General features: G+C 33.6%; 2 pseudogenes; one reads left to right on the forward strand and one right to left on the reverse strand.

The window, feature by feature from the left end:
• The first annotated feature begins 41548 nt into the window (after window positions 1-41548).
• On the forward strand, window positions 41549-99236 carry LOC129315616 (rhomboid-like protein 11, chloroplastic; annotated as a pseudogene).
• Window positions 86697-89793, reverse strand: LOC129316956 (28S ribosomal RNA; annotated as a pseudogene).
• Window positions 99237-144179: the final 44943 nt, after the last annotated feature.

Raw genomic sequence — 144179 nt, forward strand, 5'->3', positions numbered from 1 at the left:
TAGCACATAAAGTGTAGGAAAATGCACTGAATTGACATTAATTTTAATAAGTTATGATTTCTTATTCAACTTTTGCAATTCACAAAATAAAAGTTATTATTTCTTAAATAAACGTTGTGATTGAGGCTTGTTATTTTTAATTAGGTTAAAATGATATTTTTACTTTAGAATTTATTAACATAAAAGTTCTAAGGGATTTCAGTAAAATTATGACCTTGAAATGACCTAAAGTGCCAAAAAATAAAAGCATAGAGACTTAAAATACTGAAAAAAATGTAGGAACCTATAACAAAATGCTAGAAAATTGCAAGGACCTAAAGTTATGTTTCTCAAAAATATATCATTGAATACAAACACACATCCTAACAAAAAATACACTTACCCCTATCCAAACTCAAAATTCATGTTAAAAAACCCAAACTCAACACTCAAAATCATTCTTTTCAAGTTTTTCTATCATGTTCAGTTTTAATAAAATTATCGATTCCACATCCTTTGTATTTATCTCTCCAGATAAATTTGTATGCATTTTGACTTAAAAGAATTTTAAAAATTCTAAAGGCTTTTATAATTATCCTTCGCACGTTTACTATTTATGGGACGATCTTCTATACTTCGATCATGATAAATGTACTTTTCAAATAAGGATAACAATAAATGTTGTGGTATTTATATATAAGTATATACCCTATGTTATAATTTTATAAAACTCATAATTCTTCACTCACTTAGTTATTTTAGTATATTCTTGCATTGCTCTTAGACCCCAATCTTTTAATTTTCATTCCAAGGAAATTCATATCCTCCACATTCCTTTTCAGTGCACAAGTCATAATAACCCACTAACACATTTTACCAATTTTAAAAATTTGGCTAAAATAAAACAACATCTGTGTTCGTAATTAATCCATTACTAATTTAATTAATTAATGATGGATTTCAATTTGTCACAAAATATCTATCACTAATGTCTATAACTAGTGATGGATTGGGGATCCTTCGTTAAATGTTCGTCACTAATTTTAATTTTTTTAATAGTAAATGGATGTGAAAAACAAAAGATTCGTATGGTATGTCTTTATAAGATCTTTTGCCCTGATTGCCTTATTCACCATGTCACACAAACTATCAATAATAGCATATGGATGCTACATAGAGTGCCATGTGGATTGTGGATGCTTTCGTTCAAATAAAATGACAATGATCGGGAGAGGATTCTTTCCTCTTCCTTTACATCTTCTTCCATTCTTTTCCCATTTTCAGTATTACATTAAAATTTAGATGGTTCAGATTTGACCTCATATAAAATTATTATTAAAATGTTAAATTATAAAAAAATATCAATAATAAATTTCAAAATGCTAAAATTTAATATAAACAATTAAAAAATACGGTAAAAACAAAATAAAATGAAATACTATATAGGAGATCAAATTTGGACCATCCATTAATCTTGATCTAAGTGCAGGAAATTAGTTGAGTTAGCAATAAAAAATAGATACCCAATCCTAAAAATAAACTTGTTATTTAACTTAATAAGAGGAAAAACTATATTTAGCAAATTCAATTGTAAATCAGGATTTTTTCAAATAAAATTAGAAGAAGAAAGTAAAAAATATACTACTTTTTGTACATCTAAAGGATTATATGAATGGAATGTATTACCAATGGGATTTCATAATAGCCCTAATATATTTCAAGAATATGTGACAAAATTATTATATTTTATTTTCCAAAAAAAATTTGTAGACTTAATTATTATTACATCAATCCTATAGATTTGAAGCAAAGGTCTTCAATCATATGCACGACGAATGTTATCTAGTCCTCCGACGCCCCTTCGGGGGCAATGGATGGAGAACCTTCTAAAAAATGCTTGAGTTTTTAAAATAAATCTCATTTTATTTTGATAAGTTACATATAAAAAAATATGAGGAAAACATAACTTTAGGTTTTTGCACTTTATTCGAGTTTTGCTATAGATAGGTCCTTACAGTTTTTTTGATATTCTAAGTTCCTACACTTTCACTTTATGATGTTTTAAATCTCTTCATGAGTGGTGTTATAAGGACATAAAACACTAAAAAATAAGTGTAGAAACCTAGAACACTAAAAAAAGTATAAGAACCTATATCAAAATTTAAATAAAATACAGGGACCCAAAATTATGTTTTTCTTAAAATATATAGGGTATGTAAATTTTACAACTTTGCATTTTTGGGTGTCAGACCTAAACCCAAAAATTAATTAATTATAAGTACAAATTTCTGAACATTTGAGGTGCCTGCAAGTTTATTTCTATATGTTTATGTGGTGACAATGTATATGTGGTGTTGATTTTGTATTTTGGCCATATTGGGCAAAATTGGTATTAAGTGGCCAAATTTTGTGTTTAGTATATTTTTATGTGTTTGATTGGTCACTCAAGTGTATTTTGATTCATTGGACTTGGTTCAACCCTCACAATAGGTTAATGGCATAAGTCATGAGTTTTGGGTACTTGGATGGTTGAAAATTTCTTTAAAAAACTGACTTTTACATCTGAGTGTTTAAAATTTTAGCACTGAATTAAGAGGTGTAAACACAATCATCTCAAATGACATTTTAAAATAATTGAAACCCAATGCAAAATTCCTTACCAACACACAAAGGTGAGATAAACCCTTTGGGAAACAATCTTAAAATATTGTTTTTTTTCGAATAACTCTCAATCTAAGGTGAATCAATAAAAACTAATTTGACCATTCATCTTAACCCATTAAAAGAATGAATCTAGTCTAACCCATGTTTGGCCAAAAAGTGCATTTTATTATTAAAATACCCCTAATGCATGTGATTGAACACTTAGGCAAATTTGCACTTAGAATGTGATATGAATCTATATGGAGAAAATGGTCCTAATAAGATAATAAATATGTCTAAATAATATATTCTATCAATTCCCCCACACTTAGCTTTTGCACTCTAGGAAAAATAAAATGAAAATGAATTCCACAACACTCTTAAAGAAGTGAAAACAAAAATAAAAACAAATGTTTAAAATTGCTAAATCAAGAATCAATAAATCTTTACCTATCCACTTATCAAATCAATTGCAATAGAGAGAGAATTTTGTACTTTACAAAGCATGCCTTTACCAAAAGTTCACTTCAATGAGCAACCTCACCAAGGATAAAGTGTTTGAACTCTTAACTCTCAAGTGTTTAGGGTTCATATATTTCACTCAAGCTTACTTAGCAATTAACCTACGATATACTTGTAACTTTTCTACATCTTCACCACTAGATAGCACATGCATTATGAATCAAGAGGTATTTATTTAGGTTGTAATGTGGCTTAAGAAAGGATAAACTAGAAATGCATGTGAAGAAGCAAGGGATAGGCATAAAAGTGATGCCTTATATGAAATTGACCTCTTAATGTACAAGGCATATAGTAGTTCAAATAGGTGAAAAATCATTAAATTATGTCATAAGCACTTAAGGAAACAAAGGGTGTTACATAGCTAAGCAACCTTTATTCATTTTTTTTTCATTCTTTCTATTCTTTTCTTTTTCTTCTTTCTTTTTCTTTTCTCATTTTTTTTCAATATTTTTCTTTCTTGTAACTTTATTTCTTTCTTTCTTTTTCTCAACATATTTTTTCTTTTTCTTTTGCTTTCTTTTGTTTTCCTTTTTCTTTTCTTTTGATATTGCTTTAACTTTTCTTGTTGTGATCCTTGTTCCTTAACAATGAATAGGATGACAAATAATAGAAATGTACCTTTTTAAATCTAAAACATGCCAAGTATCTTGAGAAATAAAAGAGTAACATGCATTTTTTGAAGATAAGGGTATAAGCAACACTAAAAAGAAATAATCAAAAGGCTCAAAGGGGTATACAAAAGATAAAGTGTATCAAGGGTTGGCCTCTATCATTTCTAAATAGCAAGTGCAAGATGTAGCCTTGAATAAGAAAAGAAATAAATTCTAGAGAGTGAATTGACTAAAGCAAACAATGCACAGTCTTAAGGCTCCTTCCATTAAAGGTTATTTGTTACAAACATCCATTTATTAAAGGTAAAGGTTTGAGTTCACTTCTCAACTATTCAATCTCTAAAGTAATTTTCAAATCAAGTTTCAAAGATTCAACTAAATGACTCTATCATTAAAGCAACTTCAAACAAAAACCAAGCAGAAACAAAATAATATTTTCTCAAAAATTTTTAAAAATCAAAACTAAAGAAAACCAAAATGTTTTTATCTCTTTCCCCACACTTAAATCATTGATGTTCTCAATGTATACCTAGGCTAATGATATGACAATATAATATCAAAATGAATGGATGAAACAAGTGCAAGTGAAAATTTTATGCAGATTCCCTAAAAAGAAGTATATAGCAGAAATGATAGAAGCCATGACTTCCACCAAGACTTTGATGAAGGCTATAACAAGGTAAGGGAATGCAATTTTTATGAAATGAAAAAACTAAAAGATCAAAATTCTACCTTTTCCCAATGATTTGACCTCCCCTACACTTGAATTTTACTCAATCATCAAATGAATCAAATAAAGCAAAGTAAAAGCTAAGGTTAGAGAGGTACAACCTAATTTAAATCTCATCAAGCTCTTGTAGTGGAAGTTTTCATCTTTGATGAGTAGCTTTAATCTTTTTACTAAGCATCTTAGGTGAAGGCTCGGGATTAATTGGTAATGACTCTAATATATAAGGAGTAGAATCTTTGATAACTCCATTTTATTGATCTTCTCCATGTAAGTGCACGACCTCCTTTCTTGTAAGATTCAATATTTGATGCCTGTGATTTCTTTTGGCTACTTTAACTTGTGGACCTATAAAATCAATAACAGAGCCTTCCTCAAGCAAATTTTGGCTAAAAGAAATGCAATCTTTAAGAAAGTCAACTAAGGAGTTATCAATTTCATCATCATCAAGAAGTATATGTGAGGATATATCATTCTTGCCTTGCAAAAAGAGATCAATCTCCAAACAACTTTGACATTAATAGTCATTCAAACAAGTGAAAATAGATAGGGAAGTAAGAGAGTAAGGATCAATACTAGACAAGACAAGATTATCACTAAATTCTTTAAGCATGGAACGAAAATCATGCAATTTATCATTTGGTTTTTCTTTAATTTCAATTTCCTCATACTTAATAACCGCCAAACTCACCTTTTCTTATGACTTGTTCTTAATTTCTTCAATGTTAGTTAAAGCCTTAACTACTTCTTCAATATCCAACTTGTCATCTTCATGAGTGTGTTCGGTCAAAATACAATGTAAGCCTATAAGATAATCAAAGTAACCTTCCTCAAGATTAAAATGGTCTAGAAGAGGACATTCATTAGAAATTTCAAGTGGACTAAGATTAAGTTCATAAACATCAACAAATTCATATGAGGCAATGTCATGCATATCAAATAGAAATGAATCAATTTCCAAAGCATTATAAACTCTTATGGTTCAATCAAAGCATTATTTATTGATTCAATAATATTCAAATCATCATTAGGCTTTGCAAACACATTATTAGCATCTTTCTCTTCTTGATTGGGCTTAAATTTCTCATTCTTTTCTTCTACAATTGCCATAGTTTCCCCTTGTTGAACAAGTATATAATTTTCTTCTTTTAGCTTGGGAAAGTAGTTAAAGAAGAGAGAGTAGGTGTCTCAGCCAACATGCCTTGTTCATCTGCAAAAGAAAGCAAACAACCCTTCTCAAGAACATCTTGGTTGGGAGAAACATGTGTATGTGTAGTATCAATATCTTTAGCCCCAAAAGAATTAAAAGTAAATATCAGTGATTACTTTAGTTTCACACTCATCAAAAAATTCTTATATCTTAAGGTAAATAATTTTTTTCCTAAAAGAATCAAGCCAAAGGCTCAAAGTGGCATGAAATGTGGCCTCAAATAAGAAATAACTTCTAGAAGGAATCATCACTAAGAAAACTAATAACACACAAGTGTGCTTGGCTCCTTCCAACAAAAGATAATGTGTTACTCCTATCCATTAATTCAAATTGAAAGAATGCTCAATTCACACCTAGTCAATCCTTAAAGCTACAACATCTCAAGTATAAATGGCTCAAAAAGGTAATATGTTACTCTTACATTTTGACAAATGATGGCTTAGTGAGGTTACATGTATGGTTTTTGCCTCAATTTAGCATAATTAATTAGCATTTTTAAGTATAAATGGCTCAAAAGTTAACCTAAATAATATGTGTGTGTGTGTGTGTATATATTTTGACCAACATATAATAGGTATATCAAAACACATCATCTAGACATACCATTATCGTCCTACCTATAGGAGATCTTTATAAGCACTCTCGTACAAATAGGATAGTAGGCCGTAACCCTCCCTTATATCTTCCAGATATAGGAGAAGATTATAGAACTACAATATCACAAATCACTATAGTAATCAAAAGATTTATTTGAAAATTTTTGGCTAAAGAATTTATTGTAAAATTATCAAAAACCACATTGCATTTGAGTAACACAGCATAAGCAATTCACATGTATTCACATCTATCATTACATGCCATAAAAACCATAAAATCAAGTTGAATTATGGGCCAGTGCTATGGTGCATAGTACTGTGTCGTGGCATGTGGCATAAAGCCACACGCCCAACTTTCTAAGCCATGCTTTGTGGCATGTGACACCATGCACCGTGGCATGCTTGTCCCATTTTGCTGTCATTTTGACAGCGAAATGATAAACTTTCGGCATGTGCCATTTTCACATACGACGTCCAATCAGAGTGGTTCAAATGCCCACATGAAGCTTATTTCATAAGTTAGATAATGAGATAGATTTGGACATGATCTAATGATCCAATAAAAATTTGGACACTCGGGTACAAAATGTCACTTTTTCTAAAAAAATTTGGACCTAATACATCTGATTGACCACAACATATCACATATACACACATATATTGAAATTTAACCCCTTACTGGCCAATTTTTACATTTTTAACTTTTCACAATTTGCCATTTACTTGGCATAACTTGGTGCACTTGGTCCTTTTCTTTGCACATTCACATATATTCACATTCATAACATAAGTAATACTTAAGTTACTCATTTCATCATAATTTCACACTTGGGCTTAAGATTCACTACCATGTGTAACAAATCATCACATATACACCTAAATCTTTAACCCTTAATTCATTTCATCACATATACATACAATTAGGCTAAGATTCCATAAAATTACTACTCAAAACATGCATGCAACCCTGTGGCAACTCATATACACAAAATTTACACTAGTTCAGTTCATTACACAAGGTTCGAGTTCACACAGCTTAAATAACTCAAGCTAACCCAAACTCTCTTCTCTTGCCCTGGTCTCTACTCTATCTTGTAACAATGTAACTACGGGGGTGAGATAAAAATCTCAGTAACAAAATAACTCATTCCTATTGACTATCACATGCAATTATGTAAAAGTAAAGCATAATATACCACTTTATATAATATATCACATATTCCATTTCAAATAATACTCACATCAAACAATTCATCACTTTTACACTTGTTTCACCACTTTTTTCCACCTATATCATATACAGAAACATATTGCATCACATAGCATCCCATAGCATAATCACTATCACATAGACATTAAGGAGTCTAATATCTCCAACACCACACCTTATTAGGCACTAAGGAGATCTTCTCCAATACCGCATCTTAAAAGACACTAAGGAGGTATAATTCTCCAACATCATACCCTATCGAGCACTAAGGAGAATATGCTATATAGTCTCATTACCACCTCTCTACTCAGGTGAACTCCTACCCTTATGATCATGCTTTCCAAACCACATAGGTTCCTCATTAGCAAAAACACATATTTACTACTTATAGCTATATTCATCCGTAAACTCTTTTTCATTTATCCATTCTAAGTCCATTACTACTTGATTACTACTTTACATTACCTTAACTAGTCTTATTTCACTCAAATTGGATTCTTACCCCTTTCTTTCTCTAACCTAGGGCCAAATTGAGCCTACGATTCAAAGCTCTATTGTTCAGCTTTAAACTAGTTGCAAAGCTCTAATTTAACTTTTGAGAACCTTTTTATTACTATTGGGCAAGAATCAAACCCCTAAAACTTTATCAATTCAATTTTTCTATAACTTATTTTCAGAGAAATTTGTGTAGAATGGAAGGTAAGAGTTATATGTAGCTTACCTGTTAAGTTATCAATCAGAAGCACCTTTCAATGACCTGAAATGGCTTACCCTAGCTCTTCAGCCCTTCTTCTCTTCTCCCTTAATGTGTTTTCAATTTCTCTGCTTTAAAATTTTTGAAATTTTACGACTTAAGAAGCCATTTTCTAGTTCATCTGTCATGGCACATGCACAAGCCACAACGCATGGCACAATAAAATTTATTCTCACCACATGCACATGTTTTGACCCGCAATGCTATCCTCTCACCCATATTTGCTCATACCACATTCCAATTCATCAAGTAATCATCCAAATCTCTAATCCCATACTAATTACCACTTTACCCTCGGTCAATAACTAATCATGAGATTGAGAAAATTAGGATGTTACATAGGCTATTTGAGTTCTTTAGAAGTGCTCTTGTAGGTCTAACTCTCTCCCTCCAGATCGTGTCTTACTTCCTTTCCTTTGCCACTATTTCTCTATTGTTGAAGTTTCAGTGTTGATAGAAACTTCTTTGCCGTCTATTGTGTTGCTTGAGATTTCTAATTTGGCAGAGGCAATGGTCGAAAAGCAGACGTAGTGGATTGACACAACACGAAGAGTGAGAGATTGTATAGCTTACCATAGATTGAAGCATGGATTGAATTGGATATTTAAAGCCATCGTGCATAGAGCCTAGTCAAAGAATAAAGGCAGTGGCCTCTTTACGTTGTCATGCTCACAGTTTGTGAGAATGTGAAGGAGGGTGGATCAAAGTTAGGGCTGCAATTTTTTATTTTAAGGGGTATTATAGTATTTTCATAATTTATGTTTAATTGTAAAATATAATAAGGATAAGTATTTCCTACAAGTATTACCTCATATCAAACATAATTTTAAAACCTCATTCCCACTATCATTCCTAATCCTAGTCCTAGTCTCAATCCCAGTCCTAATCCTCTAAATTGAGACCTACATACCAAACAGGGCCTTAATATCCAGTCACCATCCATGTCCTTTCACCATGTTACCCCTGAATCTAATTTTCCAAACCTATTGACCATTTTCCCTTTCCTTATATGGCTAATTTTTAGCCCTACAGGTTGTTATTTACTCTTGCTTGCAAAGTTTAGTTTTTTGGCTATCTCATAATTCAATTCGTAGCATGGCTACTTATTTCAAAAATTTTATAAAAATAAAATTCAAGCATAGGAGAGTAAATGCATACCATATTTGGAGAATCAAAAAATTTGGAAGATTTTGCTGCTTGAGATGTATTTTCAAGAGAGGAAGAACTATTGGAGTCTTAATTTTATAATGCACTGGCTATTGGTTGCTCACCTCTGCCATTTTCTCCAAATACAATGTTATCAACATCAAATGATTATTTCAAAATTTGATTTTGAAAAAATGAGATGTCTTTCAAAACTATCAAGATGAAAAGAATGATTTTTTTATACTCGAGTAAAATAAGAAAGATCAATTATAAAAATACAATCACAAACCAAATATGAACTTTCTTGAATCTTCCTTCTTCCCATCACTAGTACAAAAAGCATTTACGGGGTGGCAACATGAACGACTTGCAATGGAGACAGCGACTAGAATGACTTGTGATGGAGACAATTATAGGTAATGACTTGTGATGGAGATGAAGAAGTTGAGGGGAGAGATTGGAAGGGCATTTTTGTCTAAAAAATATCAATCCTAAGATTAATTTTGGTAGGACTGAGGAAGACCATAAGGGGTAGAGGGCTTCAATATTCCAACCTAAGTAAGATTGAGCAATCTTAATTATTGGGGAATGCTTCATACTAAACATGCTGAAGGTGGGATTACTCTGGCTCAATCCTAATCCTTGCCCACCAATACTGCGTACCAAACAAGGCCTAAGAATGTAACCCTAAGTAGCTTTTATAGTCTTGTATTCTTGCTACCTTAACAGCATGTTCAAAGCTGTTACAAGCTTGGAAAACCCATCACCTCTGCCACAGTCTGGACACAAGTAGAACCCAAAATAATGTGTGTCCAAGATATCTTCCTACAATTATGACCCACACAAGGACTTGTCTTAAAGAATGATCCAACTCATTTTAGTAAGTTAAACTACAAGAAACCTTGTGAATTTTGTAGGGGAAGCATGAGTTAACTATATTGGTGATGACATCAAAAGTCATAGCAACAATCACCATTAAAACTTGTCCATTTAACCATTTTTTAGTACTCCAAAATGATAGTAAAAAGACCTTTAGCGTTAATAGCTATCTAATTTTCCTTAAGTAAAAAAGTGCTAAGACCTAGTAAAGGTAGAATCAAATAGTAACCTATAAGATTGCTAAATAATTCCAAAGGAGTAATAGCATAATCTTGACAAAAACTAAAAACTTTAGCCATTCCTAAATAAGATGTGAGAAGGAAAGTGTTATGCAAACTTGATGCATTATGCTTCAAGGAATCGTCAACGACCTTTATCAAATTCAACAAAGAGGCAACAAATAAAAAGTCTCAAAGAATTGTGAAATCTAGATTAGTAGCTTCCATAATTATCCATTTATTTTCCTCACTTAGCTCTATAAGCACTCGTTCTTAATTTGCATGGAGCATACTTTTAGCAAAATATTTGTGACCCATCCAAATCTCTCCTTTGACATCTACTAACTCTTGCAAGTGCCTCTTAAAGTCATTCTTGCTCTAATAAATAGCTAGGGATGAGGGAGTAGGACCATAATAACACTATATGCGTACCCATAGATATTTAGTAAATCTCAATTTATCTTTTTCCAAGAAATATGTTAATGGTTTTCATTTTCTTTTCTTCCCTCTCTTCCTCTGTGGTAATGAAATTATAGGAACTTAAAGGCCACTAATTGAGGAATGAAGGATTCAAGCCTTTGGCATCTATTGAAAGGATTGATCTCCATATTTATGGAGTAGAATCCATTCTCCACTTTCAAACTAGGATTAAAGGACAATTTCCAACATTTCAATACCTTAAAGAATTGAACTTGAAAGAATGTGCAAGATTGTCTCTCTTCATCTCTATCAAAGTCTTCTAGTGTTAGCTAAGGTAACCATATCTGATTGTGAGGAATTGGAGGCAATTTTTCAAACAATAAAGAGACTAAAAAGGATCTCTCCTTAACTAAAGCGTATTTGCTAAAATTGGAAAGTTTGAAAATTTATAACTGCAACAAGCTAAAAATCATGTTGTCTTTCATGATGAATAATGCTTCTTTCTCAATACTTTCACAACTAAGCACTCCTAGTATATTCAAGTCTTTACAATTGGAGAAAATTTTTAGGTGTTTTAATATTGAAGATCATGACATTGATAGAGAAATGGAAGTTGTGTTCCCAAACTTGAAAAATGTAGCACTTTTATGGCTTCTAAGACTTGTTAATGTCTGCCAAGGGTTTAAGTTGCGAAGGAGGGAATTTTGCAAATTTGAGGTTTCTATGAATTCTCATCCAATGTGTTAAGATATTGGTTAAGTTGATCTCTTTTTCTTTTGCTTATCTTTCTAAGAAACTTAAAGTACTTTCATGGCTCCTTTAACCTCTCTATTATGTGTGTGTATATATATACAAGGACAACTTATAAGGAAGTATGTGTTGTAATGCAGCTAATTAAATAACAATGAAGCTCTGAATCTTCCACTCCCTATTCTAAATATTAGAGAAGTTGATATTCAAAGTCTTAAAATTTGACGTGCTTGGACTTGCGTGAATGTGCCAAGATTTGCCCTGGGTAAGTCTGGACGTGCCAGGACTTGCTTATGGCTAGTTTAGACATGCTAGGACTTGCCTGGGCTTGTCTGGATGTTCTGCACCTCCTTGCCCAAATCTTGGCAACACTTATCCAAGCTTGCATGAGGTTGTCATCACTTGCCATGGGCTAGCCCACACTTGGCTTAAGGCCAGAAATAATTGCCCACCACCTTTCGCTAAGGTTGTCAACTCCTGCAACAGGCTTTACCTGAGGCTACCAATACTTGCCACAATCTTTATTAGGGTTGCAAACACTTGCCCCCACCATGCCAACACATGAATGCCATGTGCTTTGCCCAGACCTTCCAACTCTTGTTTATACCTCACTAACACTAGCCACGGGCTTGCCTGAGGCTACCAACACTTGCCATAACCTTTACTAGGGTTGCTAACACTTGCCCCTACCATGCCAACACATGCACGCCATGTGCTTTGCTCGGACCTTCCAACTCTTACCAGTACCTTGCTAATACTGGCCATGAGGTTACCCAAGGCTACCAATGCTTGCCACAACCTTTACTAGGGTTGCCAACACTTGGCCCCACTATGCCAACACATGCACGCCACATGCTGTGCTCAGACCTTCCAACTCTTGCTCATACCTTGCCAACACTGGCTACAGGCTTGCTTGGGGCCATCAACAATTATGACAACCTTGCTAACACAAGTCGTGGGCTTTACCCAGACCTTGCCAACACTTGCTAAGACTATACTAATATTTGCCATACATGCTTGCACGGGGTTTTGCCCAAGCTTGCTCGATCCTCCATTATATTTAAACACGCATCGCGCAATGTGCTAAAGTACTTAAGCGATGAGCGCTAAGCAAGCATGTGTGGTTCTTGAGGGTCCATAAAAAATAGGATGGGACCCCCCGGGGCTGGATGTTCCCTTTAAGGAGCAATATAGGCTTTTTCCACTTTGGCATGAACAAACATACTTTTTATTCAAATGAAAACACTCTATTTGGGGACCTAGAGACCTCCAATTCATGTGATTTTTTACAGGCTTCTTACGCATGATATAAGATGAAATCTGTAAAGTTTCATAATTTTTGGACACCCATAGAATTTTCTAAGATTTTTTGATTGCTCCAAAGAGTGTGGCCTCCATGGGCCACCACGAGCGATGGCTCTAATGGCTAGACCCCCCAACATGTCAAGGGGGATAAGTTAAATTAATAAAACTAAAAAATAACAAATATAATGAGCATATTTCATTTTGGTATGAGTATGACTTTTTTTACATTGCCAGGACTTGCCTGTGGCAGGTCTGGATGTGTCAGTACTTGCCTTGAGTAGGTCTGGACGTGCCAGGACTTACCCCAAATGTGCTAGGACTTGCCCGTGGCCAATCCAGATGTTCCAAGACTTACCCGTGACCAGTTCAAACGTGTGAGGACTTGCCCTGGGTAAGTCTAAACATGCCAGGACTAGCCCATGGCCAGTTTAAATGTGTTAGGACTTATTCGGGACATGCCAGGACTATCCTTGAGCTTGTCCAAACTTACTCGTGACAAGTCCAGACCTTGGTAACACTTGACACATCCTTTGCCCGAGGTTGCCAACCCTTGCCCCAATCGTGCCAGATGTAACATCCCAAAAATTTTAAGAGACGAATTTATTTTAAAAAAATAAAATAAAATATCTATAATTAAATTAAAATTTAGAATAATCTGATAGAGGTCCAGAGTTTGAATTTTTCTCAGCAAAAGTTTGGTTTTATTTGATTTTTAACTATGAGAAAAATTACCAAAGTTGACCCGGGCTTTTGCGCTATTATAAAAAATGTTGGGCCTTTTCTTGTAATTTTTTCCAAAGTCTTATATCAGCATTTTAAAGGGAAAAAAGATGCAGTAACGAAATGGAACAAAGAAAAAGGAAAGAAATAAATGTGAGAGAGGAAGAAGAGAAGAGAAAGAAAGGGAGTTAGGCTTGGATCTAGGAGGCTTTGCGACCGTTGCGAGCTCGGCTACACGATAGTTAAACTCCCTACTTCAATCCTCCTCTCTTCCTCTTGATTTTCTTCAATTTTTGGAAGAGGGAATTTCTGGATTTTGATCCCAAAATTTACACATAATCAGGCTTGATTTCACCACAACTCAGTTCAATACATGCATGAAACTCTATGACAACTCATATATACTTATATGTACAATAGTCCAGACTCTCTTTCCTTAGCTTGATCACTTCTAGATCCCGTAAACATGTAACCACGGGGTGAGATAAAAATCTTAGTAACAGAATAAATTACTCCTATTGACTATCACAGGCAACAATATGAAAGTAAACATAGTATACCATTAAAATCTCATAAAGTAGTATTTACATCACATATTACATTTCATTTTTAACTTTTCATCAATCCCAAATGATTTTGTGATATCTCAAGATATTTTATCATATCACATAAAACATTAGCATGATCTCTACCAACCAAACCTACAAATCACCTCGACATGAAACCATAGGCTCATCTCAGACCAATGTACACTCTTATTAGTCTTGAGCTCACTTGTAATGATCAAATCACCTGGCCAAAGATGTTCTAACGCACAATATGGACTATGGATTCCCCCAATACACACAATGGGGCGCCATTAACTCCAACACCGTATCCCGAAGATACTAAGGAGTCTCTCATCTCTAACACCGTATCCTAACAGGGTTCTGAGGAAACCTTGCCATATGGTCTTTATCATCTCCTATACTAGGGTGAACTCCCACCCTTGTGATCATACTTTCTCGAACTATTTAACTTTCCCATTTACCATATCACATTTTCTTGCACATTATATACAAATAATACTTTTCATTACAAAACACACATTTCAATGCTCATTTCAACTAAAAGTCTTTTCACACATAACAATCACTCAATGCTATAAAACAAGCTTAATTCGAAACCATTTCATGCATTACATAGCATACTAACATATAGTTACAATAAAGAGTCAAACAAAGGAAGTTATCCGGTTACCTCAACCCTTCTGTCACTAGAAAGGTTACCTGTGGATTTTCACTATCGCACAAGCTTATCTTAAGCTTTCATTCTCTCCTCATGCATCTAATATGCCATTCTGAACACATTTGGCACATTCTAGTTAATTGGTCCATTTTGAGCAAAACCTCATTTTTAATGCTTAGGGCTATATTCATCCGCAAACTATTTTCCATTTATCCATTTTAAGTCCATGACCACCTAATTACTACTTTGCACCATCTCAATCGATCTTATTTCACTTAGATCAGATTTTTGCCCTGACTTTCTCTCTTTAAAGGCTAAAATTGAGCCTTTGGGTTCAAAGCTCTATCGTTCAGCTCTAAATCAGTTACAAAGCTCTAATTTAACTTCCAAGAACATTTTTATTACTATTAGACAAGAATCAAACCCCTTAAATTCCACCGATTCAATTTCCCTATAACTTATTTTCAAAGAAATTTTTATAGAATGGAAGGTAAGAGTTATACATAGCTTACTTGACAAGTTACCGATCTGAATCACCTTCCACCACTCCAAAATGACTTAACCTAGCTCTTCAACCCTTCTCCTCTCTCTATCTCATGTGTTTCTCAAATTTTCCCTTCTAAAAAATTTGAAATTTCACAACTTATGAAGGCAAATTCTAGTCTATGCGCCGTGGTGCATGTAGCGTAAGCCACGATGCATGGCACAGTGAGACTTTTTTTCACCATGCGCACTTACTTCAACCCGAAACGCACTTCTAGCACTCATATCTGTTCATACAACACACAAAATAGCCAAAATACCAATTAGCCATCCAAATCTCTAATCTTATTTTAATTTTCACTTCACCCTTGATTAACCTCTAAACTTAAGATTAAGAACTTTAGGATGTTACAATCAAACCACTCAAATTCCACTAATTCAATTTCCCTATAACTCATTTTCAAAGAAATTTGTGTATAATAGAAGGTAAGAGTTAAACATAGCTTACCTAGCAAGTTACTGATCTGAATCACCTTCCATTACTCCAAAATAGTTTGACTTAGCTCCTTAGCCCTTCTCCTCTCTATATCTCGTGTGTTTCTCAATTTTCTCCTCTTAAATTTTTTAAAATTTCACGACTTATGAAGTGATTTTCTAGTCCATGTATTGTGGCGCATGCAGCACAAGCTACAGCCCGTGGCATAGTGAGATTTATTCTCATTGCACATACTTTTCTTCGACCTAAAACGCACTCCTATCACCATATCTATTCATACAACACACAAACAAGTCAAAATACTAATTAATCATCTAAATCTCTAATCCTATACTATCTTCCACTTCACCCTCAATTAACCTTTAAACTTAGGATTAAGAAATTCAGGATGTTACAGTTCTCCCATTCTTTTAAGAATTTTGCCCTCAAAATTCATAAAAGGCATAAATATATACCTAAGGAAACAGGTAAGGGTATTTCTGCCTCATTCTATCCTCAGTCTCCCAAGTAACATCACCAGGAGCCATGCCTCGCCAGAAAACTTTAACTAATCATATAGTCTTGTTCCTCAGTTGCTTCTCTTTCACATCTATGATTCACTCTGGCTTAGCCTTATAGGTTAAACTCTCCTAGATTTCAATCTCCTTCGGTTCTATCACATGTAAAGGATCAGGTTGATATTTCTTAAGCTATGACACGTGAAATACCTCATGCACACCTGATAACTTTGGTGGCAAAGCAATCTTGTAGGCAACTAGTCCAATTCTCTCTAAAATCTCAAAATGACCAATGAATCTAGGAGTCAATTTCTTGGCTCTTATTGATCTCATAATTCCTGTCATTAATGTAACCTTCAAAAACACATGGTCTCCTACCAGGAACTCTAGCGGCCTTCTATGCCTATCCACGTAACTCTTCTGCCTACTCTGAGCGGTTAACAGCTTTTGCCTGACCAACTCAATCTTTTGAGTTATCTGATCCACAATATCTTGTCCTAACATACTCCTTTTACTCAACTCTATCCAGCAAAGAGGCGATATGCATTTTCTTCCATACAATGCCTTATACGATGCCATTTGTATAATGGAGTGGTAATTGTTGTTGTAAGCAAATTCAGCCAAAGGGAGATGGCTATCCTAGTTAACTTTCAACTCTAATACACAGGCTCTCAACATATCCTTTAAGGTCTGTATGGTTCGTTCTGTCTGCCTATCTGTTTGTGGATGATATGCCGTACTGAATCTCAACTCAATACCCATGGCACCTTGTAAAGCTCTATAAAACTCGAAAGTAAATCTTGGATCTCTATCAAAAATTATATTCTTCAGCACACCATGTAACCTTACTACTTCTCGAATATAAATCTTTGCTAACTTTTTTAGAGAATCATTAATTCGAATTGCTAAGAAATGAGCCAATTTAGTAAGTTTATCGACTATAACCTAAATGGCATCATGTCTAGATTGAATTCTTGGTAACCCAGTTATAAAATCTATAAAAATGCTCTCCCATTTCCACTTAGGAATATCTAATAGTTGCAACATTCCTATTAGTTTTTAGTGCTCTATCTTAACCTTTTGACAAGTCAAACACTGAGTCACGAACTCTATTACATCTTTCTTCGTACCAGGCCACCACTAATACCACTTTACATCATGGTACATCTTTATAGCTCCCGGATGGATTGTGTACTTGCTATAGTGAACCTCATTCAAGATAACCTTTCTCAAATCCACATCGTCAGGCACACAAATCCTATCTGGTAAACTACAAAACCATCATCATTGAATCCAAAATCAAAAGCTTGATCTACTTTAATCTCTTCTCCAACCCTCAAGAAACTCTCATCTTCTAGTTGTGTCATTCTCAATTCTTTCTAGAAATCATTTCTAATCTTAATGGAATAGGCACCAATCAATGCCTTCAACGGCATATCTTGTTACGAATTAACAAACGACTTTATTAATCTGTATTCCTTGACCATAAGACTTGCCACATGCAAAGTCTTCCAGCTCAAAGCATCAGCAACCACATTAGCTTTACCTAAATGGTATTTCAATTCAAAGTTATAATCCTTAAGAAGCTCTATCCACCTTCTTTGCCTCATATTTAGTTCGTTTTGATCTACCGAGTATTTCAAACTCTTATGGTCACTAAACACAGTGAACACTACATCATACAAGTAATAGCGCCAAATCTTTAAAGCAAACACCACCGTTGCAAGCTTTAAATCATGTGCAGAAGTGTATACCTTATAAGGTAACCTTGGGTTAGGGATAATCAATACAGGTGCCATGGTTAATTTCTCTTTTAGCTTTTGAAATGCCACTTCACACCAGTCGTCCTATATATAAGGCTGATCTTTTTGAGTTAGTTTAGTTAAAGAAGAAGCTATCTGGGAAAATCCTTGGATAAATCATCGATAATACCCAGCTAATCCCAGAAAACTACGTATCTCTATGTCTGAACTTGGACGTTCCCATTTTAACACTACTTTAATCTTATGCAGATCTACTGAAATTCCATCTACATATACCACGTGTCCTAAAAATCTCACTTCTCTCAACCAAAACTCACACTTATTGAGCTTAGCATATGACTTCCTATCTTTCAGAATCTGCAGTACTATTCTTAAATGCCTCGCATGTTGCTCCTCATTCTCAGAATATATCAGGATGTCATCTATAAAGACCACCACAAACTAATCCAAGTATAACCTAAAGATTTAGTTCATATAATCGATGAACACTACTGGCACATTGGTCAAACCAAATGGCATAACTAAAAATTCATAATGACCATACCTAGTTTTAAAAGCCGTCTTGGGTACATCTACTGCACTAACTCTCAACTGATGATACCCTGATCTTAAGTCAATCTTAGAAAAGACTAAGGCACTAGCCAATTGATTTAAAAGATCATCTATCCTCAGTAGAGGATACTTGTTCTTCACAGTCACTTTGTTCAGTTGTCGGTAATCGATGCACAATCGTAAACTACTATCCTTCTTTCTCACAAACAATACCGGTGATCCCCAAGGTAATACACTTGGTCTGATGAATCCCTTCTCTAACAATTCTTCAATATGCTTCTTTAGCTCAGCTAACTCAGACGGTGGCATTCTATAAGGGACCTTTGGTATTGGTTCAGTTCTAGGAACCAAATCAATTGAGAACTCAACTTCCCTTTCAGGAGGTAATCCAGTCATTTCTTCTCAAAATACCTTTGGGAACTCACTTACTACCCCAATCTTCTCGATCCCACCATCGTACACCATACTAGCTATAAAAAATACAATATAGGTATCACAACCTTGCTAGATTAACTTCTCAACACTTACTACTGATAAAAACTTAGGTTGCTCCAAGGATTCCACAGCTGCACATACCACTAGTTGTGAAACCACCCTTTTGGCACAATCAAGCATAGCATTATTTACTGCTAGCTAATCCATGCCAAGTATCACATCTATTCCTCTTATAAGAATATAAATTAGATCAATCTTGAAAACTCTATCCTCAAATTGAATCTCCACATTCTGACAAGCTTGACTTGTAACACTAGATGATCCAGAAGGTGTTGTCACTTTAATGAGCACAAGCAATTCTTGTAAAGACAATTTCAATCTATCCACATATTCCTTAGACATAAAAGAATAGGTGGCACCTAAATCAAACAATGCCTCTACTTTATAACCATTAGCAAAAATCATACCTTTGATCAAGTTCGAAGATACTCTGGCCTGTTCTTATGTAACCTCGAATACTTGACTAGGAACCATTGATCTTTATTATGTCCCCTCAACTCTACCTTCTAAGCATTGCCTTACTATATCACCCGACTTACCACACTTATAGCAAGCCCAACATCTTCCCAAATGAGATTTATCACATATGTTACACTGGGGCATCCTTCCAGTACTTAGAGACAAATCTAGAATACTCGACACTTGCCTCAAAGACTGTGGAGGCCTAGTTCTCACACCTCTACCCCTTTGCATTGACCCTCTATGTACAGGTCAAGACTGCAATCCTTAATTGAAACCTCTTCTTCAAGAAGAACTAGAACTGCTCGTACTGAACCCAAGCTTCTTTGAGATTACACTAGCCGGACCTAAATGAGATAAAAACCTTCCCATACTATCTTGCCACTTTTCAGTGTTTGCCTCTCTACCATGCCTAGCTACTACCCTCATCTTATGGCACATCTCCTTATATGTCATCACATCAAGTAGTGCCATCTGTTGTCGGTACTCAGATCTCATCTTTTCAAGCAATCTTTCAGCTTTCCACTTCGAGTCATTACTATGTTGAGGATATGTAGAGTAAGCTGATAAGTCATTAAATCTTCTTATAAATTCTTCCTCATCCAAGTTTCCTTGCTTGAAAGCATGAAATTCCTCTTCCTTCTTAGTTCTGAATGAGACTGAAAAGTGTTGATCAAAGAATATTCTCTTGAACTCATCCCAACTCAAATGAATACCACCAATTGGTCTCATAGATTCCCATCGTCTCTTGGCAGCACTAACCAACTGCACTGTAGCCAAGATAACTTTCTGCTTTAGAGTATAGATCACTACCTTAAATATGGTTTCCATTCATTCTATCAATGATTATGCTTCATCTTCCCTCATACTTCTGTCAAATGTCGATGGATTGAACCAAACAAACATCTTCCAAGCACGATCAGTAGATGGATCAGTGCCAAGAATCTCTGGTCTACTACTTGAATTCCGAGACAGTCTAGGTCTACTATGTGCTTCCTGTACTGGGATATTTTAAGCTTCAACTCTCTCTTCTTGCTCTCTACCCCTTAGGATTGTGTCATGATCCCTAATAGTTTGTCTTATGTCAACAACCATATCCCTGAGCTCTTCCAGTAGCTCATCATGTCTATCCCTTTGTAGCTGAACTGATTGAACTTTTAGCTCCCGTTCCTCTTTTGTAACTTGTCTAGATACTGCGGTTCTCACATGAGTTCCTCTCATACTGTACTATTTTCTCCTTTTCTAAGGCTGAAAATATGAAACACAAAGGATATTAATGAAAGAGTTGTGTAATGAACAGGATAAATTACCATATTTCTAAATGAATGCATTAATAACAATCAGGTCTCAAAACTTGAGAATCTGATGCCAAATATGTAACCTCCTCTAATATATCTACTTAATATAAGAGAAGAGTATAGTGTTACCACTGCCTCACATCAAACACAATAATTAAATTTCATTTCAAAAGCTTCGGTCGAAGACTTATTTTGTAAAGTCAATCAATTCATAATAAAATCAGAGAGAAACATAGTGAAAATGAATCAAACACTCCTCAAATACATAGTGGACATAACCCATCAGCATTTTGATCCCAATTGCATGCATTTCAATACAAAAATAAAATTAAAATTTTGTCAGTGTACCGCTGCGTGCAGTCTGTGCATCGTGGCATATGGCATAGAGCCACATGCTTGCCCTTTTTATGTTGTGTGCCATGGCATGTGTCACTATGCACCGTGGCATGCCTGTTTGGATTTTTGCTATCATTTTGACAGTAAAAATGATGAACTTCCAGCGTGCACCATTTTCACATACGATATTCGATCGGAATGATTCAAGCGCCTACAAGAAGCTTAGCTCATATACTAACTAATGAGATAGGTTTGGACACAATCTAATGGTCTAATCAAAATTTGAACACTTGAGTGCAAAAAGTTACTTTTTTTGAAAATTTTGCGCACCGAAGCGCTCAAATCAATCCCTTTCTCTCATTAGACTACAATAGGCCTTGAACCAAGTCCAAAAGGATCTAATACACCTGATTGACCTCAATTATTCACAATCATACTCATATATCAAAATTTAAGCCCTCTACAGCCAGTTTTCACAAATTACTAATTTCACATACTATGCCATTTCTTAGCATAACTTAGCCCACTTGGCTATTTCTTAACATATTCATATACATTTATATTCATAATACAATCTTAGCCCCTAAATTTATCATTTCATCATAATTTTTCCTTTGGATTAAGATTCACCAATACAAACAACCATTTTAACACAAAGATAGTCAAATCATGGCCCCTTTGTCTCCTTCCATCATATATACATATAATTAGGCTAGATTTCACAAAATTCTCCATTCAATATATGCATGCAACCCTATGGCTACTCATATACCCTTATATATATAATTTTTTAGTTCAGTTCATTACACAACCTCAGACTACAGGGCTTCACGACTTAAGCTAGTTCAGACTCTTATCCCTTGCCCTGATTACTTCCCAATCCTATAAACATATAACCATGAGGGTAAGATAAAAATCTCAGTAACAGAATAACTTACTCCTATTGACTATCACATGTAATAATATGAAAGTACATATAGTATATCATTAAAACCTTATAAAGTAGCATTTATATCACATATCTCATTTCATTCTCAGCTTTTCATCATATCATATAATATACTAGCATGATCTCTACCAACTGAACCTCCAAAACACCCCGACACAAAACCATAGGCTCCTCTTAGACTGATGTACACTCTCATTAGTCTTGAGCTTACCAATATAAGTAGAATCACCCAGCTAAAGATGTTCTAACACACAATACAGACTATGGTTTCCCTTAATATCCACAATGGGGCGTCATTGACTCCAACACTGCATCACAAAGATACTAAGGAGTCTCTCATCTCTAACACCACACCTCAGTAGGCACTAAGGATATCTTTTCTTACACCGCACCTTAAAAAGTACTAAGGAAAATTGTTTCCAACACCGCACTGTAATGGGCACTAAGGAAACCTTGCCATATGGTCTTTATCATCTTCTACACTCAGGTGAACTCCCACCCCTGTGATCATGCCTTTTTGAACCATTTAAGGTTCCCATTTATCATTAAACACTTTCTTACACATAACATATACATATAATACTTTTCACTACAAAACACACATTTCCATGCTTATTTCAATCAAAAGTCATTTCACACACAACAATCACTCAATGCTATAAAACATGCTTAGTTGAAAATTGTTTCATGTACTACATAGCATACTAACATACAGTTATAACAAACAGTCAAACAAATGAAGTTATTCAACCTTCTATCACTAGAACGGTTACCCATGGATTTCAACTATCATGCAAGCTTATGTCAAGCTTCCTTTCTCTACTTACACATTCAATATGCCAATTTAAACACATTTCGCACATTTTAGTCATTTAGTCCATTTTGACTAAAAACTTATTTTTACTACTCAAGGCTATATTCATCCGTAAACTCTTTTCCATTTATCCATTCTAAGTCCATGACTACCCAATTACTACTTTACATCACCTCAACCAGTCTTATTTCACTCAAATCAGATTTTTACCCTAACTCTCTCTATCTAAAGGCTAAAATTGAGCCTACGGGTTTAAAGCTCTACTGTTCAGCTCTAAACTAGTCACAAAGCTCTAATTTAACTTTCAAGAACCTTTTTATTACTATTAGGAAAGAATCAAACCCTTCAAATTCCATTGATTCAATTTCCTTATAACTCATTTTTAGAGAATTTTGTGTAGAATGGAAGGTAAGAGTTATATGTAGCTTATTGACAAGTTACCAATTTGAATAACCTTCCACCGCTCTAAAATAGCTTGACTTAGCTCTTCAGCCCTTCTCCTCTCTCTATCTCATGTGTTTCTCAATTTTTCTCCTCTAAATTTTCTAAAATTTCACGACTTATGAAGTGATTTTCTGGTCCATGTGCCGTAGTGCATGCAGCACAAGCCGCAGCGCGTGGCATAGTGAGATTTATTCTCCCCATGTGCACTTGCTTCGACCCGAAACGGACTCTTATCATCCATATTTGTTCATATAACACACAAACAAGTCAAAATACTAATTAATCATCTAAATCTCTAATCCCATACTATCTTCCACTTCACCCTCGATTAACCTCTAAACTTAGAATGAAGAAATTCAAGATATTACACTGAACTTGTTATACAAAACCTCAAAAGAGGTAACATCAAACGTAACCAACTGCTAACTGAACTCAAGCCTTATCTTATCAAGAAATTGCTCAGCCTTCTAATACTCCTCGTCAAGATGGTTCAAGTAGGTGGAGAATTTTGATAACTTGTTGAATTTAAATTGAAAAAAAGCTCTCTATGGACTCAAGCAAGCACCCAAAGTCTTGTGAGACAAGTTAAGAAGCGATGCTATTTAGTTATATTTTCTAACACCCGTGCTACCTTGTTTCTTAAGGAAAAGCTCCTTATTTCCTCAAAAATGATAAAAATCTTCATCATTTATGAAGAATCGTAACATCAGAACTATTAAAGAAATACTTGTATTAATTATCATTATAAATCACTTGTTTTAGCACACTTTTAAGGTCATTTATTTGATACACATAATGGATAAAAATAGAAAAGCTAATAGATTGGAAAAACAAGTGATTTTTTTATGCTGAAAGTCTTTTATGCCTCTAAATAAAAATTTTCAAAAAGAAGAGGCAGTTATTACTAAGTAATTATGACAAATATATAATAGACAGTACATATGCATACTAAAGAGTACCTTATAAATAATATAATTATCATTCATGCATGGTAGGAGATAGAAGATAACTAGTAGAGCATGTGAGAAGAGTTCACCTACACTTATAACCAACTCATCTTGAAAAGTGGTCACCTATACTTATATTTAATAACAATTATTTTAAATTTCTATCTATACACATGCACTTTCAATTACATCATCAGATATCTCATGGTTAAATTCCAAAAAAAAACAAAAAAAAATAAAAGAAGGTAAAATCAAAGATCAAAATTAATGTAAGAAAAAAGGATCAAAAGGAAGTTAAGAATAGAAAATTGTGAAAGGAATAGAGAAATGCAAAGCCATTGTAGCCCTTGGCACATGAATTAAGATAGAAAAGCATTTAATTATTGGCATTTGTTGATTTGTCAATTCTCTCTTGAATATTTCAAAGCTCAACAAAAAAAGTTTTAAAAGTCTAATAAAAATTAATATTTAAGGGATATTGATGTTAAGAGATACCAAGCTTTATGTGTAATTGAATATAAGTGAAAGATGGCATCCCCGAATATGGGTGGCAAAATCCTCTACTTAATGAGTAGTGATATCTATTAGGTGAAGAACAGTTGCTTCCACTCCAGGTTAATAGTTACTTGTTGCCTAGAACACAATTTGATTTAACCAAATACCTCTAGAATAATAGCGCGATGCCAATGTATAGTGCAATTCTTAACCCAATGTAATCTCTTCCTAGGTGTTGCACCCTCTCCTATCACCTATAAATCAATGTTCCCCAATAAAGAAGTAAAAATTAAAGCAATTTGCTTCTCATATATAGCAAGACATGCATGTGTTAGAAAACCTATTTTAGAGGCTACTTCAATTACTAGTGGAGTCAATGTAAACACTTTCATGTCTAATTCAAAAGAAACTAGCGTATGTTTATCAAGATCACTATGATAGTTAGCATGCTTCCTCCCCAACCAATAAATAATTCCACCAATAGAGATAGGTTTATCTTGAATAGTTACCACCCTAAGCACTGTAATGTGTATTTGCTTCTTGGAATTTATAGTTAGAAGGTTACGATATTGTAATCATTATCAATCGAATTGAATTTAAATCCTAGTTTGCCAGTAACTCGTCTGGGTACTTGTCTAGGTACCTCTGTGGCCTTTCTTGTGGCAAGATTCCATAATGAAAAGGTAGCAAGAATTTTTACATGACCATAATAACCATGTCTAAATCCTTGGTCAATACCATAATAACCATGTCTAAGTCCTTGGTTGACACAGAGTAGGCCGTTGTTGCAACCAACAATATTACCGTCCATAAATAATTCTACCAAACCCTATGGCTAAACTCTACAAAGTTTCATCTCATCATTAAGCATGAGCAAGAACCTTAAAGTGTAACTATAGTTCCATTGTAGAAGAAGCAAAGGTTGAGAGAGTTTCAAGTGTTGTTCTATGAATTTGTATTGATGAGACTTTTCTAATGCTTGCACACATTGAAATTGGAGTAGTAATTTTACCAAATGTCATTTGAGAATGTGTATCATGACTTCATCAAGAAGATGTGAGACACCCCATGAGTCCATTGAAGAAGGGGAAGGAAATTCCAAATTTCTTAAGGCTCCTTTCTTTATAACCGTAGCCCTTTAAATGTAATAAACAACACTACTCAAATGTCTTCTACTTGCAAGTGCACAATAATTCTTATAATATAGGCTCACATTGTTTTGCAACTGAGACACATGAAGCTGAATCTTAAAGACTGATATTGAAACCTAGGGAAACATGACAGTAAGGAAGACTAGAATTTAAGAACTAGACGCAACATATCTGAATGTTAGTGAGATGCCATGCTAAGGAGAAGTAGACATCAAGAATGCCTTTGATTGCATATAAGCATATTAAGTATATAAGATTAAATACACAAGTCTTACCTATGGTAGAATAAGTAACAGCATTAAGAAGATGTAAATTTGAATTAAATAAATAACTATGACAGTAAATGAAAATATAAATAAATGATATGAATAAAATATAGAGATAATATAAACAAGAAGAAAGGGGTGGAGGATGAGAATAGTGAGATGCTATATATATAGGAAAAGATTTACATCTCAAAGGTCTTAATAATTGATTGTGAAATAATATATCATAAAGAAGACATCAATTCTAAGTGGAAGATGAAACTTAAGAATCTCATGAGTTGTAACCTTTGAGTAATGTAGATAATATGGGGAAATGAACATTCATATAATTATGACACAAGGAGATGGACATCCATACATAATATTTATGTCTTCTTTATTGCTTCAGCCAATATGATATATTTCATTCCTATATAGTACCAAAACTGTTGGTATGGCTTGGATGCTGAGTAAAAGACATATTTCTTCCTAGTGGCATCAATACAAAATGCCACCTATGCAAAAACCCAATTAAGGCATAAGTTGTATTTATATGATACAATAAACACAATCTAAAATTAAAATTCTCTAAGAATTTTAATTTTACCTCAATTAGTTCCCATATCAACTCTCTCGTTGGTTCACCTACATCACACCAATCATTAATTAATAGGCCAAGTTGTAATCGAGTCACCATACTAATGTAACAGCTGAATTTATGCTTATTCTCCTTTATTGGTTGACCCTCCAACCAACCTCCTCCTAGACATTGTCTCCATCATTATCAAACTTTTCTTGATTGTTTTAGTCATTTGAGCTTGGTTTTTCTTCATGGTGGGAACAATAGAAGAACCCTTAGTGTCAAGACTGTTAGTAAGAGAAGATGTTTTGGAAGGATTGTTTAAAAGGTTTGTGTCCTCAATGGTAGTAGGGATAGTGGTAATGGGAGCAGTATCAACTAGAATAGTGGTAGTGCGAGTGACTTTATGTCTCTTTAGTGCCATCAAGAAAGTTGGTAGTCAAATGGATTGTAAAAGGTATAAGCAAAATCCAAAACCTAAATCCTAAACTCATTTTTAATATAATTTTTAATCCAAACCTAAATCCTATGTAAGAGAAAAACAAGATAATCATTAGGAGAAAAACATAAGACAATGAATGAGATATAAGTGATTGATTGGATGAAAAGTTGAAGAACAAGTGAAAAAGTGAGAGAAAATGTTTAAATATGGGAAAATAAGTGAGAGATCTAAATTGAAAGTGACTTTCATGAAATTGGCTAAGAGAAAATGAGAGAAAAGCAATGGAACCTTAAATTGCAAGTGGAGAGAAAATGTTTGAATTAAGAGGTTCCCTCCTTCAGCACTGAATTAAGAGGTATAAACACAATCATCATTAAATGACATTTTAAAATAATTGAAACCCAATGCAAGATTCCTTACCAACACACAGAGGTGAGATAAACCCTTAAAATGTTGCCTTTTCCTAATAACTCAATCCAAGGTGAATTAATAAAAACTAATTTAACCGTTCATCTTAACCCATTAATAGAATAAATCTAGCCTAACCCTAATTTGGCCAAAAAGTGCATTTTATTATTAAAATACCCTTAATGCATGTGATTGAACACTTAGGAAAAATTTTCACTTAGAATGTGATATGAATATATATGGAGAAAATGGTCCTAATAAGCTAATAAATATGTGTAAATAATATATCATATTAATTTCTCCACACTTAGCTTTTGCACTCTAGGAAAAATAAAATGAAAATGAATTCCACAACACTCTTAAAGAAGAGAAAACAAAAGCAAAAACAAATGTTTAAAATTGGTAAATCAAGAGTCAATAAATATTTACCTATCCACTTATCACATCAATTGCAATAGAGAGAGAATTTTATATTTTACAAAGCATGCCTTTGCCAAAAGTTCACTTCAATGAGCAACCTCACCAAGGATAAAGCATTTGAATTTTTAACTCCCAAGTGTTTAGAGTTTATATATTTCACTCAAGCTCACTTAGAAACTACCCCCACCATATACTTATGACTTTTCTACATCTCCACTGCTAGAAAGCACTTGGATTATGAATCAAGAAGTATTCATTTGGGTTGTAATGTGGCTTAAGAAAGGATAAAGTAGAAATGCATGTGAAAAAGCAAGGGATAGGCATAAAAGTGATGCCTTATATGAAATTTACCTTTTAATGTACAAGGCATATAGTAGTTCAAATAGTGAAAAATCATTAAATTAAGTTATAAGCACTTAAGGAAACAAAGGGTGTTACATAACTAAGCAACCTTTATTCATTTTTTTTTCATTCTTTCTATTCTTTTCTTCTTCTTCTTTCTTTTTCTTTTCTCTTTTTTTTTCATTTTTTTCTTTCTTTCAACTTTATTTATTTCTTTCTTTTTCTCAACATATTTTTTCTTTTCTTTGGCTTTCTGTTGTTTTCCTTTTTCTTTTCTTTTGAGATTGATCTAACTTTTCTTATTGTAACCCTTGTTCCTTAACAATGAATAGGATGACAAATAATAGAAATGCACCTTTTTAAATCTAAAACATGCCAAGTATCTTGAGAAATAAAAGAGTAACATGCATTTTTTGAAGATAAGGGTATAAGCAACACTAAAAAGAAATAATCAAAAGGCTCAAAGGGGTATGCTTGCAAAAGATAAAGTGTATTAAGGGTTGGCCTTTATCATAACTTAATGATAAAATCATCTTTTTACTCTAGGCATAATTTTTTTTACATAGTCCTCTCTATAACCTTCCACTCTACTGACACCTTCATTTCATTTTCATCTTTATCAATTTAATATCTTTTAAAATGGTTAAGATATATGGACGGATTGAATTAGACATGATAGTAGCATCTTATAGTTAAATCAGAGTGAGAGGTCATGAGGGGGAGTGGGTGTGGTTAGTAGGTGTGTCAGATGCCAACGTAGAGAAAAAGAAAGGGAACTACTAGTCCAAAGACATTGCCACTTGCAATCCTCTCACTGTTGTTTTCTTCTTTCCTTTACTTAAAATTAGAGACGTGCTAGTCCAAAGACACTGCCACTTGGAGTCCTCTCACTTTTGTTTTTCTTCTTTCCTTTACGTAAAATCAGAGATCATGGCATTTTCTATCTGGACCACTTTTTTGTCTACCTATTCTATTTGCTAGCTCCCCCTATAACCCAAACACATGCTTTATCACAAAAAAAATTCTCAACCTAAGCTCTTTTTAAATTTATGAGTTTTTTTTAAACTTTTATATTAACTAACAATTATAGTTACTCACTCTGTTTAAAAATAAGAACAATAATAGAAAAATCTATTTAAATTATGTAAATAATAGATTAGTCTCACCAAATGGTATAATTTCTTTGGAGTTTTAAGGGATGTTTTTATCATTAAAAAATCTTAAGAAATGACACTTTTGCCCTCTACTCATATTAAAAAAATTCACAACTTTTCATTACAATTTTTGTTCATATATTAACAAATTTTGTTTATAAGTTTCACAAGTCTTGATCTGCAAGTCCTAACACAGATCAGGTGTTAAAAATTTGCAACATTTTCATTTACAACTTTTGTTCCTATATTAACAATTTTTATTTCTAAATTTGCAATAATTCAATAGTCATTAGAGCCCAGAATAAGGGCCGGGCTTGGAGGCCCTATTTAAATAAGGGTTCGGGCTTTAAAAATAAATTAAAGTAATCTTCCAGGTAGTCTCATCAACAATGTCTGGCCCCAAAACAATTCTCTCCTCAATTTTGTCCAATAAAAGGGCGATCTACATTCCTTCTATATAATGCCTTCGTAAGGTTCCATCTGGATGCTAGAGTGGAAACTATTATTGTAGGCAAATTCAACTAACGATAAAAGACTATCCCAATTACCTTTAAGCTCAATGGCATAGGCCCTTAACATATCTTCAAGATTCTGAATAATTTGCCCTATCTGCCTATCAGTTTAAGGGTGGTAAGCGGTGCTAAACTCAAACAAGTAACCATGGCTTCCTATAATAACCTCCAAGAGTTCAATGTGAACCTTGGATCATGGTCAGATGTAATATTAGTTGGCACTCCATGCAATCTTGCCACTTTCCTTATATAGATTTTAGTTAATTTCTCAAGAGGATAGGTGATATTGTTAGCTAAAAAGTAGGCCAATTTGGTTAGTCGATCCATGATTATCCATGTAGTGTCATGACCAAAAGGCATTCTAGGTAATCTTATAATGAAGTCTTTAGAAATACTGTCCAATTTTCACTTTAAGATATCAAGAGACTGTAGCATTTTGGTAGGTTTCTGGTGCTCAATTTTGATTTTCTAGCAAGTCAAACAATAAGCCTCATGCTTAGCTACATCCCTCTTCATTCCTAGCCACCACTAACCACATCTCAAGTTATTGTACATCTTAGTTGCTCTTGGGTGAATGGTGTATCTACTTTGATGGGCCTCCTCAAGTAGGATATTTTTCAATCAAGTATCATTAGGCACACACACTCTATCCTTATATCTCACAATATCATCATCAATTACATCAAAATCTTCAACCTTTCTAGTCCCAATCTCTACTTTGCTCTTACTCAAATGATCATCTTTTTCCTAAGAAACTCTAATTTCATCCTAAAAATATTCTTAAACTTAGTAATTTGCAAAGCAGCCAAGAGATTATTAACTACTACTGCATTTGTTGCATGCAAACTACTCCATAATTCATGTTCCTTTAACATCATATGAGTAGTACTCAATTTGTTTCTTTAACTCAGCCAACTTCGATGGGGACATCCTTTAAGGTTCCTTAGAAATAGGCCTTGTATTGAATATGAGCTCAATCAAGAACTTAACCTCCCATTTTAATTACAAATTAGTTACTTCAATATGAAAGACATCAGGGAATTCTCTAACCACTGGAATTTGATCCATATCTTCTTCAATCTCTGCCTTGGTGGAGAAGAAAACCACAAAAGCTTGACAGTGCTTTTTTATACATTGTTCTACTTAAGCTATAGATAACAACATAAGACCCTAGGACTCTACAGGAGTAGAAATTTTCACATCAAAAAGGTAAAGTACATACAGGTAATTTACATCTTTTCATACATTCATTATGTAATAATCTAAGATTTTTAAGTAAAATTAAAATATATAATATCAATTTTTAAGTGTATTTTTATTAGTTTTTGAGTAAATATAACAAGAGGGCATATTGGTTTAATGATGATTGTGTTGACAATTCATCTATAGGTTCTTGATTTGAATCCTGTGCATGCAAGAGAGAAATTTACTTTTTTTTACTTTAGTTTTTACTGAAATGACCATTTTTCCCTAAAAAAATAGAGATAAGTCTGATTCTAAAACACATAGCTTCCACTTTCAATTAACATTTTTCATTTGAGAAAGCTCTAGAACTTAGGGAAAGAGAGAGAACGCTCCATTAATCGCCATTTTCTACTTGTCCCTTCTATTTTGAGCGGGTCGTCGGTATGGGTCTTGACTTTACCATGAGTCCACTGCCTTTGAGGTCTACATCACAACCTCCTATGTTTCATGATGGTTCTTTGTCCTCTCACTCCATATTGTAGAGTTGACTAGGTGTATTGCCTTCTTCATCCCATCTCTGTGCTACCATTATGGGTGTGAGGATCCTCTTCCTTCTCTTGTTTGTGCATCTAGCATCTCCCTCTTGTGCCTTCTCTATTATTTTAGTTCCTGTCTCCTCCTTATTGATGTAGCAGCGTTGAAGCCCTTCCCCTGGTCAATTCTACAACTCTTCCTCCTCCCTTTTTTTGTACAACTACTGCCATAAATGGTCTAGGGCAAGATGCTTCATTTCTTTGTTTCCCTATTGCTGGATATGTGTATTGTGAGTTGAGATTGTGAATTTTCCTTTCTTTTCTTTAATGCTATTTACAACTCTATTGAGATTAATAAACATACAAGTACTCTCTTATAAATCCTGAATGAAACATAGTTGAATTTGATGATGTCTTTAAAGCAAAAACTTCTTCAATAGTTTCCTTTGAAGCTTAGTTAGTACTCCATAAATTAGAAGCTTAAAAGAAAATTATTAAAAAGTTAGATATTGATAAGTTAATCGATGTTTGGACTTTTGATAGTAATAGTCTTCCTATTATTATATAATAATGAATAGGAAAAAGTTAAAGTCTTTTTGTAGTTAATAACACTTAAGTTCCTATATTAATTAGAAAATGATGATAAACGTGCCTGCCCCTATTTTTTTTTTTAATGAAAGACTAACCAACCTTGATTGTTTTCTTCAATCTAAATTAATGGCTCAATTTCCCATTTTGGCCTCATATGCTCTGCAATTTTCATGATGTCCTTGCTCTAATGTTCCTTAAACACTTGAAGTAACCTAAACAAGAGGAAGAAATGTCATGATGTTGCATTTGTCAACAAATGACAGGTATTAAGTTCAGCAATACTATGTAGAAAATAAAAATAGCATATGTTAGTTCTTCGAGAATTCTAATTTTATTTTCTGTATCTCCAATTGCTTCTAGCTTGTTTGTACTTAAAATTTATTTATTTATTGTTAGTCCATTGATCATAAAAACCTTTATTCAATAATTTGGAAATGATGAATACAAGGTGTTTGACATCCGGTCTAAAAGAAAGTCCTATCCTAATAGAGTGAGTGGATGTGGTCGAAATAATAATAGAAATATTGGGATATAAATTAAGGTGAAATGGGGAAACTTGAATTTAAGTTGATTTTGATTATATTAAAATTGGAGGGAAATTTATTTAACTTATAAATAGTCTATTAAAATTTTATTATATATTTTATAGGATGCTTGAAGGAAGAGAAACTTATAGGAGTGGTAAAGAGTAAGCTTTTAAAATTGGGAATACTTCAGGTAAGTGGATAACATCTTAATCAAGTGAAAAGGATATTTGATATTTGATAACTTCAGCTTTTAAAATGGTTAAGATTTTATTTATGGCTTTATGGAATTTCTTAATTTTAAAGTTTATGAAGTATTATATTTGAAGTTGTTGTCTCTTTAATTTTTATAATCATTGTCATTTATTCATTTTATCCTTTTAAACTTCATAAATATGGGGATGTTATTCACTGAAAATTATTATTTTAGTCTCAAATACATTAGTTGATGTTGTACCTTCTGTTGACCATTAATGGTTTGTAGTATATATTCTATTTAAGTGAAGAACTGTAAATCAAGCTTCTTTTAATGTAAGATTAAACCTATGCATTATATTTTGTAAATTCTTATATCAAATGCTCCACATAAGTTGTAGTCAAGATCTTTGTCCTTATTATTTATATTTTTTTATCTGTTGATAGGGATAAAGTACCTTGCTATTGCTATCATTTTGCAAAATGGTTATAGGCTTGCTTTTGGTGGGCTTTATTGAGAAGGGAGGTTTTACCGAAATTTTATAAAAAGTCTAGGAATCTTTTTTTCTTATATAAAAATGTTGCAATATCCAATCTTATTTCAAATAAATTAGAATATTATATTAGAGATTCCTTGATTAAGGCTTAAGAGATGTATGTTTGTGCATAAATGTCGATTGCGTTTAATTTTGGGGTATGACACATCAGACATAAAGGACTTGCCTGTGGCTAGTCTGGATGTACTATGACTTGCCCGTGGCAAGTTTGGACATGTCAGACCTTGCCTGGATGTTGGAAACACTTACCCAAGCTTACACAAGGTTGCCATCACTTGTCATGGGCTTGCCCATACTTAGCTTGAGGCCACCAACAATTGCCACAACTTTTTCCCGAAGTTGCCAACTCTTGCCACGGGCTTTGCCCAAGGCTACTAACACTTGCCACAACCTTTACTGAGGTTTTTAATGTAATGTCTACCTTGACATTACCAAAATTTACCACACAATTACAACAAACAATCATAATTAGGGGCAAGGATTGCTCTTAAGCTCACATTATATATATAAGGGTTAAAACTAATAATCTTTTAAAAATAATTGTGAAATATTTGGGATCCCATAAAAACCCTTCAAATGTGTAGTTTGACCTCAAACTTAATGATTTATAAAGGTATGGGAAGCATGGAAAAGTTTTGAGAAGCAAAACATTTCAAAATAAGGCCAAAAATGTCATTTTTGAGTATTTTGGCACATGCGCCATGGCTCGTGCTCCATGCACTGCAGCATGTGGCATAAAAAGGCAAATTTGGCCGCTGTATCATGCCCCTTAGTGCATTGCATGCAAGCCAAGGTACCAGTAGCGCCATATAGACTTAATATTCACTAACTCCACTAGGGTGACCTCTCACCCTCTAATATAGCATATTTCACTACATATCTCCACTTGACCATGCATAAACCACTTTCTAAACTAATATAATGAATATTACCACTTACTTCAAAAACATGACATTTTACAAATTAATACTCCACTCATTTTCTAAAATAGTTAACCTTTACAAAATTCATACATATATACATAACAAATCATATAAGAACAACTTGAGAATAACTTATACAAGGTAATAAATAATGCAAATTATCTAGTTATCTCAACCTCTTTGTTACTAAAAAGGGTTACCCGTGGTACTAAATCTCTTATTGTGTCAAGGCAAGTTTTCTCACACCACAATCTACATCAACAAGTACTATATGTTAATTTTCAATTAACACAAGCACTATTAGCTATCTATAACATCCCAATTCTCCCACTTCTCACTCATATTATCAACAAATAGGCTTGTCAAGATTACAATTTTCTCACACAATGCCTTCAAGCCTCCCTTTAACTCTATCACAACATAACACTTGACATCTCAACTTATCACACCTCAAAACCCTATAATCAAGCTAAGGCTTGATCCAAATTTCACCAGACAACAATTTAACTTCATATTACCACTTATCTAAGTTTAAGAAACTTAAATCAATCCTTTAGAGTCAATAGAAACCTTTAAAACATAGACTTATAGCTTAATCCATTCCGAGCAAATTTTTCCACTTCCAATTCCCATGGAAAATGAGATGAAAAGGTAGAGAAGAAAGGCAGGAAACTTACTCAAGAGTTTGAAGGCCCAATTTATTTTTAAAATCCTCCCAAAATGATGCTTTAGCAGTGCCCAAAGCATTCCCCTTCACGTTCTAGGTCTCCCACCATAAAAATTTCTTTTTTCTAATGATTTTTGAAATTTTAACTTGTTTGCTGTGCCGTGTACTGTAGCACATGCCACTCAAGCCACGGTTCACAATGCAATGAGCAAAATGTCAATTTTTCCCCTCGATGCCACTTGACTTAATCCAACTTCCATCCTAACTCAATTTAGAGCCAAATATGACCCAAAAAGCCAATTAGTAACTTAAAAACATATTTAAATTAATTAATCATCTTTTTAATTAACTTATCCCTTAATTAGTTAATTTTTCCCGATTTGAAGTTTTTGAATGTTATAGCCAACACTTGCCCCAACCATTCTAACACAAGCATGCCACAGGCTTTGCCAACACTTGCTACATGCTTTGCCCAAACCTTCCAACTCTTGCTCGTACCTTGCCAATACAGGCCACGGGCTTGCCCGAGGCAATCAATAGTTGTGAAGACCTTGCTTATGTCTTCCCCAATGTTGCCAGTACAGGCCATGGGTTTTGCCTTAACCTTGCTAATGATTGCCATATGTTTGCTTAGGGTTTTCCAACACTTACTCGAACCATGCCAACATTTGCCACACACTTGCACAGGAATTTGCCCAAGCTTGTTCAGACCTTCATTATATTTAAACGTGCATCGCACTAAAGCGCTATGCACTGAGCACAAGTGTGTAGTTCTTAAGGGTATATAAAAAAATAGGGTAGGACTCCCTCAGGGTTGGGTGCCCCCCAAGGAGCAATATGGGTTTTTTCTACTCTGGTACGAATAAATATACTTTTTGCTCAAACAACAACACTCCATTTGAGGGACCTAAAGACCTCTAATTCACGTAATTTTTTGTAGGATTCTTAGGCATGATATGAGGATAAAATATCCTAAGTTTCATAATTTTTGGACACCCAAGAATTTTCTAAGATTTTTTGATTGTGCCGAAGAGTGTGGCCTCCATGGGCGGTGGCTCCAACGGCTGGACCCCCAAACATACTTGCCACAATGCTGCATCACTTTCCATGAGCATCACCTGAGGTTGCCAACACTTAGCTAGACCATGTCAAAGCTTTTACCAACACTTGCCACAATGCTCATGAAATTTAAAATTTCAATCTTCTGCTACGCCTCCTTGTCTAATAGTAATGACTTCATAACTCCTTATTTACTCCTCAAATAATGCTCTAACAACCTAAGAAGGAAAGAAATTTTGTGAAGTCCAATATTAATTATACCAAGATAAATAAAATTATGCACATTTTATACCAAGATTGTCATTTAAACCCAAGTGTGAGATATGCATACTTTCCAATTATATGTATTAAAAGTATTCACAATTTCATGAAAAAGCATATGAAATTGTAGGAAAATGTACTAAGATGACATAAATTTCTATAGGTTATTAGCCATTCAAAATATTTACAAGCCAAGGCTAAGACTAATTAGCCAGCTTACATTTACAAAACTATATTCTGAGTGTATAGACTGGGAAAATCCTTATCCCAGGGGCTATAGAATCCTAGACTTTACTTTATTCATTGGAGATGACACGCATACAACATTGGAGCATATTGGTAGGTTCACAATTCAATGTAGTGAAATTGCCAATTATGACAACTTTAGTAATCTAAAGCTGAGACTATTCTTGAATTCCTTTACTATGATGAGGATGCTATTGATTTTCTTATAATTATTATACTTGAGTTTTTAACGAGGTTTTTGTTTTGACTTCTTTGAACTTCATTTTGAAGATATTTGGTTTTTTTTTTGGAGGAAATATATTTTATTTCCCTTTGAAAGGTTTATGAGTTAAGAAAATTGTTAGAAGCAAAGTCACCTAAAGAGGGTGGTTGAATTGTGTGATCAAATTGTTAAAATAAACACAAGTAAATAACAAACTAAAAAACTAAGCAACTTAGAAAGATGTCACCTTAAGTTAGAGAGCAAGGGAAGTATAATAAACAACAAAGATTTATACAGGTTCAGCCTCCAAGCTGTGTGAACTACATTTATTTGTCATAATACACCTAACCTTAGAGTTTTACTATTTCACTAAGGTTTTGCAAGCCCTTATGTCCTTAATTGTAGATGGAATTGAGTTTTAATGTTGATTACTTGGTTAAGAGCACTAAATCTGGACTATCTAGACTAAGTATGTAATTTTTTAATTTTTTATTTTTTTAGAAAATTATTTTAATGGGTACATATTGTAAAATAAAGATGATCTCTTAACTGTCAATTTTTCAATGAATTAAGGAATTCTCTCTCTCACTTTTGGTTGCTAATATCACTTAATGTGGTCTATTATTTAGAGTAAAAAAATATAAGTATTAACTATTGAATGAAGATTTTTAGTCTTTAAGAGGGTTAAAAAATATTAAGAGATGAAACTAAGAAAGGTAAGTGTGTGATTATCAATATACACATGGAATTATTAGTAAATGAGTTGTTGAAGATTTTGTTTTAAAGCTTAGACGAAACCTTTTCATGCAGATGTCTTTGTGGAACCTTAAAAACCTAAAAAAGGAGTAAAGCATTAATCAAAACCTTAACAAAGGAATAGGAGGACCAGGAGTTTAGCTTGATTTTATAGTTTAACACTTTAACATAAAGGACTATGAGTGGTCTCAAGTTAGGCTTAACATAAGGACCATGAATCAATCAAACCAAAAGCAGGTCCTTATATTTTAGCATTAATCTAGAAAGTTATAAGTATTGTTTTGATGTTTTGATTTATGGTTTGATTTTTTTTTTCCAACTATAAAGGTTGTATTTTACCAAGTTTCTATTCACTTAGCGATACCAACTAACGATCTAGATTAGTTTAACCCTAAATCTATTTTCTAGTTAATGTCCTACTCAGCACATTTAATCATGTTTCATACATGGCTCGAACGTGGGAATGAGCATGTTTTTCCTTACCCAACATAGCTTTGCCACAAGAGCTGCTACCTATCCCCGTTTCTCTTTCTATTTGTATGGATATGTGTTTGGTTTTTCTATTGGACATTTAATATATTTGTTTAGTTGACTGATTTATTTCTTTCCTCTTCAATAGGATTTCTACAAAAATGGTTACAAGTATAGGGATTTAATCATTATCAATCTTGGAGGAGATGCATTCCAAAGGGTAATGCTTGAAATAGAGCTCAAAACTATTCTAATAGTTGACTCATTAAGAGAAACAGCCACTAAATGGGCATGGTCTATTCCCTTTGATAGTTTTTTTAGTATGTTTAATGAGCTTCAGGAAATGTAATCAGTTGCTACACCAAACCCAATGAAATTCTATAAATATTCACTTTTTCTATAGATACATGTATAGCATCATGAATCATTTGAGCAAGAGCCATATGACTTTTTGTTCATGGTAAACAACAAATACCAAGTGTGCTAGAGACGTTGAGTCTCAATCGATAACAAAAGGGTCTCGAGCTCCCTTACCACAATTCACTCGGATGTAAAAGATACATAAGGCTTTAGTAGAATAAGTGTTTGATTTTTATTAAAATGCGAGAAGTTACTAGTCTAAATTGAAAGTAAAACTAACTGATAAAACTAAAGAAAAAAAGGTGCAAAGATGTGAGTCTTTGATTGAGTGTTGACTGACTTTCTTCTATGTCTTCATCTTCTATTTATAGTGTCAGAGTCATAGTAGCCTCTTCCTTAAGACCTAGAACATTTTTCTGAGGAATTAGGGATCTCGCAAAACTCATGGCATGATCTTTATTCTATATTCTACATTTTTGATAATCAGCTCGTCTCACCGAGATACGTGGGCATGATGTCTGTAGGTTTTGGAATTACTCGAGATCATGTCTTCTTGTGCTAATAGTCCAATGTTTGTAACTGGCAGGATTTCAGCATGTTTATTTTATCGTGGCCTTTATTAAGCTTCAAGGCTGGCCCTTTTGTTCATATTGGGCCTGACTCTTCAGTTACTCAGCCTAACTAGCCCTGTAACCTATATAAGCGATGTTTTATATTTTAGCCCAAGCAATGCCCCCCGTGCCAGTGGCTGATAATGTAACCCACATGGCACATTTGAAAAAATGAAAACATCTCTTCATCTCTAAGCGCCCATTGTTAATATAAACTTATTTCTTTTTCTAGTCACTTCTTTTGCCCTTTCTGCCACTTCTTGTCATTCAAGCATTTGCCTCCCTTGCTCCAATCTTTCCTTTGCTCTCAAATGGCTTCCTCCACTTTCACTGCAACCTCTACTGCTACTTCGTCTTCCTCATCTACCAGAAGTTTGCCTGATTCTCTGCAACTATCCAAAATCTTGTTGCCTCACTTAGCAGATTTGTAACAGTACGTATTGATTGTAAAAACCTTTATTTCCTTTGAATTAGGTCCTCATTTTGATATTTGTTTATTTTTTCATTATAGGAAAATTCTTCATTCCATGATTCTGTTGCATTCTGGTAAGCTTTTTACTTTTCCTATTTAGCCCTTCTATGTTATTAGGGAAAAATAATTAGAAAACATATTTGCACTATAATCAAAGTTGTGAACACTGTATTTTGTCCATATATTTTTTTAATAATAAATAGCCAAAAAAATATAAAAATGCAAAAATGAAATTTAATCCTTTTTAGGATTATATTTTCAAAACAAAAAAATTAATTTAATTAATAGGATTTAATTTTATTTTAGATAATCTTTATGAGTTAGGATTTTATTTCTTTAAAAAATAACCAAAAAATATAAAAATACAAAAAAATGAAACTTAATCCTTTTTTAGGATCATATTTAAAAAATAATAATCTAACAAAAAAAGGGTTAAATCATGAAAAATCTCTCCCAAATTATCTTAACCATTCAAAAAATATTGGGAGTCAAATTTTAAGAGTTAACTTTTCTCTCCTTAAATCTTGTTTTTCATTAAAAAAATAATATATTCTTAATCTAATTTAAAAAAAACAATAAACATTAATTAAAAAATAATAATAAAAGGCTAGTTTCACCATAACCAAAAGAAAAATCTTTTCGATGAGGAGGAGCAGGGAACACCAGAAAAAAAAAACAAAGAAGAAGAACCAAGCATGCACAAATAATATACAAAACTAGAGCAACACACGCACAAAGAGAGTAGGCTTTTTAGCCAAACACGTAAGCAGAAGAGAAGACCAAATGAAAAACCAGTAGAAAAGAAGAAGGAAAAGAGCAGACGCCAGCCGAAGACGCAGAGAGGGCAGAGAGAATGCAGACTCACAAAAAAAAAAAAAAAAGTGTGGCACGAACGAGAGAGGAGGAGATGTGCACGACATTTTGTAGCATTAATGATAAATCGAGCTCTCATGAAAAGCTAGAGGGAGAGAAGAGAAGAGAGGGGGGATGAGAAAATGAAAAGAATAGAGCATGAAGAAGGAGCAGAAAAAAACTAGACGACAGTAGAAAAGGAGAGAGCATGAGACAGAGCAGAAAAAGGGAGAATAAAAGGGCACGAGAAATAGAGGAGAGTAATGGATGAGAAAACGAAAAAAACAAAGCATGAAGAAGGAGAAAAAAAAAACTTGACGATAGTAAAAAAGGAGAGAGCACGAGACAGAGCAGAAAAGGGGAGAACAAAAGGGCACGAGAAACAGAGGAGAGTAATGGACGAGAGGAAAAGGAAAAAAGAGAGAGCTGGGCAGCGTTTGAACGAGGAACGAATCTGAGAGGGAGAGAAAAAAAAATAGAGCACTGAGAAAGAGAGAGAGAACTGAGAAGAGCAAGGAGAAACTAAGAGAGGGAAGCCTGAATAGAGGACGAGAAGGAATGAGACAAGGAGAAACTCGAAGTGACTGGTTTGTTCCAATAAGCTGTAAGAAATTGGAGCATTCAAAAATCTGGTAGGGTTTGATCCTCGATATGTAGATTTAAGGAAACATCTGACGTTATATTAGCTACCCATACTAGATAGCACTCTCCTTTTCGTTCCCTTTCCCGGGCTTTCATTTCTGTAATATTACCAGGGAAAAGAAACAATGGTGCAATTTCAAGTCCAAGTTCTTCATCTTTGCAAATTACACTCTTGCAAATGCACTTGCATGACCTCCTTCTCTCTGTCCCCCACCTTTACACCCTATTTTGGAAGATCCCTCATGTTGCCTAGTAGAATCGTACTTCTGTATCCCTGGGACCAAAGGAAACTAGAGAAACGAGTGAACGGGATATTCTGGATCATATTCCTTAATATTGGAATATTATGATAGATCACTTCTTTTAGTTAAAGAGGAGGAACGGAACTTTGCTTTGTCACTTTCTTACATTCTCACTGGTGTTAGATCAAACCTTGTTTCATGGTTGGTTCTACCGCAAAGTGTAGTTTCAGTTGGAGCTTTTGCTGTAATTTTTGGATTATTTACAATCAGTGTCCTTGTAAAGATTTCATGGGGTTGAAGAAGGATTCTTGAAGTGCTTATATTAGGGCAGTTTGTGATAGAGAAGGTTATGGAAGCGACTCAAGCTTCAACTACATTATTAGGTACTTTTTGTGGAGGCTACTTAATACAAAGTGTCAATCACATTGCATATCTTTCTGGGGCTCTTGTTGGCGTACTTTTGGTACATCAATTAGTTTTCAAGATATCTATATGTTGAGTACAAGAAGAGTAGGATAGATGTGCAATGTTAGGTATAATTTTGTTCCATTCTTCATAAGTCATCTTTTACATGCACAATTAAGTCATAGCTTTGATTTGGCTCTTTCTTATTCAAAATTTTGTAGTTCTTTCAAAAATTTCATATGCTTGTTTATTCATTCAAATGATCATATTATTTTGAGAAAATTAGGAGCTTGCATATGTCTAATATGGGATTATTGTTTATTCACAAATAATTTTAAGACATCAACTGGATTTTAATTTCCATGGGAATTAAATTGGGTGATTAATGATGGTGATGATATATGAATCCTGTTTATTCTATTTGTGAGATGCTATAACCACGACTATCATTATTTCCTTTTGAAAGCCACATTTGAGCATTAGGCCAATTTAAAAAAAAAACCTTAAAGAATACATCCTTAAGATAAAAGAGGGGGTGAAGTGTCAAAATAGTTTCTTTCTCTGTTCCTTTGAATGCTAAATTAACATTATGCACCGATTGCAAATACAAATATTTTGATTATCTATTTGTCATGTGAGATCTTAAGAATCTTTGTAGGCATTTAGTGTGATTTCATACTGTGTAAATCAATAAGATTTCATAGGTATAAATATCCAACTTGTATATATTAAAAATGGGTTCTAATAGCCCATCATTAAAATTAATTCTCTCTTTATAATAAATATTTAAGTCTCATGTGAGATTTCAAGAATCTTTATAAAGACTTAAATTAATCACATTATCATGTAGGATAATAAATCATCGTAGATATCGTGATTCATAATTTATATGGTAAATAAATAGATAAATTTTGTAAATGAAATAATAAATGTTTCTATGATTTTAATTAATTAAATTAATAAATTTGAATTATAATTACATTTTCTAATTAGATCTTTTGGTCATGTGATATTTTTGAAACTCTGTAGACCTTTAGAATAATCGTACTACCGTGTGAGTCAATAAAGCTTTGCAGGTATAACGATTAAGATTTCTATATTTAAAAATATGTGTTGTATAATTACACATTAAAATACATTTAAAGTGAATATTATTTAATCCTTTTATCGTGTGAGACTTTGAATCTCTACAGATATTCAGGATAATCTCGTATCATGTAAATCAATAAGGTTTCGTAGATATGAGAGCAAAATTTATATATATGAGTTCTAAAGGCCCACCATTAAAATCAACTCTCTTTTTATAATCCAAATCAATAATTTATTTAAGTCTCATGTGAGATTTCAAGAATCTTTAAAGAAACTTAAATTAATCACATTATTGTATGGGATAATAAGTCCTCACAGATATAGTGATTCTCAATATCTATAGTAAATAAGTGGTTTTTGTAAATAATCATATAATACACAATTTAAGAAAATTAATTAACCAAATTAATGTATTTAAATTGTAACCACATTTACCGATTATATCTTTTGTTCATGTGAGATTTTTGAATCTTCATAGGCTTCTAATATTATCATATTATCGTATGAGTTAATAAGACTCTGCAGATATAACGAATAAGTTTTTTAAAAGGAAAAATTAATCTTTTAGTCCTCCAACTTTTAAGTCACTTGTAACTCAGTCCCTCAACTATGACTCACTGTGACTCAGTCCCTCAACTATAACTCGTCTCTCAGTCCCTTAATTTTTGAATCGCTTACAAATTAGTCCCTTAACCTTTGTTAATTTTTTTTCATGTTAGCTTATATCTCACATTAATGAATAAGAAGAGGGTATTTTAAAACAATATATGAGCATTTTTTTATCCCTTTTATTTGATAAAAAATTTTAAAAAAATATTAAAAAATAAGGACCGAGTTATAGGTAAATCAAAAGTTGAGGAACTGAGTTGCAAGTGAGTTAAAAGTTGAATGATTAAAAAATTAATTTTTCCTTTTTAATATATATATATATATAAATTATATATATTAAATTAAATTAAATTAAAAATTTATTTAAATAAATTTAATTCTTTTATTGTGTGAGATTTTGAAATCTCTGTAGATATTTAGGATATTCATATTACCATATAAGTTAATAAGACTTTGTAGGCATGATGATTAAAATTCTTTAAACACACACACATGCTTAAAAAATAAATTAAGTTGTTAAACTCTTTTATCATGTGAGATTTTGAAATCTCCGTAGATATTTAGAACGATTGCATTATCGTATGAGTTAATAAAGCTTTGTAGGTGTAGTAGTTAAATTCCCAATCATAAACATAAAAAATAATAATTTTAAACTCTTTTCTTTTTGTATTCCAAAAATTTAAAAATTGAGAAAATAATTGTTACTTTTTGCAATTTAAAACACAAATCAAAATTTCAAAAATTGTTTTATTTGCAAAATGGTGAATTATTTCTAATTAATTTCTCTTCAAAAAAATATTTTCACCAATAACTTTTAATTCCGAACTACGTGGACTTTGACCATCCTTATCCTCGATTAATCCTTCCCAAGAGTTCCTTCAAAATCTTGGTGGCGACTCCTCATTCCAGCTAGTTCCTGCCCCGAAGGCCAAGACCTCCACTCGCGCATCGTCTACATCGCATTTTTTCAGGTGCGACAAAAGTAGTACCCTATAACCCCTTATAAAGTACATTTAATCTTTTAAAACATATAATGCATGATAGCTAGTAATATTTATTCAAAAATCGCTAAACAAAGTAATAAGAAATATAAATTCCCCTGTTACCTTAACGCTTTGGTACCAAAATAGTTTCTATTGTACAAAATAGGACTTGGCTTGTTCCTTAACTTCTTAATAAGTTCCTCCAACAATTCCCTACAACATATGAGTGATCCATATCACTTTTTATGGAAAGTAGCATTAATGAAGACTATAACTCATACCACACAACTTGGGTCAATGAGCCATAATCCATCTCAATGGTTCATATATTAAACCAACCATTCACATAATATCACCTAACCACCAATACCATTTATTAGCCACTACTAGGCCAAATTTCAATTCATATAATTTTTAATCAATTAAAAACCTTCACTTAGTATCACCAACTTTCACCATTAGCCCTTATAATAAAAATCATACTTTAATTTAAATCTTATTGGGCTCAAATAGCAAAATTATAACTAAATCAATAGGTTTAAACTATCAAGGAGAGAAACCCAACCTCTTGGGGTTTGACTTTTGCCCTAAAACTTCATTTTTCATCCAAATGCCTACTCAAAATATTAGGGCATTATATATAAACTCAAAACAATCTCCCAAGGACCTAAGGAAACTAAAGCTTACAAGAATAAAGCCTTTTGGATCAAATTTTAGAAATTTTTTCTTCTAAAAATTAAAGAAAATCAAGAGGGAAGGAAGAGGATTGAAGTAGGAATTTACCTATCATGTAACCGAGCTCGCAATGATCATAAAGTCTCCTAGATCCAAGCCTAACTCCCTCTTTTCCTCCCCTTTTCTTCTTCTCACTCTCTCGTTTTCTCTCTCTTTGTTTCTTTGCTTTCTTTGTTTCAATTTTGCGTGAAATGGGCCTTAAAAAACTGATTCAAAAACTTTGGGGAAAATTACAAGGAGGGGCTTAACATTTCTTAATTATAGCACAAAAGTTTGGGTCAAATTTTTTCATAGTTAAAAATAAAATAAAACTCAACTTTTTTGCTTAGTAAAATTTAAACTTGGGACCTCTATCATACTATTCTTAATTTTAATTTAATTATACATATTTTACTTATATATTTTTTTTATAAATCTGTGTCTTAAAATTTTAAGATGTTAAAAGAAGACTGTGTAGCTACACCTGAGGATTACCCAATCCCTCCTCTACGACAATCAGATAGCCTTAGGGCTAACGTTTTTGTGCCGCCTCTATGACGACATGAGGAAGTTGCTGATGAAGAAGCTCTTTAACAACTTCCATAGGCCAGTCTGGTTCTTAAAGCTGTGGATGATAGCCTACTTACCTCTTCTCTATCAGGAACCCTTCCCTAAAGATTCCCAAGCCAACAACCCCTTCACCTGCCTTCTAGCTAGTCATCCGCTAACTGACTTAAAGAACTTCTTTGAGTTCTTTAGTCAACAAAGTTAGTCCTTACGAAGGACCTTGAAGGATTTTAACATTCTAGACCATCACCTTTCTACTTAGTACAGATCTCTAGTGGACTGAAAGAATAAGCCCACCCCATTAGTAAGGGATGAGGTTTTCCTCTCAGCCACTACGCCCAAGATGTGGTTGCCGTATACTAACTCCTCCTCCAAGTCTTTAAAGGTCTACTTAAAGTTTTATCATCCTCAACTAGTGGCAGGCCAGTTTAGATTGAGTTAGTGCATCCCTCAGGGGCTGTCCCCCAAATTAGCATGGAGATGCTAGACCGAGAGGCTATCAACTAGATAGCCTTCCTACACACCACCCAAAGACAGTGCAAGGTGGAGCTTATAGATAGAGACATTTGCATTCGCTTCAACAAATGGTGGCCCTAGTGCTTTGGGTGCATAATAAAAAGCAATACCAGTAAATATTATCTCTTGTATTCAATTTTCTTCCTCCTTTCCTTCTTTTACCTTATAATGAAGTCTAACCTATTTTTACTTTTTGTAAGTTGTGATTGGACACAATCTGATGTGCTGATGATGTATTTGACGAGAAACATTAACGCCCTTATCGCTTCAGAGACTCAAACAGCCCCCTCGTTGAGGACCGTTGTTTAAGGGATGGATCAAGATGATGCATCCTCCTATGTCTGGGTCCCAAAGAAGCCTAAGGCTAAGAAGACCCACTCCTCAAGCTGCTTAAACAAAGGAGATGGACCAGACAAGAGGAAGTGAGCTCCATCTCCTTCGTCTGACTTTAAGAGGAGGAAGAAGATAATGCCTCCTCTTATCGATCATCCTTCCTTTACTCCTCTTCCAGCTGGACCTACTCCATAAAAGGGAAAGTGTACTCAAGTCCCGATCTGCTACAGAATCATCAACCGTTGCCATAAAGAGCTCCCCCTTCTTTCAGACTATTTGAAAAATGATTGTTCTATAAAGGATGAGTATCTTGCTGCCAAGACCCAGATGACTGCTGCCACTGATTGGGTCCATGAGATTACTCCTTAAGTAGATCATCTTTAAGCATTACAGGCTCAGGTGGTGGACTTAAGATGCCAATTAGTAGCTACTAAAGAGGAGCTGGCATAGGTTGAGGCTGAAGATGGTCTAGTTAAGTCTAAACTGGAGGTTGTGACTAAAGCTCTGGACGATTCACGGGCCGTTTTGGATGAAAAGCTTCATTCCATGCTTGAATTCAAGATGACCCTTAGTCAACATCAGATACTATTTGAAGAGCTAGACTCGACTTTAGTGACATGGGAGACCCTCCAAACCTTTTGTAAATAGAGGATATATGTATTTTATTCTTTATTCTTGAATTTGTGCTGTATGTCCCTTGTAACATAATTCCTGTAGAATAAAAAGAAAAATTATTTTTATTATTGTATGCCCTTTGCATGTCTTGAGGCCATTCTAGGCCCTGAGTCCTTTATTATTTTTTCTTCAAACTATATTATAATGATGACCAATATTTCTTTAAATATTTCTCGTTTATAGCCCATCTGTGTGGAGTTTCGTCAATGCTAGATAACACATACATATTTCCTTTAAGCACTTCACTTATCTTGAACGGTCCTTCCCAGTTAGGTAAAAATTTACCAAGGGTCCAGTCTTTAAAACCAGGTGGTAACACAAGTTTTCACATGAGCTCATCTACTTAAAACTGTTTCCTTTTTATTCTTTTGTTATATTTTTTGGAAACTTCTTTCTTCTGGGCGATCATATAATCTAATGCTTGTAAACTTATTTCATCTAACTAAATTAACTCATTCATCATAACCTCATTGTAGTCCTCAGACAATCTTTCTAAACTGTTTGCAACACGTAAAGAAGGGACTGCTATTTCTATAGGCAAAATGGCTTCGTGCTTACGTCAACACATATGGGCTAGTACCGTGGCTTCTCTCTTTGACGTCCGGTATGCCTATAGTGTTTTGAGCAATTGCACATGCCATTCTTTAGGGTTCTCCTCGATTGTCTTTTTTAGAATTCTAAGGATTATTTTGTTATAAACTTCAACTTGCCCATTTGCCTGATGATAATATGGTGAGGATGTTAATAATTTAATCCCACTTTCCTCGGCAAAGGCTTTGAAGTCACTTCCAATGAACATTGGTCCTTAGTCCGTTGTAATTATTTGAGGAATCCTAAATTGAAACACAATTTACTTATATACAAAGTTAATGACATCGTCCTATTCCACTTTCTTTATAGGAATGGCCTTTACCCACTTTATGAAATAATCTATTGTGTTTATTATATAATGCCTTAATTTAGTACAAGCATAATATAGTGCTAAACATGCTACTTCCATAGCTGAGTGTCTGGTCTCTATGAGAGTTAAACACCTACTTAAATAATTGATTACCTACGCATGTGCCCCATCAACATTTTGGGCTAACATACAACCTATGGATGTGGTGGTGGAAGCTAGATAAAAAAAAAAAGGGGCTTTCTCCCTCAAGGCCACTAAGACCAAAGCCTTTGCTAAGCATTCTTTAATCTTGTCAAATGTCGCCTAATGATGTTTGATCTAGGTGAACTCTTCAGCATCTTTAAGTTTCAGGAGCTCAAAAAAATCTTTCATCTTTCCTGCTAGATTTAGGATGAAACACCTAAGATAATTGACCTGACCCAAGAACCTTTGAAGCTCTTTCTTATTGATTGGCACCTTCGCTTCCATGATAGCCTGTGCTTTATTCTGGTCTACTTCAATCCCCCTTCTATGGACCAGGAATCTAAAGAAATTTCCTACAATTACACTAAAAGCACATTTAAGTAGATTTAATTTAAGGCATACTTCCCTCATTCAAAAGAAACTTGTCCTCAAATGCTCAGTATGATTGTATGCCTTCTTAGATTTAATCATTATATCATCTATGTACACTTTTAAATGTTTTCCTATCATATCATAGAAGATGGCATTCATAACTCACTAATAGGTAGCCTCGACATTTTTTTGACCAAATGGCATGACTACTTATTCAAATGTCCCAATAGAGCCCGGGCACCTAAAAGTAGTTTTGTGAATGTCTTCTTTTGTGATAAATATTTGATTATATTTGGAGAAGTAATCGATAGATAATAATAAAGCATTTTCAGCCCTAGCATCTATCAACCTGTCTGCAATAGGCATTGTATACACATCTTTAGGTATGGCCGCATTTATGTTCTAGAAATTTATACAAACTCATAGATTTTTATTTTTCTTGATTACTAGGACTATATTTGAGAGCCACTAGGCATACATACAATGCCATATAAATTTGGCTTGTAGAAGGCATTTGATCTCCTCCTTTATTTATACTCTACCTTGATTGACATTCTCCTAATAGGCTATTGGTGTAGTCTGTAATTCGGCTTGATAGGAAGTCTGTGTTCAACCAGTTGTCTCCCTAGCCCTAGCATTTCATCATGGTCCCATGTGAAGTAATCCTTGAACTTCTATAGTACTTGCTTGATAGCATTCTTTTATTCTTCATTTAGTAGTGAGCCAATGAAAGTGATCCTTGTCTCCTTTAGGGATTCAATGTTTACTTCTTCTAGTGGATCTTGAACCTCCAGGGCTATGTCTTCAAATTTTAGAGGTGTAGGGTCTAGCTCGTGTAATTGGGTTACCCTTTGGGTTTCATCTTTATATATGACTTCAGCCCTAAAGGTTTTAGGTCTTCTAGTCTCTCTTATATATTGTGCAACCATAGCTTCTAAATGGCCACGGCTGCTATGGTGTTTTGTTTGTCTGACTCAATCATCTACTACTTCTATAATGGGCTAGCATCTCTATGATATTAGAGGCATTATAGCATTCATTGTTGTTTTGCACGAAAGGATTCCTTGTGCCTTTTGAACTGTAAATGAGCCCACATCAGCATCATAATACCTCACATCTATAAAGTCAATAACTGTTGTGAATGGCTTATCTTTAGCTAACTACTTATACCTCTTTCCCTTTCTACATGAGAAGCATATGATATAGTGAGGAAGGTACGCACTCGTTGGCATGGATCCAGTCTTGACCTAAGTGGGCTTGATATTATTCTATAGTGCTAATCATGAAAAAGGTTGTCAAAGAGGATTTAGTCCTAATGTCAACTTGTAATGGTGATACACTAAGGACTTTAGAGGCGATATTGGTGAATCCTACAATAGACACCTTGGTTGGCATTAAGTCTTGCTCTTCTGCCCTATCTTAAGCATCATACGGGCTGGTAATATGTTCACCACTAAGCCGTTGTATACTAGGACCCTAGTCATTTACTTCTCGTCAAAATGTGCCTTAATGTATAAAGGTTCAGGTGTTGGGTTATCTTAACGCTTGGTTTTTCTAGGATAGCCCACTTTGGCTTTTCTTTAATAGCTTGTAAGGTGACCTAGTAGATGGGCTCTTTGACCTTCTCTTTCTACATTGTGTCCTTATTGGTTCATACTTCTCTTCCTCCCTTAGGTTCATTAGGCAATATTGATACGGGCTTGTGTACATCAACCTCGAGGAGTTTTATTCATACTAGTGGTAGACCGGAACTGAGAAGGGAACATTAATGAAACCACATGCTAACCTAGATCCCACAAAGGGTGTTGGTCGATTAAGACAACAGGACGATGGTCATAGAAGTTGAAATCTGCTAAGGACTGTGTAACAACTCACCTGTTGAATCAACTAGCCCCAAAAATGTATAGCGATGAAGCACACAACCTATAACTAGCTATTAGGGCAAGTGCCAAGCCCTGATGAGTAAGAGGGCTCGACAGTCGCTGCAAAACCTTGAGCATGAGCCCGGGCAAAGCAGCCATTGGTGCAGATCTTGGTGGTAGTAGCAAATACTCAAATGAGAAGTTTGAAGGCCAAATAGGGGAAAGGTTCCATGTGAATGGCACTTGCACATGGGTTAGTTGATCTTAAGAGATGGGGGAAGCCTGTCTAATAGTGTGCAACACTCATACTTCGAAAGGGAATCAAGTTAAAATTCTTGAATCAAGACGTAACAGCTGACGATAACGTTAGGGAGTCTGGAGACATTAGCAGGGGCCTTAGGAAGAGTTCTCTTTTCTGTTTAATAGCCTGCCCACCTTGACAATGGCTCAGTTGGAGCTAGGGTCCAACAGCTAGAAAAGCACCACATATTGCATGGTGTCTTGTGGGGCCCCAACGACCCTTGAAAACTCAGAAGACTGAGTACCTCTCATGCCTGATTATACTCATAACTACATCAGGTCTCTAAGGTGAATAGCCTTTGGTCGATGAAACAATGTAGGTAAGGGAAGTCGGCAATAGAATTGTAACCTTGGGAAAAGGATTGGCTCTAAGGGTTGGGCATGGGGGTTCCAACCCCAAACTCATCGATTATTGATAGACTGCTCAAGCTACTCCCACAGTGACAGGGGTTGCCGTATGTCGGTTGGGGGATGAACTGGGAACAGGCCCTATAGGGTCCTTTCCCTAGGTGTCAAATAGTTGACTCAAAACTAGTATGCATAAGGGGAATCAGACAGTTTAATTAAAATAAAGCATTGTGATGGTCCTTGTTGGGGGCACTTCATGAAACTTTCATGCTTGGGTTTGTCCCATCCCAAGCGAGTCCCAAAGATGCATGCTTGGGCATTTTCCTCTGTTTGCTTGATGGCTTTTAGCGTGGTGGGGTTTCTTACTCGTGCTTGATGCATAGTTGGTGCCCTCATTCCCTATTAAGTTTAGATAATCTGCTCACATGTTGGCGAGCAATCAGGTGGTGCGTCCTCCCAATTATGATATGTCACACAGAGCCTACCCATCGTGTTGCTTGATAAGCTTGTGTAGATGCGAATTGCCACATACGGTAGTGTCCAAAGGGTGCATGAAAGGCCTATGTTTTTTATCATAGCAGATGATCTTGTTGCCTCAGCTTTAATGGTTTCCTCAAATGTCTCAGCTTGATGTGTTGCTTATGCCTAGCAATACAGGACTAGCATCTCTAATCCCTTCCATTTGCTCGCTTCGCCCTCTAAGCTTGTGGGGAGTGGGTGGCGGGGGTGTCGGTCTGCTTGAATGTATGGGCATGTGAATGGTGCTTGGATTGTCTATGTTGGCTAGCTCCGTGCTCAAACAAGAATTGGCAAACATGCAATCGCCCTCATGTCTTGTCCTTTCGAAGTATTATGCCTCAGTTTTGATCTAGGGGTTGTTCTTGTGATGCTTAGTGCTATTGTAGAAACTGACGGCTTTGAGAAAGTTCTCCATTTGTTGCCCCCTATAGGGGCCTCAGAGGACTAGATGGCATTCTTTGTGCTCCTTCAAGCTAGCAACGATCGATCGGCCCTCAAGGTCATATGCTATGATCTCAGAGCGGTGCTCTACGTAGACATGGAAGGGATGCCCTTTCTTATCCCAAAAGAAGGTTTAATCTCCTAGAGGACTACTATGTCTACATCATTCCCAGTGGGCCAGTGTACGGGCAATGCATGGCATCATGAAGGCTCACTACTTGGTTGATCCTAGCCACTGGGAAATAGAAGTTGAAGAACCTTACTTTGAAATCATGCTATGACCACTTAACTTTACTCATCAATCTCATTGACTTCTACCAGTCTTTTCCCTCCTTTATAAACAACACTGAAGCCAAAGTCACCTACTCCTCTAAGCATGGCACTACCTCAAAAAATGTTTCTATTCACTCAATCCACTCCTTAGCTTCATATAACATCTTGATTTTTTAATCTTGAGATTAGCTATTAATCAGGGGTAAATTGGTAATTGATAAAGAATTAGAGAATTGGATAGTTGTATGATAATTTAACACTTTTGGATGTTGAATGAATAGGTACAAGCAAAAGAAACATGTCTCAGATCAAAGTATATGCACGCGGTGAGGATTTCTCCTCATTGTGCCATGCATTGCGACTTGTGCTACATGCACCACAACGCATAGACTAGAAAGAGACCTCTTAAGTCGTGATTTGGCTTGAGATTCAGAGAGGAAATAGAGAGAAAACACGAGGAGGAGAGGAGAAGAGATCAAAGTTAGTTAGGGCAAGCTATTGTTGGAGCTTGGGTGAGATTTTTGACTAATGACTTATCAGGTAAGCTTTATACTGCCCTTAACTTCAAATCTACCCTAATTTTTCTTAATATGAGTTATAGAGAAATTGAATCAAGTAAATTTAAGAGGTTTATTTCTTACCCAATAGTAATAAAAAGGTTCTCAAAAGTTAAATTGGACCTTTGTGGTAGGTTTAGAGTTGAATGATAGAACTTTGAACTTATAAGCTCAATTTAGCCTTAATTCAATAGAAAATTGAGGTGGAAATGGTGTAAAGGCAAAATGTGATTTAGAAGTGATTAAAAGTGGTAGTTGAGTGGAAATGGACTTAGAATGGATAAATGGAAAGAAATGAATGGCTAGGTGTAGCCATAATTGATAATTGTGTATTTTTGGTCAATGGGACTAATTGATTAAATTGTGCCAATTGTGTGTAGATTGGCATATCTTATGAGTGAGTTGAGAAAGGAAGCTTGTGATGAGCTTTTATGGTAACTAAAGTGCACGAGTAACCTTTCTATTGACAGAAGGGTTAAGATAACAGAATAATTTTCTCTGTTTGACTATTTATTGTAACCATGTATGAGTATGTTATATAGTGCATGAATGCATTTTAAACTGAGCATGTTTTGTAACATTATTGTTTATTGAATAAAAAGGAATTTTGGTTAAACAACTAAAAAAAATTGTGTAATTTAATATAGAAATGTATATATGTGTATATATGAAATTGGTTGTGATTGGGAACCTAAAATTGGTTTGAGAAGCATGACTATAGGGGTGGGAGTTCACCCATGTGGAGTGTAGTGATAAGACCATATGGCATCATTCTCTTTAGTGCCCGATGGGGTGTGGTGTTGGAGAATTATATTTCTTTAATGCCTTTTGAGGTATGGTGTTAGAGAATCTCCTTAGTGCCTATTGAGGGGCGATGTTGGAGATTTGGAGTCCTTAGTATCAACATGATGTGAAGTTACCCCATTGTGTGTATTAGGGGAAAACCATAGTCCAGAAGTGAGACAGAATACCTTTGGCTGGGTGATTCTACCACTGAAGGTGAGCTCAAGGCCAATAAGAATGTATATTAGTCTAAGGCGAGCCTAGGGTTTAGAATCGGAGTGATTTTGAGGTTTGGTTAGTAGTGATCATGCTGTATGTTGGTAAAGAGGTGAAAAGCAATGAAATATGGTGATTATAAATTAGAAGAGGAGAAATGTTATATTTAAGTGATTTAAAGTTAAATATGTGATATATGTTATGTTCAATGGTATATTATGATATATTTTTATATAGTTATATGTGATAGTCAATAGTAGTGAGCTATTTGTAATATCCTCCTCCTTTTAAACCATGATTAACTCTAAATCTTAATTAATAAAGAAATTGAATTAAGATAATTAACATAATACCAAATTACAAATGGGTGAAAAAGTTAGGATCCCAAGTATTCAAAAAAAAAAAACTAAAACCATGTTCTAAGTCTTTAAAATAGACAAATTAGAGTTCACAAAAATGTAAAAGCATGGGATCATTTCAAACATAAGTGTATTTGCAAGAACATTAGAAAACAAAATAGTTCTGTAAAATTTTGAGGCATCCGACATTCAATTGATGCGAACTAGGTGTCTACAGAAAGCTCTTTCCGAGCTCTAACTAATAGCTTTAGTTTTATAATCAAATTATTACACAATCAAAATTTGGACACTCTATTCAAAGCTTACACTTTTTCAATATTTTTCTCAAAACTAAATGTCAAACTCAATCACCAAAAGCCAAAATCCATTGACACCATTTAGACCACATGCAAAACACTAACACTAACTTGTGCAATGAACCATATCACATTAAACACTTATAGATTACAATTTCACTACTCAACCCCTTAACCTCAAAAGCATACAAGGGGAAGTTTCAGTCACTTTTCATCAAATATTTCATAATCAACACATACTATGCCTAACCCTTACTTGCATTAGTATTTTAGCCCTATCACAGATATCACATATCATAAACTCACTCCCTAAGGCCTAAAATACACTAACAACTCACAAACGCATAATGCAAGTAAGAACCAAAAATGGACTAATCCTAGTTGGCAATTTAAATTGTCAAATACACATAATGACTCAAAAATAAAGAAGCATACTAAATAGGATCATGGTCCTAAGCCTCTAGGTGCTTTCCTCTATCTGATCCTCTTGAGCTATTCCTTGTAATATTGAAGACGGCGAGGTAAACACAACCACTCAGTAACCAAGGTCTAACTAACTTATACTAATGCATGTCAATTAATTTAGCTGCAAGTGGCAAATATAATCAATTTTTCAAATCATGTAAAACATTTAAGAGCATAAATTCACGTTTCCTAGCATAATAGCACCATATTCATGAATAATGCTTTTTAACAACTTCCATACAAAAGAGAGTTCATGACACCATCACATGACATATACTCGAGAAGGATTAAGACTCAATTCATGATAACCATCATTAGGGTCACAATACAGATAACCATGTGCCCTTTTTTACTATATGCATGATCACACCTCCCTTATATCCTCCTTATTCCTTTGATATGAAACCGTGGGCTATACCATAATGGGATAGTGTAACATCCAAGAAAATTTAATCCTAGTTTATTAACCTAATGAGGGTAATTAGTGAGTTAATAAAGTGTATGGCTAAAGGGGCTTAACTTGGCATAATTGTTGTGATTTCAGTCCTAGAAGTGGGGTTCAGATTGATGGTGGGCCACTCGGGCAAGGAAAGAGGAAGAAAAGGTGAAGAATTATCCTCTGTGCCATATACTACGACATGTGATCAGTCCATCGTGGTGTACAAAGATAAATTTGAAAGCAACGGGCTCCTTTGTGCCATATGCCGCAGTGCGTGGCTAAGAATATGATATATCAGATTCGTATCAGTGCAAGAAAAACAAAAAAGAGGAAGGAGAAACTAAAGAGCTCTTTTTTTGCTCTGCTAAGGCACATTGTGGGATCACGTTGAGGCTAGATGGAAGCTCTTAAACACCTAGCCTTAGCCTTATTCTTCATTTCTCTCCCTCATTTATGATGAGTTATAATAGGGTTTAAGTTGGAGGATGGATTTTCGATCCATAAGATTATGGGTCCGATTCCATTGGTTAAAATGAGTATAATGGGAGTTGTTTAATGTATTGAAACACCACATTGATGATTTTAAAAGTGGTTGGTCTATGGGAGCATTTAATATCTAAAAATGGATATAAATATAGTAGTTGGGAGAGGTTTATGTGCATTAATGATCATTTGAGGTGTTATTAGTAATAATGTGCATTAATGGAATCTAATGAGCCCATTAGGTATGAATGGGTAGTGACTATGTGATTGATAAGATAGAGTGTATGGAGTTATGTGTTGATAAATTTTTGAGATTTAGACAATGATGATATTCTTATGACATGGATGTAGTGAAGTTCATTTTTTAAACTATTAAAGCTTGGGAGAAGCTTAGGAAGTTGGTATAATAAGGGGTAAACCTTTGACCTCTCAAAGGTTTGAGGTAACTAGAGAAAACTTAATCTTTATAGTTGAATTTTAATTATGTTTATGAAATGTGAATTATGATTTAAATTAATGATCTATATTGGCAAAGTGTGTGATTTGCAAAATGGTTTTTGAAAAGAAAACCTTGATTTTGTCACCCTTTGTGTTTTATAAAATTGATTGTGATTTGTTATTATAGGTGGAGAATTGTGATGTATTATATGGATTATGTAGAGAAATTGAATATGTTAATATGAGATTAATTTCCATGAATTAATTATTGAAATGTATAATATGTGATAAATGTGCATAGCATGATAATTGGCGTGAGTTCACCTAGGGAGAGGAGTAGATTGATTTAAATCCATATGGTACTAGCAGTGATAGCTGGAATTAAGAACTTGCTATGACACCAACCATTGGAATCGAGAGGTAGCCCTTGTCCCATGGTTGATTTAGGACTGTCCTACTTGTTCTATGAAGCACTCAAACCTAACTAGTCTTTGCCAGTTCATGAGGAGGCAAGATTAAGGGTATGACACCCTATGTTGTTAGTATTGGGCGAAACTAAATTACATAAGTGAGTGAGTTCACTCTGGCTTAGTAGTTCCTCACAAGTGGAAGGCTGGGTTAGTCTGTGGAGGACGTAGCCATGTGATAGCCACTGATTTTATGTTAGAGGTAACAGGAAGATATAAGATTGGCATATTATCATGCATATAAGTCCAGTCACATGGTTGTTAGTTTTCTAGTCTGGCATGTGTTGAGGGTGAATGGTTGTTATTTTTCCAACCCCGTGTTATGTTTGTGAAATATCATGATAAGGTGTGTTGTGGATAGTCCAATCACATAGTTATTAGTTTTGTGATCTGTGGCCGAGTGTTATATGTGATATCTATGTTTTGTTTAATTGCATCTATTTACAATTAATATGCAATTATATGGTTAAGTGAAACTTGGTTATTGAGTGGTTGCACTCACTCCTCAATTCTTAATATTTTCAGGACCTAACTCATTGGATCTGAATTGGGGAAAACACATAAAAGCCCTAGGATTGTGGAGTAATCCTCTATAAGCCTATCTTTTTATTACTTTCATGTGTATTGGTTAATGTAATGGCCAACTTTGACATGTTTTATGCACTACTTGCATGATTTTGTGTATCATTGGTGTATTTTATGCCTTGGGTTGTGATTTTTGGTTGTAAACCCATGGATAAGGCTAAAATACTTGTGCAAGTAGAAAATATATTTTGATAGGTTTGGGATAAAATTGATGATTTTGTACAACATTCCCTCCCCCTTTATGTTTTATGAAATCAAGGTTGAGTGATGATTTTAAAATGTAAGTGTTTATGATTGCGTGTGGTGCATTGCATAAGTCTATAAGAGTCCATTGAGTGTGGTCGGATGGTTGGTGTGAGCTATTGGTACGTATGGTTGAGTTAGGACACCCAATTTGTGAAATTTTGTGAAAAGTGATCAATATGGGTTTTTGTGTTTAACTTTTTATATAAAATGAGTTTGAGTGTGAAACTAGTGCCATTAGCTAGAACTAGGAGAAAGCTCCATGTAGACACCGAAATCACCTCAATCAGATGTCAGACAGAGATTTAGGATGTGTCAGAAGTTTGCTTCTTATGCTGCCAAATGACAGCACTGATGCTATCAAATTCGTGTAATGCACTGCAGCATATGGCACAAAGAAGACAAGCCATGGTGCACATGCCGTAAGCCACAGAGCAAGTGACATTTTCTGCATAAAATTTGTTTTTGAGTTTTAAAACTCATTATTTTAGGTCCTAATTAATTTTTCAGCTTTTACTTTACTTTCAAAACTCTGATATGGACTTATTAAATAATGTTTGAGATTTGAATTGTTGAGATTGGGATTCCTTTAAAAGAATTTGAGAAACTTCCTTTATAAAACTTTACAGTTTGGTAATCTCTTGAGGTTTAAACCTTAGATTGCTATGATTTTGAGTTAAATGTGGTTTAGTAAGGGAGACCTTATAGTTTGGTCTTGTCGTCCTTACAGATAGTCTATAATCCAAGTCTTCCCTTTTCTAAACACTTGAGGGGATTACTTAGCCAAGGCTTACTCAACTCACTTATAGAACACAGTTTCTACCATTTTCTCACACTACAAGGTGTTATTCTCCCTAGATTAGCTTCCTCATTGAACTAGTGGATAGCTAACCAGGTTTGAGTCCTCGTTGAACTAGTAGGACAGTCCCTCATTGAATAGGTGGGACAATGAGTATATAAACAATCCAGGCAAGCCATCAACTTGGATGGGAGCCCTACCACGTAGACTTAATTCTCCACTCTTCTTCCTAGGTGAACTCCAGCCTCTCAAGATCATGCAATGCATGTTCATGCAATAATTCATAATTAACATATTTTATAGAACTCCACATAAACAATTAATCATTGAACTCCTCAACCTCATATTTTCATTAAACTTCACAATTTCACAAATCATTGTACTCCTTACAATACATATAGTCAAAAAACCTCATTGATAAGAAATCATGGTACTCTTTAAACACATTTTTATTGAACCCCAAATCAAATTGAACTCTAAATTATTTATAATCATTGTACCTCACACATTCACAATCATTAAACTCCATAAATTTCAAAATCATCGAATTCCATTAAATTACCACTTCATAGTGGGCTTTTCAAACAAAGCAAATCATATTTGCATTTTAATCAATTTCACACAATTCAATTATCAAATATCAATCAATAAACTGATTAACACATAGAAGCATAAAATAGAATTCCCCCAATTACCTTAAACATTTTGTAACATCCCAAAAATTTTAAGACTCAAATTTATTTTAAAAAATAAAATATATATAATTAAATTAAAATTAAGAATAATTTGATAGAGGTCCAGAGTTTGAATTCTACCCAGCAAAAGTTTAGTTTTATTTTATTTTTAAGTATGGAAAAATTACCAAAGTTGACTCGAGCTTTTGTGCTATAATAAAAAATGTTAGCCCTTTCTTGTAATTTTTTTCAAATTTTTTAAATCAGTTTTTAAAAGGGAAAACTGAACGCAGAAACAAAAATAGAACAAAGAACAAAGAAAGAAACGAACAAGAAACGAAGAGAAGAGGAGATGGTGGAGAAAGGGGAAAGAGAAAGAAGCTAGAGCTCGGATTTGGGAGGCTTTGCGGTTGTTGCAAGCTCGGTTACACTATAGGTAAACTCCTTACTTCAATCCTCTTCCTTCCCTCTTGGTTTTCATCAATTTTTAGAAGAGGAAATTTCTGAAATTTGATCTAAAAGGCTTTATTCTTGTAAGCTTTAGTTTCCTTGGGTCCTTGAGAGGTTGTTTTGAGTTTCTACATGATGTCCTAATGTTTTGAGTGGGCATTTAGGTGAAAAACAAAGTTTTAGGGCAAAAGTCAAACCCCAAGAGGTTGGGTCTTTTTCCTCAATAGTTTAAACCTATTGATTTAGTTATAATTTTGCTATTTGAGCCCAATAAGATTTAAATTAAGGTTTAGTTTTCATTATAAGGGCTAATGGTGAAAGTTGGTGACATTAAGTGAAGGTTTTTAATTGATTAAAAATTATATGAATTGGAAATTGGCCTAGTGGTAGCTAATAAATGGTTTTGGTGGTTAAGTGGTATTATGTGAATGGTTGATTTAATATATGGACTATTGGGATGGATTATGGCTTATTGACCCAAGTTGTGTGGTGTGAGTTATAGTCTTCATTAATTCTATTTTCCATGAAAAGTGATATGGATCACTTATATGTTGTAGGGAATTGTTAATGAAACTTATTGAGAAGTTTAGGAACAAGCCAAGTCCTATTTTGTATAAGAGGAACCCTTTTGGTACTAAAGGGTTTAGGTAACAGGGGAATTTATATTTCTTATTGCTTTGTTGAGCTATTTTTGAATAAATATTACTAGCTATCATGCATTACACATTTTAAATGATTAAATGCAAGTAATTGTGTTTTATAAAGACTTATGGGGAATTACTTGGATAATAGTGCATATATATTTTCTATTCATTTAATAATATTGTTTTTATAGAAATGAGGTTGTTTACATGTATTGAAATTATAGAGAATGGAAGTTACACTTAAGGAAGTGTAATTGGGTTAGGTACCTTAGAGAGGTTAAGGAACCGCTTAAGGGAGGAGTGATATTTGTTATACTACCTTAGAGTGTTGAAGTGGTCAATACTTGAGAAAAGTAAAAAAGAGTGAAAGGCATGATCTTGGTGGGAGTTCACCAATGGGGAGATGTGAACTTGTGATATTCTATGGCACACTGCTAGTACTCAGTGTTGCCTTTCGTATTGTGAGCTCAGTGCACTAAGGTAGTTAGTGGATTGAGTGTTCGACACCTCTCAGTAGGGGAGGGAATCTAACATATGAAGTGTGAGGTTGAGTGCCTATACCAAGGTAGCCCTCACATGAAGAGTAAGTTGGGCTGGCTCTGGAAAAGAGTTAGCTTCAGTCAGGATTCATGTTGAAGGAGCATAGGCGGTTAGGTGGATTTGATCATGCCTTAGATTATGTTTGTGCCTGTGGAGGTACAAGTGGGTATAATGTTTACCTGTGAGCTAAAGAGTGCCAGGGGGTATTCTATTGGTCAAGAAAGGCCATACTGGCCTATGTTAGGCATTCATACATCTAAAATGGCTAAATTATATACTATGTTGAATTTATTATTCATTTATTCGATTATGGCTTACTTGGTAATAATTAATATAGTTTTGTTTGTTACTGAGACTATGGTTGTCTCACCCCTTTCTTTTCAATATTTCTAGATCCAGGTGAAGGAACCAATGGTGGATGGGAAAAGGAGCAAAGTTAGGGGTTGTTTATAAATTGTAAAGAACTGCAACCCCTTTCTTTTCAACAAATCCATTATAATGTATTTAGGATTAGGGTGCTAGTAGGATATGATTATGTATATATGTGTGTGAATAGGTATAGATTATATGTGTAACATCCTGATTTTTATATAATAAAGAAATTGTGGAATTTAGGTTTTGAGGAAAAAAATAATAATAATAGGAATTTATATTATTTGAGGTTATTTAGAAATAATATTATGGTTAGGTATTTAATTATGAATTTAAAAATTTAAATTTAAAACCACATAAGCAATATTTAGTTAAGATATAATACATAAATAATTTTTTTTTGTGTGTGTTAAAAAAAAAGAGAAGGTAGAAGGAACAAAAAAAAGGGGGTGGAAGGTTGTTGTTTCTAAGTCCCACATTGGTTAGATGAGGGAAGATAAGAGGTGCCTTCATGTATAAAAAGCAGGGGGTGTGTGCATTAAGAAGCATGAGAGGTTAAGATGCAATTTAGAGGAAATTGTAACTTATAGCCTAAAGGTTTGAATAATTAAATTCAGACCTATAGTTTTTTTAATATAATTTTGGGACCCACAATCCCATTTTTATATTATTTTTCTCTCTTCCTCTCACATTGCTCGACGTTTTCTCACAAGGGGGGATTATTTTTTTTTCTTCAGGTATGTTCTAACTTTTCAGTTTAGATTAGCATTTAAAAATTTATTTAATTACAAAATTAATTTTATATTTATTTTCTAAATAATATTAGCTTTTTAGTGATATGATTATTTTGTAGGATAGAGTAAATATTTTGATTAGGATTTTTCTATAGGATAGTTAATCTGATGATATGATGGATTAAAAATATAGGTTAAAACTCTTAGGGATATAATAAATATTATAGAATATTTTCTTGAGGTTAAAACTCATGTTTAAGAATTTTTGAGTTAAAATCTAGATCTATATGGTTGAATTTATGTGGAATCTGAGATGTAGGGATGAACCTCTGATTATTAAATATTTATTTAAGTATGAATAGGTATTTTTGAGGTTATAGAAAGGTGATTTGAGGCTTCAGGATAATTCTAAAATTTTTAATTTATTTTTGGATGAATTTTTAGAATATAGAAGGATGAAATTGTGATACTAGAAGTGATTTGAGGATAAAAAAATAGTTTATTAGGGTACGAGAATTTTAGAAAAGAATTTGAAAAGTTAAATGAGGCATGAATCTTAAATTAGTGTTAATATGGATTATAGATCTAAGACTTTCTAATTCTTTAAATTAGAGTTATTTATTTTAATTTAAAATTAATATATAGTATTGTGAAATAATTATGTAGATTATATTGACAAAGATAGTGGTGAAAAAGGAGTTGTGAAGGGGAACTTGTTATTCAAGACACAAGGTAACCATTATTAATGTGTTGTGATGGGTGTGTTTGTGAATGGTTATGTGTTGTTTTTATTGTTTGGAAAAATTATGAATTATTGAAAATAAATACTGTATATACTTGTTTGAAATTATTGCCAAGTGGGTTAAAAAAAATTTATTTTTGTTTATCATGATGAGATATTATTGTTCGGATATATTCCTATTTGGATATTTAAATGGTGCATGACTTGTCAGGGTATTTTAATGTATGGTGTTAATGGGAATTTCTGTTCGGTTAATTATTACCACGTGGTAAGCCCTCATTGGACCCAATGAGTGGCATGTCGCTTGGTCCAACTCACCTTTGGCTAGGTGATTTGGCATCCGAGCATGGCGAAAGGAGGATATAAGGTGCAGTCATGCAAATTAAATACTTGTTCGGTTTGTTTGAAAATATTGTTCAGTTAAATGTTTTATATGCCCACTTATCAATCACATGATTAGTTATATCCGCATGCATCATTACATATTAATTTTTGGTTACTGGAACTTTCAAGTCTTATTCCCCGTGGTTAATATTTTTACAGGAGAGAGTCCGGCCGAGAAAGCACTAGAGGCGTAACTTTGGTGTATGAGACACCATCTTTTACGTTGCCTCTCATTTTGTATTATGCAATGTATCTTGTGCCAACCTAGGACATTTCTTATTTTGACATGTAAACTCTAATCCTTTTTATTAAATACAATTATATGACCAAGGGGATTATGTTTGTCCCTCTTGATTCATGACCTGATTTAAATATCATGCCATGAGGATCCTGTCTGTCCCTCATGGTTTTAATTGCTTTTTTGAGATATTTTAAGACTTGTGGTATATTGTCTTGGATTTATCATGGTAGAAACTTTTCTACCATGATAAGGGTATGATAAGGGTTCAATGAAAAAAAATGATTTGTTGAATTAATAATTTGTGAAAAATCGGTTTGTAAATTTTGAGGGTGTTACAGTATGACTTGTGTATGAATTTTTGTCTGCTTGTAGACTTGTGGCTAGGAAACTTAGTTATGGTGTGTGGTTTTGATGGATTTATTTAGTAGACCAAGTTTCTACTACAAGCAGATATTTATTTTGATATATATATGATTCTATAAGCAAATGCAAAGTGGTTGCATTACAAATGGTGTCTATAGGCAAACATATACCTTGGATAGAGAGAGTGGGTGCGTGGGCCCCATAAAGATCTCTGAACCAAGTGAAAATATTTAGCGTATGTATTCATATTTTTTTTAGAATAGTTTTTTGCCACTCCTGTGTGATTTGTAAATTTTGGGGGCATAGAGTCCATTTTGGAAAATGACACTCGGGTGGTCAAATTTTGATATAAGGGGTTTTTTCATTTTACAATTGAAAGGTGTATGACCATATGCGTACGGACCTTTCTCCGCTCTTAAAGGAACAAGCCAGAAAAAGAAAAACAATATCGATCCAGGTTAGTAGCATAAGGGAAAGAGCATAAGAGTAATGTATTTATGGTGTCAACTAGGAAAGAGGAATCATAAACCTAAAACTGATACCAAATGTAACACTTGCCCCGAGTGTTACCAAAAACACACCACAACCAATAAACTAAGTATGGTTAAGGAGTTGATCCTAAAACCAACTTAGGAAACAAACCCTTTAAATTACTAACCAATTTACATAATAGCAAAACACGCATATAAAACCTCTTAGGAAAGCATAAAGGATTAATATGTAGCACATGGAAGCAAATAAGGCAAATAGGGGCAGTTAATTGATCTCATGACAGCATCAATTTTACTGTCATGACAGCCCTATCGAGAAAACTTCCAGGAGGTTCCGGTTCATTGTCTAGCCTCTGATTGAAGTGATTTCAAATCTCATATGTCACTTTTAATGATTAATAATAATTTTCCAAATTTCACAAAGTTCTAATGGACGGATTAAAATTTAGATACATTAAAGGTTTGGCATATTTGCTGTCATGACAACACATTCAGACCAACTTTCAGAGTGCACCATTTCGTCATCTGACCTTCGATCAGAGGGATTCCAGAGCCACTTATTACTTTTAAAGAGTACTACTAGTGCACCAAATTTCAAAAAGATCTAACTGACAGATTAAAATTTGTGCATGTCCCAACATCAACACTATTGCTATCATGACAGCACCTCCGGACTAAATTTCGGAGTGCACCATTTCTTTGTTTGGTGTCCAATCAATGTGATTCCAAAGCCCACATGAAGCTTATATTTTACTTGTGACCTAAATTTTAGAGAAATCTAATAGTCGGATTGAGATTTAGACACCCGGATGCAAAAGTGCAATTTTTTAGTAAAAAACCATTTTCAAAATTGTCCAAATCTCATCCTAATGATCACAAACCTGTGAGAACACTTTGGACACATCAAATAGGACTAAAAACACCTTATAGAACATTTAGGATATAGAAAAAACCCATTATACCAAATTTTGACCACCCAGGTGCCACTTCCCAAAATGGACCATAAACCTCCAAAATGCACAAATCATATAAGAGTGGTCAAAAATCAATCCAAATACCATGTATTTATATAAATACATATGCTAAACATTTTCACTTGGCTCAGAGCTCCCTATGGGGCCCACGCACCCACTCTCTCTATCCAAGATGTATGTTTGCCCTTAGCATACAATTCATAATGTAACCACTTTGCAATTGCGTGTAGAATCACACATATTCATATATATACACCAAAATAAGTATTTGCTTGTAGTGAAAACTTGGTCCATCAAATGAATCCATCAAAACCACATACCATAACCAAGTTTCCTAAACACAAGTCTACAAGCAGAAAAAATTCATGGACAAGCACACAATCCACATATATGCACATATATGTATAGTCACATCCTACTGGCACCCTAACCTAAATACATTACAATATACTTGTTCAAAAGAAAGGGGTTGCAGATCTTTACAATTCATAAGCAAACCCTTAGCTCGGTTCTTTTTCCCATCCACTACTAGATCCTTTGCTTGGACCTATAAATATTGTAAAGAAAAAGGTGAGACAACTACAATCTCAGTAACAGAGAAATCAATATTCCTTATTACAATGAAAGCCATAGTCAAGTAAATAAATAATAGATTCAAAATAACATATAATTAACTAATTAAAATGCTTGAATGCATGAGATAGGCTATTATGACCTTTCCTAAACAACAAAATGCTCCTTGGTACTCTTTAGCTTTTAGGTGAACCTTACACTTACTGTACCTCCATAGGCACAAAATATAAACTAAGGCATGATCTGATCCATCGAATTGTCTGTGCCCCTTCGATGCAAATCCTGAGCAATTAAAGCTAACTCCCTCCCAAAGCTAGCCTGACTTACTCTCCATGTGAGGGCTACCTTGGTCTAGGAACTCAACCTCACACTTCATATGCCAGATTCCCTCCCTAACTGACAGGTGTCAAACACTCAATCCACTAACCACTTTAGTGTACTGAGCCCACAATATGAAAGGCAACACTGAGTACTAACAGTGAGCCATAGACTATCATAAGACCACATCTCCCCATTGGTGAACTCTCGCCGAGATCATGCCTCCTACCCTTTTCTACCTTTCCCGAATATTAACCACTTCAACACTCAAGGTAGTATAATATTCATAATTCATCTCTTAAGCAATTCCTTAGCCTATCTAAGGTACCAAACCTAATTGCACTTCTTAACTACAACTCCTCTTTTTTATGACCACAATACATGCTAATAACCTTATTTTCATAAATAACATCATTATTAAATATATAGTAAATATAGATGCATTAATATCAAAGTAATATCCCATAAATTTTCATTCAATTATGTAAAACATGTAATGCATACTAGATAATATTATCTACTCAAAAATAGCTAAACAAAGCAATAAGAAATCTAAATTCCCTTGTTACCTAAACCCTTTGGTACCAAAAGTGTTTCCCTTGTACAAAATAAGACTTAGCTTGTTCTTTAACTTCTCAATAAGTTCCACCAACTATTCCCTGCAACACATAAGTGATCCACATCACTTTTCATGGCTAATAGCATTAAAAAAAAACTATAACTCATTCCATACAACTTGGGTCAATGAGCCATAATCCATCCCAATGGTCCATGTATTTAAAATTAAATTAATTGAAACTTAAAAATGAAAAAATAGTTTTTTAAGACTAATATAATAGATTTATGGATGAAGAATAATAAAAATCTTAGGGGTATACATTTGTTGTGTAGGACTTAATGATCCTATTAGAATAGTGGAAACACACTTTTCTATTTTAAATATATGTACATATATGGGTGAATATGTATTGTGTATTGATCAATATGTTCTAATATTTTCTAGATGATGCAATAGTCAAATTATATGTATTTATGGGAAAATGTGTGGCAGGGCTTGAAATGAAAGGACAGAGGTAAGGGAAAAATTAGTACATTTTCATTTGTACAAGTTATGGGAAAATGAATGTGTACCATGATAAAATGAAAAGAAAAGAAAATATAGGAATAACTCTTTATATTAAATTTGATAGGTTACTTAATCTATATGGGCAGTTTTTAGAAATAGAAATTAGCAGATAGAGTGTGATGAAAGAAGAATATCGAAAATATCTAAAATAATCATTAAAAATTTAAACATTAAATACTAAAAAATGTCAAAGATGAGTATAGAAAAAATAAAGTCATGAAAATTTTAATTTTAGTTATATATCATTATCCTTTTCTAAAATTTTAATATCCATAATTGTAAATAATATTTTTAAAGTTTTGTATGTGTCATTATTTTTAATAAAATAAAAAAAAACATGTGTGATGGTCAGCCACTTGTAAAGCCTCATAGTATGTAAATATGGGTCAACCAACATGATTGAACTGGTAAACTATTAAACAAAATTTTAACCAATTTAATAAATAATTTATTTATAACTGATTTAATTAGGATTCAATTATAGTTTTAACTAGTATTATCCTTTAAAATAATAATTTAATTAATTTAATAATAGATTTCATGTTAGGAAAAATATGAGTTACCATTTTCAAACTTGTAATTGAGGTCTATTTCATGAGCAACAAAAACATGTCCTATTTCCATATCTTCCTCCATTTCCCATGCCTACCTTGAGCAATAGAAATGTATCACTAGCAGGATGAGTCCATGTTGGCTGTAAAGCTCTGAATCAATCCTTAATAGATGAAAAAAGAGAATATGCGATCCCAGGCCGGCACTCACACTTTAGCAAGTGGGTTCTGAGGGGTTTTAAATGGTTTTATTAAATTTTAGGTTCAAATTATGTTGTATTATATTAAACATCACAAGAAATATAATTTAAACAAGGCAAAGTACAAATAGTTGGAAACAACAAAGAGGTTAAAGGTAATGTGACTTTGTATGCTATTAGCCCAACTCACTTTAAAATCTCAAAGGGTCCTATAGACCTTAGAGTTAACTTCTTAGACTTAATAGCTCTTCCAATACCAGTTACTAGAGAGATTTTTAAAAATACATGGTTGCGTACTTCAAACTCGAGCAATCTCCTCCTCTTATCCACATAACTATTGTGCCTACTTTGAGCTGTGAGTAATTTTTGCTTGATTAAAGTAATCTTCCAAGTAGTCTCATTAACAATGTCTAGCCCCAAAACAATTCTCTTCTCAATTCTATCCAATAAAAGGGTGATCTACATTCCTTCCATATAATGCTTCATAATGTTGTATCTGGATGCTAGAGTGGAAACTATTATTGTAGGCAAATTTAGCTAACGACAAGTGACTATCCCAATTACCTTTAAGCTCAATGGCATAGGCCCTCAACATATCTTCAAGAGTCTGAATAATTCACCCTGTTTCCTTATCAATTTAAGGGTGGTAAGTGGCCCTAAACTTAAATGAGTAACCATGGCTTCCTATAATGACCTCCAAAAGTTCAATGTGAACCTTGAATCATAGTCAGATACAATATTAGTTGGCACTCCATGCAATTTCACCACTTCCCTTATATAGATTTTGTTAATTTCTCAAGAGGATAGGTGATATTTATAGCTAAAAAGTAGGCTAATTTGGTAAGTCGATCCATGATTATCCATGTAGTGTCATAACCAAAAGGCATTTTAGGCAATCCTATAATGAAGTCTTTAGAAATACTATCCAATTTCCACTTTAGGATATCAAGAGACTATAGCATTTTGGTGGGTTTTTAGTGCTCAATTTTAACTTTCTAGCAAGTCAAACAATAAGCCACATGCTCAGTTACATCTCTCTTTATTCCTGGCCACCACCAACCACATCTCAAGTTATGGTACATCTTAGTTGCTCCTTGGTGAATGGCGTATCTACTCTAATGGGCCTTAAGTAGGATATTTTTCAATCGAGTATCATTAGGCACACACACTCTACCCTTATATCTGACAATATCATCATCAATTAACATTAACATTTTCCATTCAAGAAAGCTTTAGAACTTAGGGAAAGAGAGAGAATGCTCCATCAATCACCATTTTCCACTCATCCCTTCTATTTTGAGTGGGTCACCGGTGTGGATCTTAACTTTAACATGAGTCCACCACCTTTGAGGTCTACATCGTAGCCTCTTATATTTCATGATGGTTCTTTGTCCTTTCACTCTGTATTGTAGAGTTGACTAGGTAGGTTACCTTCTTCGTCCCATCTCTGTGCTGCCATTATGGGTGTGAGGATCCTCTTCCTTCTCTTATTTGTGCATCTAGCATCTCCCTCTTATGTCTTCTCTATTCTTTTAGTTCCCTTCGCCTCCTTATTTATATAGTAGCATTGATGCCCTTCCCTTGGTCACTTCTACAACTCTTCCTCCTCCCTTCTTTATACTACTACTGCCATAAATGGTTTGGGGTAAGATGCTTCATTTCTTTGTTTCCCTATTGCTAGATATGTGTATTGTGAATTGAGATTGTGGATTTTCCTTTCTTTTCTTTGCTGCTATTTACAACTCTGTTAAGATTAATAGGCATACAAGCACTCACTTACAAATCCCAAATGAAACATAGTTGACTTTGATAATGTCTTTAAAGCAGAAACTTCTTCAAAAATTTCCTTTAAAGTTTAGTTAGTACTCCATAAATTAGAAGCTCAAAAGAAAATTATTAAAAAGTTAGATATTAATAAGTTAATTGATGTTTGGACTTTTGTCAGTGATAGTCTTCCCATTATTATATAATAATGAATAGGAAAAAGTTAAAGTCTTTCTATAGTTAATAACACTTAAGTTCCTATATTAATTAGGAAATGATGATAAACATACTTGCCCCTATTTTTTTAGTGAAAGACTAACTGACCTTGATTGTTTTCTTCAATCTAAATTAATAGATCAATTTCCCATTTTGGTCTTATATGCTCTGCAATTTTCATGATGTCCTTGCTCTAATGTTCCTTCAACACTTCAAGTAACCTAAACAAGAGGAAGAAATGTCGTGATGTTGCATTTGTCAACAAATGATTGGTATTAAGTTTAGCGATACTATGTAGAAAATAAAAATAGCATATGTTAGTTCTTCAAGAATTCTAATTTTATTTTCTATATCTCCAATTGCTTCTAGCTTGTTTGTATATAAAATTTATTTATTTATTGTTAGTCCATTGATCATAAAAACCTTTATTGAATAATTTGGAAATGATGAATACAAGGTCTTTAAGATCAGGTCTAAAAGAAAGTCCTATCCCAATAGAGTGAGTTGATGTGGTCAAAATAATAATAGAAATCTTGGGATATAAATAGAGGTGAATTAGGGAAGCTTGAATTTTAGTTGATTTTGATTATATTAAAATTGGAGGGAAATTTATTTAACTTATAGACAGTCAATTAAAATTTTATTATATATTTTATAGGATACTTGAAGGAAGAGAAACTTATAGGAGTGGTAAAGAGTGAGCTTTTAAAATTAGGAATACTTTTGGTAAGTGAATAACGTTTCAATTAAGTGATAAGGATATTTGATATTATAAATTTAATGGTTAATATTTTATTTATGGCTTTATGTAATTTCTTAATTTCAAAGTTTATGAAGTATTTTATATGAAGTTGTTGTCTCTTTAATTTTTATAATCATTACCATTTATTCATTTTATCCTTTTAAACTTCATAAATGTGGGGATATTATTTACTGAAAATTATTATTTTGGTCTCAAATACATTAATTGATGTTGTACCTTCTGCTGACCATTAAGGGGTTGTAGTATTCTATTGAAGTGAAGAAATGTAGATCAAGCTTCTTTTAATGTAAGCATAAATCTATGCATTATATTTTGTAAATTCTTATATCAGGTGCTCCACATAAGCTATAATCAGGATTTTTGTCATTATTATGTATATTTTTGTTATCTGCTAATAGGGACAAAGTACCTTACTACTGCTATCATTTAGCAAAATGGTTGCAGGCTTGCTTTTGGGGGCTTTATTGAGAGGGGAGGCTTTGCCAAAATTTTTACAAAGAGTCTAGGAATCTTTTTTCTTATATAAAAATGTTGCAATAAATTCCAATCTTATTTCAAATAAATTAGAATATTATATTAGAGCTTCCTTGATTAAGGCTTAAGAGATGTATGTTTGTGCATACATCTCATGCCGATTGTGTTTAATTTTGGGGTGTGATATATTAGACACAAAGGACTTGCCTGTAGCTAGTCTGGACATGCTAGGACTTGCCCGTGGCAAGTTTGGACGTGCCAGACCTTGCCCCTCCTTGATTGGATGTTGGAAACACTTGCCCAAGCTTGCATGAGGTTGCCATCACTTGTCATAGGCTCACCCATACTTGGCCCGAGGCTGCCAACAATTGCCATAACCTTTTCTCGAGGTTGCCAACTCTTGCCATGGGCTTTGCCCGAGGCTACTAACACTCGCCACAACTTTTATTGAGGTTGCCAACACTTGCCCTGACCATTCCAACATAGGCACGCCACAGGCTTTGCTAACACTTGCCATATGCTTTGCCCATACCTTTCAACTCTTGCCCATACCCTGCCAACACGGGCCATGGGCTTGCCCAAGGCTATCAGCAGTTGCAAAGACCTTACCTATATCTTCCTTGACCTTGCCAATATAAGCCACGGGCTTTTCTTGAACCTTGCCAATGCTTGCCATATGCTTACTTAGGGTTTGCCAACACTTGCCCAAACTATGCCAACATTTGCCACACACTTGCACAAGATTTTGCCTAAGCTTACCCACACCTCTATTATATTTAAATGCACATCGCGTAATGTGCTAAAGCACTATGCACTGAGCACGAGCGCATAGTTCTTAAGGGTCTATAAAAAAATAAGGTGGGACCCCCTGAGGTTGGGTGCTCCCCTAAGGAGCAATATGAGCTTTTTCTACTTTGGAGATTTAATATATTTGTTTAGTTGACTGAATTTCTTTCCTTTTCCATAGGATTTCTACAAAAATGGTTGCAAGTATAGGGATTCAATCATTATCAATCTTGGAAGAGATGCAATCCAAAAGGTAATGCTTGAAACAGAGCTCAAAACTATTCTAATAGTTGACTCATTAAGAGAAATAGCCATTAAATAGGGATGGTTTATTCCCTTTGATAGTTTTTTAATATCTTTAACGAGCTTTAGGAAACATTATTAAGCTTAATAAATGATAGAGCACAATGGCGTCTTGCAATCCATGTAGCCGACCCCACCTAGTGGGATAAAGGCTTGTTGTTGTTGTTTAGGAAACATTATTAGTTGCTACACCAAACCCAATGAAATTCTATAAATATAAACTTTTTCTATAGATACATCTATATCATCATGACTCATTTAAGCAAGAGCCACATGACTTTTTGTTAATGGTAAACAACAAATACCAGGCGTGCTAGAGACCTTGAGTCTCAATTGATAACAAAAGGGTCCGAGATCCCTTACCACAATTCACTCGGATGTAAAAGATACATGAAGCTTTAGTAGAACAAATGTTTGATTTTTATTGAAATACGAGAAGTTACAAGTCTAAATTGAAAGTAAAACTAATTGATAAAACTAAAGACTAAAAGGTGTAAAGATGTGAGTCTTTGATTGAGTGTTGATTGACTTTCTTCTATGTCTTCATCTTCTACTTATAGTATCAAAGTAGTGGTAGCCTCTCCCTTAAGACCTAGCACGTTTTGCCAAGGAATTAGGGATCTCATGAAACTTATGGCACGGTCTTTATTTTGTGTTCTCCATTTTTGGTAATCAGCCCATCTCACCGAGATACTTGGGCATGATGTTCGTGGGTTCTGGAATTACTCGAGATTGTGTCTTCTTATGCTAACTATCTAATGTTTGTAACTAATAGGATTTCAGTATATTTATTTTATTATGGACTTTATTGAGCTTCAAGGCTAGCCCCTTTGTTCGTATTGAGCCTGAATCTTCAGTTACTCAGCCCAACTAGCCCTCATGTGTTAGTGGCTAATAATGTAAGCCACATGGCATGTTTGAAAAAACTAAAATGTTGCTTCATCTTTGAGCACCCTTTGTTAATATAAACTTATTTCTTTTTCTGGTCATTTCTTTTGGCCTTTTTACCATTTCTTATCATTCAAGCATTTGCCTCCCTTGCTCCAATCTTTCCTTTGCTCTCAAATGGCTTCCTCCACTTCTGCCACTACCTCTACTGCTGCTCCATCTTCCCCATCTACCAGAAGTTTGTCTGATTCTCCGGCAACTATCTAAAATCCTATTGCCTCACTTAGTGGATTTGTAATGGTATGTATTTGATTGTAAAAACACTTATTTTCCTTGAATTAGGTCCTCATTTTAATATTTCTTTATTTTTCATTATAGGAGAATTCTTCGTTCTATGATTCCGTCACATTTTTGGTAAGCTTTTTACTTTTCCTATTTAGTCTTCTGTTCTATTGGGGGGAATATACTAACTATTCTTTATTTTTCTCCAGTACTTTACCTTGGAGTTTGCAAATGTCCAATAAAAAGCAATGTCAAGTACCTGACCATTTCTCATGACTTGTCTAAAGTAACAACCCCCACTCAACTAAATCCATGGCTGTTAACCTCCGTCTCTAACTTGGTCTTGACCCAAACGGCCTCGCCTTTTCCCGAGTCTTCCTTTTGATAGCTTGGGAACCGACCACAATCTCCGCATGCTTAGGTCAACTGGGTAAGATGCTTAAAGCAGACTTATGCACCCCAGTGGAAGGAGATGGGTCTCTATGACCTTATTCAGCTATCCTTAGCTGATGTTGACATCTCAATCTACCTTCTGACAGCCCTTTTTAGTTTTTAGGCTTTGGGCTGCAATGCCTTCATATTTGAGTTGAGTCCCATGTCTATGAGAGGCATGATTCCTACATTACCCTCTTAACCAAATTGGGGAGCAAGATTAGGATCGCAGTCTCTTATACAAAGATCATGGAGTTGTTCTCCAAGAAGCCAGTCGATGACCTTGTCACCCTTATAGAGCACCTGGTCTTCATCTAGATTCTCCTAAGCTAATGGATCTTAGCCCCAGGGGTTGGGAAGCTCGTGCAGCTGTACTTGATGATTTCTCAGTCCCTCCTCTACGGCAATCAGATAGCCTGGGGATAATGTTTTTATGCTGCATCTATGACGGTATGATGGAGTTGTTGATGAAGAAGCCCTTCAGCAACTTCTATTGGCCTATTTAGTTCTTGAAGCTGTGGATGATAGCCTACTTCCCTCTTTTCTATCTAGAACCCTTCCTTGAAGATTCCCAAGCCAATCACCCTTTTACTTACCTTCTAGCTAGTCATCTGCTGACTAACTCGAAGAACTTCTTTGAGTTCTTCAGTCAACAAAGTTGGTCCTTACAAATGACATTGAAGGCTTTCAACATTCCAGACTGTCACCTTTCTACTTTGTATAGATATTTGGTAGACCAAAAGAAAAAGCTCACTCCATTATTAAGGGATGAGGTTTTCCTCTCAGCCATTACCCCCAAGATATGGTTGCCATACATTAGCTCCTCTTTCAAGTCTCTGAAGGTCTACTTAGAGTCTTATGATCCTCTACTAGTGGCAAGCCAATTTGGATTAAGCCAGTACATCCCTCAAGTGTTATCCCTTAGATTAGCATGGAGATGCTAGATCCAGAGGTTATCAACCAGATAGCCGTCCTATACACCAGCCAAAGACAGTGCAAGGTGTATCTTGTAGATAGAGATACCTACCTTTGCTTTAACAAATGGTGGCCCCGGTGCTTTAGGCACATAATAAAAAGCCATGCCAATAAGTATTATCTCTTGCGTTCAATTTTCTTCCACCTTTCCTTCTTTTACCTTATAACAAAGTCTAACCTTTTTTTACTTTTTGTAGGCCATGATTGGACACAATCTCACATGCTAATGAAGTACTTGAGGAGAAACATTAATGCCCCTGTTGCTTCAGAGACCCAGACGGCCCCTTGCTAAGGATCGTTGTCTAAGGGATGGATCAGGATAATGCATCCTCCTAAGTCTCATCCCAAAGAATCTCGAGGTTAAGAAGACCCACTCCTCAAGCCACCCAAATAAAGAAAATGGACTTGATAAGAAAAAGCGGCTTATATTGTGTGTACTGTAGTTCATGGACTAGAAAGTGACCTCTTAAGTCGTGATTTGGCTTGAGATTCAGAGAGGAAATAGAGAGAAAACACGAGGATGAGAGGAGGAGAGATCAAAGTCAGTTAAGGCAAGCTATTATTGGAGCTTGGGTGAGATTTTCAACTAGTGACTTATCAGGTATGCTTTGTACCGCCCTTAAATTCAAATCTACCCTAATTTTTCTTAATATAAGTTATAGAGAAATTGAATCGAACAAATTTAAGAGGTTTATTTCTTATCCAATAGTAATAAAAAGTTAAATTGGATATTTGTGGTAGGTTTAGAGTTGAATGATAGAACTTTGAACCTGTAGGCTCAATTTAGCCCTAATATAATAGAAAATTAGGGTGGAAATGGTATAAAGGCAAAATGTGATAATTAGAAGTGACTAAAAGTAGTAGTTGAGTAGAAATGGACTTAGAATGGATAAATGGAAAGAAATGAATGGCTAGGTGTAGCCATAATTGATAATTATGTGTTTTTGGTCAATGGGACCAATTGATTAAATTGTACCAATTGTGTGTAGATTAGCATATCTTGTGAGTGAGTTGAGAAAGGAAGCTTATGACGAGCTTTTATGGTAACTAAAGTGCATGGGTAACCTTTTTATTGATAGAAGGGTTGAGGTAATGGAATAAATTCCTCTGTTTGACTATTTATTGTAACTGTGTGTTCATATGCTATGTAGTGCATGAATGTGTTTTAAACTGAGCATGTTTTATAGCATCGTTGTTTATTGCATAAGTGGAATTTTGGTTAAACAAGTAAATAAAATTTTGTAATTTGATATAGAAATGTATATATGTCTATATATGAAATTGGTTGTGATTGGGAACTTATAATTGGTTTGAGAAGCATGACCATAGGGGTAAGAGTTCACCCATATGAAGTACAGTGATAAGACCATATGACATCATTCTCCTTAGTGCCCGACGAGGTATGGTATTGGAGAATTTTATCTTCTTAGTTCCTTTTGAGGTACGGTGTTGGAGAATCTCCTTAGTGCCTATTGTGGGGTGGTGTTGAAGATTTAGAGTCCTTAGTATTAATATGATGCAGAGTTACCCCATCATGTGTTTAAAGGGAAACTATAGTCTAGAAATGAGATAGAACACCTTTGGCTGGGTGATTCAAACCACTAAAGGTGAGCTCAAAGCCAATAAGAAAGTGTATTGCTCTAAGGCGAGCCTATAGTTTCAAATTGAAGTGATTTCGAGGTTTGGTTGGTAGTGATCATGCTGTGTTTGGTAAAAAGAGGTGAAAAGCAATAAAATATGGTGATTATAATTTAAAAGAGGTGAAATGTTATATTTAAGTGATTTAAAGTGAAATACGTGATATATGCTATGTTTAATGGTATATTATGCTATATTTTCATATAATTATATGTGATAGTCAATAGTAGTGAGCTATTGTAATATCCTCCTCCTTCTAAGCCATAATTAACTCTAAATCTCAATTAATAAAGAAATTGAATTAAGATAATTAACATAATACCAAATTACAAATGGATGAAAAAGTTGGGATCCCAAGTATTTAAAAAAATAAAATAAAATAAAACCATGTTCTAAGTCTTTAAAATAGACAAATCAAAGTTCACAAATATACGAAACCATGAGATCATTTCAAACATAAGCGCATTTGCAAGAACATTAGAAAACAAAAAAATTCTACAAAATTTTGAGGTGTGCATCGTGGTTCATCGAACATGCGCCACGACTTGTTCGCCTTTATGCCATGCACTAAGGTGTACTTGCACAATCTGTGATAGTAAATTCTGCTATCAATTTGACAGCTTTTGGGACAACTTTTGATGCGTCCCAATCCTCCGTCTAACATCCAATTGATGCGAACTAGGTGTTTATAGAAAGCTCTTCCCGAGCTCTAACTAATAGCTTTAGTTTCATAATCAAATTATTACACAATTAAAATTTGGGCACTCTTTTTAAAACTTACAATTTTTCAACATTTTTCCCAAAACTAAATGCCCAATTCAATCACCAAAAGCCAAAAGTCATTGACACCATTTAGACACATGCAAAACACCAAAACTAACTCGTTCAATGCACCATATCACATTAAACACTTATAGATCACAATTTTACTACTCAACCCCTTAACCTCAAAAGCATACAAGGGGGAGTTTAAGTAACTTTTCATCCAATATTTCATGATCAACACATATTATGCCTAACCCTTACTTGCATCAGTATTTTGGCCCTATTACAGATATCACATATGATAAACTCAATCTCTATGGCCTAAAATACACTTACAACTCACAAACGCATAATGCAAGTAAGAACCAAAAATGAACTAATCCTAGTTGGCAATTTAAATTATCAAATACTCATAATGACTCAAAAAAAAGAAGCATATTAAATAGGATCACAGTCCTAAGCCTCTAGGTGCTTTCCTCTATCAAATCCTCTTGAGCTATTTCTTGTAATGTTGAAGATGGTACGGTGAGCATAACCACTCAGTAACCAAGGTCCAACTAACTTATACTAATGTATGTCAATCAATTTAGATGCAAGTGGCAAATATAATCAATTTTCCAAATCATGTAAAATATTTAAGAGCATAAATTCACATTTCCCAACATAATAGCACCATATTCATGAAATAATGCTTTTTAACAACTTCTATACAAGAGAGAGTTTGTCACACCATCACATGACATATACTCAAAAAGAATTAAGACTCAATTCATGGTAACCATCATTAGGGTCACAATACAGACTATCATGTGCCCTTTTTCATTATATGCATGATCACACCTTCCTTATATCCTCCTTATTCCTTTGACATGAAACCATGGGCTATATTATAATGGGATAGTCTATAATTCAGGATTTCTCTAGCGTAAACACTTGTGAGGGGATTACCCAGCCAAGGCTTACCCAACTCACTTATGGAACACAATTTTCCCTATTTTCTCATACTATGAAGTGTCATTCTCCCTAGTCTAGCTTCCTTATTGAACTAGTACATAGCTAACTAGGTTTGAGTCCCTTGTTAAACTAGTAGGATAGTCCCTCATTGAATAGGTAGGACAATAAGTATATAAACAATCCAAGCAAGCCATCAACTATGATGGGAGCCCTACCATATGAATTTAATTCTCTACTCCTCTTCTTAGGTGAACTCCTGCCTCTCAAGATCATGCAATGCATATTCATGTAATAATTCATAATTAACATATTTTATAGAACTCCACATAAACAATCAATCATGGAACTCCTATATTTATCAATCATTAAACTCTTTAACCTCATGTTTTCATTAAAATTCACAATTTCACCAAATCATTGAACTCATTACAATACATATACTCAAAAAACCTCATTGATAAGAAATCATGGTACTCTCTAAACACATTTTCATTGAACCTTAAATCAAACAAGTCATTGAACTCCAAATTATTTATAATTATTATACCTCATGCATTCACAATCATTAAACTCCATAAATTTCAAAATCATTATACTCCATTAAATTATCACTTTATAGTGGGTTTTTCAAACAAAGCAAGCCACATTTGCATTTTAATCAATCTCACACAATTCAATTATCAATTCTCAATCAATAAATTGATCAACACATAGAAGCATAAAATAGAATTCCCCTGATTACGTCAAACCTTTGATAGGTCGAGATTTCACCCCTTAAATACTCACTCCTAAAGTTTCTAAGAAGCTTACAAGTATTTACAATGCAAATAATTAATATTCAGATTTGGGCTAATTTTCACTAATACTTCAACACTTCTTAATGCTCAAGATTCATTCTTGACTCATATAAAAATACTCATAGGGTTTCTTAGCTTCCTTTAATCCTCATTAACATTATTAAGCTCTTTAATGATCATTAATGGGACCATATTGTTCCCAACCTACATATTTATGAGGATTTTTGGATATTTAGTGTCCTTCAACCACCAATCATCATATAATCATAAATATTAAGTTTACTTAGCTCAATTTACTCTCATTAACTCTATTTAAGTCAATGGGTTTAAACTCATTGCCTCTGTGAATTGAAATCACCATTATCAACTAAACCCTAAGTTCTACTATCAAGAAAATGGAAGAAGAGAGAAAGATTTAAGTGTAGAAAGCTTGCCTTTGATGTTTAGAAGCTCTAACATACTCCCAATACTTAGATTCTCTAAGCCCTAACATTGCTCTCCTACTACTTTCTCGTTTTCCTTTGTCATTCCTCTATTTTCAGCTTCATTTCGTGAACTTATGATAGCAAAAATGTGATCATGTGCCACGGCGCATGGCACAGAGAGCACTTCTCAAGCGTGTTGCCATACATACATTATAACTGCTTATCCACAAGCCATGGTGCATGGCACAGAATTTCCCCTTTTAGAAATTCTTCCTCTTTCATTCTCAGGTGACTCGATTCTCCTTTGGGAAAAATAAAATTAGGCAAATTTTCACTTAGAATGTGATATGAATATATATGGAGAAAATGGTCCTAATAATTTAATAAATATGTGTAAATAATAAGTCCTATTAATTCCCCCACACTTAGCTTTTGCACTTTGAAAAAAATAAAATTAAAATTAATTCCCCAACACTCTTAAAGAAGTGAAAAGAAAACAAAAACAAATGTTTAAAATTCCTAAACCAAGAGTCAATAAATCTTTACCTATCCACTTATCAAATCAATTGCAATAGAGAGAGAATTTTGTACTTTACAAGGCATGCCTTTACCAAAAGTTCACTTCAATGAGCAACCTCACCAAGGATAAAGTGTTCGAACTCTTAACTCTGAAGTGTTTAGGGTTTATATATTTCACTCAAGCTCACTTAGCAACTACCATACCATATACTTGTAACTTTTCTACATCTCCACCACTAGATATCACTTACATTATGAATCAAGAGGTATTCATTTGGGTTGTAATGTGGCTTAAGAAAGGATAAAATAGAAATACATGTGAAAAAGTAAGGGATAGGCATACAAGTGATGCCTTATATGAAATTTATCTCTTAATGTATAAGGCATATAGTAGTTCAAACAGGTGAAAAATCATTAAATTAAGTCATAAGCACTTAAGGAAACAAAGGGTGTTATATAGCTAAACAACCTTTATTCATTTATTTTTCATTCTTTCTATCCTATTATTTTTCTGCTTTCTTTTTCTTTTCACTTTCTTTTCAAATTTTTCTTTCTTGTAACTTTATTTATTTCTTTCTTTTTCTCAACATATTTTTTTTCTTTTTCTTTTTCTTTCTTTTGTTTTCCTTTTTCTTTTCTTTTGAGGTTGCTCTAACTTTTCTTGTTTTAACCCTTATTCCTTAACAATGACTAGGATGACAAATAATAGAAATGCACCATTTTAAATCTAAAACATGCCAAGTATCTTGAGAGATAAAAGAGTAACATGCATTTTTTGAAGATAGGGGTATGCAAAAGATAAAGTGTATTAAGGGTTGGCATCTATCATTTCTAAATAGAAGTGAAAGATGTAGCCTTTTATAAGAAAAGAAACAAATTCTACAGAGTGAATTGACTAAAGCAAACAATATACACTCTTAAGGCTCCTTCCATCAAGGGTTATTTGTTACTCACATCCATTTGTTAAAGGTAAATGTTTAAGTTCACTTCGCAACTAGTCAATCTCTAACGCAATTTTCAAAGATTCAACTAAATGACTCTATCATTAAAGCAACTTCAAACAAAAACCAAGCAAAAACAGAATAATATTTTTTTCAAAACTTTTTGAAAATCAAAATAAAAGAAAACCAAAATGTTTTTATCTCATCCCCCACACTTAAATCATTCATTGTTCTCAACATATGCCTAGACTAATGATATGACAATATAATATCAAAATGAATGGATGAAATAAGTGCAAGTGAAAAATTTGTGCAAATTCCCTAAAAAGAAGTATATAGCCGAAATGATAGAAGTCATGACTTCCACCAAGACTTTGATGAAGGCTATAATAAGATAAGGGAATGCAATTTTTATGAAATGAACAAACTAAGGGATCAAAATTCTACCTTTTCCCAATGACTTGACCTCCCTCACACTTGAATTTTACTCAATCATCAAATGAATCAAATAAAGCAAAGTAAAAGATAAGGTTTGAGATGTAAAACCTAATTTAAATCTCATCAAGCTCTTGTAGTGGAAGTTTTTATCTTTGATGAGTAGCTTTAATCTTTTTGCTAAGCATCTTGGGTGGAGGCTGGGGATTAATTGGTAATGACTCTAAGATATAAGGAGTAGAATCTTTGATAACTCCATTTTGTTAATCTTCCCCATATAAGTGCACGACCTCCTTACTTGTAAGATTCAATATTTAATGCTTGTGATTTCTTTTGGCTACTTCAACTTGTGGACCTATAAAATCAATAACAAAGCCTTCCTCAAGCAAATGTTGGCTAAAAGAAATGAAATCTTTAAGAAAGTCAACTGAGAAGTTATCAATTTCATTATCATTAAGAAGTACATGTAAGGATATATCATTCTTGCCTTGCAAAAAGAGATCAATCTCCAAACAACTTTGACATTAATAGTCATTCAAACAAGTGAAAATAGATAAGGAAGTAGGAGAGTATAGATCAATACTAGACAAGACAAGATTATTACTAAATTCTTCAAGCATAAAATTAAAATCATGCAATTTATCATTTGGTTTTTCTTTAATTTCAATTTCCTCATACTTAACAACTGCCAAACTCACCTTTTCTTGTGACTTGTCCTTAATTTCTTCAATGTTAGTTAAAGCCTTGGCTACTTCTTCAATATCCAACTTGTCATCTATATAAGTGTGTTCAGTCAAAATACAATGTAAGCCTACAAAATAATCAAAGTAACCTTCCGCAAGATTAAAATGGTCTACAAAAGGACACTCATCAGAAATTTCAAGTGGACTAACATTAAGTTCATCAACATCAACAAATTCATATGAGGCAATGTCATGCATATCAAATAGAAATGAATCAATTTCCAAAGCATTATAAACTCTTATGGTTCAATCAAAGCATTATTCATTAATTCAATAATATTCAAATCATTATTAGGCATTGCAAACACATTATTAGCATCCTTCTCTTCTTGATTAGCCTTAAATTTCTCATCCTTTTCTTCTACAATTGCCACAGTTTCCCCCTGTTGAACAAGTATATAATTTTCTTCTTTTAGGTTGGGAAAGTAGTTAAAGAAGAGAGAATAGGTGTTTCAGCCAACATGCCTTGGTCATCTGCAAAAGAAAGCAAACAACCCTTCTCAAGAACATCTTGCTTGGGAGAAACATGTGTATGTGTACTATCAATATCTTTAGCCTTAAAAGAATTAAAAGTAAATATCAGTGATTACTTTAGTTTCACACTCATCAAAAAATTATTATATCTTAAGGTAAATTATTTTTTTTCCAAAAGAATCAAGCCAAAGGCTCAAAGTTGCATGAAATGTGGCCTCAAATAAGAAATAAGTTCTAGAAGGAATCATCACTAAGAAAACTAATAACACATAAGAGTGCTTGGCTGCTTCCAACAAAGGGTAATGTGTTACTCTATCCATTAATTCAAATTAAAAGAATGCTCAATTCACACCTATTCAATCCTTAAAACTACAACATCTCAAGTATAAATGGCTCAAAAAGGTAATGTGTTACTCCTACATTTTGACAAATCATGGCTTTGTGAGGTTACATGTATGGTTTTTGCCTCAAATTAGCATAATTAATAAGCATATTTAAATATAAATGGCTCAAAATTTAACCTGAATAATGTGTGTGTGTGTGTGTGTGTGTGTGTTAACCAACATATAATAGGCATATCAAAACACATCATCTAAACACACCATTATTGTCCCACCTATAGGAGATCTTTATAAGCACTCTCGTACAAATAGGATCACAGGCTGTAACCCCCCATATCCTATAGATATAGGCGAAGATTACAAAACTACAACATCCCAAATCACTATAGCAATCAAAGGATTTATTTGAAAAGGTTTAGCCAAAGACTTTATTACAAAATCATCAAAAACCACATTGCATTTGAGTAACATAGTAGAAGCAATTCACATGTATTCATGTCCCTCATTACATGCCATAAAAACCATAAACTCAAGTTGAATTATGGGCCTGCGCCATAGTGTGCAGTATGTGCACCACGACATGTGGCATGGAGCCACATGCCCAACTTTCTGTGCCATATGCCACAGCATGTGACACTACACACCATGGCATGCTTGTTTGAAAATCCTGCTATCATTTTGACAGCAAACTGATAAAATTTTAGCGTGTGCCATTTTCACATACCATGTCCGATCAGAGTGATTCAAGTGCCTACATGAAGCTTCTTTTATAACCTAGCTAATGAGACATATTTGGACATGATCTAATGATCTGATCAAAATTTGGACACCCGAGTGCAAAATGTCACTTTTTTAAAAAAATTTGCATCCCCTAGCGCTCAAATCAATCTCTTTCTCTCATTAGACTACATAAGGTCTTAAACCCAGTCCAAAAGGACCTAATACACCTAATTGACCACAACATATCACATATACACACATATATTGAAATTTGACCCCTTAATGGCTAATTTTCACATTTTCTAACTTTTCATAATTTTCCATTTACTTAGCACAACTTGGCCTACTTGGCCCTTTTCTTTACACATTCACATATATTCACATTTATAACACATGTATTACTCAAGTTACTCATTTCATCATAATTTCACACTTGGACTTAAGATTCATTAACATGTACAACAAATCATCATGTATACACCTAAATATTTAGCCCTTGATTCATTTCATCACATATACATACAATTGGGCTAAGATTCGATGAACTTACTACTCAAAACATGCATGCAACCCTATGGTAACTCATATACACAAAATTTACATAGTTTAGTTCATTACACAAGCTTTGTGTTCACACAACTTCAATAACTCAAGCTAGCCCAAACTCTCTTCCCTTGCCCTAGTCTCTACTCTATCTTGTAAAAATGTAACCACCAGGGTAAGATAAAAATCTCAATAACAGAATAACTCACTCCTATTGACTATCACATGCAAATATGTAAAAAAGTAAAGCATAATATACCACTTTATATAATATGTCACATATTCCATTTCAAATAACACTCAAATCAAACAATTCATCACTTTTACACTTGTTTCACCACTTTTCTCCACCTATACCACATACAAAAACATATTACATCACATAGCATCCCATAGCTTAATCACTACCGATCGAACCTCTAAATTACCTCGACATGAAACCACAATCACCTTAGACTAATGTATACTCTTATTAGCCCTGAGCTTACCTTTAATGGTAGAATCACCCTGTCAAAGGTGTCTTATCTCACTTTCAGACTATGGTTTCCCCCAATACACACAATGGGGTGTTATTAACTCCAACACCATGTCACACAGACATTAAGGAGTCTAATATCTCCAATACCACACCTCATCAGTCACTAAGGAGATCTTCTCTAATAACGCACCTTAAAAAGAACTAAGGAGATATAATTCTCTAACACTGCACCCCATTAAGCACTAAGGAGAGTATGCCATATGGTCTTATCATCACCTCTCTACTCGGGTGAACTCTCACCCCTATGATCATACTTTTCAAACCATGTAGGTTCCTTATTACCACTTTACACATTTTCTCATGCACAACATATAAATATATTAACATATCATTTGAAATCACCTATTTTAATGCTTTTATTCAATCAAAAGCTATTTCATGCAACATTTACACAATGCCATAAAACATGCTCAATTGAAAACCATTTCATGCTTTACATAGCATACTCACACACAATTACAACAAACAATCAAACACAAAAAGTTATTCAGTTACCTTAACCCTTCTATCACTAGAAAGGTTGCCAGTGGATTTCATGCATTTGCCACATATGCTTCCTTGGGGTTTTGCCTAAGCTTGCTCGGTCCTCCATTATATTTAAACGCGCAACGTGTAACATGCTAAAATACTTAAGTGCTAAGTGCTAAGCATGCATATGTGATTCTTGAGGGTCTATAAAAAAAAGGTTGGACCCCCTCGAGGCTAGGCATCCCCCTAAGGAGCAATATGGGCTTTTTCCACTTTGGCACAAACAAACATACTTTTTTTCAAACAAGAACACCTCATTTAGGGGAACTAGAGACCTCCAATTCATGTGATTTTTTACAGGCTTCTTACACATGATATGAGGATGAAATCTATAAAGTTTTATAATTTTTAGACACCCATAAAATTTTCTAAGATTTTTTGATTGCTCTAAAGGGTGCGACGTCTACAAGCTATCACAGGCGTTAGCTCCGATGGCCGAACCCCCCAATATGTCAAGAGGGTGAGTTTGAGTTAATAAAACAATCAAATCACAAATGTAATGAGAAAATTTCATTTTGGTATGGGTAGGACTTTTTTTACACTGCCAGCGCTTACCCGTGGCAGGTCTGGACTTGTCAGGACTTATCCTAGGTATGTCCAGACGTGCTAGGACTTGCCTATAGCTTGTATGAATGTGCTAGGACTTGCCCTTAGTAGGTTCGAACAAGCTAGGACTTGCCCGTGGCCAGTCAGGATGTGCCCTGAGCAGGTTTGGACATGCCAGGACTTATCTGTGGCCAATTTGAATGTGCAGGACTTGCCTCAAATGTGCCAAGACTTGCTTGGGGTAGGTCCAAATGTGCCAGGACTCTTCTTAGACGTGCCAGGACTTGCCCGTGGCCAGTTTAGATGTGCCAAGACTTGCTCGGGACATGCTAGGACTATTCTTGAGCTTGTCCAGACTTGCTCACAGTAAGTCTGAACCTTGACAATACTTGCCACATCCTTTGCCCAAGGTTGCCAACCCTTGCCCAAACCATGCTAAAGCTTTGCCAACACTTGCCATAATGCTACATCACTTGCCATAAGTGTTAGTCGAGGTTGCCAACATTGCTCGAACCATGCCAAAGCTCTTACCGATACTTGCCATAACACACCATTACTTTACATAGGCTTTGGCCTGAGGTTGTTGAAACTTGCCCTATCCCTGCTAAAGCTTTACTAATACTTGCCATAATGCTCTATCACATGCCACGGGCTTCGCCTGAGGTTGCGAACAACTTTCACAATCTTCCTTGGGGTTTGTCGGCGTACGTTGTAAATAGGCCATAACCTTTGGCCTATTTCTGGATGCAAAGGGTGGGGGGATAAATCAAAGCGACTTGGGATGAATCTCAGTGGATTGTGGCAGTAAGGCTACTCTACTACTTACAATACCTAGTTGAGTATTTAAGTTATTTGCAAAGGATTTTACATATTGCTGGATGGGAATTTCTTTAAGGCGTCCCTTGTGACTCATTTGCTATAAGGGCACCACTAACGAAACGTGGCTTTAGGGGCTGAGGCCTTTATTACTGATTAGCAAATAGACGACGAGTGCACGCATCACTTCTAGCTTAGATTCTGACTTAGAGGTGTTCAGTTATAATCTAATACACGATAGTTTCGCATTGCTAGCTTTTCAACCAAGCGCGATGACCAATTGTGCAAATCAACAGTTTATCTCATACTAGGTTGAATTACTATTGCAACATTGTTATCAGTAGGGTAAAACTAACCTGTCTCATGATGATCTAAACCCATCTCACGTTCCCTATTAGTGGGTGAACAATCCAACCTTTGTGAATTCTGCTTCACAATGATAGGAAGAGTTAACATCAAAGGATAAAAAAGTAATTCGCTATAAACGCTTAGCTGCTATAAGCCAGTTATCCTTATGGTAGCTTTTTTGACATCTCTAGCTTCAAATTCTAAAGGACTAAAGGATTGATAGGCCATGCTTTCATGGTTCATATTCGTACTAGAAATAAGAATCAAATGAGCTTTTACACTTTTGTTCCACATGAGATTTCTATTCTCATTAAGCTCATCTTAGGACACCTTTGTTATCTTTTAATAGATGTGCCACCCCAGGAAAACTCCCCACCTGATAATGTCTTCATCCCAGATCAGCTTGCTAGGCGAGCCTTGGGTCCAAAAAAAGGGGCATTGCCCTACCTCCAATTCACATAATAAGTAAAATAACGTTAAAAGTAGTAGTATTTCACTTTCTCCATTTCTAGCTCCCACTTATCCTACACTTCTCAAGTCATTTCAAAAGTTGAAGTAAAGTCAAGCTTAATAAGGTCTTCTTTCCATGCTGATTCTGCCAAGCCCATTCCCTTGGCTATGTTTCATTGGATAGTAAATAGGGATAGTAGGAATCTCGTTAATCCATTCATGCACGTTGCTAATTAGATGATGAGGCATTTGGCTACCTTAAGAGAGTCATAGCTACTCCTGTCGTTTACCCATGCGTGGTTGAATTTCTTTACTTTAACATTCAGAGCACTAGGAAGAAATCACATTAAGTTAGCATCCATAGGGGCCATTGCAATGCTTTGTTTTAATCAAACAGTCGAATTCCCCTTATTCGTACCAGTTCTGAGTCGACTATTCGATGCTTAGGGAAGGGACCTTGAAAAGCCTGTTCCTAATCTATCTCCTTGCTGGCACATAGCAACTCGCTCTTGCTGTAGGAGCAACTCGAACAGTCCACCAATAGTCGATGGGTTCAGGGCTAGGACCCCTATTCCTAGCCCTTAGAGCCAATCCTTTTCCTGAGGTTATGGATCCATTTTGCTGACTTTCATTGCCTACATTGTTCCATCAACTAGATGTTGTTCACCTTAAAGACCTAATACGATTATGAGTATGATCAAGCATAGGAGGCACTCGGTCTTCTGTATTTTCAAGGACCGTCAGGGCCACACTAGACACCATGTGTTGTGTGGTGCTCTTCTAGCCGCTGGCCCTAACTTTCCCCTCTTTGGCCTTTAAAGTTCTTATTTAATATTTGCTACTACTACCAACATCTGTATCGATAGCTAATCAGGGCCTGGCACTTACCTCGACAGTCGGGTATAGGTCGAGTACTTTAATGCCATCTATTTTCAAGGCTAGTTCATTCGGCAAGTAAGTTGTTACACACTCCTTAGCGAATTTCAACTTCCATGACTATTGTCATGTTGTCTTAATCGACCAATGCCCTTTGTGGGATATAGGTTAGTGCACAATTAGGCACCGTAACCTAGCTTTCAATTCATCTTGTATCACTAGTTCTGCTTACTAAAACTGGCCTACTTGGAGCTCTCAATTCTATGGTATGGCTCAACAAAGCAGCCACGTCATTCTATTATTTAAAGTTTGAGAATAGGTTGAGGACATTGCACCCTTGATACTCTAATCATCGGCTTTACCTGATAGAACTCACACTTGAGCTCCAGCTATACTGAGGGAAACTTCAGAGGGAACCTACTACTAGATAGTTCGATTAATCTTTTGTCCCTATACCTAAGTCAGATGAAGAATTTGCACATTAGTATCGCTTCAGGCCTCTACCAGAGTTTCCTCTGGCTTCACCCTGCTAAGGCATAATTCACCATCATTCAGGTCCCAACAAGCATGCTCTTACTCAAACCCTTTACAAAAGATCAAGGTCGGTCAGCGATACAACCTGCTAGGGGATCCTGCCAATCAACTTCCTTCCACCTTATGGGTTTAATCACCTATTGACTCACACATATGTTAGACTCCTTGGTCTGTGCTTCAAGACGGGCTAAATGGGGAGCTCACGGGCCTACGCCAGGAGCGCACAGGTGCTGAGGCACATAATGATGGCACGCGCTGCTAGCCATGATCACGGGGATGACATTACCACTGGCATATCAACAATACAAGCTTGGGCCACCACCATAATCAGTATTGGTCCATATCCCAAGTCGATTGGTAGATCAGCTCGCGCTATTCCACATCCGACCGGGATGCATCACTAGCCCCCATCCACTTCCCTCCCAATAAATTTCAAGTACTCTTTAATTTTCTTTTCAAAGTCCTTTTCATCTTTCCTTCATAATACTTGTTCGCTATTGGTCTCTTGCTAGTATTTAGCCTTAGACAGAATTTACCGTTTGATTAGGGTTACATTCCCAAACAACCTGACTCGCTGAATATGCCTCGTGGTGTGATAGGGTTTGAGCACGATAGGGCTCTCACCTTCTCCCGTGTCCCCTTCCAAGGCACTTAGGCTCAGTCTGCCACTAAGGATGCTTCTCAAACTACAGTTCAAATGCTGAGGGCGATCGATTCTCAGAGTGGGCTTTCCCTAGTACGCTCACCATTACTAAAGGAATCCTTATTAGTTTCTTTCCCTCTACTTATTGATATGCTTAAACTCAGTAAGTAGCCTCGCCTGACCCTGGGTCGCATTCAAGGATACTAATTAGACTACTCAACTTAGGGGACAACATACGCACGTGTGGGCTTGATTAACATCTCAACTACCTTTGATCATAGCAGCCATCACTGAGGGGTGTCTTTCATCTTGTCGAGAGGCGAGGCTCTCAGGAGGCCAACTTCCACCTTACACAATTTTAGGAAATGTCGATGTTGCGTGACACCCAAGCAAACCTATTTTAACCACGTTTTATAACTTTAACACAAAATGAGTGTTTAAAACTCTCAATATGTGCCAAAAGCCTTTTCTAGCACTTAGACCATGTTTAATAGACTTAGGACTACCAGTATAACACGTCACAAGCACTAAAACAACAGTATAACAAAAATTTACTCCTCAACCCTATTTTACCAAAAATAGAGGGGGAGGTAAATTGTCATTACTTTATACCTAAAACAATCAAAACATGCTCAAATGTCTATTTCTACACTTGCACTAGTATTTTGGCCCTATTAAAAAATATATATCAACATACACAAAGACTTAAGGCCTAAAATACAAATCTAACATTCCTAACAACAAAATAGTGCAAGTGTGATGGCATGCATCCTAGAATTGGCAAACATATGCTATTATGCAAAAAAAAACTAAGCTAGAGACATATAGAAAGGAATATGCTAATTCCTAGCCTCTTTAGTCTTCTTCCTCTCAACACCAGAGCTAGAGCCTGAAAAGTGTTAAATGAAAGGGGTGAGTCTAGCCACTCAATAATCAAGGTAAAACCTACCTTATGCAGTCATATATCAATCATAAACTAAGTACATGCATAAGAAACCAAGTATATAAAACATGTTCACATATATCATAACTTATCATTTTATTTTATTTTTTTTGTAACTTCTTTATCTCACATGCATTAGGTGCATTGTCACCATATTCTTAGATATATGACATAACCCATTATTCACGTGACTTGCCACAACTTAACACGAGTGACACGTCATATATTTATATAGGAAATAATCAACTAACCTTATATCCTCTTTGTTTCCTTAGACTAAAACCATGAGCTATAACACTAAATAGGGTTCCGTCCATGTGATTGGACTATCTAAGCTCACCAATTGCGAGATGTGACCCAGCCAAAGATCATATGACTCACTCTTGGACCACGATTTCCTCCGTTCTTGAATCTCATATCCTAGACTATTCTCTTTATTGAACCAGTGGAGATAGCTAGGTTTTAGCCCCTAGACAAACTATGAGACAGTCCCTCAATGAACTATGAGACAAGGCTATACCCCTGTGCACCAGAGGGCAACCTGAATACCATATAGATTTTTCTCTACTCCTAATCCTTAAGCAAACTCTTGCCACTGATCATGCCATAGTTAATACTCACTCATTTTCACATTTTTATTTTCGTTTAGTCATTATCACAACAATCACGTTAGGCTCACGACGATGCGCTACCCAAGCATGTATTCTCATCATTTTCTCAACATTATTCTCACTTATCTTAAAATTCATTTCTCATTAACACACATCTATCTCACCCAATCATCACATTCATTTTCTAAAGGCATAAGCATGTTCATAGTTAAAAAAATCCTCTTGACTTCGCATTTTGCATTTTAAGCCAAAATAGCATTATGCACAAATCAAATTTTCATACACTAATTGAAACAAATACATGGTTTCATATTAAAAATCAAACCCATGCATGTAACATTCATAATTCACATTTAACAATCAATTAACATATAACTACCCAAAGTAAGGTTTCCCTAGTTACCTCAAACTTTTAAGAGGTCAAAGGTTTACCCCTCAATCTACTAGTTTCCAAGATTGAATTTTTCAATCTAATAGGTGACCAAGAGCCAAACACAACAACCAATCAAGTTGAATTTCATTAATATTACCATTTCAAGTATTTACACCCTTAGTCCTCTACTTCTAAATTTCCCATTATTCATTGTACATGAGTTAGAGCCTATCCATTGGGTTCATTATCTATCTATAACGTTATATAACATCATTAAATAGCCACATTGTGTAACATCCTAAATTTCTTAATTATAAGTTTAGAGGTTAATTGAAGGTGAAGTGGAAATTAGTATGGGATTAGAGATTCAAATGATTAATTAGTATTTGGAATTGTTTGTGTGTTGTATGAGCAGATATAGGTGATAGGAGTGCATTTTGAGTTGAAGCAAGTACGTGTGGTGAGAATAAATCTCACTGTGCCACGCGCCGCGACTTGTGCTGCAGGCGCTACAGCACATAGACTAGAAAATTACTTCATAAGTCATGAAATTTTAGAAATTTGAGAGGAGTAAAATTGAGAAACACATGAGATAAAGAGAGGAGAAGGGCTGAGGGGTTAAGTCAAGCTATTTTAGAGTAGTGGAAGGTGATTCAGATCAATAACTTATCAGGTAAGCTATATATAACTCTTACCTTTCATTCTACACAAATTTCTCTAAAAATGAGTTATAGGGAAATTGAATCGGTGTAATTTGAGGGATTTGATTCTTGCCCAATAGTAATAAAAATGTTCTCTAAAGTTAAATTAGAGCTTTGCGACTGGTTTAGAGATGAATGATAGAGCTTTGAACCCGTAGGCTCAATTTTAGCCTTTAAAGAGAGAAAACTAGGGCAAAAATCTAATCTGAGTGAAATAAGACCGGTTAAAGTGATGTAAAGTAGTAATTGGGTAGCCATGGATTTAGAATGGATAAATGTAAAAGAGTTTATAGATAAATATAGCCCTAAGTAGTAAAAATGAGTTTTTGGTCAAAATGGATCAAATGACTAAAATGTGTCAAATGTGTTTAGATTGACATATTGGACACGTGTATAGAGAAAGGAAGCTTGAGATAAGCTTGTGTAATAGTGAAAATTCATGGGTAACCTTTCTATTGATAGAAGGGCTGAGGTAACTGGATAGCTTTCTTTACTTGACTATTTATTATAATTGTATGTTAGTATGATATGTGATGCATGAAATAGTTTCGAATTAAGCATGGTTTATAGCATTGAGTAATTATTGTGTGTGAAATGGATTTTGATTCAAATAAGTATGGAAATGTATTTTGTAATGAAAAGTATTATATGTTATGTATAAGAAAGTGTTAAATGATAAAATGGAACCTTAAATGTTTCAAGAAAGCATGATTTGAGAGGTAGGAGTTCACCTGAGTAAAAAGAGATGATAAAGACTATATAGCAAGGTTTTCTTAGTACCCTGTTAGGGTACGGTGTTGGAAACAATTCTCCTTGGTACCTTAAAAGTTGTGATGTTGGAAAAGATCTCCTTGCTGCCTATTAAGGTATAATGTTAGAGATGATAGACTCCTTAGTATCTTTGTGATACGGGTTGTAGTCAATGACACCCCATTGTGTGTATTGGGGGAGACCATAGTCCATATTGTGCATTAGAGCATCTTTGGCTGGGTAATTCTACCACTGCAGGTGAGCTCAAGACTAATGAAATGTACATTAATCTGAGATGAGCTTATGGTTTCGTGTCGAGGTGATTTGGAGGTTTGGTTGGTAGAGATCATCTAGTATTTTATGTGATATGATGAAATATCTTGAGATAACATGGAATCCTTTGGGATTGATGAAAATTTGAAAATGAAATGTAATATGTGATGTAAATAATACTTTATGAGGTTTTAATGGTATACTATGTTTACTTTTATATTGTTGCATGTGATAGTCAATCGGAGTGAGTTATTCTATTACTGAGATTCTTATCTCACCCCTGTGGTTATATGTTTACAAGACCGGGAAGTGATCAAGCCAAAGGAAGAGAGCCTGGACTAGCTTGAGTTGTGAAGCCGCGTACCCTGAGGTTTTATAATGAACTGAACTGAAAGATTGTATATATAAGTGTATATGAGTTGCTATAGGGTTGCACACATGTATTGAATTGAGCTTTTATGAAGTTTATCTCGATTGATTGTATATATGTGTTGTTTGAAACAAAAGGGCTATAACTTGAAGTATTTGTGTGAAATCGTTGTTTGTGTTGGTGAATCTTAAGCAAATGGACAAATTATGATGAAATGAGTAATTTAGAGGCTAAGATTGTATTATGAATATGATTGCATATGTATGAGTTGAGAAATAGCCAAGTGGGCTAAGTTATGCCAAGAAATGACATAGTATGTTAAGTTAGTTAATTGTGGAAATTGACCACAAAAGGGTCAAATTTCAATATCTGAGTATGATTGTAATTAATTATGGTCAATTACGTGTATTAGATCCTTTTGGACTTGGTTCAATGCCTAGTATGGTCTAATGAGGGTAAGGGATCAATTTGAGTGCCTAGGTGAGCAAAATTTTCAGAAAAAGTGACTTTTTGCACTTGTGTGTCTAAATTTTGATTGAATCGTTAGATTGTGTCCAAACCTATCTCATTAGTTAGCATACGAGTTAAGCTTCGTGTGGATGCTTGAATCACTTTAAGCAAAACTCGTATGAGAAATTGGCGCATGTTGGAAGTTCATCATTTTTGTTGTCAAAATGATAGCAAAAATACAAACAAGCGCATTGCGGTGCATGGTGACACATTCCACAGCCCACAACATAGACAGGGCAAGCGTGTGGCTTTGTGCCACAGGCCGCGGTGCACTGACCAAAATTTTAGTTTATTTATATGCTGAATTGCATGGAATTTGAGATAGAAATGCTGGTGGGTTATGTCCACTATGTAATTGAGGAGTGTATGATTTATTTCTGTTGTGTTTTTCTTTGATTGTGCTATGAACTGATCAATTTTATAAAAAAAAGTCTTCAGCCGAAGCTTTTGAAATGAAAATTTATTATGATGAATGATAAGAGATAGTGGTAACACCGTAATCTTCTTTTATATTAAGTGGATATAAGAGGAGGTTACACCTGCCCAAACCTCCATTATATTTAAAAACGCATCATGTAACGCACTAAAGCTCTGTGCATTAGGCACTGGTGTATGGTTCTTAAGGGTCTATAAGAAAATAAGGTAGGACTCCCCTAGGGTTGGGTGCCCCCCCAAGGAGCAACATGGGCTTTTTCTACTCTAGCACGAACTGATATACATTTTACTCAAACGACAACACCCCATTTAAAGGACCTAGAGACCTCCAATTCACACAATTTTCTGTAGGCTTCTTAGGCATCATACGAGGATAAAATATGCTAAGTTTCATAATTTTTGGACACCCGAGAATTTTCTAAGATTTTTGATTATGACAAAGAATACGACCTCCTCGGGCGGCGGCTCCAATGGCCGGACCCCCTAACATATCAAGGGAGATGAGTTTGAATTAATAAAACCAAAAAATTACAAATGTAATGAGTAGATTTCATTTTAGTATGGGTAAGACTTTCTTTTTACATAGTTAGGACTTGCCCTAGGCTGGTCCGAACATGCCAGGACTTGCCTATGCCAAGTATGGACCTTAGTAATATTTACCACAGGTATTGCCTAAGGTTGCCAACTCTTACCCTAACTGTGATAAAGCTTTGCTAACACTTGCCACAATGCTGCATCACTTTTCATGAGCATTGCCTGAGGTTGCCAACACTTGGCCAGACCGTGCCAAAGCTTTTACCAACATTTGCCATAACGCTCGTGGAATTTAAAATTTCAATCTTCCACTGCGCCTCCTTATCCAATAGTAATGACTTCATAACTCCTTCTTTACTCCTCAAATAATGCTCTAACAACCTAAGAAGGCAAGAAATTTTGTGAAGTCCAATATTAATTATACCAAGATAAAAAAAATTATGCACATTTTATACCAAGATTGTCATTTAAACCCAAGTGTGAGATATGCATATTTTCCAATTCTATGTATCAAAAGTATTCACAATTTCATCAAAAAGCATATGAAATTATAGGAAAATATACTAAGATGACATAAATTTCTATAGGTTATCAGCCATTCAAAATATTTACAAGCCAAGGCTAAGACCAATTAGCTAGCCTACATTTGCAAAGCCATATTCTGAGTATATTGATTGAGAAAACCCTCATCCCAAGGGCTATAGAATCCTAGACTTCACATTATTCGTTGAGATGACACATAAATAACATTAAAGCATATTGGCAGGTTCACAATTCAATGTGGTGAAATTGCCAATTATACACATTCTATAACGAGGGATGATTTGTTTTGATACTTCTTTAAGCTTCATTTTAAAGATATTTGGTTTTTTTAGAGGAAATATATTTTATTACCCTTTGAAAGGTTCACGAGTTAAGAGAATTGCTAGAAGCAAAGTAACCTAAAGAGGGTGGTTGAATTGTGTGATCAAATTGTTAAAATAAACACAAGTACATAACAAACTAAAAAACTAAGCAACTTAGAAAGATGTCACCCTAAGTCAGACAGTAAAGGAAGTATAATAAACTATAAAGATTTATATAGGTTTAGCCTCCAAGCTGTGTGAACTACTTCTATTCATCATAATATACCTAACCTTAGAGTTCTACTATTTCATTAAGGTTTTGCAGGCCCTTATGTCCCTCATTACAGATGGAATGAGTTTTAGTGTTGACTACTTGGTGATGAGCACCAAATCTGAACTATCTAGATTAAATATTTAATTTTTTTATTTTTTATTTTTTATTTTTAAAAAATTATTTTAATGGGTACATAATGTAAAATAAAGATGATCTCTTAATTGTCAATTTTTCAATAAATCAAGGAATTCTCTCTCTCACTTTTGGTTGCTAAAATCACTTAATGTGGTCTATTATTTAGAGTAAAAAAAATAAGTGTTAACTACTAAATGAAGATTTATAATCGTTAAGAGGGTTAAAAAATATTAAGAGATGAAACTAAGAAAGGTGAGTGTGTGATTATCGATATATACATGGAATTATCAATAAATGAGTTGTTGAAGATTTTGTTTTAAAGCTTGGATGAAACTTTTCATGTAAAAGTCTTTATAGAACCTTAAAAACCTAAAGAAGGAGTAAAGCATTAATCAAAACCTTAACAAAAGCAATAGGAGGACTAAGAGTTCGGCTTGATTTTGTAGTTTAACACTTTAACATAAAGACTATGAATGGTCTTGAGTTGGCCTTAACATAAGGACCATGAATTAATCAAACTAAAAGCAGGTCCTTATATTTTGGCATTAATATAGAAAGTTATAAGTATTTTGTTAATGTTTTGATTTGTGGTTTGATTTTTTTTTTCCAACTATTTTACCAAGTTTCTATTCACCTAGCGATACCAACTAATGGCCTAGATTAGTTTAACCCTAAATCTATTTTCTAGGTCAATGTCCTACTCAGCACATTTAATCATATTTCTTACATAGCTCAAACGTAGGAACGAGCATGTTTTTCCTTACCCAACATAGGTTTGCTACAAGAGTTGCTACCTATCCTCATTCCTCTTTCTATTTGTCTAAATTTATGTTTGGTTTTTCTATTGGAGATTTAATATGTTTTTTAGTTGACTGATTTATTTCTTTCTGCTTCCATAGGATTTCTGCAAAAATGGTTGCAAGTATAGGGCTCAAAACTATTCTCATAGTTGATTCATTAAGAGAAATAGCCACTAAATGTGTATGGTTTATTCCCTTTCATAGTTTTTTTTTAATTTCTTTAATGAGGTTCAGGAAACATAATTAGTTGCTACACCAAACCTAATGAAATTCTATAAATATTCACTTTTCTATAGATACATCTATAGCATTATGACTCATTTGAGCAAGAGCCACATGAATTGTTGTTTGTGTGAACAACAAATACCAAGCCTGCTAGAGATGCTAAGTCTCAATTGATAACAAAGGGGTCCTGAGCTCCCTTACCATAATTCACTCTGATGTAAAAGATACACAAGGTTTTAGTAGAACAAGTGTTTGATTTTTATTGAAATGCGAGAAGTTACAAGTCTAAATTGAAAGTAAAACTAACTGATAAAATTAAAGACTAAAAGGTGTAAAGATGTGAGTCTTTGATTGAGTGTTGACTGACTTTCTTCTATGTCTTCATCTTCTATTTATAGTGTCAGAGTGGTGGTAGCCTCTCCCTTAAGACCTAACACATTTTGCTGAGGAATTAGGGATCTCATGAAACTCATGGCACGGTCTTTATTCCATATTCTCCATCTTATCGAGATACTTGGGCATGATGTCCGCAGATTCTAGAATTACTTGAGATTGTGTCTTCTTGTGCCAACAATCCAATGTTTGTAACTAGCGGGATTTCGGCATGTTTATTTTATCATGGCCTTTATTGAGCTTCAAGGCTAGCCCCTTTATTCGTATTGGGCCTGAATCTTTAGTTACTCAGTCTAACTAGCCCTATGACCTCTCTGAGCAACATTTCATATTTTAGCCCAAATAATGCCCCTCGCGTGCTAGTGGCTGATAACATAAGCCACATGGCATGTTTGAAAAAACTGAAATGTCGCTTCATCTCTAAGCACCCTTTATTAATATAAACTTGTTTTCCTTTTTGGTTACTTCTCTTGCCCTTTCTACCATTTCTTATCATTCAAGCATTTTCCTCTCTTGCTCCAATCTTTCCTTTGCCCTCAAATAGCTTCCTCCACTTCTGCCATCACCTTTACTATTGCTCTGTCTTCCCCATCTACTAGAAATTTTCTTGATTCTCTAGTAACTATCTAAAATCCTATTACCTCACTTGGTAAATTTGTAATGGTATGTATTTGATTGTAAAAACCCTTATTTCCCTTGAATTAGGTCTTCATTTTGATTTTTTTTATTTTTTCATTATAAGAGAATTCTTCATTCTATGATTTTGTCACATTCTGGTAAGATTTTTACTTTTCCTATTTAGCCCATCTATTCTATTAAGGGGAATATACTAACTATTCTTTATTTTTCTCGAGTACTTTGCGTTAGAGTTTTCAAATCTCTAATAAAAGCAACGTTGAGTACCTAACCATGTCTCCTGACTTATCTGAAGTGACAGCCCCCACTCAACTAAATCCATGGCCGCTAACCTCCATCCACAACTTACTCTTAGCCCGGACAACCTCGCCTTTTCCTAAGTCATCTTGCCAAAAGCTTAGGAACTGGCCCCAGTCTTCGCACACTTAGGTCAACTGGGTTAGATGCTTGAAGCAGACTTATACACTCCAATAGAAGGAGATAGGTTTCTAGGCTATCCTTGGCCGACGTCAACATCCCAGTCGACCTTCTCACAGCCTTTTTATGTTTCTAGGCTTCGGGTTGCAATGCCTTCATATTCAAACTAAGTCCCATGTCCATCATATTATGGGACATCTTTATGTACCTGGGGCTACCTATCACTGGGGAGGAGAACTTCTATGCAATTCCTGAGAGGCATGATTCCTACATCACCCTCTCAGCTGAATTAGAGAGCAAGATTAGGAGCATGGGCTCCTATATAAAGATCATGGAGCTGTTCTCCAAGAAGCCAGTTGATGAGCCCATCACCCTTATGGAGCACTTGTCTTTGTCTGGATTCTACTGAGCTAGTGGATCCTGGACCCAAGGGGTGGGAAGCCCATGTAGTTGTACTTAAGGATTGCCCAGTCCTTCATCTACGATAATCAAATAGTCTTGGGGACAATGCTTTTGTGCCGCCTCTATGATGGCATGAGGGAGTTGCTGATAAGAAGCCCTTTAACAACTTCTATGGGCCCGTCTGGTTCTTGAAGCTATGGATGACAGCCTACTTTCCTCTTCTTCATCGAGAACCCTTCCTTGAAGATTCCCAAGCTAACCACCCCTTCACCTACCTTCTAGCTGGTCATTCACTGACCGACTTAAAGAACTTCTTCAAGTTCTTCAGTCAGTAGAGCTAGTCCTTGTGAAGGACCTTGAAGGCTTTGAACATTTTGGACCGCTGCCTTTCTACTTGGTACAGATATTTGGTGGATCAAAAGAATAAGCCCACCCCATTACCAAGGGATGAGGTTGTCATCTCAGCCACTACTCCCAAGATGTGTTTACCATACACTAGCTCCTCCTCCAAGTCTCTAAAGGTCTATTTAAAGTCTTATCATCCTTAACTGGTGGCAGGCCAATTTGGATTGAACCAGTGCATCCCTCAAGGGCTATCCCATAGATTAGCATAGAGATCCTAGACTGGAGGCTATTAACCAAATAGCCATCCTACACACCACCCAAAGACAATGTAAGGTGGAGCTTATAGATAGAGATGCTTGTCTTCGCTTTAACAAATGGTGGCCCCAGCACTTTAGGCATATAATAAGAAGCTATACCAATAAGTATTATTTCTTGTGTTCAATTTTCTTCCACCTTGCCTTCTTTTACCTTATAATGAAGTCTAACCTATTTTTACTTTTTATAGGCCGTGATTGGACACAATTTGATGTGCTGATGATGTACTTAAAGGGAAACATTGATGCCCCTGTTGCTTCAGAGACCCAGATAGCCCCCTCACTAAGGACCATTATCTAAGGGATGGATTAGGACGATGCATCCTCTTAAGTCTCGATCCTAAAGAAGCTCAGGGTTAAGAAGACCCACTCCTCAAGCTGCCTAAATAAAGGAGATGGACCTAACAAGAGGAAGCAGGCTCTGTCTCCTTTGCCTGACTCTAAGAGGATGAAGAACATAACACCTCCTCCCATCAATCATCCTTCCTCCACTCCTCTTCTAGCTGGACCTATTCCCTAAAAGGGAAAGTATATACACAAGTACCAGTGAATGATGATCTTATTGGCAGAATCTGATGACAATAAGGTGAGTCCCCTTCAACATGAAAGGCTAGAGATCCAGCTCCTGAGCCCCCTAGTAGTCACTTCTACTACCATATCTGAGCACATGCTAGACCTTCAGGTGGTCACCTCCTCCACCTCTACCATTGCTTAAACAACCGTAGACTCCTAAGGGGTTGCCTCTACAGAAATCCTTGAGCTAATCCCTATAGATCCACTTGAGGTTTCTCAGGACATGGCCCAGAGGTGATGGGGCATGTAGAAGATCAAGGGGCTACCATTGAGGTTCAAGGAGCCATGTTTGCCATGACCCCAGATGGCACTGGCGGTCTAGAAGACCTCAAGGCTGCTATTGGCTAGGAGTAAGTTTTCACTGCAAATCAAACTTCTTGCAGTGATGGAAACAACTCTGGAATACCCAAAGAAAATGCATAGAAGGAGTGAAAGAGAAGGGAGAGTTAATAACCAAAACAAGGGTTTAAATCTCAGCTTATAGTTAGATCTCAATCACGCTTTTGAACTGAAATGCTAATCTTTCCTACATGTAAGATGCAATCTTCATTTTTTTTTTGGGTAGAGAAACCTTTCCTCCTTTGCCTTTCATTGTCATCTTGCTCTCCTTGCATGAGGGCTCTATTTTATGGCTAAAGCTCCCTATTCCTCTTGCCGTGTACTTCTCCTTCTTCCTTCCTCTAAGCTTCTATCTCTGTGTGTGTACGTGAAGCTGCTCTCTCTGTTTTTCCCTGTGGTTTCATGTGGTTGACTTTTTTGTGTATGTACTTGCTCTCTACTTTCTGTCTCTCTCTCTCTCTCTTTCTGTATTTTCCTCTATCTCCTTCACTCTCTGTGTTTCTATTTTGCTCGTGCATCTCTACTGTGCAGCTGAAACATTAGCTCTCTATATCTATTCTATGTGTTTATCTTCTTTTCTGCCTTCCTCATTTTCGGCCAAAAAGTACAGTGCTCTTTCTCTGCATTTTTATATGGCTACATTTCTACTCTGTTTTTCTTTTCTTCTGTGTTTCACTTTATGCATGGCTAAACGTTCAGGTCTGCTGTCTGCTACTCTTGGTTTCTTTTCTCTGTGCCTTTCATGTAAGTGTATGTCTTCTGCGCCAAGGAAAATGCCTTTTACAGCTGCTCTTCGTGTCTCTTTATCGTGTGTTTCGTATGCATGCTTTAGTGTCTATTTTTCTTTTTTCTTTCCCTAGTGCTGCATCTGGACAAAGGACCGAATTGTTAGTTAAATGCTAGTTTTTCTAGTGTTTAACCCTTAGTTTGTATCTACTTTTCGCATTTCTCTATTATGTGTTTTGTGTGCATGCTTTGGTCTTTATTTTTTTCTCTTTCCCTAGTACTGCGTCTGGATGAAGGACAAAAATATGGGTTAAATGCTAGATTTTCTAGCATTTAACCCTTAATTCACACACACACACACACACACACATACACATACATACATACATACATATATATATATATGTATGTATGTATTTTTAAAAAGAAACCTAACTCTCTCTTTTTTTAGTTTTTAATTATGTTTATTATAATCATTTATATATACATATAAGGGAGACAATCAAATCTACAAGAATTTAAAAATAGTTAATTTTTAAAAACTTGATTCTCATAATTTTCTCATTGTTGAAATAATTTGAGAGAGATTTTTCAAGATTTAAGCAAGATATATTTTTTTTAAAATTTATTATATTATTATATATTTTTTAAAAAAATGTAATCCTAAAAAGAATCAAGTTTCATTTTTGTATTTTTATATGTTTTTGGTTGAATTTATTATTATTGTTATTAAATTTAAAAAATGCCCGGACAAAATACAGTATTCACAGTTGCCCCTCTTTACTTGTTTCTTATGTAAGTACATGAAAAGATGTGTTTTTGAATTCTTACATAAGTGACAAGCAAAGATAGAACATGTATTTTGATCGACTGTGCAATATCTATGAAATGACCTAATTGCCCCTGACACAACAAGATATGATTAAATGTGAGACTATTAGATAACAAACATGATAAAAATGATTTTTTAGCAATGCGATGCAAAATGGAAATGACCAAATAAAATATAAAAAGACACTGTAAACAATTTACTATGATACAAATAAAATATATGTTGACTAGATGGCCCTCTCCATTTGCTTTCTAAGTGAGGATTTCAAGAGATGATATTCTTATCATAGAAATGAATGAAGAAGGAAACATGTATTTTGTTGCCTACCTAAGTAAGCCTCTTTTTGCAGGGCTATGAATGATAAGTGCCTATCTAAGTAGGGCTTTTAGTAGGTGCTTGTCTTTATAGGGCTTCGAGCAGTAAGGAAGTGCCTATCAAAGTAGGGAGTTTGGTAGGTGCCTGTCTATACAGGGCTTCGAGCAGTAAGGAAGTGCCTACCCAAATAGGACCCCTACCTAAGTAGGGCATTTAGTGAGTGCTTGTCTTTACAGGGCTTCAAGCAGTAAGGAAGTATCTATCCAAGTAGGGTGTTTAATGGGTGCCTGTCTTCATAGGGCTTCGAGCTGTAAGGAAGTGCCTGCCCAAGTAGGGCTTTTGGTAGGTGCTTGTCTTCACAGGGCTTCGAGCGGTAAGGAAATGCCTATCTAAGTAGGGCTTTTGGTGGGTGCCTGTCTTTATAGGGCTTCAAGCGGTAAGGAAGTGCCTATCCAAGTAGGGCTTTTGGTGGGTGCCTGTTTTCACAGGGCTTCGAGCGGTAAGGAAATGCCTATCCAAGTAGGGCTTTTGGTGGGTACCTGTCTTTACAGGGCTTCGAGCAATAAATGTGATATACTATTTGTAATGATAATTTTATTATATATCCTCTTTCTCTTACTTCCTTCTTTCATTCATTTTTTATTAAATTTCCTGTAAATAAATAAATAAATAAAACGACACTAACATATGCCCTCATGCTAGGTAGAAGATATCATTGCTTTATGTAATTGTTTCGTTTAACTAACCCATTCTTAAGATTTAGTGGTAATATATAGGATAGGTGAATAAAGGAATCTAGTGTAATTCAGATGAAGTATATGCCCCAAATTTATCCAACATCCCAAGAGTGACCCCTTTATTGTTGAAACTTGTGGGAATAAAGGAGAGAGTGTTGTAGCACATGTAAAAAGTATAATATAAAGTGTTATGTCTCTAATAAGGCTGATTTTATGAACAAGAAAAAGTGCAATAAGGATTATGTGAATAAAGGATAAGAGATTATATTTCATGAAAAATTAGTTTATCAACTGAATAAACCACTTGGAGTTACAAGAAAGGGGGAAATTTAACAAGAGGAATCTCAACAGAACAAAATGTTGGGATAAAAGAAGCTTCCTCATCGGATCCTTTACAATATTGGCAATGGATTCATATGTCACTATGGATATATGTAGTGTAAGCATTGATTTCATGAAGCATTTGTCCATCTTATCTAGTAAGACAACAGTCTTTCTAACCCATTGATACAATATTTCACTTTGCCATAACTTGTGCTCAAATCTTCTACTCTTTTACCTAGGTTGTCTTTTTAGATTTTAAACCTAGCAGGCATTTTTGCTTGACCTTCTTCTCTCTCTCTTTTTATTATAGATATTTTTTGCCTCAACTTTTGCCTAGGTGCCCTTTTCAAGATTTCAACCTAGTAGGCATCTTCATTTGATCTTTTTTTTTTGTTTTTGCCTTAACTTTTGCCTAGGTTACCTTTTCTAGTTTTCAACCTATTAGGTATTTTAACTTCACGCAAAATATCACTTCACAGCATCTGAGTTTATGGTTTTGACAATTCTTAGCCCTCTATATCTACCAAAATAAGGGCACCTCTTGAAAAGGCTTGCTTTATAACATAAGAGCCTTTGTGTGAAGGAGCCTATTTACCTCGATAATCCTCCTAATTTAAAAGGATTTTTTTAGGACTAGGTCTCTTAGCTTAAATTCTCTTGGATGCAACTTATTATTAAAAGTCTTTGCCATCTTCCTTTAGTATAATTGCCCATGACATATGGCTACTAATCACTTTTCTTCTATCATATTCAATTGTTCAAATTGAGTTTTAATCCATTCATCTTCTTCCAACATAGATTCTATGACCACCCTTAATGAGGGTATCTCTACTTCAATTAGAGTCATAGCCTCCATGCCATACACTAATGAGTAAGGTGTTGCCCTAGTTAACACACACATAGTTGTGCAATACCCATAAAGAGCATATAGAAGAACCTCACGCCAATCCTTATATGTGATTGTCATCTTTCTAATGATCTTCTTAATATTTTTATTAGCTGCTTCAACCGCCCCATTCATTTGAGGTCGATAAGGTGCTGATTTATGGTGTTTAATTTTGAATTGTTCACACAACTTCTGAACTTCAATCCTATTCAAATTAGGCGCATTGTTTGTATCTACAAATAATGTTCATTTTCAGAAATCTAAGAAAGGCCTTTTGGGTGATGCTAGCAAAAGAAGCAACCTCTATCCATTTGTGAAATAATCAATAGCTACAAGGATGAAATGGTGCCCATTTGAGGCCATAGGACCAATAACATCAAGTCCCCATAAAGCCATGAGGTTGTGAAGCAGTTGAGGTGGCGCATGTATTCGATCAATATAAATTTGGTATTTATGGCACTTTTTAACATATTCAATGCAATCTCTTTCTATAGTTAGCCAAAAATAACCATATCTTTGAACTTGTAGGCCATAGTACGGCCATTAGCATGAGTTCCATATATTCCTTCATGAATCTCATTTAAAATTTTTCGTGCGTCCCCTGAGTCAACACATCAAATTAGTGTACCATCAAAATTTCGTTTGTATAGTACATCCCCACTAAGGAAGAAATTCATTTCCATATGTCGAATAGTCTTCTTGTCATTTTCCATTGCTTCCAAAGGGTATTCTCCACTTTTTATGTAACTTTTTATATCATGGAACCATGGCTGTGCTTTCATTTCATTTTCAACATTCAAGCAATATGTGGGATTAACTTTAGCCTCAATTCTAATTGGTTGAACAGGAATTCCACAATCTAACTTAACCATGATAGCTAGTGTCGCTAAAGCATCAGCGAATTGATTCTTATCATAAGGCAAGTGATGGAATCTTACCTTGTCAAATTTATTAATCAACCGGGTGGGATATTTTTGATATGGGATTAACTTGAAATCTTTAGTTTGCCACTCGCCAGTTGCTTGATAAATAACAAGAGTGGAATCTCTAAAAACATTAAGTTCCTTAATGCTTAATGTCACAGCAGCTTGTAAGCCATTTAAACATGCTTCATACTTAGCCATATTATTAGTACAGTCAAAGCCTAATTTGATGGCTAAATGAAATTGTCTGCCTTCTAGGGATACCAGCATTGCTCTTAACCTATTTCCATATATATTCGCTGCCCCATTAAAGTACATCTTCCATTTCTCTTCACCTTGTTCTTCCTCCTCTACAATAAGAACATCCTCACCTAGAATTGAAAATTTACAGGTTGGTACTCCTCCATAAGATTTGCTGCCAAATAATCTACAATGATGCTTCCTTTGATTGACTTATGAGTCATGTATTTCACATCATATTTTTAAAGTATTACCTGCCACTTAGCACTCGACCTGACACATGAGGACTCTAAAAAATATATTTTATTGTATCCATTTGTGAAATCAACCATATGGTATAATACAACATGTATTGCCTTAGCTGTTGAGTAACCCATACTAAACCACAACATGTCTTTTCAATTAGTGAATAGCATGATTCACAATTATTGAACTTTTTGCTCAAATAATAAACTACTTTTTCCTTTTTGCCAGCTTTATCAAGTTGTCCTAGCATCGCACCCACAGATGTAGGTCTTATGGTTAAGTAAAGGATTAAAGGTCAACCAGGTGTCGGAGGTACTAATAGTAGAGGGTTCAATAAGTAGTCCTTTATCTTGTCAAAAGCTTATTGATAATGTTCATCCCACTTGTCAATATGATTGTTCTGTAATAATTTAAAGAGTATTTCATAAGTAGCAGTTAGATTGGCTATCAATCTAGATATATAATTCAAGTGCCATAAGAAGCTGTGAACCTCTTTCTCTATTTGTGGCAACCTTATGTCACGAATTGCTTTGACCTTATCAGGATCTACCTTTATGCCCTTCTTACTAATGATGAAACCTAACAATTTTCCCGATAACACTCCAAATATGCATTTATTAGGGTTTAATCTGAGCTTGTATTTATGCAAGCGTTTAAACAATTTTTGGAGAACTACTATATAACTTTCATCTTCAACAGACTTAGTTAACATGTCATTTATATACACCTCAATCTCTTTATGCATCATATCATGAATAGTGCCACCATAGCTCATTGACAAGTTGCACCTACATTTTTTAATCTAAAGGGCATAACCTTATAACAAAAGGTACCCTAAGGTGTAATGAAAGTAGTTTTATGTTTGTCCTCCACATGCATAAGAATCTGGTTGTATCCTGAATAACCATTCATAAAGGAATATCTATAACTACGTGCCATATTATCCACAAGCATATCGATATGTGATAAGGGAAAGTCATCCTTAAGGCTAGCACGATTTAAGTCCCTATAATTCACACACATTCTAACTCATCCATCTTTTTTTGGCACAATGTTTGCAACCCATCGTGGATATTTAACGACTTCTATGAATTTGGCTTCCCACTATTTCTTTACTTCTTCTCTAATTTTAAGTGACATATCAGGGCTCATTCTTCATAATTTTTGCTTCTTAGGTTTATTATCAGGATGTAAAATTAACCTACGAGCAGTAATCTCTGAATCAATCCCTAGCACATCCAAGTATGACCATGCAAACACATCAAGATACTCTCAAAACAAACTAATCATCTCCTCCTTCTTTGGATTATTAACAATTTTCAACTCCTTTTTATCTTCCTCTGTCCCTAATTTTACAAGTTCAATTGACTCCTCATGTGGCATGATGCCTCGTTCAGAAGATTCTATCATTTTTGCAAATATTAGGGGTGTTTCTTCATCCTCATCAGTTTCATAGTCATATGTATTCATAGTGAAACATGGTTTATTCAAACTATGCTCAGGAACTAATGGGTTAGACGGGAGTTTCGAGAATTCTAATTCCCTGGAAGATTGTCATGCAAGGTGAATGAGTATTTATATGTATAAGCTGTGAATAGGAATATGAGGAAAACATTATGGATGGAGAGAGTAAGAGCGGAGAAAGAAAGAAAGAAAAGAAAGAAGAAAATAAAAAAGGAAAAAGAAAAATAAAAAAATGAGGAGGAAAATAAAGAAAGGCCAAAGGGAGAAGACAAAGAAGAAAACAAAATATTACATTCATTCCTCAAATAAAATGAGGTTCAGGAGTACACAAATTAACTTAAAAAGTGAAACAAAACTTTGATGTATTACTTTAGTGACATGACATCTGCAATCTCCTTAGATTCCTAATTGTCCAACTCTTTTCCTGGAATGTCCGGATATATCCATACTCCCTTTAAGCTCCCTTTGTCTTCTTTACTCATCATAGCTACAAAACTATTTAGAATGATTATCTCTATAGGTGATGGAAACGTTTCACGAATATGTGGGATTTCTCACTTATCTTGATTCTTTCCTTCCTTCAACTTTATTTGCCCTATCATTGATGCTTCTAAGGAAGGCTCATACCCTAGACCTTGATGTTTTAGGTTTTTTGGGAGTATTATTAGCTCTTTCATCCTTATAACTTTGTTCCTAATCCTTTTCCCAACTTAAATCCATGGTTCTTTATGATCTTAGCCATGACTTGATTTACCTCCTTACTTGATTGGTCAATCTCAACAAACTTAAAGTTTTGATATGCACTTTCAAAAGATTGCTCAATATTCTCAATATAAGGTACCGCACTCAGCTTACTAATTATCAGTTCTTCTTCTCCTCTTATGGTAATAAGTTTTTCATCATCAATGTACTTGAGTCTTTGGTGCAGAGTCAAGGGTACAGCTCTAGTATCATGAATCTAAGGCCTACGAAGTAACATGGTATATGCAGCATTGATGTCCATAACTCGAAATTCTACCATGAAAGTACTTGGTCCAATTTGTAATGGAAGGTAGACATTACCTATGACTTCTTATCTTGTCCCATCAAATGCCCTAACTACCATGTCACTACGTTTCATATAAGATGCATCAACAGGTAAAAGTTCCATGGTAGACCAAGGTAAGACATTTAAGGTAGAACCTCTATCAATCAAAACCTTAGCTATTACATAACCAATGCACTTTAAAGTAATGTGGAGTGCCTTTGGGCATTGAGAAGCTGTTAGGAAGATCTCATCTTTAGAGAACGCAATCAATGTAGAGTTTTTCACAGCATGAACCAAATTAACCACTTTCTTAGGAGTTATGTTTGGGCACACATAAGCCTCATTTAGAACCTTTTGTAAAGCTTTTCGATGCACTTCCAAATTCAAAATGAGGGACAATTTAGAAATTCGTGCTGGTGTCTTATTCAATTTCTCTACAACATTATATTCACTTTGTTTCATGATCTTTAAAGATTCATCAGTGCCTTCTTCTTTCTCTTTCATAGTAAATTCTTTAGTGCTTGAGCTTTTTTCCAACTTCTAAACCCTTATTCCCTCGCATATAGGTTCGTTAGCATAAATTCGACCACTTCATGTAATTCTACCAATAGTATTATTAACATTACTAACTTTGTTTAGTATGCCTTGGTCAAAAGAGCCCTCAATTCTTAAGCAATAATTCTAAGGCACAGCATGATTGCTATGATATGAGAATGATGCTAGTACATGGAGGAGAGCCATAGGCTTCTTGTCACTGACATTATGAGATATTTTGCTGATAAGTAAAAGGGATTTTTCAACTAATTCCTTTACTTCATAAATTGGTTTATTTGTCTTAAGGGATAAATTTTCTCCTTGTGTAGCTTGTAACTCCTTATTGATTACAATATAGTTAACCTTCCCATCTAATGCATATATGCTTCTTGTACTTTTCTTGTCAATGACCACAATCCCTGATATTATCATTCTTTGTCCTTGCTCTTTAGAGGGAATACATCTTTCAATGTCATGACCCACAGCCTCTTGGTGATATTCACAAAAATCAAGCATAATTTAAGTAGTTCTTTTATTGCTCCTAAAGCTTTACTAAATGCAGCCCAATTTTCTTAAGAGATCATATAGCTGCTTCATGGTGCAAGGAATGTCTTCTATTGCTTTTGAGAGGCTAATATCATTATCTATCATGGCAACTAGCTTTCCTTTTTCATGCTCAGGTAGAAGATTGATGGTAATATTAGGGTTGTTACTTGCCTTAATTCCAATATGATTGTTATCTAATAGAAGAAGTACATGTCTTCTAAAAGCATCACATTTGTCAATAGAGTGGCCAATAACCCGCATGTGGTATTCACATGTTGTGTTTGGATCATACCAAGTTAAGAAAGGTGGTTGGAGAGGTTTAACAAGTTGAGGCCCCATGAGGTTCTTTGCAACCAAATCTTTATACAACTACGTCCGTGTAACATTAAAGTTTAGTAACGGGCGCTTGTCTCAAGGCAGCCTTACTAGTCTTAATCCACTATGGTGTTGATTACCTATTTGATGATTAAATTGAGCATTTGGAGGAGCATGACAAAATTCTACCATCGGCCGTGTTGAGTCAAATCATGGAAAGTTGTTGGGTTGAGAATACGAAACGTTGTGGACATGATTGAAAGATTATTGGTAGGGTCCTTGCACATAATTGACATCTCCTTCCTTTTTCTTCCCTACTTGTCCTTTCTTGACTTCTAAGGGTTTATTTTCTAATCTTCCTCTTCGTATGCTTGTATCAATTCGTTCACCTATATCAATAAGATCAAAAAAATCTCAAGCCTACATTCCTAACATAATCTTATGATAAGGATCAGCTAGAGCGTTAATAAAATAGGTTCGTAATTCAAACTCAATCAAAGGAGGTTGAATTTTAGAAGCAATTGATCTCCATCTTTGAGCATATTCCTTAAAAGTCTCATTAGTCTCATTAGCGTTAATAAAAGATTATTGGGCCTATGCTTAAGTTAAACCTGTATTGTTTCATAAATACATTAACCAAATCACCTCATTTCTTATATTTAGATGATCACATTTCATAAAGCACCTTAGCGCACTCCCTGTGAGACTTTCTTAGAAGAAATTAATGAGGAACTTTTCTTCCCTCGACTAAACTGACATCTTTGTGCAATAAGTAACCAAATGATATTTAGGGTCACCACTACCATCATACTTGATAAACTCTGGTACTTTAAATTTTTTTGGAGCAGGTACTTCAGGTGGCAAGCAAAGTTCGTCAATCTTAAGAGATCCCCAGGTGATTAGACCTTGTAAAGCTCGAAGTTGAACCTTCATTTCTGACATCTCTTCTTTCCAGATGTCCTTAGAATTGTCTTCCATGCCTTTAAGTAATGTATTATTAAAACTTTTAGTTGCATCTATGACCGGGATGTTATATGTATATACATCTCACTTATTCCACTCTTGGGTAGGTTATTCAGGAAATTTCGCTATAGGATCAATCCTTCCACCGATTGTCATACTATTAACAACCCCTCCTTGTGGCTGTAAAGACTCATTTCCTTAGGTTCCAGCAGGGGGTTGAGTGTTACAAGTGTTAACTATCCCACTTGTATTCATATTTTGTAATAGTTTCATCATTTCCAAGCTTGTATAAGGGTCACTTGGTTTTTCAAAGATAAAATTTCTTCTTCCATTTTTTTCCTCATGCTCAAGGTTGCAAACCTCCATTACCAAAACCTTAACTTGAGCGTGAGTCAAATAAATTCGGGTAGGGCAATGAGTTTAGTTAAATAAATTCTTTATGGAGCAATGTTATCTTCCCAATTAAAAAATAAATAAATAAATTATAGATCATTTAAAAAAATGAAAATTAGTAGATTGTCACATAGAGTTAGCGTACAAAATATTAGGTCACTTGAACGTGAATCACCACTTATTTGAAGAATTATCGTAGTTTTATTATTCCCTTAAGATACCTATTGTATTCATAAGAATATAAGGTTGGCAATCAATTTATAAGAATTATAGTTTCTTTATAAATGATGTCTATTACAAAAGAGAACCTCTTGGTGGAAATACAAATAACCCAAACGTTTTACAAGAACGTTCACATATAATTCCCTTACATCACCATGATTGTGCTAATGCCCTTATTTCCCCTATGATGTCATCACATAGCATAATGAAATTTGATATTTCTGCTGAAGTATTAAAAAGATGGATCATGTGCTTTGCTTGTGTGTAGACATCTAAGAATTTTGGAATAGTTATATTTGCCAATTGAATCCAACTTTTAGCATAATCTCTCCATTTTTCTACCTCTTCTACAAATATATTAGTTTGTTGGTGTATTTGTTCCAATAAATTTTGAATTGTGCCAGATGTATCTCTTTTGACTGTTGCTAATTCATTTATTTTTGCCTCCAATTGTTTAGTAACCATCTCCACCTCTTGTGATATTTTTTTTTTTTTGTTGAATTGCTAAAAAGACTTTTATTCCTTCTGAACCAACACGTATACATATCTACACGCACATAATTCAGACACCAAGCTTAGGGCCTATTTAATTTCTATTTCATTTTTATTTTTTAAAAATGTAATTTTATAATATGGTTTTTAGAATTTTTTTCAAAATAAACTAAAATAAAATTTATTTAGTTATGTTACTTTACAAACAATTTTAAAATTAAAAATAGGCTGACTTAAGAGCTGTAGATGATAATAATTTATAATAGAAATTGATATAAATAATTATATTTATTAACAATGTATTTTGAAAAAAAATATTTTTTGTTTTTAAAAATAAAAAATAAAAATAGTACATGAGAGTGAGATGCAAAAGGAGCTTGGTTTCCTTGAGAAATGATCCATGAGGAGGGAGTTAGGTACAATTCACATGCGTTTCGGTTCCAGAAAAAGTAAAGATGAATAGATCTTTTTTTTTCCTTTCACCAACAATGATAAATAAACTCGACTTTACTTATATTCTAAGTTTGATCAAATATATTGCTATTATTATAAGCACTGGGATGCCATTCATGGCGTACGACAAGCATAAGACTGAAAAGTGACTACAACTCACTGCAATTCAAGAAGAGTTTACAAAAAAAAAATGTTACATGTTCGCTTTGAAAATTTCACTCAAATCTGTATTTATTAATATTTATCTATTTTTATCTAACAACTTGCACATTAATTATTCTTTACTCACTTTATTTATTTTTTTTAAAAAATATATATTAATAAAATATTAAATATAGAGAAAATAAAAAATAAAATATATATTCAAAAAAATTAACAAATTGTTATGGAGTTGGATAAGATGGCTCTGGCTGTGGCTCTAGCTGTGAAACTACCGGAACTTTTTCATCAAGAGAAAATATTGTATTTAAAGCTTGTAGATATCTAGGATCTATTTCTTGACGAGCATTTAGACCAAAAGCTCACCCAAGAATAATTGGCTATATAAAATTAAAAAACAATTATTAATGATAAATATTAAAATAATAAATATTAAATTTACTAAAAATAAGTAAAAACACTTATATTATTTTTATGAGTTTTTAAAAATAAAATTTTGTGCTTCACTCTTGCACGAGTGTACATGTTAGTACTAAATTGGTGATTCAAAGTTGCTATCCAATTGTCCTTTATTTCTGGTGGAAGCTTAGACATTTCTGTGTCCATATTTTGAGTTTTGTAGGTGACCATAAGCCAAATCAGGAATCTTGTTCATCTCACATTCCAATGAACACATGTAGACATATTAAAAACTGCAAGTTAGTAAATGAGAAAATGAAAAAATAAAAATAGTGATTAAAGTATAAATCTATTCTAAATGTTTGAACATCAAAAATATAAAATGGAACATTTAAATTAAAGAAAAGCCTAACTCTACCAAGTAATATATATATATATATATATATATATTATAAACATAAACTTGAAACATAAGAGTTGAGCGTGGGGTCAAGAGAGAGTAATGAGTAAACACACCTAAGAGGAGAGTTGGACGTGGAGCGCTAAGAGAGGAGGAAGACCAGTCGAACAAGAAGAGAGAGTAATGAGTAAACACCTAAGAGGAGAGTTGGATGTGGATCGCTAAGAGAGAAGGAAGACCAATCAACCAAGAAGAGAGAGTAATGAGTCAAGAGAGGAGGAGGACCATTCAAATAAAAAGAGCCAATAAGAAGACAGAGCAATGGGTTAAGAGACGAGGAGGACTAGTTGAATATAAGAAGAGTGAATGAGAAGAGAGAGCAATGGTCAAGAGAGGAGGAGGACTAGTCAATTAAGAGTAGCGAATCAGTCGAATAAGGAGCTACTTAGAAAGGAGTTTAGCAACACAGAGGAAGGTGAGGACTGAGGACAACTTATATAGTACATCTAAGGTCCATCTAAAAAATAAAATAAAAAAGAAGAAAATGGTTGCCTAACAAAGTAAAAAAAAGTGATACTATAAATTTGAGTACTGCAGCTTACTATATTCCTTACCTTTTTTATTATATCATATAAAAAATTAATCAATATAAATTAATAAATCATATGGGTAGTGTAGATCCTACAATAAGCTAAAACTAATAAATTAAGTTATGTAAGACAGGCCGCCCCCCACATATAATTAAACCCATTTTATTTAACTCCAAGTTATGTCACACATGTTTTTTTTTCCAATTCCATTAGAAAGAATGGCACATACATGACTTTAAAAATATTATTTACAATTAATCATATTAAAATTTTAGAAAAGGACAATGGTATATAATTAGAATTAAAATTTTCATGACTTAATTGATTTCTATACTCATCTTTCATTGTACTCCATCTGCTAATTTCTATTTCTAAAAACTGTCTAGATGGATTAAGTAACTTGTCAAATTTAATATAAAAAATTATTTTTTATATTTTTTTCATTTCATTTCATCATGGTACACATTCATTTTCCCATGACCTATATAAATGAAAATGTATTGATTTTTTCCCTACCTTTGTCCTTTCATTTCAAGCCTTGTCACACATTTTCCCATAAAAACATATAATTTTACTATTGTATCATCTAGTAATAGTTAAATCAATTACTAAAATAGTACTTTTTCATATACTATTCTTTGTTATGTATTCAAACCAGGAATGGAAGCAAAAGAATTGTATTTTTTAAGTTACAAATTAGGATGAATATGTACTCATATTATTGGTTTTCCTCTTGCATCATTGCAAAGAAATAGGATTTGAATATTTACCAACTAAACTAATTTTTATTTATGTAATTATGTTGTTTTCTATCTTCTTTTCCATGATGAGAAATTATAAAATAACAAAAAGCAAGAAAAGGCAGAATTGCACTCAACATAATTAGAATGATATATCTGCCATGTAGACTCGACGCCTGCAATGTAGGCTACTATCAATAATAAAACAAGCTTTTATAACAACTATTATATTTTATCATATATAACTTTTAAAAAATTGTATACATTTCTCGGTTTGTATAGTCATGTAAATTAAAACAGTTACCTCCTTGAAAGTGGATTGCAACAAATTTTTCAATGCAAATATTATTCATAATTCAAATAAAAAGATTAATTCTGTCACATCTAAGGATGCGACGTGGATGGCGCGTGTGAGCAGAGGTTCTACCTTTGAAACGTAAACCGATTTAAGGGAGTTGCCACCAAAATTTTAAGGAATAATTTTGGAAAACCTCTAAAATAAAAATGGAAAGGATAGTCTACAAAAATCAAGATGAGTTCAGGGTCACTTATGTGTGAGGAAGGTGTTAGGCACCCCACAACATCCATTTATATGAACGGTTACCTTAAACTCATTGTGTGAAAATCATTTGGCCAATTATCTTAATGCCTATTCAATTGTGTATAAAATGCAAACAAAACAATTATTTAGTTATCAGGGGACTTGATTCAAAATTAACTTTTGAGGCCTACATACCTTTCTTTAGAGATAAAAGTCCATGTAGTTCGGGATAGATATTAGTGTCAATGGTTTCCTTTATGATTTCTATGAAAAGGGAAAGTTAAATGAAAATAGTTTGTCAATTGCAAACAAAACAATTTTTAAAAATATGGGTAGGCGTGTTTGAATTTGCAAAGATAATTTAGCTTCACTTTCTTACTCCTATTTTATGTTTTGAAGATTTACTTTGGAGATTCATTCCACCAATGTAAAAAGGTAATTTTAAAATATTTTTTATTTAATGTGCCTATGGAGACTTATTGTCACTTGTGGACATACTCATGGTAGAAAAGGTGAGGTATAAAGAAATAAATAATTATTTATTATTCAATTTCATATCATGACTTAATTTATTTATCATTAGTTTTATTCCTTGTGAGTATGGTCATTGTTATTGTTAAAAGATAAAAGCATAAATAAATAATAATGATTGTTTATTATATTTAAAAAGACTTATTGTTCAATTGCTATTTAATTTATTTTTATTCATTATTAGCCTAAAAAATGAATTTAAAATAAACCACTTTTTAGATAGTAAATTCTTGAAGATGATTTTAAACCAAATCCTATGGCAATTTATTATTATTCATAGTTTTATTGATCAATATCAAAATATCTATGATGACTTAGTGCCCTCATTAAAAGACAAAATAAATAACTCACCTTCCTGCTATTCATTTAAAAAAAATATTATGATAAATAAAGAATAAAAAATATTCTTGACGCACAAACGCAAGATAAAATCAATATTGATACATGCAGAGATTTAATATCCCTCACAGCCCATTAAATATAGACTTAAGTACTCATGGGGACTGAATGTCCCTTATGGCAAAAAATCTGAAATAAATAAGTAAATGACCATTAAAATATAGTTAAAAGACAAGATAATTAACTTAAAAAAATTATCCTCTCTATAGTGTTCAAGAGAAGGAAAAGATTATGATTTTTGGCGAAATAGTCAAATTATTTTATTCATCCCTGTTTGTTAACTTGTCTAATATTTTTTAAAGAGAAACCTAGCCATGAACTTTAGAAACAACAAAAGGTCAAGATTTGGAATCTTTCCACTAGGTTACACTATTTTTTTTTTTTACACCATGAAGACAATTTGAAAAATTCTTTGACCTTGATCACAAAGAGGATCCCATCACCCCATTTACCAAATAAGAGAGAAACAAAAATAACACAAAAAAAAGCTTTCACGTTTAGTAAACCAATGCAAGAACAGCATATGATCAATCACAACAAGAACATCCTTATAAGGCTAAAACATGTATAAGTCCCATAGCTTTCAAGTTTATAAAATTGAGACCTGGGTTCAAGAAAATCACATTCCCTTGAAACCGAAGAAGAGGGTTTCTAGAATTAATAAGACCATGGCTTTAAGAGTGGTAAACCAAAACATGATTTTAACAAGGCAATATCCATATCATTTCTCTAAATTTCTTCATCAGCAACCAAATGTGCAACGAGAAGCAAGTTCACATATGATTAAATTATAAAAGGGAAAATTTATCGCTAATAGAAAAAGAAGCAACAAACCAACCAAAGTATATGAACCTAAAAATTTCCCATTCCATCAGTTTTTTTGTTCTTTGCTGAGACAAACTTCCAAAATTCAAAATCTTATGAACAAATGGCAACAGGAAAACAGAGGAATCATAGAACGAATGAAGAAAGAAAAAAAACATAATCTTACTATACTTGATGATGTTTTGATGCTCTTTCTTCCCTATCTATGCTTGATTTCTACCTTTCCTTCCCTTAGCCTTCCAATCCTTGTCTCTTCTCTTAAATCGCTCCTCCTTCCTCGATCGTCTGCCCCTTTTTTTTTTCAACCTCCCCCTTTTATATAGCAAACCCATATCATACCTGAATTGCCCAAATCCATGGACTGTGACTTGATTCAGCTGCTCCTTCCTCACACGACACCGAATTTCATCTGCAGAGTCAGTCTTCATCAGTATTGTCTTCGATCTTTCCTCTTCTTGCTTTATTTCTCAGTCTAATCTTGAAAGTAAACACAGGGAAGGGCTAATTGGGGTTTGAAGGTGATGGGAGTGATGTTTGCGTGACTGACTCTACCTTCTAACCTCTGAGGCGCAACTATGGAGAGAGAGGAAGTGAGCCGACGCCTTCTCTGCATGATCGGGGGTGGCTCTATTTTTTTCTCTTGCAAAAATGAGAGCCATGTAGAGATTGGAAGGTTAAATGCTGTCAACCTTTCAGTCTAAATAATAAAAAAATTTCTTTTCTTTTTTTATATTTATTACTTAATTTAAAATAAAATATCTAGAATGAAGTACCTTATGTTAAATCTAGATTTTTTTTATTTTTTAAAGTTTAAAAGGAAAATCCCTTTTTTTAAATTTTTTTTGATTTGTTTAACTATCAATTTTAAGTTCTAATTTCTTGATTGATTTTTTTATTATATATATATATATATATATATAAAGAAGATTATCTAGAATAGAAGATCTTTTCTCAATCCCAAATTTTCTTACTTCTTAAAAAAAAATTTATGTGAACTCTAGATTTTTTTCATTTTGAAAGGAAAATATATTATTATTTTTAAACTACTTGTTTTAACAAATTAGAAAGAAGTAACATTCTATCTAACAAAAGATTATCTAGGCTAAAAATAAAGCCAAACCCTATTTAATTAAAATTTATTTTTATATTGTTAGAACTTTATTTTTTTAATTTATTATTATCACTATATTAAAAGAAAATGTCTAGAAAAAATACAGTGTTCATAGTTGCTCCTCTTTCCTTATTTCTTATGTAATTATATGAAAAAGTGTAGTTTTCTTACATAAGTAACAAGTAAACATAAAATATGTACTTTGGGCAGCCATATAATATGCTTGAAATGACCTAGTTGCCCCTGACACAACTTGAATGATTGAATACAAAACTATTGGATAACAAACCTAATGAAATGATTTTTGTTGTTTTTTTTTGTTGTTTTTTTAGAAATATGATGAGATGATGTCATAAATAATAACAATCAAACGAAGATATAAACTATCAAGAAAAATCTAAACAAAATATCATGTTGACTAAATGCCCCTCTCCATTTGCTTTCTAAGTGAGAATTTCATGAGATGATATTCTCATCTTAGAAACGAATAAAGAAGGAAACATGTATTTCATTCGGAGGGGTAAGACTCTTAAGCAATGATATAATAAAACCAAAACCTAGATCCTTTAGTTGATGAACACCTATCTTTACAAGGCTTCGAGCAGCTAAGGAGTGTCTTCCTAAGTAGAGCATTTGGTAGGTGCTTATCTTTATAGGGTTTTGAGTGATAAGGAAGTACCTACCCAAGTAGGACTTTTAGTGGGTGCCTGTCTTTACAGGGTTTTAAGTGGAAAGGAATGCCTACCTAAGTAGATCATTTGGTGGGTGCCTGTCTTTACAAAGCTTCGAGTGACAAGGAAGTGCCTGCCCAAGTAGGGCTTTTGATAGTTGCCTATCTTTACAGGGCTTTAAGTAGCTAAGGAGTGTCCACCTAAGTAGGGTTTTTGGTGGGTGCCTGTCTTTATAGGGCTTTATCTTATAAGTATGATATACTTTTCATGATAATAATTTTCATTTTATTATGTTTCCTCCTTCTCCTACTTCTTTCTTTCATTCATTCATTTAAGAAAAATAAATGTTTTCAACATATAGAATAAAAATAATAAAAATAAAAATAAAAAAAATAACATATGTCGTCATGCTATGTAGAAAATATCATTATTGCATGTAATTGTTTCATTTAACCAACCCATGCTTAAGATTTAGTGGCAACATATAGGATAGGTGAATAAAGGAATCCAGTGCAACTCAAATGAAGTGCGTGTCTCTAATTTCATCCAACACCCCAAGAGTGACCCTTATTGTCGAAACTTATGGGAATAAGGGAGAGTGTCGTATCACATGTAAAAAGTATAATACAAAGTGTTATGTCTCTAATAAGGCAAATTTTATGAACAAGAAAGAATGCAATAAGGATTATGTAAATAAGAGATTATATTTCATGAAAAGCTAGTTTATCGACTAAATAAACCACTTGGAGTTACAAGAAAGAGAGAAATTTAACAGGAGCAAATCTCAAAAGAATAAAATATTGGGAAAAAAGAAGCCTCCTCATTGGATCCTTTACAACACTTGTAATGGATGCTTATGTCACTATAGATATATGTGGTGTAAGTACTGATTACATGAAGCATCTATCCACCTCATTCCAGTAAGACAATAGTCTTTTTAACCCCTTGATATAATATTTTAGTTTGCCATAACTTTTTCTCAAATCTCCCCCTCCTTTGCCTTATCTTTTTCCTAGGTTATCGTTTCAGATTTTCAACCTAGCAGGCATTTTTGCTTGACCTTCTTCTCTCTCTCTCTCTCTCTCTCTCTCTCTCTCTCTATATACATATATTTTGCCTTAATTTTTGCTTAGGTGCCCTTTTTGGGTTTTCAACCTAGCAAGCATCTTTGTTTGATCTTTTTTTTTTGCCTTAACTTTTGCCTAGGTTGCCTTTTCTGGTTTTCAACCTAGTAGGTATTTTAACTTCACACAAAATATCTCTTCACAGTATCTGAGTTTATGGGTTTTGACAATTCTTGGCCCTCTATGTCTACTAAAATAAGGGCGCTTCCTAAAAAGACTTACTTCGCAATATAAGAGCCTTCGTATAAATGAGCCCATTTTACCTTGGCAATCCTCCTGATTCGGGAGGATCTTTTTCAAGACTAGATCTCTTGGCTTAAATTCTCTTAGGTGCAACTTATTATTAAAAGTCTTTGCCATCCTCCTTTGGTATAATTGCCTATGACATATGGGTGCTAATCGCTTTTTGTCTATCATACTCAATTGTTCAAACTGAGTTTTAATTCATTCATCTTCCTCCAAAATAGATTCTGTAACCACCCTTAATGAGGCTATCTCTACTTTAATTGGAGTCACAGCGTCCATGCCATACACCAATGAGTAAGGTGTTGCCCCAATTGACACATGCATAGTCGTTCGATACCCATAAAGAGCATATGGAAGCATCTCATGCCAATCCTTGTATCTGATTGTCATCTTTCTAATGATCTTCTTAATATTTTTATTGGTTTCTTCAATTGCCCCATTCATTTGAGGTCGGTAAGGCACCAAGTTATGGTGTTTAATTTTGAATTGTTCACACAATTTCTGAACTTCAATCCCATTCAAATTAGGTGTAACATCCGAAAACTTCAAATCTGGAAAAATTGACTAATTAAGAGATAAATTAGTTAAAAATATGATTAATTTATTTAATTATGTTTTTGGGTTTCTAGTTGGATTTTTGGGTCACTTTTGGCTCTAAATTGAGTTAGGATTGAAGTCGAATCAAGTCGAAAGACATCAGGGGGAGCAAAATTAACTTGTCGCTTGCTGCGTCATGAGCTACGGCATGCACTATGGCACATTGCATAGCAAACAACTTAAAATTTTGAAAATGATTAGAAAATGATAGTTTTTGTGATGGAAAACCTAGAGCACAAAGGGGCAAGTTTTGGGCACTGCTAGGGCATCAATTTGGGAGGATTTTAAAGATAATTTGAACCTTCAAACTCTTGAGTAAGTTTCCTACCTTTCTTCGCTACCTTTTCATCTCATTTTCCATGGGATTTGGAAGAGGGAAAATTTGGTCTAAATGGATTAAGCCATGAGTTTATGTTTTGAAGGTTTCTATTGACTCTAAAGGTTTGATTTAGGTTTTTTTATTTTGGATATATGGTAATATAAAGCTACTTTGTTGTTTGGTGAAAGTTGAATCAAGTCCTAACTTGATTATGAGGTTTTAAAGTGTGATAAGTTGAAATATTAAGTGTTATAATGTGATAAAGTTAGAGGGAGGCTTGAAGGGATTGTGTGAACAAATTGTAATCTTGACAAGCCTATTTGTTGTAATATGAGTGAGAAGTGGGAGAATTAGAAGGTTATTAGTAGCTAATAGTGCTTGTGTTAATTGAAAATTAATATATAGTACTTGTTGAAGTAGATTATGGTGTGGAAAGACTTATCTTGACACAAGAAGAGATTTAGTACCACGAGTAACCCTTTTAATAACAAAAAGGTTGAGGTAACTTGATAATTTGCATTATTTATTATCTTGTATAAGTTATTCTCAAATTGCTTTTCTATGATTGTTGAGTATATATGTATAAATTCTTTAAAGGTTAACTATTTTAGAAAATGAGTGGAGTATTGTTCTGTGAAATTCTATATTTTTGAAGTAAATGGTAAGATTTGTTATATTTGTTTGGAAAGTTGTTTACGCATCGTCAAGTGGAGATATGTAGTGAATTATGGCATATTAGAGGGTGGGAGGTCACTCTAGTGGAGTTAGTGAAGATTAAGTCTATATGACACTGTTAGCACCTCGGGATGCCAGGTACAGCACATATTTCTCCTTAGTGTCCAAAAATGGGTGCAGTATTGGAGACTTACTCTCCTTAATACCCAAAAAGGTGCGGAGTTAGATATTATGCTCCTTAGCATTTGTAGGATGCAATGTTGGAGTAATGACACCCTAATTACTTATAATAGGGGAACCAGTAGTCCAAAAGTGATTTAGGACACCTTGGTTGGATAGTCCTACCATGGATGGTCAGCTTAGGGACCATACATATGATTTAAATTTGTGAAATAGCCTACCGATTCGGTCTGGAGTATTAGAGGACCAGATGGTTAGGGATCATGCATGTAACTTGTGGTGATTTTATATGTTGTGCTTATTTTACTTGATTTAAGGCTTGTCTGTAACTAGGCATGTTAATCAATAATGTAGATTATCTTATTTACTAAGATATTTTATCTCACCCCGTGGTTATCATTTTACAGGTTCCACTAGTAAGACTGAGCTAGGGAAGGAATTGAGCAAGGGCTAACATACTAGCTATAATCTCATTGTAAAGCCCAATTTTATTGAGTCATGTACATAAACTTATATGGATGAGATTATATGTTGTCAACTAAGAATGCATATCATTTTAATTGATTGCACTTGTTTTACACTATGTTATTTTGTATTTTATCCTAATATTGTATATGATGTGAATATGTGATAATTTTTATAGGGATGGGCTAAAATACTAATACAAGTACAAGAAATGTCTTATCTATATGGTGACAATGTATTATATAGCAATAGAAGCCAAATAGTGTATATGGTGTTGATTTAATATTTTGGCCATATTAGATGAAATGGCCATTGAGTGGCCAAATTTTATGTTTGGTATGTTTTTGTGTGTTTGAATGCTCACTCAAGTGTATTTTGATCCATTGGACTTGGTCTAAGCCTCACAATGGGTTAATGGTATAAGTTATGAGTTTGGATACTTAGATAGTTGAAAATTGCTTTAAAAATTGACTTTTACATCTGAATGTTTAAAATTCTCATATGGTATCAGATCATAATGAAACTTATACCATTATTTAGCTTATTGAATAAGCTTTACCTGAGCACTTGAATCACTCTAATTGGATATCGGATGCAAAAATGGCGCGCATTCGAATTTCGTCCAAAAAAGCTATCATGACAGCATTGTTGTCATGGACATGTGCACCGTGGCGCATTTTGCGCAAGCCATGGCACACGGTACAGCAAGCAAACTTAGCTTTTTGTGCCACATGCCGTGGCACATGGACCACGAGCTATGGTGTATGGACCAAAATACTCAAAAATGACATTTTTAGCCCTGTTTTGTAGTGTTTTACTTTCCAAAACTTTTCCATGCTTCTAATACCTTTATAAATCATTAAGTTTGATCTCAAACTACTAATTTGAAGGATTTTTATGGGATCCCACATATTTGACAATTATTTCTAAAATATTATTAGTTTTAACCCTTATATATATAATGTGATCTTAGGAGCAATTCTTGCTCCTAATTATGATTGTTGTGATTGTGTGGTGAATTTTGGTAATGTTAAGTTAGACATTACATTAGGTGCATTGTCTATGATAATTCATTCTGGTAGACCATATCTACAAATAATGTTCGTTTTCAAAAATCTAAGAAAAGCCTTCTGGGTGATGCTAGCAAAAGAAGCAGCCTCTATCCACTTTATGAAATAATCAATAGCTACAAGGATGAAACATTGTCCATTTGAGGACTTAGGATTGATTAGATCAATAACATCAAGTCCCCATAAAGAGAAAGGCCAGGAGGCCATGAGGTTGTGAAGTGGTTGAGGTAGGGTATGTATTCGATCAGCATAAATTTGACATTTATGGCATTTTTTGACATATTCAATGCAATCTCTTTCTATAGTTAGCCAAAAATAATCATGTCTTTGAATTTCTCTAGCCATAGTATGGTTGTTAGTGTGAGTTCCACATATTCCCTCATGAACCTCCTCTAAAATTTTCCATGCATCCCCTAAGTCAACACATTAAAGTAGTGTACCATCAAATTTTTTTTATACAGTACATCCCTACTAAGGAAGAAATTCATTGCCATACGTTGAATGGTTTTCTTATCATTTTTCATTGCTTCAAAAGGGTATTCCCTGCTTTTTATGTAACTCTTTATATCATGGAACCATGGCTGAGTTTTCATTTCATTTTCAACATTCAGGAAATATGTGGGGGTAACTTTGGCTTCAATTCTAATTGGTTGAACATGAATTCCACAATCTAACTTAACTATAACAACTAATGTCGCTAAGGCATCTGTGAATTGATTCTTATCATGAGTTAAGTGATGGAATCTTGCCTTATCAAATTTATTAATCAACTGAGTGAGATATTTTTAATATGGGATTAACTTGGAATCTTTGGTTTGCCATTTGCTAGTTGCTTAATAAATAACGAGAGCAGAATTTCCAAAAACATCAAGTTCCTTAACGCCTAGTGTCATAGCAGTTTGTAGGCCATTTAAACATGCTTCATACTTAGCCATATTGTTGGTACAGTCGATGCCTACTTTAATGGCTAATGGGAATTGTTTGCCTTCTAGGTATACAAGCATGAATCCTAACCCATTTCTATAAATATTCACTGCCCTATCAAAATACATCTTCCATTTCTCTTCCCTTTGTTTATGTTTCTCTATAACAAGAACATCCTCATCTAGAAAGTGAAAATTTACGAGTTGGTACTCCTTCATAGGATTTTCTGCCAAATAATCTGCAATGATACTTCCTTTAGTTGACTTACGAGTCATGTATTTCATATCATATTATGAGAGTATTACTTGCTACTTAGAAACTCAACCTGAGACATGAGGACTCTCAAAAATATATTTTATTAGATCCATTTGTGAAATCAACCATGTAGTATAATATAACATGTATTGCCTTAGCCGTTGAGTAACCCATACTAAACCACAACATGTTTTTTCTATTAGTGAATAGCGTGATTCAAAACTATTGAACTTTTTGCTCAAATAATAAACTACTTTTTCCTTTTTGCTAGCTTTATCAAGTTGTCCTAGCATTGCACCCATAGATGTATGTCTTATGGTTAAGTAAAGGATTAAAGGCTGACAAGGTGTTAAAGGTACTAATAGTGGAGGGTTCAATAAGTAGTCCTTTATCCTGTCAAAAGCTCATTGACGATGTTCATCCCTCTGGTCAGTATGATTTTTCTGTAATAATTTAAAGAGTGGTTCACAAGCAGCAATTAGATTGGCTATAATCTAGATATATAATTCAAGTGCCCTAAGAAGCTGCAAACCTCTTTCTCTATTTGCAGCAGCCTCATGTCATGAATTGCTTTAACCTTGTCAGGATCTACCTCTATGCCCTTCTTACTAACGATGAAACCTAACAATTTTCTTGATGAGGCTCCAAATATACATTTATTAGGGTTTAATCTAAGCTTGTATTTATTCAAGCGCTCAAACAATTTTTGAAGAACTACTACATGGCTTTCATCTTCAACAGACTTGGCTACCATGTCATCCACATACACCTCAATCTCTGTATGCATCATATCATGAAATAGTGCCACCATAGCTCATTGATAAGTTGCACCTGCATTTTTTAATCCAAAAGGCATCACCTTATAGCAAAAGGTACCCCAAGGTGTAATGAGAGTAGTTTTATGTTTGTCCTCCACATGCATAGGAATCTAGTTGTATCCCGAATAACCATCCACAAAGGAATATCTATAACTGCATGCCGTATTATCTACAAGCACATCGATATGTGGTAAGGGAAAGTCATCCTTAGGGCTAGCACGATTCGAGTCCTTATAATCCACACACATTCTAACTCGTCCATCTTTTTTTGGCACTGGAACGATGTTTGCAACCTATTGTGGATACTTGATGACTTCTAAGAATCTGGCTTCCCACTAGTTGTTTACTTCTTCTCTAATTTTAAGTAATAAATCAGGGCTCATTCTTTACAATTTTTGCTCCTTAGGTTTCTTTTCTTTCTTCTTGATTTCTGCCTTTCCTTCCCTTAGCCTTCCAATCCTCACCTCTTCTCTTACATCATTCCTCCTCCCTCGATCATCTGCCCTTTTTTTTTACCTCCCCCCTTTATATAGTAGACCCATATCATACCTAAATCACCCAAATCTATGGATTGTGACTTGATTTGTTGTTCCTTCCTCACACGGCACCGAATTTCATCTGCAAAGTTAGCCTTCATTAGTATTGTCTTTAATCTTTCCTCTTCTTGCTCTGTTTCTTAGTCTAATCTTGAAAGCAGACACAGGGAAGGGCTGACCAGGGTTCATGGGTGAGGGGAGCAATGTTTACATGATTGACTCTACCTTCTGACCTCTGAGGTGCAACTATGGAGAGAGAGGAAGTGAGTCGATGCCTTCTCTGCGCGATCGGAGGCAGCTCTATTTTTTTCTCTTGCAAAAATGGGAGCCGTGTAGAGACTGGAAGGTTAAACGCTGTCAGCATTTAATCTTTCAATCTAAATAATAAAAAAAATTCTTTTCTTTTTTTATATTTATTACTTAATTTAAAATAAAATATCTAGAATGAAGTATCTTATTTTAAATCTAGATTTTTTTTTAAAGTTTAAAAGGAAAATCCCTTTTTTTAGATTTTGTTTGATTTGTTTAACTATCAATTTTAAGTTATAATTACTTGATTGATTTTTTTATTATATATATATATATATATATATAAGAAGATTATCTAGAATAGAAGATCTTTTCTCAATCCCGAATTTTCTTACTTCATAAAAAAATATTTTATCTTAACTCTATATTTTTTTCATTTTAAAAGGAAAATATTATTATTATTTTTAAACTACTTGTTTTAACAAATCAAAAAGAAGTAACATTCTATCTAACAAAAGATTATCTAGGCTAAAAATAAAGCCAAACCCTATTTAACTAAAATTTCTTTTTATATTATTAGAACTTTATTTTTTTGTTAAATTTATTATTATCACCATATTAAAAGAAAATGTCTGGACAAAATACAGTGTTCACAAATTCTAACAAAAGCTATACGTACACTTTAACATTAATGTACCTTAAAAAAATTACAGCTAGCAACAACTGAATTAATGTACCTTTTTAAATTTTTATAAGAATTATAATTTATTTCCCTCTCTTATAGCATAGGCATACCACTATTACGGCCATTTTAGTTTCTATATCATAAATTTATTATACCTAACTAAAATTAATCTTATTTTTCATCATAAATCTTACTTTTAATTTTGATTCTCAATTCTAATTAAAATCAATCTTATTAATCAATTTTATAAATCAATTATGAGTATTTTGCATTTTATAAGTATCCCAAAAATATATTTTACATTTTATAACATGAAACCAAATAAATTTAAAGTAAAGATTGAGGTTTGTTTGGCTATCAAATATTACAATCAAACTTCTTTTCTTTTTTTCCCTAAGTTGTAAATTGAAATTAGAAATGAGAACATTTAATTTAGAGATACACAAAATCCATCTCAATTTAAAGATGGGTAAAAAAAAATACAGCTTTAAGTATTTGGCAACATCACTTTTAGTGATGCCGTGTATAGATTTTGAGCTATTTAGAGATGAATTTTGAGCTATCTAAAAATCATTCTTTTTTTGTAGTGGTTGTTCCATTCATTTTAGCTAGCTTAATAACTTTTGTAAATGTATGTGCAGATAAAAGAGAGAGACTTGATCATTTTACAACAGAGGTTGATGTGTATGGTAACATTGATCGATCAATGTGAGAGAGAAATGTATGATTTTTTATTGTTTGAACAAAAGATAAACAAATTTCATGACAAATGAATAAAAAAATTAATAAGATTACCTATAATTAGTATTTCACAATATTTTGAATATAATTGCTTTCAATAAAAAAACATATAAATATTAAAAAATAAAGAAACTAGTTATATTATTAAATTAAAATAATAATAATAAATGTTAAACTCTTTCTCTCATCTATCTAGATGCGAATTCTTATGTCCTTTCCAATCCCATTCCATTTCAAATAAGTAGTGAAAATCCTTTAATTCATTGGAAAAAATCTAAACCTTTAGCAAAAATAGAATTGAAAGATTATAGTAAAGAAATAAATTGTAAACCATATCTATAGATAGAAAGTGATAAAAAGGAATTTGTAATGCATGTTAATGAAATAAAATAATATGATTTAATAAGAGAAAGCAAATCTGAATATTTATTACTAGCAATGATTGTAGTAAAACATAGTAAAAAAAATCTAGATTAGTAATAAATTTGAAAAAATTAAATGAGTTAGCAATAAGAAATAGATACCCAATCTCGAAAATAGACTTGTTATTTAACTTAACAAGAGGAAAACTATATTTAGAAAATTCAATTGTAAATCAGGATTTTTTCAAATAAAATTAGAAGAAGAAAGTAAAAAATATATTACTTTTTGTACATCTGAAGGATTATATGAATGGAATATATTACCAATGAGATTTCATAGTAGCCCTAGTATATTTCAAGAATATGTGACAAAATTATTATTATCAATAAGAGATTTTGCTATAATATATATAGATGATATATTAATATTTTCTAAAGATATAAAAAGACATGAAAATCACTTAGAAAAATTTATAAATCTTGTACAAGAAAAAAGATTAAATATATCACCTGAAAAATCTGAATTATGAAAAGAAAGGATAGGATTTTTAGGCCAATATATAACTAATAATGAAATTGAATTATAATAACATATTAGTAAAAAGATATTAGAATTTGATGAAATAGAGAATAAAAAAGAACTTCAATCATTTTTAGGATTAGTAAATTAAGTCAGAAATTATATTCCAAACTTATCTAAGTTAACAGCTAAAGTAAGTAAATTAACTAGAAAAAAACAGCATGGATATGGGATAAGGATAAAGAAAAAATAGTAAACCAGATAAAAACTTTATGTCAAAATTTACCCAAATTAACTATTCCAATAAATAATGATGTAATTTCTATAATTTATACAGATACTAGTGAAAATTATTGGGAAGCAGCTTTATATCACATCAATGGAAAAGAAGAAGTAATAAGTAGATATACAAGTGGAAAATTCAATGAATATCAAACTAGATATCATTCCAATTTGAAAGAGTTTTTAGCAATAGTAAAAGCTATACAAAAGTTTGAATTATTTATTGTTAATACTAAATTTATTATAAGAACTGATAATACTCAAGTAAAACATTAGTTGAATAAAGGAATAAAAAATCTCAATTATGCAACAAAATATTAATTAAATGGCAATCAAATATGTCTTACTGTGATTATGGAATTGAATATATGAAAGGAAAATATAATCTTGTTGTATATTATCTATCTAGATGGAGTCAAATAGAAAGGAGACAAGTATGATGACAAATAGTAATGGTGGTGGTTCACCAATAGGACCAATAATGACCCCACTAGATTAAGTAACCATGAAGGTGAATATTCTAGAAATGAATATGGGTATTATATATATATATATATATATCAAACACACACACACACACATATGAGTATATATATATATATATATTTTAAATATATATATATATAATACACTCACCCTATGTTACATTCATTGAATCTAGATATATTCTAACCTATCATCCAATCGTATTACATCCCTTTCGTCACGCAATATTTCAATCAAGTGTGAGATATGAAATTGTCATTCTCCTTTACCTAACCATTACTTTCTCGATCAGTGATATGGTTACAAATGAGATAAGCTTAAAACTTGTACCATACAGCTTTATTATAGCGGGTCGGTCCAGCACCTTGTACTCTTTCAAGTGCCTATGACTTTGATTTATATCTCTATAATTAATCAAAGTCATACTAGTCTTGTTTCATCTATGATCTCTCATAGATGACCAACTAGGGACATTTAAGACAATAATTATAGTTTATCCAAGGATACAGTTATCATAATAAATATGTAATGATATGATAACAAAAAAAAATTCATTAAGTAACAATATGTATAGTACAATGATTAGCCTTAGGGCACAATTTCCAACAGAATGATAGATGGTGTGGGGGTATATAATATAGCAACTTTTATAGAGGCTTAGGTAATATAGGTCCCAAATGTGAGGTAGCTCATTTCCTTTTTACCCAATATTGTACTCCTATCTATCAAACAACTTTACTTTCATTATAACTTCTTATAGGGAAATGTTCTTGAAGAAATTGTCAATTGACAAGGCTTTTACTATCATTTATTGTTTTATCAAGGATTTTATAGGACTTTACTTGCATTACAACTCCTAAAGGGAGCTATTCAGTGGGAAATTACTAACTTGACTAACCTAAGTGACTTGTATTTGAATGTGAATAATTTGTTTGGAGAAATCCCTCCCAAGATGGACGAAATGGACAACCTACAAGGTAAATGCTTTGTTTCTACTATAATAATATGAACAAATGAGTTCTTGAATAAATGAGACAAGTCTTGCTGAAATAAAGATCCGTGCTTCTAGATGAAAAAATAGCCAAAGTTGCACGACGCTCATTATTTTTGGAATAATTTTATTGAGTGCAATATTTTTTTAATTTGTCTTCATTTTAATGGAATTAGTGGATGAAACTTCATTAATCAGAAAGAATTTATTCATAGATTTTATTGTTTTATCTTTTTACTGTTTTATCTATTTAATTATTTGAGATTGACATGTCTTTTCTTTTTCTTTCTTTTTTTAATTAGGAGGGGTCAGATTCAAAATTTCTCTTATAGCTCACCAAAAGAACGTATAGTATATTATATTGTCAACTGGTTTTATAATAAGGTTATAATAGTCTTACTGCCATGTATAATTTTTTCTCACTACAGGTGATAAGTTCATGCCAATAAGAAAATAGTCTAATATGTCATTGCCCTTTTTTTCTTTTTTTCAACAATTAAAAAAATTTAGGGCCTATTTGAAACTATTTTTGTTTTATTGTTCTGAGAATTAGTAGTTTGTAGAACGTGTTCTAAAAACAAAAAAAATAATAAAAATAAGTGTTTTTCTCATTCTCCCTTATTCTCCAGAACAATAATCCTAAAATACTTAAAAGATGTTCCTGTTTTTCTGTTCTCAAGAATAATATTTGATTTTTTTTCTCCAAACTACTTTTTGAAAACATGTTATTAAACAAATTTGTTTTTTTGTTTCATTTTGAAGAGCAAAAAACTATTCTCAAAATAGGTTGCCAAACAGGCCCTCAATATTCAAAAATTCCTTTCTATTTCACTTGATCTCCATGAACTGAACATTAATTAAATGCCTCTCTCCCATTAATTTTGAATATGTCTTTGCATTCTCTTCCTCTCCATTCTTAGGATCATTAATGTAAATGTATGCAATAGCCTATAAACTTTCTTATCCTTTTTCCATTATAAAAGAGGTGGTTGAATCATTTTCTTATTTTGGATGCATATAATTTTCCCTACTGTTCTAATTTGTATAGCCTAATCTTAAAATTTTCTACTGTTTATTTGATAAAAGATTGCTTATTTATTCTTTAGTGCTACTATCCAAATATATATCTTCTTGCCAAATCTTGCGACCGTTTCTTGATTTGTTCTCCAGAGGTCGAACTCCCCCAATTTGAATTCATAATTGGAAGTTCCTGTGATAGAATAGACCAGTAACTCTTAAAAAAAGGAAGGAGAAAAAGCTTGTTCAAAATTATTAGATTTCAAAAAGACACTCACTCTATGCAAATATTTGTACTTTCAAGCAATGAGTTCAGCTCCACTAATAATTAGATCAAATACTTTATGGCTCTTCTCCTTTTCTTTTATTTTTAATAGTTTAAAAGGCTTAAATATTTATGTGTCTTTCTATTTCTCTTTCTCCTTATAAGCTGGACATTAAATGCCTTTCTTCCTCTACTCTTGAATCTATCTATGCATTCTCTTTGTTTAAGTTATGTATGTTTGTGCATAATTAAGTATGCATGCTTAAAGCCTTATGTGTAGTTTACTGTGCATAAACTTTGGGGTAGTATCGCTCATCTTTTTAGGCCTCCATGTTATTATTTTTTCCCTTGGCATTAAAGCATGTCATGGTTTGTTATATTGGTATAAATTCCTTGTGTTGATTATGACTTATTGGTTGTGATATTGCTGACTATTAAAAAAATTTATATTAAAAATTTCTTATGTAGTTATTACATGACTATCCATCCAGAGAGGTCTTATGTGTTGGCACTAATAGGTAAAAATATAGTTTAAGTCGTGCCTAAGGACACTATTCTTAAGAGCTATTTCACCATACTGGGTTGATCATATGACAACTCTCCAGGATTAAATAAACTCTTCCTACTAAAAGTAGGCTCAATAATGAATCAACATGATAGAAGAGGAGAGAAAGTTTGAGAGTACCAAAGCTCTCTTTGAACCTATAGCAAGCACTGCCTTTTATAGGTAGATCTCATAATGCTAGGTAATAAAACCACTTTAATATCAATTAAAAATGGTTACAAAAAATGAAAAGGTTAAATAAATATATTTAAGTAGGGGGTTATGGTAATTAATATTAATTTAATTCATAATAACTCCTTTTGGAATACTAAAGATATTCTATAATATCCAACAATCTCCCACATATTTCAAAAGGAAGGAAAATTTTCTTGAAAACTATTTTGTACAAATAATTTGTAACTCTACATAATAGTTTTCAAAAGTTTAAAAAAATGCCTAGTCTGTTTGATACCACATTTAGCTCACTTGTGAGTAATTGCATTTGCATGAGCCTACTTCTCCTCTAAGCCCATTTACTTGCTCGAGCTCTTACCTTAGTATACATGTATTAAGGCCACCATTCGTTTGAGAAATATGGGACTTTCCTTTTTGACACAATTGCAACAATTCCCCATATATGTCAAAAGGACCACTACCGTTTGAGTTATTCACACGGAAGATAATCATTTTGAATATGGTGTCTTTTAACTTGAACTAAACCTAGACTAATAAAACATAGCACACAGAATAGTCAGTGTAACTTTGTTATTAAACTAACAAATCTTGGTCATATATTAGAGGTCTTATTAGTCGGATTATACCCCCATAATTTCCATTGTTAATGCAGTTTTGCATGTTATCGACCATATGCTCACGTGGTTTTAACAAATGCTTTAAAGATTACACCACGATCTCATAGCAACGGCTTCACTCCACATTCATATAGGTGTTTTTATCAAGTGTATCTACAATGAATACACCATCCATAAGGACTATAAAAACATTAAGAGCTTTCACTCAGCCTCTGGTCAATGCATTCTAGTACTTTCTCAAGTTATAGGAAGGGACAGAAAATTTAGTGCCAGCAGAACTAACAATTGACTTGTTCTTACACATTGAACCTTCTTCATGGAATCTCCAATCACAAAGGTTGGGTTTGCATCATCATTAATTTCAAATAGGCTTAAGTCTCATTTCCCTCGACATTTGAATAATTAAAATTATTCCTTACGGGCTAGTTAACGGATCCATCAAATTTACATCTATTTTCACATAATTGATTGAGATAACTCCCTCTTTTAACATGCTTAATTATATCTCAAATGATATTTACCTATGCCATTATTTTCTTTGCAATTACTATCACCATTTGGCCATTGTTCTCTTTACAATGACTATCGCCATTTACAATTGCACAAATCATTGACATAATGTGTGTCAGTTTTTCTCTCAATGCAATATTATTTACTAAGAAGTTTTTTAACTATGTAACCTCATTTCTAGCCAACTTTAAAGTAATATACTCTAGCTCACATAATATTTTATTTGGCTATAAATGGATTTTTCCTCGTGAATATAAAATTAAATCTACATCATTGTATTATTTTAATATAATGAAAATCCATTTTATGTGATACCAACATTTATGGTATCTCTCAAATGCTCATTTGTCTCATCTTCTCATGAGACTATTTGATATGCTCAATCTCTACGTAACATAACTATATCATAGATGCTTATCAACACTAAGTGTTGGATTTACACCAAAATTATTGCTATGGAGATTTTTCACAACTTATCCTCCAATTCTAGAGTAATAAACTTTATGATCTTATTATTATATTTGTTTCCATCACCACTAAAGGTGGATAATCACTAGTGAATCTTCTTACATAAATATATAATTCAATTAATATCAGTATATTTTATACAACAGGGATCCACTATTCAAAAAATATTTTATTTTTCTCATATGGACCATAACACATATAAATAAATCATTGTCCACAATAATAAATATTTATGCCAAAATAAATAGATCATGCACCTATTTAAAATAAATTTATCTACACTAGATAAATAATTAAATTTTGTCTCATCATCACAATACTTGTTTCAAGCTAAGCCACAGTTTGCCATCATGCAAATAATAGCCTCCTCTTAATTAATTTTCCTCTAAATCACTATAGAATAATATCTTGGTATTTATAAATTGAGGCTAACAATTTAGTACAACACATGTTTATATTTTTTAATAAAGTAAAATAATTTTTACTAGACACCCTACACTTTAAAATATTTTAATCATATGCAAATTTCATACATTCTCAATAACTCTAATTGAATTAGAATCTAAATATATCATCATAATTTTTCTTATTATCATATTTCTCATATGCCATGACAAGGGAAATAAACCTCTTTCATGTGTCATTATCGGTCAATATATCTATGACAAGATCAGCAAGTAACAGACCCAACGTAAAAATTATTGTCTCTACGAATTCAATGTCCATCAAATCCTCATTTTTAACATCAGCAATGCTTCAACAATTTAATCAATACTACAACTGTCTCGGTTTAATACTAGAACTAGAACAAAATAATTTTATCTCTCAATGCTGCCAAAATTATAAAACCCACCTCAATATTTATTTATTTATTTATTTATTTATAAAGGTGCATATTTTTCCACTCTTTATAATCATAATGTATATTACCATGACATAGTATGGCAGCATCACAAGCAAATGAGATGAGATCGCAAAATCCATCACCGATATGCAAATATACTGGTTTTTATGAAATTTTATCAGCCTTGAAAACAAATCATAATCAACCCCACATCGACCATAGGTTTTCTATATATTCAATTAATATATTGCCATACCTAGGGAAATGATCAGTCACCATTCTAATGTTTAATACATGTTGCGGTCCAAATAATAAATACAATAAATATTTCAAATTAACTAAACTAACACAGGCAGTTGTGTCCATCTAAACAAGTTATGCAACTAATCGTGCAATCCTACATATTATAACATTTTGAAGGTAATATAAGTAATTAACTTCCTATATCCAGATACTCATAATTATGACATTAGATTATGCTTACTCACATGTTCCCCCACACCCAATTTTATTCATAAACATCATCGAATCTCACTACCTCATCACATACCTCTACTAGGTACAGTTTAGTAAAACCAAACAAGATTAACTTGTTGAGAGTAGCTCTTAAAATTGTTGGCACCAATAGGTAAAAATATAGTCTGATTTGTGCCTAAGAAAACTATCCTTAAGAGCTATTTTGCCACAATCAGTTGATCACATGACAGTACTCCAGGATCAAATAAACTCTTCCTACAAAAAGTAGGGACATAGAACAATAAAAATTCACAAATATACTCAGGCAACTCAACAATGAATTAATATGATAAAAGAGAAGAGAAAGTTTGAGAGTACCAAAGCTCTCTTTAAACCTGTGGCAAGCACTGCCTTTTATCGGCAGATCTCATAATGCTAAGCAATAAAACCACCTTAATATAAGTTAAAAACAGTTACAAAAAATAAAAAGGTTAAATAAATATATTTATGTAGGGGGTTATAGTAATTAATATTAATTTAATTCATAGAAACTCCTTTTGAAATACTAAACATATTCTATAATATCCAACATTATGATAGAGTTGGATCTTTAAAATGTTTCTCGTGGCAAAAGCATACTTGCATTCAGATTGCCTTATACCTATGGAATAAGTAGTGAAATAAGAATTTATTACAGCATCATTATCTTGTAACATCAATTATTTATGGAAATCACTTCTTTGACTAAATTGTAGATTCAACTGGGAAATATATTATTCTATGTGTAGTAATTTTGAACTTGCCATGATTGTAGGTGTTTAGTGGTCACACTTGAAGTTTAATCATAATCTTATATCTCTAAGATTCATTGAATTTTTTTTCATAGTTTAATTTTTTAAATGGAATCAAATGTTGATAACTTATTTGCAATCATAGGAAGAAATTAAATTGTTAGTTTCTTTACATGTTCCTTTCTTCCTGGTTAGTCATCACTAATAGCTATATGACAATTCTTATCTTATTCTATTCAAATATATCAACAACAATTGAATGCGTAATTTTTATTTTAAATATGCTAAATCCCATGAAATACCTCTAAATGTGCATACTACTAATTTGTTTTATCTATTGTTTTGTAAATGAACTCTTTTCTCCCAAACCTGAAATTTTAGTTTCAAGCTTCCAGCATGCATTACCAATTATCACTTTAAAATGAGATGACATTAAAACCATTTATTGTTGGAATATTTATTTATGAATTTACATTAATTAATTAGCCTAAATATATTGGTCTTTATGATCTTATATGGACCGTGATAGGTAAACCATACAAGTGAGCCCAATGGATAGAGGCTCAACTTATAACCTTACAGCCATCAGTTATTTCCTATCTCTTAACAGACTGAGTCAAAGATAACGAAAGATAATTAATTAATTAATTTATTATAATGGTTACTGATCTGGTCCATATAAGCCAATTAGTCGATAACCACAAACACACGACAGTTTTCACTTTCTCCATTTTCTCTAAACTCTTTGCAAAAATACGAAGGTCTTGTAGGTTGTACATCTATCTATACTTGAGGTAATCAAGCTACTTCTAGCGATCATGGATTCTTCAGGTATGCTCACAAATCTTCATTTATTATCATTTGTTTATATGAATTGAGATATTAAGTCTAGCATATGGTATTAGAACCAGGTTACAAATATTAATTTATATATCTGAATTCACACGCTAATAAGTATAATGATAATGAATATAAGAATAGTTGATTGAGATCCTGTTATCTTTTGAAAAGAAACTTGATGCTTACTATAATCTTGACTACTCAAATTTTAGTTAGGCATCTGTTAATCTATTTCCTGAGAATCTCTATTTTTTTTCAACTTTACCATTGTGGATGTTCGCCGGAACTAAGTTCTGAATGAACTCCCACCTGCTTCGCTATAAGCCTTTACTATTGTTTCCAAGCACACTATGATAGAAATTGTATTCTTCACTGACCTATTACTGGAGAATGAAGAATGTAAGTGCTTTGAGTTCCTTGACATCAGCTTTTATCACTATCAGTTGCCGGAAGTCACTTTCTCAACATCACTATCAGTGAAAGTCACCGGAAGTCACCATTGTCAGCGTTCCTCGACATCATGTGACAAGAATGTATACCAAAGATGGCTATCACGGACACATCATTGGATAGGAGGTTGCTGCTGTGTTTGCCAGTGAAGTCTCCCTTGTTTCAGGTTCACATCGTCATCACAGTGTAGCTATCCTAAGTCCCAGCATTCTTATTCATGGCGATGGCATCATACTTTACTCGCCTAGTCACAGTGGCACCATCGCTCTTCCAAGGCTCCTAGTTTATGACTTTTGAGGAAGAAGGGAGTGGGTCAGAAATTGGGCCCTAGGGATCTAGTTGATGGTGTTACACCTAGATGAAATTTGGGCTATATAAAAAAAAATTAGAGATAGTTTTTGTAGGCTAAGTCTGATTCACTTAATGAACTGGTGCTAGGCCCAAATCATATGGGCCCAGAATAGTGCCAAAAAATAATTATTATTTTTGTAAATTATGTTTTGGCCCAAACTATAATTACCTCACTGGCCCAAATTTTTCTAGAATTTACACCGTGACCCTAACTACTTTTTGGAAATTATAGTTTGGTCCCATAACTTTCAGAATTGCATTTTGACCTCAAGTCTCTTCCAAAATTACCTTTTAACCCTTGATGCCTTTTAAAATTCCACTTAAGTCCCAGATATGTTCTCTAATTCCTAAATGACCTAAAAGTCCTTTTGAAATTATTTTGTTTTGTACTAAGGTTATAAAGCTTCTGATTTTATGAATTATTGGTGATGCCTAAGATCTTGTAGCATTCATAATGGACATACCCCATAGGTGTGACATTATTAATGTGATTTTAATGGTTGGCTTTGAGAATAGGCAAATAGAACCTTTGATGTATTAAATATTTGTTATACCCCATAAGTATGGAAATATTTAATAACTTTTTTTGGTACAAACTTTTGTGTGAGCCAAATCTATGGTATGAGAGCCTTCTTAGTGCATAATGATAGTTGCATAACTGAAATTTGTTTGTTGGGAATTCTGTGCTATAATTATTTTATGCATGCATAATTATTATTTCCATTTTTTGTTTTGCAATTTCAATTTACGTGTTTTGAGCAGCTACCTTTTTCTAAGGCCCTTTATTAGACTTCTTGGTGCATGATAATAGTTGCATAATTGAAATTTGCTTGTTGGGAATTCTATACTATAATTATGTTTTGCATGCATAATTATTATTTTTCATATTATGTTTTGTGATTTCAGTTTCAGTTTTGAGCAACTATTTTTTGTAAAGGCTCTTTATGGGCTCATTATAATAAATTGTGAGAGTCTTTAAGTATGTGTCTTACCACTTTAAGAATTAGTTAGCTCTAAGAGAGCCTAAATCAGAGGATCTCTCTTTATAGTCTAATGCTTTTGACAAAGCCTATAATAAATATTGGTATAAGTCCAACCAGATCTCTTTGGCAATGATTGAATTCACCATTAAAGAAAGGAATTAGGGACAACATTTCTAGTAAGATATATTATAACATGCTTGATAGCATTCAGTTATAATGGGACATTTGGTGTTAAAGGGGGTATGTCTTGAACTTGTATGGGGTCATGGTTTATAAAATTACTACAACCTAAGTATGAATTCTTGACATCTTCTTACTTCACGTAAGAAAGGGGGAGATTGAAGGATCATACAATATTAATAGTAGCCCATATTAACTTCCAATATGAGGGGTAAAGTATTTCAAGTTTGGAACAACTTTAGAAGTTAAGGCTCATTTAAGTAGAGTTGTTAGACTATTATTCTTTTATGAGTTTATACAATTCTATGCTTATGATGAGCTCTTGATACATCAAGCATGTAAAATCCATTATATTGTAAGCACTATATATAATGTTCTACCGTTAATAATCTAGCTTCCTTAGAGGGATGGATAAATTAAAGATATTTAGAATTTCCATTTCCATCCACATGCTCAGGGCATTTACAAATAAATTAGTGATATATTTCTATGATATTGTAAGAGTTATTTACACTTAGTGATTGTATCCTCACCTATAGTGGGTCAAATCATGGTAGTGTATTATTTAAAATTATATTTCAAGATATTATGTTGATAATAAATTTTACCCCGTAGGTATGTCATTGTCAATGTAATCACTAGTACAAAAAGCATTTTTTACCACAGTTAAAATACAATTTTCGCGACAGAAGAAGCTTTATAGTATAAAATCATGTGGTAGTAAATAGACATTTTTTGCCATAGGTCAAGCGGAATTATGGCGAAAGATATCATTTTTTGCCACAGATCTAAGCTCACCTATGGCGAAAAATACAGTGATAAAAAATATCATTTTTTGCTACAAGTTTCAACTCAACTGTGGCAAAAAATGATATCTTTCGCCACAGTTTCTAGCTCACTTGTGGTGAAAAATATAGTAGTAAAACATATCATTTTTTGCCATAGGTTCTAGCTCACCTGTGGCGAAAAATAGTATCTTTCGCCATAGGTCCGAGCTTGCTTGTGGCGAAAGATGCGTTTAGAAATTCATATATGGTGACAGTTGTTTTTATAACTGTTGCCATATATCATCTTTTACCACAGCTATAGTGATAACTGTGGCCATAAATACTATATTTTTTTAATAGATTCACAAATAAATATATACATCATTTGATTACAAAACCTGCATTAATACATAAACAGCAACTCCAGACACTAGTATAAATATATTTGGTACAGATATATGAACTAAAAGTCTACATTTTTAATACAAATATCTAGAAAGTTTCTACTCTAATCCTGTCAATTCTAAGAAAAACCTAGACCATATATTGCGAATATGTCTTATTGCTTAGAATATGGCTCTAAACTTTGAAAGTGCTGCAAATTAAATAGCAATATATGTATGAATAATAACTTAAGTATATAACAAACATCATAATTATAAATTATTATTAACAAATTATTACCTGATCAAATGACTGAGTGATACCCTGAGTGATGATTTCATACATGAAAATCATCACATAATAACCGCATTCTACACTTCCTGGTTGTTGAGGACACTATGAAGAAAATAAAAATAATTAAATTTATTATATCAATACTATAATATTTATTCTAATTAGGGAATAAATTTGAAATACTTACTTGCAATGGCACCCACTTGATTTTGTTTTTTTCTTGTCAACCATTCCCGCTAATTTTGTATCATCATTATCACTATAAATGTTGACACCAGTACATATATTCCCACTAATTTCTATAAATGTTGACATCATTATCACAATCATCATTTTCGTTGCAACTCTTAGGAAACACATATTTTCTAGTAAGTTTGGACTTAAAGTCCCTACATCGATCCCCAGCATACTTTAGCCACTTGTTCTTTAAAAATGGAGTTTCCTTAATATCATAAGTAATCTGCAAAATAACACACATTAACAAAGAATTTAGTAACAACATAAATGTCAAAATAAAAAGTAGATATGACATATAACAATTAGAAATACCAGTATAGATTCCCAAACATCATTTTTGTCACTTTCCTTTACATCATCCCACTCTTCCTCCAAGATGTTGATTTTTTGATGTGCCACCAAACCCACAAAACTCTTAAAAATGTTTCCTTTCTTCTTATCAATTGGTTGGCCTTTGTCATCAAAATCAAGTTGAATTTTTCCATGTATTTGGGCTAACTTAGTAAGTCGTGTGGCCCCTCTTTTACCTCTTTTAGAACTTGATTTGTCGATGACAAGATTCTTCATATTTTTCCTAATACAAATAAGATAAATAAAGTTAGTAGAAAAAAATATAATAACATATCTCATATTCATCACTTGTTCGCAAAGCATCTATCCAACTACGGTTCATCATTACCTATTTCAAATTTCAATAAATAATTAATAATTTGAAATTTAAAAAAATTTTGACAGCATAACAGTTCACAAAGCAAGATTTTCCGAGCACTAGACCCCTCAATTTGTTTAATTTAACCTCTCAATTGAATTTTTAAAATTATCAACTCTAATCAACAACCAATCTAGCTATCACATACAACCGTCAAATAATAATCTAATTTACTTTTGTAGAGCTAAAAGGATAATTGAAATACATTGTTCTATTTAACCTTTCCAAAACACCAATTTGAACAAATTAAACAAATTTTAATGATTAAATTCAACTGAATTGTCAATAATTATTAACTCTAATAAACAACCAATTCAAACTATCACATACAGCCATCAAACAACATTTTAATTAATTTATGATAGTAGGTGTTTAAAAATTATCAAGAAACAAACAAAAAATAGTAAAAAGAACAAAAAAGAAAAAATTTAAAATCAGTAAAAAAATTAATTTTGTGAAGCATAAAAAGCTAATTAAAAAATTAAAAAAACCTAAAAATTGAGATGTGCAGGGGCAAGGGAAGGAAACACAATGAAAGCAGTGCTTAAAAATAGGTGTTTAAAAATTATTAAGAAACAAACTAAAAAAATAGTAAAAAAGAACAAGAAAACAAAAAAAATCAGCAAAAAAAAAATTAATTTTGTGAAGCATAAAAAGCTAATTAAAAAATAAAAAAAACTTGAAAGTTGAGATGTGCTGGGGGCAAAGGAAGCTGAACTGAAGGTGGCGGCGGCGGCAAGCTAGGGGCGCAGAAGCTGAAGGTGGCAGCGAGCTAGGGGAACACAAGCTAAAGGCGACGGCGAGCTGTGGGATAAGGCGAGCTAGAGCTGTGGGCACTCTTCAAGCTGCGAGAGCTACAAGTTAAAGGAGAATGAGGAAGCGAGCTGCAAGCTAAGGGGGAATGAGTGAGCTTGAGGGTGAGTTATAGGGAAGACGAGCTGTGGGCGACTGTGATTGCTGGAGCTGTGGGGGAGAGTGACGGCACGAGCTGAGGGATTAAGTCTTTTAACAGCATTAACAGCGACAGTTAACCCATCGCCTGTCGCCATAAATGTGTCTCATTTTCAGACACATTTATGGCGACAGTTCATAGGGCAACTGTTGCTGTAAACCATGTTTTTTTTAAAATTATTTTAAGACAATTTTAATGTGTCTTAAAATAAAATATTATTTTTAAAATAATATTTTATTTAACTTAATTAAGACAGATTTAATGTGTCTAAATATGTGTCTTAATTTAGACACATTAAATCTGTCTTAAAAAAATATAATTTTAAAAAATAATATTTTATTTAAAAAGTCTTATTTAATGTGTTAATTCAGAAACATTAAATGTGGCCTAAAATAAAATATTATTTTAAAAAATATTATTTTATTTTAAAATAAGATTTTATTTAAATTAATTAATAACAGAGACAGATGCCTCAGGGTCTGTCGTTATAAATATGTCTTGTTACATATTTATATCTTTAAAAAGACATATTTATGGTGACAGATCCCTAGGGGACTATCACTGTAATTTTTTTTTAAAAAAAAAAGTCTTTGTTGACAGGCGTCCTCAGGCCTGTCGCCAAAGTAGACGTAAATAAATAAATAAATAAAATATATAAAATTAATTTAATTTAATTATTTTAAGATTTATTTTATTTTGTCTTCTATTTTTAGTATGCCTGATTTTTTAAAAATTTTAATTTTAACTTTAAAAAATATATTAATTATTCAATGTTATTAAATAAAATTTTTTAATATTTTTTTATCTAGACATAATTAATTTAACTTAGATATTACATTATTTATCACGAATATAATAAATAATTTTTATTTATTATAATAGTCTCTAAATAAAATTCATTTAATATTTTTTATTTTAGATACAATTAATTTATCTTCAATATTACATAATTAATTACAAATATAATAAATAATTTTGATGAAGTATAATTATCTTCTCAATAAAGTTATTTTAATATTTTTTAATTTAGAAAAAATTAATTTGCTTAAATATTAATTTATTATTAATAAATAATAAATAATATAATTAATAATTGATTTCAATTATAATTATTTTGTAAATGAATTACATTTAAGTAATATTTTATTTTAATGATTTAATTAAATTATTTAATTTAAATATTTCTCATAAGCATTTATGGCGACTGTTTATCATAGAACTATCGCCGTAAATGATCTACTTTTTAAGTTAATTACCAATAAGCCATTATCTCATGTATTACCATAGTTTTTTTACGAGCTATGGTAAAAAATATGTCGTTAAATTGCTATTTTGCACTAGTGAATTTTTTGTTTAAAATTTTGGATCCATAATACCATATTGGTCAAGGATGCTGTCAGTAAAATAAAGATTATTATTATTATTGGTAGTTGGGCATTTATTTGGGAAAATTTTGCAAATAAGGGTTTTAATGTTTTGATATTTCTTGTACCTTATAGGTATGATGACATTAAATATATTTTCTTATAATCCCTTTTGGTAAAGTCCTTAATTCATATTTGAATTGGATGCCTAATAATTTAGTGTCCAAAAAAATATAAGATAAATTATTTGTATTAAGCTAGAAATTATAAGTGAAATATTCAATTGAAAAAGCTTAATTTTAAAATCTATTTAGGGATTCATTGTTTTCTGTTGTACAGTGTAACATCCCAAAAATTTTAAGACTTGAATTTATTTTAAAAATAAAATAAAATATCTATAATTAAATTAAAATTAAGAATAATTTGATAGAGGTCCAAAGTTTGAATTTTCTCGGCAAAAGTTTGGTTTATTTGATTTTTTAACTATGAAAAAATTTTCCAAAGTTGACCCGGGCTTTTGCGCTATAATAAAAAATGTTGGGCCCTTTCTTGTAATTTTCCCCAAAGTGTTGGATCAGGATTTTAAAGAGCAAATAGAATGCAGAAATGAAAAGAAAGAAACAAAAGAAAGA

This window comes from Prosopis cineraria, unplaced genomic scaffold (assembly GCF_029017545.1).
Source record: "Prosopis cineraria cultivar Desert tree isolate PC_DT_omini unplaced genomic scaffold, ASM2901754v1 PC7, whole genome shotgun sequence".
Taxonomy (NCBI): domain Eukaryota; kingdom Viridiplantae; phylum Streptophyta; class Magnoliopsida; order Fabales; family Fabaceae; genus Prosopis; species Prosopis cineraria.